The sequence below is a fragment of the Liolophura sinensis genome, chromosome 1 (genome assembly GCF_032854445.1).
Source record: "Liolophura sinensis isolate JHLJ2023 chromosome 1, CUHK_Ljap_v2, whole genome shotgun sequence".
NCBI lineage: Eukaryota > Metazoa > Mollusca > Polyplacophora > Chitonida > Chitonidae > Liolophura > Liolophura sinensis.
Genome location: NC_088295.1, coordinates 5,672,159 through 5,816,337, shown reverse-complemented (window position 1 = coordinate 5,816,337; position 144,179 = coordinate 5,672,159). Strand labels below are relative to the sequence as shown.

Sequence of the window (144,179 nt, the reverse complement as noted above, 5' to 3'; positions counted from 1 at the left end):
GGCGAATCTCAGAAAAAAAGACACAGGCCTCTCAGAAAAAAAGACACATATCCACAGTACTAATGTGGATATCTTATAGTGGGTATTCCAGTGTGGATGCACCAATGTACCAATGTGTGATATCGACAAATGTAATACAGCTATTCTAAATCTGGTAAAGACTCCAAATCTCGTCTACATAAGCTATTATACCCTGGTAATTAATTCTGTCATGTAAATGCAGGCTAAACGTGGATATATGTGGAACAAAAACGGTAAGATGGGATATGCTTGCAGCTGGAATTGTGGGCAGAGAGCGCGCTGTAGAACTATGCTGGTTTATACAGACAAACTGGTACGGGCAAATCATCCAGGCTGCCAGCCTTACCCCGCCTAAATGATGATAAATGTGTCCGATTTGGTGTCTTTATTTTAGAGGATTACGGGGGTCATCTTGCCCGCACCTCCCATCATTCAGTTACGTGCCGCTCCTATACATTTATATATTATAAGATCAGACTGAAGTTGACAACTGTCATCGTAAATCCTTCCAACAGACACAAGGCACAATCCACATATATAGAAGTTTAATTTGTGACCTGTCATTTAGGTCTTCCAACCTTGTTGATGTATAAATACACAAGTTTATGACTATAGCAGGAGAGTACAGGAAGGCCGAGTCAAGAGGCTCAACCATCGCTGCTCTTTTAATTATCATAACGGAAGGATGTACAAAGATATAAACGCTGCATATTTTAACGACAGACTCAAAATTCATTTGGTAACATGAAATCTTCTCAGTGTTTTAAATCGGGTTTTACGACGAGCTATACAGGAAAAATATTTAGCTGTGAACTGCTGAAAATTATTGGAAGTTAAAAACTCCCACGCTGAAAGAAATCAGATTCTTAAAGAGAAATATCTGTTAACGAAAACTGCTGTGTGAAAACGAATGCCGGTCGTAGACACAGGCATGTAATGAGAGGGGTGTATCAGGGGTTGATGACAAGCCCTACTGACTCGTCGATAGCTAGGTCTCAGGATGAGATCTCAGAGAGGTAAAAAATTTATTATCAGAATCATGCAGTGTTACAAATCAGTAAAAGGGCTGACATTTACTGATTTGTAACACTGCATGATTCCCCCCCCCACCCCCCGCCATGATTTCCCATGACTCCCCCCCCCCACCCTACTAAAGATAACTGGACAGGTTAATGTTTGACGACACATGTGAAAATTGTTAAAGAAAAGCCTGTATGTAAAAACAGAACACCAAAAAAAGAAATCTTATTGGACTAATATTGATGTAGAAGCGCGTTTTGTCGATCTAACTTTGTCGTCATACGACCTTTGCATAGAGGAAACTTGAGAAATTAAACATTATAACTATAGTAAAACCAGCATAAGAAGATTATCTGGTAAGATGATACAACACAACTCTCTCCAAAGAAAACTCTATCCTAAACTTATCGGACGACAGTTTCAGTAAGACCGAACAATGTGTTGGTCTGAAAACACGATGTACTACTATGCGCTATGTACTCTACACGGCTTTGCTTTCACCAAATGGATTAAGATGACAAAATCCGTTAATCCCACGTACAACAAAATGAGTTTCTGCACAGTGGATATGTATCAAAAGGCCTGTGTCTTTTTTTCTGAGATTCGCCAAGCCTGCCTCAGTACAGGCGGGTACTAGATCGCACTAAAGTTTAGGCAGAAGCTACATGTAGGTAAAATTTATTTATTTGATTGGTGTTTTAAACAGTCCTCAAGAGCATTTCACTTATACGATACCGCTCAGCATTTTGGTGGGAGGAAACCGCACAAAGCCATCATGAGCTGGACTTGAACTCACGTGGACCACATCGGTGCGTGAGAGGCTCCTGGGTCATTGCGCCAAGCTGACAGGCTAACCACCTCAGCAGCTACGTTCTCTGTGATAACTTATGATGAAGTGTTACGCACCACTGTCGTGTCTGTCTGGTTAGAGCCCTTCAATACCACCGTAATTCCAGGAATATTAACTACATCCAATATTTATTAAAGGTGTTACATACTGATGATTTGTTGGCAAAAAATCTGTATTCGCTGATCAAATGATATTTTCTGTATTTACTGACATAGCTGAATTGGTTGCTTTTCAGTACTCACCAGACTCGTCTCTGTACTAATTACATAGTTAAAAATTCATAATGCTACCCAGATTATTCTAAAGCGAAGAACGTGGCAACGGATGGTTCGCAGTTTTCTCCGAGTTCTGGAAAGTTTCTCCTCATCCCTACATTTTTAGACAGCATTTGTACTATATACTTCCAGGGTACTACTTCTGGTTTGTTTATAAGTTTGGCATGCCTTAACTAGCGTAGCCAATAGTAAAGTGTTTTCAAATGTTACAAGATAACCTTACATGACACGCTCAGAGGAATGAGGCAAAACACATTTGAGCAGTGCCGTCAGTATCGGTCGTGGACATCCCATGTCTCTACCAACTGTGCTATCGGAGCACTGTGCTATATAAATAAGTAAATGCATTTTGTTCAGATCGGAACACTTCATGGTCCCTTGCACGCATGACGTGGTTTACATTCCTTATGTTTAAATATGAGGTATTGTTTTCAGAATATTTCTCTCACTGTGTGATATTTTTGCACGAAGTAGTTTTGAAATTTTGTTGTCAACTTTTGATTATTCCATATTTAAAAATATGGAATTATTATTTTCAGAATATACCTCGACTTAAAACCCCAGCCGATTCAGCAAGATTTGGAATCGACCAGGTAACCTTATTATCAAGGATTGATGGTGTTCTATATTGGGGTGCCAGGCAGGGCCACTTCTATTGCAAACTCACACTAAAGCTAAATCGACTTCGCAGTGCTTGATAACGATTTTAAGATCATGTGCCTTGAATATGTACCTTTAAAGCTTACATAATATATTTTAAACCACGTATGGGATAAATGTGTGCTTTCTGTTAGTTCAATGGTGTAACTAAGATACACATAACACTCGGTATGAGTAAAGACGTTCGCAAACATGTCATGAAGGCAAACTGTTAAGGAATAAAGGCAACACAAGCTGCTGTGACTACTAAAACAATCTGCCCATGCTGTGCATTTCCACGTACAGACTCATTGTGGATGTACCATTGTAAATGTACCAATGTGGATGTACGAATGTGGATGTATCAATGTGGATGTATCAGTGTGGATGTACTAATGTGGATGTATCAGTGTGGGCTTACACATGTAAATGTTCCAAAGTGCGTGTCACAGTGTGAGTATACCAATGTGGATATACCAATGTGAGTATACCAATGTGAGTATACCAATGTGAGTATACCAATGTGGATATACCTATGCGAGCATACCAATGTGAGTATACCAATGTGGATATACCAATATGAGTATACCAATGTGAGTATTCCAATGTAAGTATACCAATGTGGGTGAACTAATGTGGATATACCAATGCGGATATACAAGTGTGGGTGTACCAATGTGGGTATATCATTGTGAGTATACCAATGTGGGTATACCAACCTGAGAATACCAAAGTGAGTATACCAATGTGACTATACCAATGTGGGTGTACTAATGTGAGTATACCAATGTGGGTATACCACTGTGAGTATACCAATGTGAGTATACCAATGTGGGGATACCAATGTGAATGTACAATGTGGGGGTACTATTGTGGATATACCAATGCGGGTATACCAATGCGGGTATACTAATGTGAGTACACCAATGTGGGTATACCAGTATGGGAATACCAATGTGAGTATACCAATGTGGATATACCAATGTGAGTATACCAATGTGAGTACACCAATGTGAGTATACCAATGTGGATATACCAATGTGAGTATACCAATGTGAGTGTACTAATGTGAGTGTACCAATGTGAGTGTACCATTGTGGGTATACCACTGTGAGTATACCAGTGTGGGTGTACCAAAGTGGATGTACCAATGTGGGTATACCAATGTGAGTATACCAATGTGGGTGTACTAATGTGCGTATACCAATGTGGGTATATCAGTGTAAGCATACCAGTGTGGGTATACCAATGTGGATATACCAGTGTAAATGTACTAATGTGGGTATACCAATGTGGGTATACCAATATGAGTATACCAATATGAGTATACGAATGTGGATATACCAATGTGAGTATACCAATGTGGGTATACCAGTGTGGATATACCAGTGTGAGTATACCAATGTGGATATACCAATGTAGGTATACCAATATGAGTATACGAATGTGGATATACCAATGTGAATACACCAATGTGGGTATACCAGTGCGGATATACCCGTATGGGTATACGAATGTGGATATACCAATGTGGGTATACCAATGTGGGTATAACAATGTGAGTATACCAGTATGGGTGTACTAATGTGAGTATACCAATGTGGGTATAACAATGTGAGTATACCAATGTGGGTATACCAGTTTGACTATACCAATGTGAGCATACCCACATATGTACACCCACATTGTTATACTCACATATGTACACCCACATTGGTATACTTATATTAGTACACCCACATTGTATATCCACATTGGGATACCCACATTGGTGTACTCACTTTGGCATGTCCACACTGGTATATCCACACTGGTATACCCACATTGGTATACTCACATTAGTACACCAACACTGGTATAATCACATTAGCACACCCACATTGTTATACTCACATTGATATATCCACATTCGTACACTCACACTGGTATATCCACATTTTTATACACACTTTGGTATTTCCACATTAGTACACCCACACTGGTATATCCACACTGGTATATCCACATTCGAACACCCACATTGGTATCCGCATTGGTATACCTAAATTGGTATACTCACATTAGTACACCCACATTGATATACTCACATTGGTATACCTACATCGGTATATCCGCATTAGTACACCCACACTGGTATATTCACATCGGTATACTCACATTGGTATACTCACATCAGTACACCCACATTGGTATATTCACATCGGTATACCCACATTGGTATACTCACATCAGTACACCCACATTGGTATACTCTCATCGGTATACCCACATTGGTATACTCACATTGGTACACCCACACTAGTATACCCACAGTGGTATACTCACATCGGTGTACTCACACTGTGACACGCACTTTGGAACATTTACATGTGTAAGCCCACACTGAGATATCCACATTGGTACATCCACATTGGTACATCCACATTGGTACATTCACATTGGTACATCCACATTGGTACATTCACATTGGTACATCCACATTGGTACATTCACATTGGTACATCCACATTGATACATCCACACTGGTACATCCACATTGGTACATTCACATTGGTACATCCACAATGAATCTGTACGTGGAAATGCACAGCATGGGCAGCTTCTCTTAGTAGTCACAGCAGCTTATGTTGCGGCAATTCCTTAACAGTTTGCCTTTATGACATGTTGACGAAAGTCTTTGCTCATACCGAGTGTTATGTGTATGTTAGTTACAGCAGTCAACTAACAGAAAATGTTTAAATTTTAGGAATATCACTGGAATGAATAAAATGAATGACAAAATGAATAAAATCCCCGTGAGAAGGATTTTCCACTGAGCCTTCCAGAAGTTGGTTTGGACCAAAAATTTGGAGATCAGAAATATTCAAGATTCCTGGAGAGTTCGAGGCCAGTGTTCTGTCGAGAATGTTGAAATGTGTCCAACGTCTAAATGTTGAAAACAAATGTGCGACATGTTCACGACCATCATGCTGGTTTCCTCCCCGGCCGTACGTGGGAAGGTCTGTCAGCAACCTGCGGATGGTCGTGGGTTTCCCCCGGGCTCTGTCCGGTTTCCACCCACCATAATGCTGGCCGCTGAATAAGTGAAATATTCATGAGTACGGCGTAAAACACCAATCAAATAAATAAATAAATAAATATATGTTCACGACCACTACTTGTGTGTGACGTTCCTGAATGTTCACGACCACTATTTGTGTGTGACATTCCTGAATGTCCCCGCCCATTATATGTGTTTGACATTCGTGAAGTTCACGGCCACTGTTTGTGAGTGACGTTCCTGAATGTTCACGACCACTATTTTTTGTGACGTCCCTGAATGTTCACCACCACTATTTGTGTGACATTCGTGAATGTTCTCGACCACTATTTGTGTGTGACTTTCCTGAATGTTCTCGACCACTATTTGTGTGTTACGTCCAGGAATGTTCACGGCCACTGTTTGTGTGTGACGTCCCTATTTGTGAGTGACGTTCCTGAATGTTCACCACTACTATTTGTGTGACGTTCCTGAATGTTCTCGACCACTATTTGTTTGACGTTCCTGAATGTTCTCGACCACTATTTGTGTGACGTTCCTGAATGTTCTCGACCACTATTTGTGTGTTACGTCCAGGAATGTTCACGGCCACTGTTTGTGTGTGACGTCCCTATTTGTGAATGACGTTCCTGAATGTTCACCACTACTATTTGTGTGACGTTCCTGAATGTTCTCGACCACTATTTGTGTGACGTTCCTGAATGTTCTCGACCACTATTTGTGTGACGTTCCTGAATGTTCTCGACCACTATTTGTGTGTTACGTCCAGGAATGTTCACGGCCACTGTTTGTGTGTGACATCCCTATTTGTGAGTGGCGTTCCTGAATGTTCACCACCACTATTTGTGTGACATTCGTGAATGTTCTCGACCACTATTTGTGTGTTACGTCCAGGAATGTTCACGGCCACTGTTTGTGTGTGGCGTCCCTATTTGTGAGTGACGTTCCTGAATGTTCACCACCACTATTTGTGTGACGTTCCTGGATGTTCTCGACCACTATTTTGTGTGACGTTCCTGAATGTTCACAACCACTATTTGTGTGTGACATTCCTGAATGTCCCCGCCCATTATATGTGTTTGACATTCGTGAAGTTCACGGTCACTGTTTGTGAGTGACGTTCCTGAATGTTCACGCCCACTATTTTTGTGTGACGTCCCTGAATGTTCACCATCACTATTTGTGTGACGTTCCTGAATGTTCACCACCACTATTTGTGTGACGTTCCTGAATGTTCTCGACCACTATTTGTGTGACGTTCCTGAATGTTCTCGACCACTATTTGTGTGTTACGTCCAGGAATGTTCACGGCCACTGTTTGTGTGTGACGTCCCTATTTGTGAGTGACGTTCCTGAATGTTCACCACCACTATTTGTGAGTGACGTTCCTGAATGTTCACCACTACTATTTGTGTGACGTTCCTGAATGTTCTCGACCACTATTTGTGTGTTACGTCCAGGAATGTTCACGGCCACTGTTTGTGTGTGACGTCCCTATTTGTGAGTGGCGTTCCTGAATGTTCACCACTACTATTTGTGTGACGTTCCTGAATGTTCACCACCACTATTTGTGTGACGTTCCTGAATGTTCACCACCACTATTTGTGTGACGTTCCTGAATGTTCTCGACCACTATTTGTGTGTTACGTCCAGGAATGTTCACGGCCACTGTTTGTGTGTGACGTCCCTATTTGTGAGTGACGTTCCTGAATGTTCACCACTACTATTTGTGTGACATTCGTGAATGTTCTCGACCACTATTTGTGTGTGACTTTCCTGAATGTTCTGATGAAATGTCTGTGCTTTTGTTTCTGAATGATCAGGACAAATGTTTGCCTTTGGAGTATTTCAGACCAATGTTTGCACTTAGTGTATTTCAGGCCAATGTTTGCAATTTGGGAATTTCAGATCAATGATCAGGACAAATGTTTGCACTTCGAGTATTTCAGACCAATGTTTGCTCTGTGTGCTCCACAATGGTCACAAGCAAATGCCTTTAAGGTCAAGAATATTTGAAACAGAAGTATGTATGCTGTCTGATTAGACATCAGAGAAGTAAAGTTAAATAAGTAAAGTAAAGAGAGAAATTCACATCAAAGAGACAGCGACATAACTATCTTTATTTCCATCGATATGCAATGTTTATGTAACTATTATCTCGACCGTTATTATCAATCTGAAAGCTCTTTACCATATCTGTGTATTATCAGTCACGATCACATATCCTGTTAAAAAGGGAATTAGTCTTTGGTATGCAATTCCCAGCGTAAGGCTAGAAAGCCGTCACTGTTATGTAACTTCACTGACTTTTAGATTTGATGGCAAATTCCATGACGATAACCTACCACAGACATTGTGTTTGTAGCCTCCGTTCTGATATGTAATAGAATATCAGAGACGACACGAATCAATATCATAATATATTGGCAGCGACCTTCCATCTGTCAATAGTGCAAACTGGCAGATTCGTGATGCATTCTGGGTTAAACATGTATCCCTACATATACATATATCAGCAAACTTATAAAAGTTAGAGAATGAGGCACAAATGTTTCCAAAATGTGCATCAGGTGGAATGGCCAATATCCGGCCACGTTTAGTTTAATGGCCTGTTTAATTCAATGAGCTTGTATCCTCCCAATACTTTTCCCGAAGTACTTGTATGTGAACGATTTAAAGCTCTGTTTCATTAACAAAAATCGTTCGCCCATAGATATTATATGGAAAGATAAGTTCATTTACTTTAAAGTATGAAAATGGCATGGTGTCATTTGTTGATTCAGAAGACGGGCCACAAACTATATTAAAGAGTTTAGGACAACATTGTAATAACAACTGAAAATTGCAAAATGAAAAAGAAAAAACAAAAGTTGCTATTGTTTACAAAGGATGGTAATGCACAAAATACGTAAAAGAAAAACAACAGAATAGATGCTTCCACTGCTATGATCTTAGGCTATTTTTAAGGGGTAATGAAGGTTTTAAGAATAATTATTCACGGATAGTCAACGTAAAAGGTCAAAGCATGGTTTATTTGATAAGTTTGAGAAAGTTGACCTTGAAAGTAAGGTTCTTCTATTTAACAGTTCCGTAGGAAGTAGAATGAATTATGAGTTGTGAAGTGTGAAGGTATCGCCATCGGCCTGACATTTTTGTTAATCTCTGTCAGTGACGTCGTATTCTGTATTTGGTTGATATCACATGTCTGCGTCAGGCACATATCGACGTGATTTTTGTCTTTTGTTACGTCAAAGAGAAAATTGTAACATAAAGGAAATCTATCTTGACTTACGCAAATCTGACATTCATCTGACATTCACGATGACATGTATACGTCACGATGCAAGCCTGTAATATAATTGTCAGTTGTAACATTCACGATGACATGTATACGTCACGACGCGTGCTTGTAATCTAATTGTCAGGTCTAATATTCACGATACTTAGCTGTAATCTAAGAGTAAATTCTAACATTTACGATGTGTATCTGCAATCCAAAAGTCAGATCTCGCATTCACAAGGCGTATCTGTTATATAAGTGTCAATTTTAACATTCACGACGACACCAAGACGTCATGATGCGTATCTGTAATCGGTCAGTTCTAACATTCACGATGCGTACCTGTAATCTAAAGGTGTTAGTTCTGGCTTTTCACGATAACATCAAATCGTCATAGTGCATTCTTGTAAACAAATGTCAACTTTGACATTCACGATGATATCAGTAACGTGCTCCGTTTTAACAGCAATTCTTCGTGGTTTGGACAAGCAAACTTAATACACAATTGTAACCTACGTATCCACTCGGGAGCATCAGAACTTCACTATCCCTTATCTACGAATCACGTGACTCAGTCGGTGGGGCGAACTCAGCAGACAGAACACTTGAAAAGATTCAGTTTCAGGTTAGTGACTGGAAGAGTGCAGTTATGTATTTATGAAAGTTGAGAGAAATGAAAGGGAACTCAGATTTAGGCGCCAAGGTACCTAAAGAGGCTATACCGGAAATTTGGGGCAAAACTTCCATAATCGCTAAAATTAAATAAAGTTTTCTCTATTTACCAAGTATAATCATTGCCGTTCGAAACGCTCCTGTACTATTTTATATCGTTAATATGATTCTAAAGTTTGAAAAATTGATGTAGCATTATAAATTGTAATTTATTACCGATATTGAACGATGACATGCGCGGAGACGAAGCCGATATATTGTGAAGGTAATTATTTCAGTTATTCTAGAACATCAGCAAAAGTTTGATTAGATTGGCACACATCACTTTTTTGCATAAGAACATTTTTTCACAGGTTGTTGTCAGTTGCTGAGTCATTATGGCGTAGAAGATTTTGAAAACGAAGGCAAGAAAAGTTATTGACATTGTTCATTTACATAGACCACCTTTATGTACGAGTCAATGAAACAGGATCAGAACAAAGACTTCCTTCAGAATAGCTGTGGCATTATGAGGGCGATATTAATCTGACATACGTGACGATGAAGTGAGGCAGCGAAAAGTGCACTATAGATTTCCATACCTGACAATTATTATTTACGATGCTGATATATCATGAATTAACTGTGTACATGTCACTAGTGAGGAACCAGTAAGGCTGGTGTAATGCCGTTAGAGAGAGGATACAAATCACATCTGTGCCTGGTCTATCTAGCGACTAGCACACACGCCTAGGAGTTTTTATGTACATCCGTGTCACTCAAATACCCATATCAAGTACCACAAATATTATACAAGTAAATAATACCGTTGTCCAAAATTGGATTAGTTAATACTGGTATTAAGTCACATCATACACTTACCATGTTAAACAAAACCCAGCACCCAGTAGAGTTGTACAGAAACCCTAATGAACAGCAGTAGATTTAGTTCAGATTTAATATACTGTTACACATTTATTTTTGGCTGAGTTCTGATATTCACTACCGTGTGCCATCAATACGTCGTGATGCGTGCTTGTAATCTGTCAGTTCTGACATTCGCGATGACACCAATAAGTCATGATGCGTAACTGTACTCTGTCAGTTCTGACATCCGTGATGACACCAATACGCCATGATACTCACCTGTAATCTGTCAGTTCTGACATCCGTGATGACACCGATACGTCATGAAGCTTACCTGTAATCTGACAGTTCCGACATTCGCGACGACACCAATACGTCATGATGCTTACCTGTAATCTGACAGTTCTGACATCCATGATGACACCGATACGTCATGATGCTTACCTGTAATCTGACAGTTCTGACATTCGCGATGACACCAATAAGTCATGATGCTTACCTGTAATCTGTCAGTTCTGACATCCGTGATGACACCGATACGTCATGATGCTTACCTGTAATCTGACAGTTCTGACATTCGCGATGACACCAATAAGTCATGATGCTTATCTGTAATCTGACAGTTCTGACATTCGCGGTAATATCAATACGTGATGATGCGAGTAACTGTACGCTAAGGTTCATTTTGGACATTTGCCATAATAATACCTTGTCCTGCCAATACATGTTCCTCGGCTCAGTTTTAACAGCAAATCTTCGTGGTGCTTTGAGGACAAGCAAACTTAATACACAACTCTAACCAAGGTATCCACTCGGGGAGCATCAGATTTTCAAAAAGCCATATTTTCGAATCACCTGACTCATTCACCTGACTTCACTTTTTTCATAACAATAAAGGTCATCTGTTTTCACTGTTGTATCCCCACTCCCCAGAATTGTCAATCGCCATTTTGTGAACCGAAAATGGCGCTTAGCGAAGTTTGGCTTACTGACGATACACTACATTTGTCTTAATTGTAACTTTATCTTCATTATTTTTCATAAATAGTTAGGTGAAGTGTTGACATATTGTAGAAGGCACACTTGGAAAGACTGAGTTCCAGGCTAGTGAATGGAAAAGTGCAGATATGTATTTATGAAAGCTAAGCTGAGAAGAATGAGATTTATGAGACGAGGAAGGTTATACGGGAGAATTTGGGAATTTAACACTCGTTCCTGTGGAGTTCATTTCAGTGTCAATTTCCCACTCGTTCCTATGAAGTTCATTTCAGTGTCAATTTCACACTCGTTCCTGTGAAGTTCATTTCATTGTCAGTTTAACACTCGTTCATGTGGAGTTCATTTCAGTGTCATTTTCACACTCGTTCATGTGGAGTTCATTTCAGTGCCAATTTCACACTCCTTCCTGTGGAGTTCATTTCAGTGTCAATTTCCCACTCCTTCTGTGGAGTTCATTTCAGTGCCAATTTAACACTCGTTCCTGTGGAGTTCATTTCAGTGCCAATTTCACACTCCTTCCTGTGGAGTTCATTTCAGTGTCAATTTCCCACTCCTTCTGTGGAGTTCATTTCAGTGCCAATTTAACACTCGTTACTGTGGAGTTCATTTCAGTGTCAATTTCCCACTCGTTCCTGTGAAGTTCATTTCAGTGTCAATTTTCCACTCGTTCCTGTGGAGTTCATTTCAGTGCCAATTTCCCACTCGTTCCTGTGGAGTTCATTTCAGTGTCAATTTCACACTTGTTCCTGTAGTGTTCATTTCAGTGCCAATTTAACACTCGTTCCTGTGGAGTTCATTTCAGTGTCAATTTCACACTCGTTCCTGTGGAGTTCATTTCAGTGTCAATTTCACACTCGTTACTCTGGAGTTCATTTCAGTGCCAATTTCCCACTCGTTCATGTGGAGTTCATTTCAATGTCAATATGATTCAAAAATTGACGAAGCGAACCGCATTATAAATTATAGTTTATTTGCACAGACCATTTTTTTTAGCAAACATTACTTCGGTACATTCTCTCAAACCCCAATGTAATTAACAGGAAGTAGATGAAAATGGAAAAGCCGAAAGCAGCAATACGTTCAAAACAAATGTGGATGTTTATAGTGTCTCACAGGAATGTTGGAGACTGACGACAAGTATATATATATCGATCAGAACAAAAACTAAGCGAGTCTGTGTACACCTGTACAGTGATAATTATGAGAGTAAGTAGGTGAGGTGGGCGGAAGCGGGGTGGTGTTGTATGTGTGGTATCCATCACCAGGAATAACCCAGAAGCTGTCAACCTTTGTGTTTAGTCATATTCTGCTTTCGCCTTAAAGCCACCACAGTTTTTGCGTAGTCCAGTCGTTTTCATCTGTACAACTGTACATCTGTACAACTGTACATCTGTACAACAGTAGAAATGCACAGGACTCTTGACACCATTTGAATCGTAAAATGAGGTAATGTCATCGATTAGCCCAGTCAGGTTTAAAACATATGTTGAATGATACCAGCAGTCTTTCTTTCAATGATTTCACCAATAAAATTAATTGTTGGGCAATCTGGACAGAGTGTATAGTCTGCTTGTTGTTTAACTCGGATAACTATGCAGGCTGTCTATTTTTGACTACCAACTTCCTCAAATCCCAGGCATTGTCGTCCGGAAACGCGCCCTGTATACTATTACACATAGGATTGTTCCTGATTGCTATGTACCATTGCATCCCGGGTCAGGAAGTTGCTGTAGACAGTGATCCCGGGAGCCCTGAATTCCCCAGGACTTTTACTGATTTACTTGATTGGTTATTTGATAACGACGACAACAGCTGTTTCCTGTCATGCCGACGTTTACCACACGCGTCCACAGTTTCAATTTTGACATTGTTAATTATTTGCCAGCAAAGCAAAATATGGAAAAGTTCTGCATTCAACGTCAAATGACATTACTCTAAAAAGTAGTGAGTTTGGGATATTCCCTGTAATTTGTTAATTTATACAGTAAGTGTGATTCTCTTGTGAATGAATACGGACGGAGTGTCCTCGAATTTCTGGGGCTCTGCTTCATACCTTGCCTAATCCCACTTAACCCGGTCTGTTCGGGATGTGTATGGTTCGTGTTGAATAAACGTGCAACGTTGGATATATGAGCTGTCAAAGTGCAACTGAAATACATATTTTGACTTATGGACAACTTATTCAGTAACATGGCACACGATTTAGATACCAATTGAATTTACAGCTGTAAAACATCCCTTCTGTCTTTCCGGCAGCATTGAACCTGCGAATGGTCGTGGGTGGCTGCCAGCCGCCGTAGAAGTGAAATATTCTTCAGTACGGCGTAAAACACCAATCAAATATATAAATTTCCGGCATCAATGTAAAGTGTCGGCTGTTTTTCCATTCATTACTCCGTTTTAATTTTTTACTTTACACATTTTTGTAGTTTTATTGTTGGTGTGGCTTCCAGCAGATGCCATCGAATGTTTCCTTATAGGTTACACTGGCGAAAAGGAAACAGGATCAGAACTAAAGACTTGCTTCAGAACTGAAGAGGGCTGGAACATTATAAATGCGATATTAATGTGGCCTAAAGGACGCTGAAGCCGGACAGCGAACACTCCACTGTCAGACACCTGACAACTAAACACGATGCTGATATATCATTAACTGCATTCATTTCAGTTATATAACATCCACGGGCTGGTGTAACGTTATACGAGCTGCACAAGCAGAACGTAATTTTTTCAGAAATCAGACAACAAATCCACCTAAATCATTAATACTGTTAGAAAGAGGACACAAATCACACCTGTGGCTGGTGAATCTATCAACAAGTACGCACGCCTAGCAGCTTTTATGTAATTCCAAGTCAGTCCAATACCCATATCAAGTTACCCCCAAATAACATACAACTGAATACTACCGGAAGTCTATTGGCATATAGAGTTTTGTGCAACTTACCCCAATGCTAATAAACTTTACAATCAACCAGGTCTGACGCCATCGTATACTTACGTATTTATTTATTTATTTATTTATTTCATTATCGTGTAACGACATATTAACGAAGTTTTAACTTATGACGGCCGTTAGTTTTACGAGTGAAAATAATCAGACTGCATTTGGTTAAACTCTGATATTTCACACCATTTTGGTGGAAGGCAATTAGTTAACCTCTGACCTTGCACACCCATTTTAGTGGAAGACAATTGGTTAACCCCTGACCTTGCGCACCATTTTGATGGATGACAAAACGGTGTTCGGCGAAGAGTGAAATGCACAAACAGTCAAACGAGCGTCCACTTCTTGACACCAACAACCCATAAGCAGTGATAAAGGGGGTGTACAAATTCCCCACTCAAGGTCAGGTTTGAACTCGCACCTCGCACTGGACTTGATATGCGAGCCCCTCATCATCTGTCATTGTATAAACCAAGCATTCTTGAGCTTGGCGTTAAAAAACAATCATATAAATAAGTCAGTGAGTGAGTGCTTGGGGTTTAAGGTCGTACTCAAGAATTTTTCAGCCATATGACGACGAAGGAATCCGTGGAGTGTATGTAATGTGCCTTCTTATTGCGGGACGGATTTCCACCGCTCTTTTATCTAGTGCTTCTTCACTGAAACGACTTACCGAAGGCAAGTAAGCTGTCCCGCCCGAGCGATTACACTCCTACGGGTCAACCACTATCCCCTTCAAGCTGAACGCCATGCGAGGAAGTTAAAACTTCCTCTTTTAAAGTCTTAGGTGTGACTCGACCCAGTATTGACCCTGGGTCTACCGCTCCCGATGCGGACGCTCTACCAACTGTGCTATCTGAGCCGGTATATAAATAAGTAAATGCATTTTGTTCAGATCGGAACACTTCATGGTCCCTTGTACGCATGACGTGGTTTACATTTCTAATGTTTAAATATGAGGTATTATTTTCAGAGTATGTCTCTCACTGTGTGATATTTTTGCACGAAGTAGTTTTGAAATTTTATAGTCAAGTTTTGATTATTCCATATTTAAAAATATGGAATTATTATTTTCAGAATATACCTCGACTTAAAACCCCAGCCGATTCAGCAAGATTTGGAATCGACCAGGTAACCTTATTATCAAGGATTGATGGTATTCTATATTGGGGTGACAGGCAGGGCCACTTCTATTGCAAACTCTCACTAAAGCTAAATCGACTTCGCAATGCTTGATAACGAATATAAGACCTTGTGCCTCTCCGCAACAGTTGTGTTTAATTTGAACAACAAAGTCTACACCATCATTTGCTCAGTGTGTGTACGTACTCCATGTATTGCTTATTCTATAGAAATTGGAAAATAATACATGCAAGAAGTCAAAAAAGTGGAAAACACAGGCTTTTTTGGTGCAAGGTCTTAAAACAAAAGAACACAGAATTTTTTTATAAATTCTTAATCACTAATGACAACACGATTTTTCTGTCTGAAGCTGGACACAAGAATATTTTACTTAGTGATTTGACAGTAGTGAGTTTCAAGGATGAAGGAAATTGGTTGCACGAAGTATACGATCAACGCCTTAGTGATTCAGTAGAAGTGACAAGTTTTCCCAGGTGTAAGGCACACAGTGAATAACAACAATACGCTTAATGAGCTCAGCTCAAATTAACTGTGTCGGGATTGCATATAATTATGATGACAATATTTGTTCAAAGCAACTGTTTAATTCGAATAATTACACCTGCTAATAGAATCCACCCGAAACCAGGCAAACAGCTTGCAGTAAACACTCTCCCTTAATGCCACTATAAATTTATATCGTTCATAATTTACAGGAGTTTGAATAACACATTCAAAAGCTCTGTAGCTTGTCACTCAGGTAGCGTAATACAGTACGTGCTTATGTGACACAGAATACTTGTACGAGTAGTGACAACGCTGTGGTATATTTGGTGACTGACCATTATAGATATACAATCTACTGAACACTTTGATTCGTGCAAGGAAAGTTAATTATTAATTTAGGGAAATGGAAACGGGAATGAGATAGTTCTGTTATTTTGTTTCATCGTGTAAACAGATAATGCTATTGTCATACCAAAGTAGTTCTCTAAACGTCTTGCGCGTCCAAAAAAAGCTCGTAAAACGCGCTGTGGTCCGCACAGAACGTGTAACTTTGGCAAAATAATGTCAGAAATACGAAGCACATCAACGCATCAAGTCAATGAGTTGGATCAAGTGTCTGCGAATGAGGCACAACCGGACCCCATAGGTGTGCACATAGGTGTGTACCGCAATTGATGCCTGACTGCACCATGTCGTAACATGCCCTCAATAGGATCGAAGTTCGGCAATTCCGTTCGTAGCACGTGCATCTCGTTTTAAGTATGTTGTCACTCCGTCTAATTGTAGAATGGGATGGCCGCCAGAAAATTTTGAGCAGGCTCGAAGTTCTGATGCACCCTTCCCATCCGAGCCCATCCACGATGGGCTTCCAGTGTCTGACATATGTCTCCTAAACCTAGAACTGGCTTTACATCTAACATAATATTCTAGTAGAGCTAGCTACAGGACAAACCGCTGTTGTCTAAATTGTTGTCTATTTTTTTCTTGGGGTTTAACGTCACTTTAGCAATTATTGTTTCTCAACAATATACATGTACCTTGTAGTAGATCTAAAGACCCTCGCTGGCTCGCACGACTACAACGTTCTTCTCGCCTAAGTCGATGAGCGCTGGGCTATAAGGTTGCACGTCCAAAGCTAGCTCTTCCCAATTTGGCTGCGGATTTGCGTCAGAACGTTTGTCCATTACCTGGTGATGTGCGGTAGATTATTCGAGTCATTTCGTTTTCCATATATCACCTTCAGGTTAAAAGTGGTATGTGTAAACAGAGACCGTGCATGCAAGTCGTGTGAAATCGTGTGTGTGCGTGTTATCCATAAGCTTAAAAGAAGCTCTAAGTGATATAATCATTTACAGGAAATAGAAGCTGACAAGAAGATCTCTTTCTGATTAAAACCAGGCTTCGCTTAAATGTAACATAAACTTGCATCGAAAGTTAGCTCTAGATTCGCTATTTTTAGTTAATCGGGTCTCATACAATGTATAATGTATGTACACGTGTGCAGTACACCCGTTTATCGTTATTCGAATAACGAAAACCGGGTTAGCACCAAATTTAATTTCTGTTCCGCCAATACCGTACTGGACTTTTTTTGTGAAATAAATTTCTACTGCCTTGTTGACCATGATATAGTGTTGGTATGCCTCTCGTACGAATATGTGGTTAGCGCCATGTTCGCTCTTTGAATTTAATAACGAAAGGCAAATGTCGTGCTATCTTCTATATTGCCAGCACTTTTTTTTTCGAAATCCGAATAACGAATTTGGCGGTAAATCATGTGAAACTGTTCATCGCCAACAAACCCTTACTACACAACGGAATTTAACGTATTAACGCTTCGAATATGACTAATTCAGCTAAATTAACACAAAAGACATTTTGTAGCAAATAGCAATCATCGTTAGCGAAGGCATGGAGTAGACATAATTTCCAAGGGAACCAATTTCATATTATTTGAAAACTTGGACATGGCGCATCATGGAAATACTGCAAATGAAACTGTTTGGAAATTTTCATTCTCAAACAGAAAAAATATTTGTGATGGCTCAAAGAATGTGTGTCATTCAAAAAGCTCTTCCCACGTCTTGTTAAAACTGGTGCTTTGTGAGCACTAGCAATTTTTGACTTAAATCTTAAGCTGCTTACTAAATGCGAGGCCTTGACTGCTGCTGATGAGTGGATGGCGGGTGCGTCGCACAGCCTGAAGGGACAGCTACACGCCTCTCTAAACAACCCAGCCAGTTTAATGGTTGATGTGCTCATAGTTATACAAACTGATTATTTCCTCCAGCTTTCTACAGTTTTCTTTCTTTTTTCCTTTCTTTCCGTAAACATATAGTTAATGTCATTCTAAAATTACCAGTAGCCTTGGACTTAGGCTCATCATTCCTACCGTAGATTTGATCACATCTGCTAGTGCCCTGACAGTCAGTTAATTGACCGCCAAGAGGACATTCATACCAATTCAATCATCATTAGGCTGTGGAGATAGCAGGTACGGTTTTCTTCAGACGATCCTAAATGTTCGGAAAAGTCTGAAAAAAAAATGGAGCTCAATAAATTTGCCGTCAACGTTCGGGTGAAAACCAGATATTCTATAAAGGTAAGTGAAAATTACTGAGAGGGTGTTGAGAGTGTGTCAGAGATCCAAGATTTGTACTGCTCTTCCCAATGTGCGGGGATAAGAATCCTACATTGGTGCTGTGTTGAACACATGTGCGGGGATACACTCACATGTAGCCTATGTGCGAAAGCGATATTTCCCTCAACTAAAATGCCTCCAAGGCGAACTCCTCCAAGGCGATACTTTGCCCATGCGATAATGCGTCAAGCATTACTCCTGCCTGGTGATATTCCACACACGCGATCATGCATCAAACGATATTCTTCCAAAGTGATATAAACCCAGGTTAAACGCCTCCCTGGCTATATTCCTTCCATGCAACAATGCATCAAGTTATACTCCACCCATCTGACATTCCAGCCAGTCAATAATATTAGACAATACATTTCGTTTATATTTGACAATTTTCACTGTTGATCTTCATCGACGCTCGGGTTCTTTGAATACTAGCCGGTAGGAGAGAGAACACACCAAAGACAGACGGAAAGACGGAAAGACGGAAGTCAGAACAGCCGGAACTGGGTTTTGTTTTTTTACATCTTGTTAATACAATGTGCTCATTGATGACTCAGACAGGAATCAATAGTTTGCTGTCATGCTATATAACCTGTAACTTTAATATTGAATTATGTCATGTCAAACAGAGGAAACAGATAAGACAAAATTTGAAGAGCACGGGATGATAACCACTGGAAACATCACCGCAGGACAACCATTGGAACATCAAGGGAAAACAACTGGTGGGAACATCGGGAGGAGATTACCAGTGGGAACATTAAGGGGAGAGATAAACAGCGGGAACCTCCATCGAGGACAACCGGTGCGAACTTCATTGGAGGACAACCACTGGAACATCAAGGGAAGACAACCAGTGGGGAGGCATGGGATGATAACCAGTGTGAACATCATGGGAGGACAACCAGTGAAAACTTCACTGGAGAACAAATGCTGGAATATCAAGGGAAGACAACCAGTGGGAACATCAAGGGAGGACAATAAGTGGGAACTTCACTGGAGGACATATGCTTGAACATCACAGCAGAACAACCACTGGAAATATCACAGTAGGTCAACCACTGGAACACCATGGGATGACAACCAGTGGGAACATCATGGGATGACAACCAGTGGGAACATCATGGTATGACAACCAGTGGGAACATCATTGTATGACAACCAGTGGGAACATCATGGGATGACAACCAGTGGGAACATCATGGTATGACAACCAGTGGGAACATCATTGTATGACAACCAGTGGGAACATCATGGTATGACAACCAGTGGGAACATCATGGGATGACAACCAGTAGGAACAGCACCGGATGACAACCAGTGGGGACATCGCGGAAAGATAGCTAGAGGGAACAGCACAGGATGACAACCAGTTTGAACAGCACTGGATTACAACTAGTGGAGACATCGCGAGAGGACAACCACTGGGAACAGCGCGAGTGGACAACCAGGAACGGGGGACAAATAACGAGAGCATCATGGGAACACACCGGTGAGGACATCGTTGAACTAGTGGGAACATAACAGCAGGACAACCAGTGCAAACATTCAAGAGAAGACAAGTGGGAACATCACGGGAGGACAACCAGCGGGAATATCACTAAAGAACTGGGAACTCGCGGAGGGAGGGGGTATAATCAGTGGGAACATCGTTGGAAGATAAGCAGTGGGTGGCCTTTCACAACAATTTTAAAACAACGGACTTTCAAAAACCGAAACGGTTTGCAGAGAATTATAACAATAGCCGAGGATACACAATTGAGGTTGATACCTGGTAAAGTGTGGCGGTTCATCTTTGCGAGGTGTAGATGTTTACCGCAGCGAAGTGTGGTGGTTTACCTCTGCAAAGTGTAGTGTTTCCTCTGTGTGGTGTGAGGGTTTACCTCTGTGAGGTGTGGTGGTTTACCTCAGCGAGGTATGGTGGTTTACCTGTGTGAAGTGTAGTGGTTTACCTCTGTGAGGTGTGGTGGTTTACCTCAGCGAGGTATGATGGTTTACCTGTGTGAAGTGTAGTGGTTTACCTCTGTGAGGTGTGGTGGTTTACCTCTGGAAGGTGTGGTGGTTTAACTCTGCGAGGTGTAGTGGTTTACCTCTGCGCGGTGTAGAGGTTTACCTCTGTGAGGTATGGTGGTTAACCTCTGTGAGGTGTGGTGGTTTACCTCTGGGAGGTGTGGTGGTTTAACTCTGCGAGGTGTAGTGGTTTACCTATGCGCGGTGTAGAGGTTTACCTCTGTGAGGTGTACAGGTTTACTTCTGTGAGGTGTGGCTATTTACCTGTGGCCTTGCAGTTTCCTGCACGTAAAGTCTGACCCTCGTCACATACGTACAATAGTTAAGTATAATTTACAAGCGATGTAATAATCAAATAAACCTTAGACCAATGGGAAAATAAAGAAAGAGACAGGTAATAGAGACACTGTCTCACCGATGAAGACAACAGTCGTCTAATCCAACCACAGCACCCTCACTGAGACATTTCCAAATACTAACCTATCAAAGCTGCCAACATTGAAAAAAACCTACCTACATTGATAAAAACCTGCCAGCATTAATGAAAATTTACGAATATGGATCAAAAACTAGTAAAATTGATCAAATGTACTTAACAGATATTGAAATTTACACGAACCAGCTAGGCATAGGTTTCATCAACGCAGGTGTTATGCTTTTTTAATCATTCGGAGGGATTTGCTCAAACACTTTACGAATAAACTGATTCTGTGATGACTGGACTGACGTCATACAGGTAGTTAGGGAATAGATCTAGATTGGAGTTAGCTCTTTCTGGAATGCAGTTACAGCCTTTTTAACAGTAACTAACGCGGAGAGGGCTTTAAGAGGCGGTTAATTGCAGCACACGGTCATAGCTGTGTGGTAACAATAAATAAGCATGTTAATTCCTCAGTAACATGACATGGTAGAATAACTGGTGTGTTTAGGTTTCTATTTAAAACCTTCTGCTTGATTAATAGTTCGTTTATTGATTTCTCGTTCTCCACTTACAACAGTCATACTGAGATAAAACTGAACCATGGTTTAACACAACGTTCAAAGACGCGTACACTAAATGGAAGGAAAAGTGAGTTAATACTGCATCTAACATCTGGATGGCTCACAACATTCATTCTGTTATAAACACCTTTGTATTCTAGTCTCTCTCCAGGTGTCCATTAAAACTTAATAGGCTACAGTTAGATTTTCATGTGTCTGTGTTTTCAGTAAATTTTTACAGCTGAATTTCTTTATCTCCTCGACATAAGGGAAAACAAGAGTATGCTGTCTTATTTTGCCTTCCCACAAGACGCTCAATGCGCGAATCACATCCCTTTGTCATTCCATCCAGAGATTATTACCCCCAAGAAATAATCTGTTAATTTTATCGGAAAGTCTGTTGTCTGAGTGGTGCTATAGTCTGTTTCGTTTAGCCAGTCGCCTATATTCAGCCATATGTAAATTTCATTTATGACGGTTATATTATACTAAAACGCGCGGACAATGTCAAATATGTCAGTGTCCGCACGTTTAGTTTAATGTCGATAGCAGTGTAAGTAACTTTTGTCACCCTCCGTCAAAACATTCCGCCCAATATCCTGCATGCCACTGTTTTTTGTTTTTTGTTTTGTTTTTTTGTTTTTTTTTTATAATTGTGATGTCATCCGAGGCTTTCCGTCGACACCTAGCAGTTTAACATTAGGAATTAGAAAAAGTGTTCTAACTTCATTCTGTGTGCAAAAATATGAACTTCCTACAAATCCATGTGTTGAGCTTGTGTCGTTACGCGTCATTGACTAAACGCAATCTTGGTAGCTAGTGTGACCATCTAAATATAGGCGACTGGCTGAAAAAATAGACTATAGAATGCATTCTTTAATATTCACAATCTTTACGTTGAATTAATAGAATAGGTGTGCACCATTTAACAGAATAATCTGCTGGAATAACAGAATACATTCTAGCATCACTCAAACAACATGCTTTCTGAAATGGACGCTGTGGAGTGGGGGAAATGACTGTACCACAAATGTAGCTTTTTATTAAATTCTTGAGCACATAGTTATGCCCCAGTAAATTAAATAAATATATAACAAATGTAGCTTTCAGCCCAATACTTTCGCTACGCATAACATGTTAAGGTTAATGGTAGCTAGATGACCTTTTGTACTCACAACCAGTATTCACGGATGATTTCGTTATAGTTGCCACACGCTACGTAACACCACACCTTATCCATACTAATTCATGATAACACTTATTTAATGCCAGACGGCCATATCTTTATTCATACAAAATTATGTTTCCAAACAAAATAGAAACCATAAAGATTCGAACTGTTCCTTGAGGGGCATTCTGTCCTCCACAATGACTTGGTTAGTTCATTGTACTACGAAGAGTGCTTGATATGGCAGAAATACGGATTTCAAACTTGCCAAACTTGCCTGTGGCCACAGTTTTATTAATTGCCAAGCCTTGATTTATTAAATGGGCTAAGAGTTCAAATCCAGATCATGCTGGCTTCCCCTCCATACGTGAGAAGGCCTGCCAGCAACCTGCGGATGGTCGTGGGTTTCCCCTGCGCTCTGCTCGGTTAAAAGAATTGTTGAAGACGAAAAAAAAGAGTCATGATAGGCATGATCCTTTTGAGAAAAGTGAAAAATGATAGAGCTTTTGAGATATTCAAATCAGAGTCCAAACTTACTCAGTATGGTGTTCGCGATGATATTAACGTTTGGTTTAATAGTTATTATATATCTTGAAAATACCATTGTGTACCGTATAGCAGCTCAACCCCCGGTCTACTACCTAATAAACGTGGTATTCCGCAGGGGTCGGTCTCAGGACGTACATTGTTTCCTTTGTAAATCAATAACATTTGTAATATACCTGATCTGCTTAACGCAATTTTATTTGCTCACCACACATGACTCCATGATGAAAGTAGAAATCTGCCAGGACTATGTAACCTATGTAAGAGACTACCTCGTAACATTGGAGAGATTAAACGTGTTAAAAGATTCCTTAACCGGAAACCAATGTTTACTTCGTATTGTGCACTGGTCTTCCTGTTCTTGTCATACTGTGACATTGTCTGGAGAAATACTCATGTAAGGCATTTAAATACACGTTATAGAAACGAATTGTGTGTATTATAACTCATTCTGGAAAATTACAACACTCTGCGACTATTTGCCAAAAAAATATAATATTTTACCAATAGAAAAAGTAAATGTTTTTCACACTGTTATTATTTACTCACAAATGGTTTCGCCATATTGGATTGATTCCAAAAGCCGTGTAACCAGTCAGCAGATGTTCACCTTTACCGAACTATAGACAATCGGCACTAACCTATATCAGTCTTTCAGTAGGAGTAATTCCTCAGAGTTATCTACAGTACTGACCATGTATAAAAGGCATAAAGTGTGGAACAGATTACCTCCCATTGTGAAAGACATTATTTCCATTCCATTGTTTCATTTAAAATAAGGAAGTGTAATGTTGTAACCATAAGCGGTGTTGAACGCCAAGCCTACATGTAGAGCACATTTAACATATGCCTACACCAGACTTAAGCACAGTAACAAATGTCAGTGTCACCAGTAATCTGCACCATTGTATATATTGTATTTATTATGCTTACATGTATGCATGTTAAAAACAGCTGCCTTATGTAGATGTCACGAATACTCCGCTTATATGTTTTCAGGGAGCAAATGGTCACTGGGACAACAAATGTTCAAGTAAGGACATGCTAGAGCGTATTGAATAATTACAGAGAGAGGTCAAAAAATAATAGTAATCTTAAGAAATTAGTGTAGAATCAAACAATAATACAGTTATATTTCCGGAATAGAGCAAGCCCTTCGGGGTCTTATCCCCGCCAGTGTATTGTTATATATTATACATCCTAATACTGTACACAATGCATTGGTTAATGAATCCTCCTTTCTGTTACTTTGACTCTTTCTCCTTCTGGTATTCCAGGTGACTTGACGGGATATAGTTCACGTAATGAGAAATCCCGCTTGTTAGCGTGAATTTAATTCAAAATGATAAGATTTACACGTAAATACGAGCCCATGCGGTAACCTACAAATCTGGCTCTAAACCGTGATTTCGCCTTGCATTACTAATAAACCCTTTTAGCAGTATGTCATCGCCTTGTTTATGAGTTTACGCACTCATGTTAATTGTGGTACTTCTTAACAGTACTGCATCCTAGTGCTTTTACGCTCTTACTATACCTCTGTTGGTTATGTGTTCTACGTGTAGGTGCGCTTGGGGATATACCTTTTACCCAGCTCTCCCCGGTTTCATTTTACTTTGCCATTCTGTTTTTTTCCATCTGTACTCTAAAGCTCAGTGACAGAGATCTCACACGATGTATGTTGAACTTGACGCAGACGTTTGGCACCAGTAACTTGTGACCTTATTTGGTATTGTTTGCCATCATAAATCAAAGTGTACAATAAGGAACTACATGACTAGGTAATAGAAGTAAGGTATGACAACTGTAGGGACAAGCATGTCACAGGCCGCACAGAAAGGACAGGCTTACTGCCGTGGGCTGTTCACAGTCAGGCTACAAGATGATTTGCCTTACATACATCCAGGAGTAAGACACAACACGATCCAGCAATCTAACAGTTAACAGTTTTCCCGCTCTTGTCGTAATAAAAGTTTTGCATTAGGACTGTTGATGTTCTAACGTGGTCTTAAATGTTAGCCGGCGTTCTTCCACGCACAATGAACACCTCCTATAACAGCTAGTCACGCCGGCTAATCTCACTCCAGTACAGTTGTTTACGGATTCTTGAATTAACAAAGCCGGGCATGTAGGGTTTCTCGCTATACCTCTCTCAGTAAACCTGTTTCATTCTGGCTCAGATTCCAGACCAGAATAGATAAAGAAATAAAAAAAAAATCCTCAGAAGATGGAGAGATTGCTCTAGCTCTCGAAAATCCGTCTAAGTTATTGTCTTGCCTTGGCATGTCCTAAACCCCATAAACAGCCTCAACATGTAGCCTGAGTGTGTCTCACTAATTAACTGTCCCTCGTTTTCATGGCGGTTGGAATTTGTTTGCCAAAAACTGGCTAATTAAGTTTGCTCCTATTCCTTATAATTATCGAGAATAGAACGGTTGTTTTGACGTCACGCCTGATGGACACAAATTTGGATTAAACCTCACAAATACAAATAACAAAAACATCATGTATGTACATACAAACCTAATACGACAACACTTAGGTAGTTTTTGTGGATAGCTATCTTCATTGGGTGTACATGAATAATGGATAATGGAGTGGGCAGGATATATTTATGATCCGTTACTTGTGGTAAAATGGGCTGTCGACCTCTTTCATCCAACAGAATTGCCGTCGTCGTCAGCTACCAGCAGTTAACGCCATACTCATGAGTTGTGCTAACACCAGATTCGATATTCACATTTCGTACTGAGACCGTGAATTCTTTTAAATAACATCATTCATAAGCATTAATAGCTTATTTTGACATTGGCACTGTTCAGTCAGGAAATGTCATACACTAGTATATTCCTTCCATGTCTGTATTGTACGTGATGTCATGTTTTAAGGGCAATCTGAATATAGAATATTGTGCTATAAAGTTATTGGAGAACACAACTACGAGTAGGCCTGTCATGTGTGCTCTACATACAAACCAGCACGTCATTAAGAACCCAAACGTTCTAACATTCGAGTAAAGATCGTATTAGTGATAACGTGCCAGCATCACATTCAAGTAAATGTTTGTACACTAGTCAACTTGTTATTGGAGAGTTATCGATTCAGAGTGTTATTAGAGAACAGAGTAACGAAACATATTCTAGCATCATATAGTGAACATGTTACTGGAAGTCTAACCTCACATAACAAAAACAACAACAACAAAAACGCCACCCGGTACAAACTTCTTAACATCCAGCATCTCGTTGCGGAATGCACATTAAGTATGTTTAGTCTGTTTCTTTTAACTTGTCGACTATATTTAGCTCTTTGTAAAATAACTCGTGCTAACTATACCAATTGCCACCCACCGGTGCCAAGTAAGACGACATGCTCAACACAATGTTCTGTCCATTTTATCATTCATTTTATTACAGGGAAAATGCAGTTAGAATACGTTTTCTAAATCATAATGACTTCATTGCCACGGGTCACGTAATAATCATCCAGAAACAAATTGCCTGCTGGACAATGGGACGAAGGAAACACCAGTTACCTAAACTATGACATGGAGGATATTATGGGATAGAGTGGACAGAAAAGAATGACGCTCTGTCCAGATAAATCACTAATCAACGCGTTCACATTTAGGTGAATTCTGCCCATATTGTGGATATTGTTGACAAACTACAGACTGTGTGAGATTCACATGATACCACGAAGTACAAATGAATGTAAAACTATGACAGAAATGCTTTATTTCTAAAATCAGTAAAACTGTTTCTTCCTTGTCCTTCTTTATATACAACAAACATGTAATTCTATGACTGGGCTTGCAGGAGCGATATGATGGATCGTGGATAAACGAAAAATGGTCCTAATTTGTAAATAGGCGGCATATTATGGGAAAAGCCGTTTTCCAGTTTCGACATGCCTATGTGTGATTACGCTGTGGGTGTCACGGCTTCTGATTGAGGGCGTGTTAAGCTCGCTGTACTATGGTCTATTTCCTTTACAGAGTCGCCTGTATTCATCTGTCTGTAAAATCAGTCTCCGTACCAAAATTGCCTTTAGTCAGTGATACGTAACAACACAAGCTCTACACATGGATATGTTGAAAGTCTATATCCTTCCAAAGAAATCAAGATAAAACACGTTTTCTAATTCATAATGTTAAACTGCATAAGCTCAGTTTTGACCCCAAGGGCCTACCTCGGGTGACGTCATAATTATTCAAAAACAGATGGCAAGCTGGGGAATGGGCGTGGAGAGAATTTGTTTTACAATAGATGCATTAACATGCGGTTAGAACAAACCCGACGCAGTAACACAGCCTACACTACACTCTCGCTGAACAGATTACATTATTTTTCAGATCAAAATTTCCTATTATCCAGCTTTAAAACCATACTGCCGTGAGATCATATATTACAAAAGATAAAATTCATTTATTAAGGTTATATTATACTACAACGTGTAAACAATTTCAAATATGGCAGTGTCATAAACAGGGTGTACAGTAAGATCGACAGCAGTAACTGATGTCGCCAGTTTCTTTGTTACGTATCACTGACTAAAGGCAATTTTAGTAGCGAGAATGACTGATTTTACAGACAGCTGAAAATAGGCGACTCACTGAAAGATACAGATTATAAGACGGGCGAGGCACTGTGGAAGTGTGGCAAGAGTGGAAGAGTTCCTATGTCGGTGTTCAGTTAAACTCATTGTCGTATTTTATTACATTTTTAAAATATGTTTCTAATGGTTACTCGTGGTTGGGAGGTTGGTACGCCCTCACGTGGTGTTTCTAATGGTTACTCACGTTAGTGATATGAAAAACAATGTAATCTGTTCACGTCCTCACGTGGTGTTTCTAATTGTTACTTATGGTCGGGTGTTTGGTACGTCCTCATGCGGTGTTTCTAACGGTTACCCGTGGTCAGGTGTTTAGTACGTCCCCGCTTGGTGTTTCTTATGATTACTCGTGGTCGGGTGTTTGGTACGTCCTCACGTGGTGTTTCTAATGGTTACCCTTGGTCGGGTGTTTGGTACGTCCTCACGTGGTGTTTTGTAATGGTTACTCACGTTACTGATATGAAAAACAATGTAATCTGTTCACGTCCTCACGTGGTGTTTCTAATGGTTACTCGTGGTCGGGTGTTTGGTAAGTCCTCACGTGGTGTTTCTAATGGTTACCCGTGGTCAGGTGTGTAGTACGTCCCCGCTTGGTGTTTCTAATGGTTACTCGTGGTCGGGTGTTTGGTGTGTTCTCGTGCAACGTGTTTCGAATGATTACTGCACCGGCCCGGATAGCACAGTTGGTAGAGCGTCCGCTCCGGGACCGGTAGATCCAGGATCAATCCTTGGTCGAGTCACACCTAAGACTTTAAAAGAGGAAGTTGTAACTTCCTCGCTTGGCGTTCAGCATGAAGGGGATAGTGCAACGACTGGTTGACCCGTATCAGTATAATGGCTCGGGCGGGGCGGCTTACTTGCCTTCGGTAAGTCGTCTCAGTGATGCAGCACTAAATAAAAGAGCGGTGGAAATCCGTCCTGCAACAAGGAGGCACATTACACGTGCATGCACCCTAATGATTCCTTCGTCGTCATATGACTGAAAAATTGTTGAGTACGACGTTAAACCCCAAGCACTCACTCACTCACTCGAATGATTACTCGTGGTCGGGTGTTTGGTTCGTCCTTGTGTAATGTGTTTCTAATGGTTACTCGTGGTCGGGTGTTTAGTTGCACACTTCAATGTAGTCTCCAACAGGATTAGTCTAAATCTGAACAAGACGCCTTAAAACACGGTCAAAACTGAGGATGGCGGAAGACATAAGATATTTCGCTCGTGTACATTTACACTTACGACGATTCAGAGAATATAACTGCATTGTTCATATTTCATGCTGTAAAATGCGAAGCTTTTGTTTTGACGCCATTAACAAGCTTACAGTGAGATGAGGCGACAGTTATGAGGATGATATGTATTGTATTGTGAATCAACGCCAGCATCGAGCGAAGGTTTTGTCTTACATGTCAAGTTTGAACACTGTCGATTCATTTTAATATGAGAAATCTGACATTTTCCAGGGCTTCCTATCGATTTTTTTTCTTGCCAGGAGGGATATTGAGAAAACAGGAAAATGTCCATAGTATGCCGTGAAATGTACATATCTACTGAGAACGGTGTAGACATGCTGGCTTCTGGCTGAGATAAAACCAATTCTCAACGGTATCGCTGCCGGCAAAGCTCTATTGTTTTTCAAATTGGTCTTGAGATCATTGCAAATGGTTTCTTTTATGAACTCTATAACCATATCTCCATTACATCTGACTCTTAAACGTGCACCACAGTGTTATACACGATAACTGCACTTGGCAGTTAAAGGCTATTAGGTTCACCGTAATGATACAGATGAAAAATAGTCAAATTACACGGAGAATAGCTGTTCATAGCTGGGATATATTGTAACAGTTATCCGATTATTAAATTTTTCTGGTCTTTACTACAGTTCATTTGTGTTAGCTAAAGTTTGATATACTTACTCTAGCTTACTCAGGTAAACGATTTTCTGTACTTGCAAATGTGTCAAATATTTCATTGTCGCTACAGAGTAGAAAAATTAAAGGTCATTGTGTATGGTAAAGGTTACCCATTAATCTTAAACTAACATCATCGATATGCACTTTGAAATATGTTCTTAAAAGTATTTACTTAAGCAGTAGTTGGACGCTGAATATCATAACGACGTTTCCAAGTTCTTTGTACATCTACAAAAATGCTTTCGTATCTATTTCACCAAGCATATAACCTGATCAATAAAATAATTCCTTGTACATAACATAAAGGATAACTGAAGCCCTATATGGTTTAATTTACCTCCACATTGACATCCAGTAAGCGAATCTGAATCTAAAAAAACTGGGAAGCGTCACTAAGAGATGTTTTCCTCAGCTTCGTCAAAACCTTTAGTAAGCCAAGGCCGTAGGATATTAGTGATTCTCACCACCAAAGTGATGATATACGAGCATGCAACAAGACAATGAATACAGTGACATGTGGTCCCCGACATTTCCAAGGCCGAGGCCTACTTCTCCCTGAACCAGACACCGAGGCCAGCAGCGTTCGGGACAACAGATAAAGTAACGCTTTCCTCGGTCAGATCAAGGCATTGTAACAGACATCCACAACTTCTCTCCTCCCAACGGTTCCATAAATCGGCGCTATATGGTGTTATATGCCACACTCAAAAATAAGTTACTCATATACAACGGCGGGTAGCATGGTGGTGGGAGGAAAACGAGGCCGAGAACGAGGGGGAGGGGGGGGGGGCATGACCATCCGCAGGTTACTGCCAGACCTTCCCAGGTACGAAGCTGAAGCCACCATGAACTGGACTTCGTTGGTGAGAGGCTATAAGAATGAATGGATGATTATGGCTTAACGTCAAGAGGCTATAAGGGATCCTATCACGCTAGCACAATAACAACTATGCTTTGAAATAACAAAACAATGGTCCACTATAATGTTTTCAAACACTGACTAATATTATTGAGGGTTAAATTTCTTACTTTCCAACTTTAAATTTCAGGTTTTCAATTTGGCTAAAATACTTCATTCTTCAAAATAAGGTAAAAACACAAGGTATATGTCTCAGTTCAGCTTTATAAGTTGACACATAAATGGTCCAGCTATATTGCTCTTTTTACATCAGATGAACACGTCATATACTACAGCCTAATTATCAATTCAAACCATAGGTAACAATGTTCATTCAATAAGGCGAACATCTCATTTCAAGTAGAATGAAATGGTTAATTGTCGTCGTGGGGCGTATGTCCAGCATTATTCTGTGGCACATGCCCAGTCTCTGCCAGCCAGCCTGCACGAGGATCTTCTGCCTAACACTCATTCATCATGCTACAGGCCTGTACTGAGGTTTCCATGTCATGCTGACTTCTCCACAGGGCCAACCTTAAGCCTGCTATATGAGTGTATAAACGAACTGACGGAGCTAACACACGCATGTGAAGAGTCTGGATGGAAAATACCATGGTATCATTTCCACAAAAAAAATGTTTCTTGCCAACTTGAAATTCAGCCTGAAACAATTTGTCGATATTAGAAAAAGTTTGCAACAAGGCCGATGATATATTCATGGTAACCAATACATTACCCTACGCATGCGTCATGTTGTTTATACATTTTCAGACTGCTGCCTTAATGGAATTAACCTGTGTGCTAACAAGAACTGTTGGTAAAGAAGAAAAGAAAAATGTAGGATGAAAAGATAAATAACTGATGTGGGGACCCCTGCACGGCGCCAAGCAAATACAGCCTGCATCTTACACCCACGTACGCGTATGTACACCTACACTTAGGCCTAAACACGTACATGTAAGCCTTTCTGCACGGTATAGGTCTATACCATACACAACAGTGAGACAGACCGCAGTTCTCAACAATCGATAACGAAAAAACCTTAGCTCAAGGTTCAAGACGTACATTTCTTCTCCATTTTATAATACAGACACAACTTCCAAATGTGTCAAAGGGTATTAAATGAATTTCGTGACATTCTGGGGCGGTGTACAGAAGTCACCTAATACACGTTGTTGTTTTGCATGATGACACCTGAAGCTGACAGGACATTTTTTTTTCTCTCTCTCTTCTTTAACAATTTTTTTTCTATTTTGGTATTTTGTTTGTTTTATTGGTTTGGAGTTTATTAGCTTGGAGCTTTCTCAACATTACCCTGGCCATACCGCATGTTTGCCTTCATGCAGTACACCAGCAATACATGTGGTACTTCCACACTGGCTAATCATTCTGAAGACACAAGAACAAGCGACACGATGTCAATCACAGTATAAGGGTACCCGGCGTTGCAGCTCTTGGCATATCCTTCTTAGCAGGCTAGCTCGTTTACCTAATTACAAGACAAGAGCTTTAACCGATGCCCTCTCTTCAGGCAGAAGCCATAACCTTATAATCTACCTATAAAGCCATGAGGTTGTAAGGTTTTTCGTAAAGATAGCAGCTTTAACCTTTCGCCCACTGTAGTTTACAATGTATATACTGGTAGCCTGCATTTCTTATATAATTGTGCTAAAAAAACTTCAAGGGTTTGAAATCAAGCATGTCAATGTACCGACCAAAGTATTAGAGTTGTGTGATAACGTATGAAACTGTGTGGTAACAAATGCATACATTTCCTCTAAATTCCGGTGATCCAAGCTTTCGTATGTACGTACTCTTCTGTAATATTACTATAGATGAAGGGAGGGAATTAAGGTAAGGGGAATAACACTATTTTTGAAAAGTATAACGACTTGTTTCCCTTGTTTCATACATATTTTGGCCGTGTATATTTCTTGGCTTCTTTTGTGTAACTTAAGCACGAAGCCATTAATTTTTAATCTGGATCAGGATCCAGGAATTTGTTCTTAAACGATTCTTCATAATTAAGAGATGAAAGGATAATGCAGACCTTTGAGCTTCGTTGTGAATGAGGAGATTTTTTGCATTTTGCTACAGCAGAGATTTGCAACAAATACCATCTTTCTGGGAGGGGAAAAAACTCGTAGGCATAGGCCTACATCTGTTTAAAAAGGACAATACACACGAAATCACGCGAAATCTTTTGGTACAATACATTGCTATCTCTTCTTTTATTTGATGATTGTTGTTCAAATCCACATACTCACAATTTTTCACTGATACGATAGTAGTCAGAGAGGGCGGTTTCCAGGCCAAATAAAAGACCTTTGGCAGGTTAATGAAAGGTTTTCCACCGCCGAAGACCATACGGTGGATAACGAGAATGGAGGGATGTACGAGTTCCTTGTCCACGGCAGGATGAGAATCTGCGGATCCCCTCCGGGGGTGAAGGGGTTTAATGTATTTTCAGCATTATTGCCAGTACACTACGAAGGTGTTTCCTTGTAGCAGACAGGTGCCATTTTCCACTTACCGACATGCACATGTATGAAGTGTACAAAGGACCGTTTTACAAAGCTGTCGCAACGCTACTTCAAGCATATTTTTAAAAAGCCTGCTGATGCACATGAATAAAATCTCTTCCCTGTATCGAATGTTGCGGTCGCTTCGTTTAACAGGCACAAGAAATCTGAAGCTGAGAGTCTTGCGAGGGTCGTGTACTTATAAAGTCCACAGGTTGCTGCAGCTGAGAACTCGATAGTCTACAGTCAAGAACCCTAGTCAAAAATCATACAGCACTCTACAGTCAAGAACCCTCACCCCCACCACCACCACCACCACCACCACCACCACTATATGTTTATCAACAGAAACTTATGCAACGTTTTAGGGAAGTTTTGGCAACAAAAATTGCCCTTTCTGGTGTACTATAGCCCAACACGATTCTGAAATGGTGAACCAACGGAATTCCTGTACCAACGAAATCTCAGGCAAATATAGGTGAGGGCCCATGCTCATACGTATAGTATATACCCTAGCCTGAGACGAGTTTTATACGCCTTTTTGTACCTTAATTCAAGATAGGAAAATAATGTAAATCGCCTACGTCATTTTCGGGGAACGTCTTGGGATTTCAATGCCGCCGTTACACTAAGAAAAAATGGCGGCTGGAATCAACGTTTACCAATTTAAGAAAAAAGGTAACCTCAACTCTAACTCTGATCCTCCAGTTTTGGTGTAGGCTTACACTTTGTAATGTGGAGCATTTTCGTAATTTCTGGAAGATAATACAAATTAGAGTTACGTGTAATGAAAGGATTGTCTGTCTGTTTTACGGGTCTGTGAAATATGGCCGCGGTACAAATGTAAACATCCTATTTCTTCTGGCTTGTAACATACAATCCCGCAAGATTTACAATGAATTATACATTATCGAAGAAAACATATACAGGCTACAGTATTCCCCTGATATAACCATCGCCTCTAAAGTAAGTTTTCAAAACCAACAGGCTGCAGCTTCAATAACAGAACGGTACCGTATAAATTTCAACGGAAGTTATGTGAATTCAGATAATAATATGACAAGCTACACGTGTTTTTTCCAAACACGTGGGCTTAACAGACGTCTTAAAGACACTCTCCCTGTCACCAGCGATTTCCAATATCAATACATTTGTCACATTGGCTATCCCGAAGACACGCCTTTGTGGAGAATGACGCGGATATAAACAGCGGCATCCCCGTCCGACAGAGAGGGCGATGGTTTGATTGGTTAGCTTCACGTGGTCCGTTGCTCGATCACACCACCTGCACGACTCAGTGACTTCATTCATTTTTCACGCGACATATCTCCACAATAAGCCACAGACAAATCTCGGATGAGGAAAGATTAAGGTAAGCTCGATTAACGTGACCTTAGTTGTCCGAATTTATCGGGACAATCTGGTCTCGTTGATTATGTGCAGAGCCGTCATAAAGATGTCGGCGTTGTCTGCATAGTGAACTCAATAACCCCGCCGAATCTACAGTGTTGACATCCAGGTACAGACATAAATATACTGATGCGTCTCCTGTAGTAATATGCGCCGCGTCCACAAAGCACGTGTACAGTGACAAAATCAACGGTCTCAACGGTATGTTTCTGAGATCTAGACTAGAATCATGCAAGTACGGCATATTTATTAAGGTTTCAACATTCGAGGGTTGAATTATTGGATACATACATGAAGGGCGCCCTTCGCCGCTCTTGTTCCCAGTTAGATGTACATGTATGGGGAGCTAGTGCCCAGTATGTGCACATGTTGGTCAACTGTACCTCAGAGATGACCTGAGTGGCTTAATGCTGGGACAAACATAGCAAAGGCCTACTTTTTTTTAATAGCTAGTGCATGGCAAAATAATAATACCGTTTTCATTTTCATCAAGTGTGTAGGCCAACTGTATCGGTAGGCAAATCTGCACACCTTGTGGGAAAGTATCATTCTGCACGCTCAACTGAGCTTTGTTAATTATGGTCTGGCCAGTTTGTGAGGTGTACATGTTGCCTACGCTGACAATATCATGAAGGGTAACAGTTGGGTGAATATCAACCGTTAGATGCATGCAGGGGCATGCACATAACGATTTCATCTTCTGAACAAAACAGAGTGTGTGTTTCAGTTATGCAAGATATACTTGTACAGCAAATAGGAGAATGGAATATGACTTTTATCTATATCATATTATTTTATTAGTGCCATGCAGTGTAGAATGTGTGGTAATAGTGTTAAGTATTAATTGCTATAGGCTTCATGTAATAAAATATTCATGCATGATTCAGAATGAGAACTTTCACAGATGGCAATTTAAACAACACTTCAATGGCCAGATGAAAATGATACCTTGTGTGTCAAGATGCAACATGTAAGTATATGAAATGGATTGAATTACAGAGTAAGCAAACAAATCTGTTGATAGACAGTTAACAGTTTTTCAGATTCAGTTAATACACTCAAGCTGGATAAAGATTATTCTCAGTGAGAGTAAACAGTTGCCTTCATATTGTTGTTCCACTTCAGAAAGTGATCGACATAAAAGGTCTAAAATAAACTGGCTAGATGGGAAATGGTGATTGTTGGTGGTTGGGGGGTGTGGGGGGGTGGGGGGGGGGGAGAGTCACGGTGTCATCCTCAGTCTTGATTTTATGAACTGGTGTTGGTGTGAGATACATTCTATTGGTTCTGGTAATTTGATCAGGGCAGTGTGACCTTCATGTAAAATTTACATGAACAGATCCTGATGTCAGCAGTGGGACCATCAGTTGGGTGATGGGACCAGAAATAAATTGACAGGCATGTAGAGTGTACAGAAAACAAGCTGTCATAATAATAACATTATAATAACAAGTGTTTACATAGAGAGTTTATGTGTACACCTGTATGTTGAATACCAGAAGTCTAATGTTGTATGCCTGTGTCTCCAACCCCCCCCCCCCCCCCCCCCCAGCCGTCTAAAGAATCCAGGAGACAGATAGTGAAGGTCTGTCCTGGAAGAGGAGGTGAGGGGTAGAGGGGGTGTACCTTGGGAGAGATGAACATGCTACTATCATGTGATCCAGACTTCATTTTACTATCAACTGGGGCTTCTGCTTGTGGCTTGTACTCTTTTACAGTACATATGCTCAGGGCAGGGTCAGGCTGTGCTTTGTGGATAGCCACCCCTGTGTTATTTGCATGTTGTACATGGTGAGGACCTGGCCTCTATTGGTTGGCAGCTCTCTCCTGTTGTATTCTGGGCAGGGTGTCTGTATGAAGCCATCAGGTCATGGTATATAAAGGCCTGCTGTTAGCCAGCTTGGTTATTCTGTGAGAGCCTATGTGTAGGTGCACCTCAGACTGTCAGTTACCCGACCTTTTCTCTCTAGATGTACTCTTAAGACGCATGATTCTGCTGGAGTTGGTCACTTCCTGTTTGCCAGATTGCTTAAGGTAAGTTGCTCTATGTATAGGGGCGACAATGGTCTCCAGTGGTCTCCAAATCAAAAGTACATTATGTTTATGGAGTGGCCATATACATGTACCATGTCGCTTGGTATATAATGACCAATACCTGTCTTGTATCCACAGCTGCTGAAGAGCACATAATGGTTCATAAAGGAGAAATTACAAATGCTTGAAGAGTAAAAATCAAACATTCTTATGGTAAACACAACATGAATGAAATGGTTCAGAGTACCAGTTGCCTGTGAAATTTGTCCCTGAACTTTCCCGTGAAATGTGATCCAACATGAATATGAAGAAACCATAAATTTGACATAGTCGAATTTGTGCTATAAAAGACGTGAGAATTTAAATGATCCAACTAAAGACCTGGTGCTGAGATGTGTTTCATTAGCATGTGTATATCAGTAAATAGTAATTTTGTAATAATGCACTGCACGCATAACTACCTTACATGATCTAAGTGCAGTTAAGTAACCCCATATAACCCATATAACATTTATCAGCAGATCATTAGTTTCTGCTGGCATACAGTACCCATTGCTGTTTTACTTACCCACAACCAAATGTAACTGATAATATTAATTTTAATCAACCCGCTGAACAAAGAAGACCCCACAATTTTACCTTGAGTGCTACTGCTGAAGTGAATATAATGCTAGGACCATCTTTAAGTACACGTGCAACAAATTTAAATACAACTTTATGACTAGTTCTATATTCATACAGGTAACAGACTTGATGTAGCCGCTAGGTATATAACAAATAATTTCTGCATATATCCACAGCCAGTGGGTATGTGTGGCTGGGCTTGCCAGTTGGGAATTTGAACCAGCGATAATTAAGTTTGGAGTATTCGCTTTTACCGCTAGACGAAAGAGCAATTCCCTCCAACCCATAGGTACATACAGATAGCGCTTATATATCACCCTGTTACATTTGTAAGAAATAATTTCAGCATGTATCAACTGCTGCACGCTGCAAAGATAAACACTCCTACTTATATGTAAACAAAGCAACAAAAATAAGTTCCCCCCAAAACGTTGTTTGATAGCTACTGTAATATGTACCAGATCGTAATGAAATTTTGCACACACTATCCCAGTAATCGGGCCGAAGGATTAATTTTCAGGTCCAGTTGAGCGCTAATGGGCCTGCGCAAACAGAAAATTGGTCGATTTTGGAAATTTCATAAAGTCAACCGCATTTTTCAAAGGCAATTCTTTATTACAGAATTCGATCATTTTCACGTATACTTGTCAGGAGTTGATGTTAATGTCAGTCACTGGTATACGTGTCAGAAGTTGATGTTAATGTCAGTCACTGCTATACTTGTCAGAAGTTGATGTTAATGTCAGTCGCTGATATACTTGTCAGAAGTTGATGTTAATGTCAGTCACTGGTATACTTGTTAGAAGTTGATGTTGATGTCAGTCACTGGTATACTTGTTAGAAGTTGATGTTAAATGTCAGTCACTGGTATACTTGTCAGAAGTTGATGTTAATGTCAGTCACTGGTATACTTGTCAGAAGTTGATGTTAATGTCAGTCACTGGTATACTTGTCAGAAGTTGATGTTAATGTCAGTCACTGCTATACTTGTCAGAAGTTGATGTTAAATGTCAGTCACTGGTATACTTGTCAGAAGTTGATGTTAAATGTCAGTCACTGGTATACTTGTCAGAAGTTGATGTTAATGTCAGTCACTGGTATACTTGTCAGAAGTTGATGTTAATGTCAGTCACTGGTATACTTGTCAGAAGTTGATGTTAATGCCAGTCACTGGTATACTTGTCAGAAGTTGATGTTAATGCCAGTCACTGGTATACTTGTCAGAAGTTGATGTTAATGCCAGTCACTGGTATACTTGTCAGAAGTTGATGTTAATGCCAGTCACTGGTATACTTGTCAGAAGTTGATGTTAATGTCAGTCACTGGTATACTTGTCAGAAGTTGATGTTAATGTCAGTCACTGGTATACTTGTCAGAAGTTGATGTTAATGTCAGTCACTGGTATACTTGTCAGAAGTTGATGTTAATGTCAGGCACTCGTATAATTGAAACATTCGCCAGTATGGTGTTAAGAAACAATCCAGTAAATAATTCCTGATATTTACTCAAATTAAATTGTAATCAAGCCTTAAACGTATTTTGTTTCTTTGACAGTGTATAGACAGGTGAACAGAGCCGGGTATGCCTGCTCAGGTCAGCAACGGGCTCTCTCTGGAGGAGAGTGGTTTCCCCCCAAGCACAGGCCCTCCTGCCACAGTTCCGCCTCTCACTGGAGCTCTGCCCACAACCAACCAATGGAAGTACCAAGATGAGGTGGTCATCAGCGGCATCTCTTGCAGACTCCCAGAGTCTGATAACATGGCTGAGTTTCGAGAGCACCTGGTAAAGGGTGAAGACATGGTGACCGATGATGGACGGAGATGGGAACCAGGTAAATATGGGACTGATTGCCCACAGATGTTCCGTCTACCTGGAACATGTCTCAATCAACTGCTTATGGAAATACAATACCAGTGGTGTGTATTGTCATAGCACAAATTATATATTTTTATTCATCAGATTTTGAATCCAGTCTTCGTTGTAAATTTCACAAGTACTAATTCTTGTAAACCTGTGCAAATATCACTAAACATTTTTTACCTAATTTTTATTTTCCAGGACTGCATGGACTTCCCACACGTAGTGGAAAATTGAAAGATATTACAAAGTTTGATTGTTCCTTCTTTGGAGTAAATCCAAAGCAGGCTGATGCGATGGACCCGCAGTTGAGACTACTACTGGAGGTTGCATACGAGGCGATCATGGATGCAGGTTTGTCAGGCTGTCAAGCAGTGTTCAGACATGTCATGTACGAATTAGATGTATAGACTTCATATGTTTTCTCAACCTTTTCATGGGTCTATTGGCGAGAATCGCCTGAGGCCCATTACAGAGGCATGAAAAAATGTGAAGAAATAGTTTCACCCAAGTATGCCGTTTCTGTGCACCTAACGAAATAGACTGTGTGTTATGGTCAAATGTTACCTTCCTTTCGTGATGTTTGCTTCGTTGTTTTGTTTGGATTTATATGTAATGATTATGCATTAAATAAAAATTGTAATTAGGTTTGGAATCATGCTTTCATTTATTATCCTTTTAATATTATCTCAAGAAAGGTTATCAAATGCGCTGCGCTGTTTTGAGGGTGGTGACGGTAAATCTCACATACCGATTGGTACTGTGATTGCCTGTGGTAGCGTGTACATAGCAAAAAGATTTACCTTGTAAAGTTACCTATATGAGTGTATTTAACCGTTCCTCATTGTATTTAGGCTTACCTTGCGCCTATCGAGCACTCAGGTAGTCGTGAAAATGGTGGAAATAGCTGCAGAATACCCGTGGCTGTAATGTGTAAGTTGTCAGACTTTGGACCTTGTGCCATTTGACCTTGACCCCTTGGGTCCCTGCCCAATAGTTGATCTCTTCAACTGTGTGAATGCCAACAAACTTATTATACAAAGTTTTTGAATGGCATTTTGTGGAATGGGCTCTTAATTACATTTGCTATTCGATGAACATTTGGGTATAGTTCCAAAAAAAAGATCAATAAACATTGAACAGATTAGCTAGTTGCGAGTGTGTGTTTCTTAAACACATTTTAATGTCCGCGGTGTTGGCCAGTAACTGTGCAACATTCACGTGATTGTTTGACCTTTTGGTGATTCTGGCCAGTAGGTGATTTTTTTGTCTGCGTGATGGCACCAAGCCATTATGCAATTAAAGTTTTACAACAGTCAGCAGTTGCTGAGAAGTATGTACAATGTAAGTTTTGCAAAGATTTGATTGTTAAAGTTTACATGAACAATTGTACATAAATTAATAATTATCGCTTACTAACCTTATTTTTTGACTTTTGCTTGTGGCCATAGTCTCGACAAGCTCACAGTTCGAAAGTGAAGCACTCAAGATGACATACCTTATTTTTTGACTCGTGCTTGTGGCCATAGTCTTGACAAGCTCACAGTTTGAAAGAGAAACACTCAAGATGACGTACTTCTTATGACAATCCTGTACTTTAAGTTCGATATACTTAAATGAGTCACCATGTTGACAGATGACAATTTGTCTTAAAAACCGAGAAAAAATGTACTGTCTTCCTTTCTTGTCCTAATATTGAAACAATGGTTGAATTTTTTCTCTGGTAAGTTGTTTTTGTTTTTTTCTTTATCGTGATTTTTCTTGCGAATATGTTCTAGGGGCTATGTCCATTGATGACAATGTTGCACGCAGTGAGCTAAAGGTAGAAACCAGTGAACTGTTATGAAAAAAAATCTTGGATGAAGACTGTTCAATTGATGACTGATTTTGTTATCATTCGTACTCTCTTTAAGTACCGGTAGTCAGCATTCTTAAATCTATACTAAAACGATTTACATCTAGTCTTCCACTGTGCTCTTACCGGCCCGGATAGCACAGTTGGTAGAGCGTCCGCTTCGGGACCGGTAGATCCAGGATCAATCCTTGATCGAGTCACACCTAAGACTTTAAAAGAGGAAGTTGTAACTTCCTCGCTTGGCATTCAGCATGAAGGGGATAGTGCAACGACTGGTTGACCCGTATCAGTATAATGGCTCGGGCGGGGCGGCTTACTTGCCTTCGGTAAGTCGTCTCAGTGAAGCAGCACTAAATAAAAGAGCGGTGGAAATCCGTCCTGCAACAAGGAGGCACATTACACGTACGTGCACCCTAATGATTCCTTCGTCGTCATTGTTGAGTACGACGTTAAACCTCAAGCTCTCACTCACTCACTCCACTGTGCTCTTGTTCATTTGTGATCAGCCTTTGTTTGGGTTTTTTTTCTGTTTGTTTTTTTTGTTTTTTGTTTTTTTTTTGTTTGTTTTTTTTCATGTTCTTGCCAACATGAACTTTTTTCTTACTGTGAGAAGTTAGAAGAAGAGCAATAGACCCATTTCACACCCCTTGGGCTCTAGTTTCTGAATGTTTTGTGTAGGTTAGAAAATTTCATCAGGTGCAAATATACACATTTCCTCAACTGTTTTGCATATGGTAACTTTCATTGCAGTTTAGGCACATGTTTAATTCCATTTCAGAGAACTAGATTGATTGAGTTGGCCACTTTTAAGGCTTCATAAAAAGTATAATTTTGCCAGTCTGCACAGAATAATGCATATTTCTGCAGAGATGTTTTCAAGAAATAAAGTTTTCTATTTTGTCATAGCAATGGCTACCTGCATATGTTGGGAGTTAAAGTATGATTTATCATGGTGTCAAGAGTCAACAGGTTCACATCAACAAGTTTGTTTTGCAGGTATGAACCCCCAGTCAGTGCGGGGATCTCGTACAGGTGTGTTTATTGGGGCAAGTGCCTCGGAAGCCCATGAGGCATGGTCCACAGACCCGGAGAAGACTGTGGGTTACTGTATGACTGGTTGTCAGAGGGCAATGTTTGCCAACAGGCTCTCCTTCTTCTTTGACTTCAAAGGTCAGCTCCTCATCTACTGCAAGCTTGAAGGCTTGTTTCCAGTCATATGCAATTTGTTAATTTGAAAAAAAAAAATAAAAACAGTATAGTTTAATACAGATTTTCGATTTTACAGTGCTGCTCAGCTTCATTCCTCAGCTAATAAATTGAGTTGCCTGTTATTTCTTATTTCACTCTCCACTTGTGAACGGAAAAAAAATATTTTACTCTCGACTTGTGAAAGAACAAAATAGATGAAGAGGCCTGCTGTACCATTTGCATAAAGCCACCCAGGTGACACAAGAATTGCTCTGCACCGTGGACTTGGCTTTCCAGTTTTTGAGGACATAAAGTTACCACAAAGAATGTTATTTAAGCAACACTTGTAATATCTTTACCCCGCTTGACAGGTCCCAGTTTCACCATGGATACAGCCTGTTCTTCCAGTCTACTTGCCCTAGACCAGGCGTTACTCAACATTCGGCTTGGCCTGTGCGATGCCGCCATCGTGGGAGGCTCAAGTCTCTGCCTCAAACCTCAGACGGCCCTACAGTTCATGAAGCTGGGAATGCTTTCTCCTGATGGGGCCTGTAAATCATTTGACAGTTCAGGTGAGCTTTTAAACATTTTCTTTCTCATCTTGTGACATTTATAGGCAGAGAAATTGGACTATTTGTTTCTGTGTTAATGTTTTTTTCCTACTTTTCTGACGATGAAGTTACTGCACCCAGTTACTGATCGTTCACTGGTGGCCACAATATGGCTGAAATGTTGTCAAAGTACCATAATTGTTCATTCCTTGACGTTGTCACTTGTGTCGGCAGGTAATGGCTACTGCAGGAGTGAAGGGATAGTTGTCATCCTCCTACAGAAGAGGCTAGAAGCCAAACGGGTCTACTCCACGCTGTTACATTCTAAAAACAATGCAGATGGCAACAAAGAACAAGGTAAATATGTACATTGTAGGAAATGGAAATGGAATTGGAATTGAATATAAGACTGTGATGGCTTCCTCTCTGGCTGTGCTTGGGAATGTCTTTCAGCAACTTGCAGATGAATTTTTTTCCCACCATAATGCTGGCTGCGCTTGTGTAAGTGAAATATGTTACTTCGTCATAAAACACCACTCAGATAAATAAATTAATGTAAAATGGTATGGTTGTAAGAGTGTTTTGACTTCAAGATGCTTGAGGCTTGTTTCACAAAGCCACCTAGACTATTCCAAAACTTAAATCTTCGTTACAAAGAACGATATTAGGAACGGGATGCTCAAACCAGGCTGAAATTGTACTACCACTGCACAGAATCCCTGGTCAAACTTGTTTGACTTTGATTCATTTCAAGTTTAATTTGGATTACAGTTTTGGGCTGAAACCTGAAACCCTTCTTGACAAAGCCACTGAATACACATATGTACCTCTATGAGGTTGGTTTCACATTTTTGGTTGACAATAATACCCAAGCAGACAAACTTCTGATGGGTGTTTTTCCATGTGTTACAGGTATTCTTTTCCCGTCGGGGGAGCAGCAGAAGAAGCTGGTGAAGGAGGTATATGCTGAATCGGGTGTGCATCCAGCTGAGGTGCAGTACGTAGAGGCTCACGGGACAGGAACTAAAGCTGGTGATCCCCAGGAGGTGAACAGCATCGCTGATGTCTTCTGTCCTGGCCGGGAGGGGCCACTGCTGATTGGCTCAACCAAATCCAACATGGGGCATCCAGAGCCTGCTTCAGGTGCGTGTAAGGGCTAGTGATGAGCACATTCTCATCAATGACTAGTGAATTCATCTGGTGGTACGCTTGAAATTTCTGTTGATGGTGGAATTTACCTGTAGTTATTTGGTCTTACAGGAACCTTTTGGAAAAATTGTAATATATGCACCTTCTTGGCTGCCTGTACTGGATAATTAAACGTGAGGTGTACATTATTTTTCAGGCCTTGCCGCCCTAGCCAAGGTGGTGATTGCTATGGAGGATAGGGTCATCCCGGCCAATCTTCACTTCCAGGAACCTAACCCAGACATTCCCGCCTTGGTTGATAACCGTCTGAAGGTGGTGAGCAAGCCTACTCCCTGGAACGGTGGGCTTGTGGCCATAAACTCTTTTGGATTTGGAGGGACAAATGTGCATGCCATTCTAAAGTCAAATAATCGTAAAGCTGACCAGCCCATGCATGAAGCTGCAGACAAAAAGCGACTGTTTATTTGTTCCTCGCGCACGCAGGAAGGGTTGGATAAAATCCTTGTGCTGATGACGCAGCAGCCTCAAAATGTAGAATTGCAGGCATTGCTGACTGAGAGCGCATCGATCGTACCCAGTTCTCAGCCATACAGAGGTTATGCAGTCCTCAACACAGATACGCCACTACAGGAGGCTCAGGTTAGTCCTGGATAGCCATGGCAAAATTTAGGCACTGATCAATTTCACATTTAAATAGCAGTTTGACAAACATGTAATTAACAGCGACATTTTGATGGCCTTAGTATTTTTAAGCCCTGTTTAAATCGAAAATCATCTTGACAGAAATTTATTGAAAATCAAACTCTCTCATGCAGTTCTGACTTTGTGTACACACTTCTGTATTAAGGTAGGTGATAATCTGTGCACTTTACTGTTAACAGAAGTGCCCCCCAGAGAAGAGACCTGTCTGGTTTGTGTTTGCCGGGATGGGCACCCAGTGGCATGGGATGGGTCGCAGCATGATGCAGATTAAGGGATTCTACGAGTCCATCATGCGGTCTGATGCCGCCCTTAAACCATACAGTCTGAACCTGTACGACCTGATCATGACTGGTGACAGCTCTGTGTTTGACAGTACTGTACACTCCTTTGTTGGAATTGCAGCCATACAGGTACGCATGTGCAAATTGTACGCATAAAAAAAAAAAATATTATAAAGTGTAAAGTAACAAATTTTATTTGCGAAATATATAGCTACTGTGCTTAAGAGCTTTGTGATGAAGACTTCAGCTGACAGTGTTTTGCCAAGTGCCTTCAGGTGTGTTCTTGTTCCTGGTGCAGGTGGCGCTAGTGGACATGCTTATGGCTATGGAGATCGTACCAGACGGGATTGTCGGGCACTCGGTTGGGGAGTTGGGATGTGGATATGCGGATGGCTCCCTAACTGCAGAGGAAACGGTCCTTGCGGCATACTGGAGAGGGCGATGTATCCAGGAGGCTAAACTACCCCCAGGGGGAATGGCTGCTGTGGGTCAGTAGTTACATGTATTGGACATTTTAGACCATGTCCCTGGATAAGCTTACATATAAGATGAAGGTTTCCAGGGTCTGCTCCCAGGGAGAATGGCTGCTGTGGGTAAGCATTTGTTAGACATGTTAGATCATATCCCTGGATGAGCCTGATGATGGAGAAGGGATCCAGGTCATGTGTAAGCTACTCCCAGGGAGAATGGTCGATGTGGGTAAGCATTTGTTAGACATGTTAGATCATATCCCTGGATGAGCCTGATGAAGGGATCCAGGTCATGTGTAAGCTACTCCCAGGAGGAATGGCTGCTGTGGGTAAGCATTTGTTAGACATGTTAGATCATATCCCTGGATGAGCCTGATGATGGAGAAGGGATCCAGGTCATGTGTAAGCTACTCCCAGGGGGAATGGTCGATGTGGGTAAGCATTTGTTAGACATGTTAGATCATATCCCTGGATGAGCCTGATGAAGGGATCCAGGTCATGTGTAAGCTACTCCCAGGAGGAATGGTCGATGTGGGTAAGCATTTGTTAGACATGTTAGATCATGTCCCTGGATGAGCCTGATAATGAAGGGATCCAGGTCATGTTTAAGCTACTCTCAGGGGGAATGGTCGATGTGGGTAAGCATTTGTTAGACATGTTAGATCATATCCCGGGATGAGCCTGATGATGGAGAAGGGATCCAGGTCATGTGTAAGCTACTCCAAGGGGGAATGGTCGATGTGGGTAAGCATTTGTTAGACATGTTAGATCGTTGTCCCAGGATGAGCCTGATGATGGAGAAGGGATCCAGGTCATGTGTAAGCTACTCTCAGGGGGAATGGTCGATGTGGGTAAGCATTTGTTTGACATGTTAGATCATATCCCTGGATGAGCCTGATGATGGAGAAGGGATCCAGGTCATGTGTAAGCTACTCCCAGTGGGAATGGCTGATGTGGGTAAGCATTTGTTAGACATGTTAGATCGTGTCCCAGGATGAGTGTGATGGAGAAGAGATCCAGGTCAGGTGCTTAGGACACTTCATCCCACATTTTTCAAATTGTGTGTAATCCTGGCACTTTGAAGTAACAAAAAAAAACATGTTGCTTTGGGAAAAGAATGCACTGCATGGTAGGACACTAGGGCTGGCCAGAGCTGCGTGATAGCCAAGTTTGGCAGAGGTTAACTTTCATTATGATTGATGTTGTGTACCGTACCTTTTATATCCACAATTTGTTCAGCATGAAATAACCTTAGTGAGGTTTCAAAGTTAGCTCATAATGTCCTTGTCTCTGGTCGTATGTGGGAAGGTTTTCCAGCTACCTACGGATGGTAGTGAAGGTTCCGCCCGCTTTCTTCAGACAATAATGCTGGCCGTCATCAAATTAAAATATTCGTGAGTACAGCAAAAACCACCCATCAAATAAATACAGTGAGGTTTACTGTCTGTTCCTGTACCTGTAGGGTTGACGTGGGAGGAAGCTAAGGACATGTGTCCCCAGGGGGTTGTAGCAGCCTGTCACAATGCCGAGGACACCGTGACGATCTCAGGCCCTGCAGAGCTGGTGAAAACTTTTGTCAAGGAGTTGAAAGAGAAGGGGATATTTGCCAAGGAGGTTCAGAGTGCTGGTGTAGCATTCCATTCTCACTACATGGCTGCTATTGCATCCACACTGAAGACAGCACTCGATAAGGTAGGCAAACCTCTCGGGTGAAAACAGGAAAATTTTTCTGTGTGAAATATGCCCTTGTATGGCTTTCCAACATAAGCCAGATATTTGTGATGTAACATTTTTGGAATCTTTGCCTGAATTTCCTGAATATGGTTGGTGACGGTTGGAGAGGAAGTGTGTTGCTATGATATTGGTCAATGATACTATGATACAGACATGGTTCGTTTAAGCAGTGCCATTAAAGATGGCCGAATTGAGAGATTGTTATACATGTACTTTTTCAGGTGATCAAGCCCAAGCTGCGAACAGGTCGCTGGGTTAGCAGTTCTATCCCAGAATCTCGCTGGGACACAGACCTGGCTCGCTTTTCGTCCCCGGAGTATCACGTGAACAACCTAGTGAGTCCAGTGCTATTTCAGGAGGCCTTGAAACATGTGCCAGCCAACGCCATTGTGGTGGAGATTGCCCCCCACTGTCTCCTGCAGGCCATCCTCAAACGTTCCCTCAACCAGAGCTGCACATTCACAGGACTTATGAAGAGGGGAAACCCTAACAACCAGGATTTCTTCTTTGCCAGCCTGGGAAAGTAAGCCTTTGAAGAACTCCTCCGTACAGACTGTATTCCTTTTTTGTAGAAAAAGTTGTTCAAATGTTTCACCAAGGGAAAGCTTTTGTAAGCAGTTTTGAAATCCTTTGATAATATTTTCTGACTAAATAGACAAATTTTAAGTGGCTGTTGCTATGACATATTCTAAGTGGACGTTGCTGTGACAAATTTTAAGTGGTTGTTGCTGTGACAAATTTTAAGTGGCTGTTGCTATGGCATATTCTAAGTGGACGTTGCTATGACAAATTCTAAGTGGACGTTGCTATGACAAATGCCATACTGGCTTACTAATAGGTAGGAATTTCTCTCACTGCGCACCTGTGGCATGATTGTAGGTGTTACATGAATGGGATGTGGCTGAACCCCCTGAAACTGTACGCCCCAGTCGATTACCCTGTACCAGTGGGCACCCCTATGATCTCCCCCCTAGTGAGTTGGGACCACACCCAGACCTGGAATGTTCCCCAGCCCGCAGACTTCATGGCAGGAGGCGGGGGCAAACATGCCGATTGTGTGTTTGAGATTGACACGTCCCCAGACTCAGCCGACAGCTATCTGGTTGGTCACTGTATTGATGGGCGTGTTCTGTTCCCAGCCACCGGCTATTTGGTGCTGGTCTGGCGAGCTCTAGCAAAACGTGCTGGACAGAGTTATGAAAACCTCCCTGTAGTGTTTGAGGATGTTTCTATTCACAGAGCTACCATACTGCCCAAATCTGGTAAGATAGTGCGGTTTTTGCCTGCTATCCCTTTACTCAAAATTTGTTTTTGGTTTGAAAAATAGCATTAACGCACAAGTAACGCCTGTGATCATTCAAGTTATCTATGTCAAATTGGTGTCTTGGTTGGTTTTGGCTTGACACGTTTGAGTGTTTGCCATGCACCTTTCTTTTATACTTTTTAGTGAGTGACATTTTCCTCTTTGTTTTGCCCAGTTTTAATCGCCCACCAAATTCACTGATATTTTAATCTGAACTCTACAGTGTGTATAAAACACACTAAATAAAATGAGTAGATAAATGTTGATATGTCCTGGGTTGTCCTCTTTATGAAAGATATTTGATAGTTCATTGCATGATTTTGCACAGAATAGTCTTGATTATGTGCATTTTTTCACTTTCAGGTACTGTGAAATTAGAAGTCAGTATAATGGCTGCATCAAATGAGTTTGAGATCCGTGAGAATGACTCCATGGCCGTGAGTGGTAAAGCCAGGGTTGCCACGGAGACGGTGCTGGACCTGCCACTTCATGCAGCTGTGGAGGCTGAGAGAAACGACCAATTAGAGCACATCCGGCTCAGTGCTGATGATATCTACAAGGAGCTCAGACTACGAGGATATGACTATGCTGCAGACTTCAAGGGTATCCACTCGGCCGACAATCTAGGTAAACTAAAAGTGTGGCATGAAAAATCCTGTGTGCTGGCATGGATGTAATCCGTAACAAAAGGCTATTGCTATGTAGAAGACCTTTTATCTGGCCATAAGGTTCTAAATGGAAAATATGCATTGAAGATAACACACAAGGCCATCTATTTTTACAGTGTAGTAGCTGAAGTGTTTTTATGCTATTATCAAATGACTTCAGGTACAACCGGAGAGCTGGGCTGGTCGGGGAATTGGGTGTCCTTTTTGGACACTATGCTACAGATGTCCATCCTGAGTAAGGAGGATCGTTGTCTGCGTCTGCCCACTCGTATTCAGTCCATTCGTATTGACCCCACAGTGCACAACCAGAAGGCCTACACGGTCAATGAGAAAGAAGGTATGGATTGTCCTTTCTTTCTAGCCTGTATGTACACACAGAGTAATGTCAACCAGACTGATATTATTCCTGTAGATTCTCCTCAGAAGAATTGTCACTAATCAAGTGTCTATAGTTCCCCTGCTTAGATTACAAGCCCTTGACCAGTGAGGTCAGGAGTTCAAATCCGCCTCTTGCTACTGTCAATGTTTGAGTCCTCCAACCCCTGTTTCCAGTGCTGAAGGAGCTTATTCTTGAATGGTGTCAAACACCAGTGAAATCAGTGATTGGTTTTACTCTACAGGCTTCCGGGTATTCAGCAGCATACATACTAAGATATTTGTTCATTTCCTTATTTCTGTCTGTAGTTGGTTAGCGCACTAGCGCAGCGTAATGACCCAGGAGCCTCGTACCAATGCGGTGAGTTCAAGTCCAGCTTATGCTGGCTTCCTCTCCGGCCGTATGTGGGCAGGTCTGGCAGCAACCATGCGGATTGTCGTGGGTTTCCCCCGGGCTCTGCCTGGTTTCCACCCACCATAATGCTGGCCGCCGTCGTATAAGTGAAATATTCTGGAGTACGGCGTAAAACATCAATCAGATAATAAAAAAAATCTTTGTCAATCCAAAGTGTGTTGGTTTCAATAGTGTATTGGTCGTCATTTAGAGGTGACATATCTTTTTTTCAGTTGTGAAGGTTCTTGTGAGCAGCTGTTACAATGTAACTGTAGCCGGGGGTGTTGAGATCCACGGTCTGCACGCCACAGTAGCGCCACGACGCCAGCTACAGGACTCCCCAGTGCTGGAGGAGTTCTCCTTCATCCCGTACAAGGAGGTGGTGCCCCCTAGTGGTGGAGAGGACCTGGCAGACTATGTACGACAGTGCATCGCACTAAGTAAGCAGGGCCTGAAGAACCTGCTGGCCAAGACCAATGGAATCAAACTTGTGAACAAGGACATAGTGCAGGCCGTGGTGAATGGTTTGGGTGCGGAGACAGTGGAGCAGGTGAACAAGGGAAAAAATGGAGGAGGGGAAGGCTCTTTTGTCTGTCCTAGAGGAAATATTTTCCAACTCGACTCCAGATAATGTGACGGCCAATGTACAGACTGCATTGCGGCAGCATGCTGGTGAGCTGTGCAAGGACCGGCTGCTGTCAAACTTGCACCATCCTCGCACCCTGAAGACCTGCTTGGACCTGGTCATGGAGAATAGGGTAGCCCATAAACTGCGGCTGCTGGAGGTGGGTGGTGCGAGGGGTTTGTACCGACTGGTACTTCCACAGCTCAACACCCAGCCGCTCCTACAGTTAGATTATACCCTTTGTGAAGATGCCTTGGACAAGGTGGACAGAGAGGAGTTAGAGGGACTTGGCATGCAGGCTGTCCAATGGGACATCACCATGGAGACCGCACCCACAAACATTGGTACCCACGACTTGGTAATGGCTGCGAACTGCCTTCACACATGTGCCCACCCAGCAAATGCCCTGGCCCAGCTGTGCGCCCTGATGAAAGAGGATGGCTTCCTGCTGATACAGGAAGTCACTGAGAATTTCTCAGCCTACATCACACTCGACATATTCCAGAAAGAGCTACAGGATTTTGACACGGAGAAATGTTTTGGGTTATATCTGCCCCAGGATGGCTGGAGAAAGCTCATTGCTGAAGCTGGACTAGAAATTGTGGCTGACAAATCAGATGACTTGTTGTCCACACTGTTTCTGTGTCGGAAAGCTTGCACTCTGGGTCCTGGCACCAAACTTCTGCCAGTGAATGATCTGCAATGTAGCTGGGTGGAAATGGTGAAGACCCAGTTAGTGGAGTTCCAGAGCAAGCCCAAGGGAGATAACTTATGGCTTCTTGTAGACCAGGAGGTGAACAGTGGCATTGTGGGAATGGTTAATTGTTTACATCAAGAACCAGGTGGAGATCGGCTAAGGTACGTGTAATGCTCATTACAATTAATGAATAACTTGAATAAATTTTTGAAAGATTTAGATAATATTTCAGAAAGTTGTCTGTCAAATATTCCACCTAAAATCCTTTTAAGTTCGCAATATGTGCAAAATAGAAATTATCTCTCTGTCTGTTTTGATTTGCAGATGTATCTTCAGTGCTGACACCACTGGCCCTCTGCTGTCATCATGGACACTGGCGACGGAGGAATTCATTGAACTGGCCAAGAAAGATCTACTGATGAACATATACAAAAATGAAGTCCTCGGCTCCTTCAGACATTTGCCACTTGATAAAGGTTATTATTCAGATAATACAGTGGTCTGGTTTATGTCAAGGTCGTCTTTCATGACATTTGGGGATCACTTACTCTCCACCATCCTAGCTCTACTCGTTGAGCTTATTCTGTCGTCTTTCTGATAGAAAATGGATTTTTTTTTTAGATCTTGGAAAGTTCACAAATGACTTGCTGGAATCTTTTGGGTTTTCTTTTTTTTTTTTCTGACTTTCCTCCTGTACTAAAAATTGCAGATATATGTATCTGGTTTTACAGTGCTCTTGCAGTCGTTAATATAGTTCAGTAATTGATTATTTGTAGACATCAATGTGATAGTACCGTAGAACCACATGTACATGCAGGCATATAGTCAGCTGGCATATTTCTACTTTTGCTGTAACCTTAGTGTTCTTCATTCTATCTGAGCCCTGAAGTGGAAAGTGGTTTAACATGTAAGTATAGGTCGAAAAGATATAATCCCACAATGCTCGTGCTTCAGAATGGTGGAATATCACGGTAAAGCTTAAGCACAGTATTAATCCAGACCAGAGCGGTCACACTATACCATCAGTGGATATTGGAATGGCTGAACATTCATTGATGACTCTAGTAGGCATCTAGCATACCACTGAGAATTCAGCGCCTGATGGGCAGTATATTTGAATCACTTGACTTTCAGACTCGCTGCAGTCAACAGTGGTTACCAAGCATGCTTATGTGAACATTTTGACCAGAGGTGACCTGTCCAGTCTGACTTGGCTGGAGTCTCCACTAAAACACTTCAAACCTGCTGACCATCTGGAGAAAGAGCTCTGTTCGGTTCATTACGCTTCCCTGAACTTTCGCGACATCATGTTGGCTACAGGCAAACTACCCCCTGATGCTATCCCAGGGGACCTTGCCAGCCAAGAGTGCATCCTGGGGATGGAATTTTCTGGAAAGAATTCCAGCGGTGAGAGAGTGATGGGGCTGCTGCCTGCTAAGGTAATGAAGCTTTCTACAGATTCCATATTGCTGCAGTATGCATTGTTAAAAAGGTAGTCACCTGTTGGCCTTGTGCAGCAGGGTAGTACTACATTTTTTGTTTAAACTTAACCTGAAATGGAACCTTGTTCATCCTCCCCCCCCCCCTTTTTTTTTTTTTTTTTCTTTTTCTGTCTAGTAGGTCCTCATACGACTTGTCAGTAGGTAAGGATTTAGACATGAAATTCATGCGCTGCGAAATCGCACTATAGGGATAGATTTATTTTATCAGGTCCAGGGATCACAAAGTGATCTTAAATTTAATGATTGAAATTTTGACTCAAGTCTAAGATGGCTTTATGATCCCAGGACCAGATACACTAGTTTCTTGTGGCATTGTGATCATTATGAAGAAAATTGACATTGAAAAGTGGGATTTCAATTTTCATAAACTGTGTAACAAATTTTTAAAAACACATTTGTATTATACATTTTAATTTGTTTGAATTTTGTAGGGTCTGGCCACGACAGTTGACGTGGATCGTCGGTTTCTGTGGTCAGTTCCAGACAGCTGGACATTGGAGGAGGCTGCGTCAATCCCTGTTGTCTACACAACAGTATACTATGCCTTGGTGGTACGAGGCGGCATCCAGAAGGGGGACCGGGTCCTGATACACTCCGGGAGTGGAGGTGTGGGGCAAGCGGCAATTTCAGTGGCCCTTAATCATGGGTGCGAAGTGTTCACCACAGTGGGCTCCCAGAAAAAAAGGGAATATCTCTGCAGCCTGTTCCCTCAGCTCAAAGAGGACCACTTCAGTTACTCCAGGGACCTCAGCTTCCAGTATGACATCCTCAAGGTCACAAAGGGCAAAGGTGAGAGTGCCTCACAGAACTTAGCTGATCAGGGGAACAATTCTGATCACCAGAATTTGAAAGGGAATCTTTAACACTCAGAGATCTCAGAATTCATTAGTTTACATTCTTAAATCTAAATATTGTTTGACTTTGATGGGATAGTTATGCTGTTTACACTTTGTTTCAACCATGGTTCATAATTTTGTCTGGTTTCAGAACACCTGCGTACAGGAGGTGGTCAACATTGTTTGTCATGATGCAAACACATGATGCGTGTCTGTGTTAATTTGCAGGTGTAGATGTGATTTTAAACTCGTTGGCGGAAGACAAACTCCAGGCCAGTTTGAGAATCCTCTCCCCCCACGGTCGTTTTCTGGAGATTGGGAAATACGACCTTTCAAAGAACACTTCTCTGGGTGAGTACTTAATTGTTTCAGGGGAGTGAACTGGAAATCATACCTCACCAACCATCTGTTGTTGCTAATGAGTTAATTCAAGTTATCAAATTTCTGTCATTTCCAAAATAACCAATGTAACTTTGTAAGACTTGCTGGTTACTAAGCAGGTCATTTCTCAAGAGGTGTACCTCATTCACTCTGTGATTAATGTGTAAAAGTGGAAGTTTCCTAAATGACTACCTCATTTTGTCCTCTGTGTACACTTATCGGCACTCTACTTCTGAAATTCAAAAATATGGTAGCTGCCATATGGATGAATCCTTGATGGGCATCCCTCTATTTCACAGGTATGGCATTTTTCCTGAAAAATGTCAGTTTCCATGGCATTCTTTTGGATGCACTCTTTGATGAGGGTAACAAAGACTGGGAAGTGGTCTCGGCCTTGTTGACAGACGGCATTAAGAAGGGTCACGTCCGACCACTGAAAACGACGACCTTCAGCAGAGATGACCTTGAGGGGGCATTCAGATTTATGGCTCAAGGCAAACATATTGGCAAAGTGGTTATAAAGGTAAACATGCGATGCATGCTTGATGATATTGTAATTTCAGTTTACTATCTGGACCCAGGTAAACAACGTTTGCTATTCCCTGGAGGTGAAAGTTGCTCTGCATTAAAGCTGCCTGGTTTGAACTTTGTTTAACTGTGTTGCCTAATGCTGGATGAGAAGCGCTGGTAAATTTACTGGCAAACTGTGGTTTATATGGAGGCTAAATCTCTTCCCTGTTGATACAGGTCCAGGATGATACTGAATGCCAACCAATCAGAGCTCTGTCACGGAGTTACTGCGCACCAGACAAGTCTTACATCATAACTGGAGGTTTGGGTGGGTTTGGACTGGAGTTGGCCCAATGGCTGGTTGAGCGCGGGGCTCGTCACCTCGTTCTTACCTCTCGGTCAGGGATTCGCTCTGGGTACCAGGCACGCCGTGTGAGGCAGTGGCGAGAGAGTGGGATCGGTGTCCAGGTGTCCACACGAGACATATGCACTCTGGATGGCACCAGACTGCTCTGTGAGGAGGCGGCAACACTTGGCCCAGTGGGAGGAATATTTCACCTGGCAGTGGTAAGTTTAGTGGAAGTCTGGAGGGTTTAAAATCTTTATGTTGAAGTGCAGTTATTTTCTAGGGCCCTGTCCCACAGGGTAATCATCGGATAACTTGATTGCAACTGTCAAGTAATCATGCATGCTAAAGGTTCAGGTTTCCTTTGTACACAAATATATAGCTAATCATCATAGCCAGTAATCAAACTTTGAAAGGGTACTGGCCCCAATGGCTCAGTTGGTAGAGCGTCGGCTTCAGGGGTGGTAAATCCAGAGTCAGTCCTGGGTCGTGTTACACCGAAGACCTTGAGAGGAAGTTGTAGCCTCTTCAGCATTCAGCGTTAAGGGGATTGTGGAACGACTGGTTGACCATATAAGCATCATGGCTCAGGCAAGGCGGCTTATTGCCATTGGTAAGTCATCTCAGTGAAGCAACACTGGATAAAAGAGTGGTGGAAATCTGTCCTGCAACAAGGAGGCACTCTACACGTACATGCACTTTAACGACTCCCTCTTCGTCATATGACTGAAAAATTGTTAAGCACAATGTTCAGCCATAAGCACTCAGTCACTTTGGAACCACACCCAGACCTGCACGGTTAAGCGTGTTGAAACAAAACAGCCACCATGATTGGAATTGCTTATTTGTATTGGAAATGATGCCAGTAAAAATTTACCAGATATTAAGTCTGATGATGACTCTGACTAATGTGCATACAAGTACATCGTACTGTCCACCAGCTGCTGAATGCCACCTGCTACTGTTATCACCTGAGCCATTATATTTTATCCAGGTGTTGAGAGATGGGCTGATGGAGAACCAGACAGAAGAGCAGTTCCTCCAGGTGTGCCAGCCTAAAGTCAAGGGTACACTACACCTGGATCAGGTTACTAGGGAGACCTGTAAGGACAGCCTGGATTGGTTCGTCGTCTTCTCCTCAATTAGTTGTGGGCGGGGCAATGCGGGTCAGGCTAACTACGGATTTGCCAACTCAGTGATGGAACGGATCTGCGAGAGACGACGGGCACAGGGCTTCTCAGGTAAGTGGATCGTTTTTGGGACACATCGTTTTTGTCCTGACCACATTTCTCCACTAAAAAATTGTACGTCTAAACTAAAAGTGGCAATTACTTCTATTGTGTCCTGTATTGAGACGATGGATTCTGAGTATGAAAGTGCTAAAATGCCTACGTTGACAGGTCTGGCAATTCAGTGGGGAGCCATTGGAGATGTGGGCATAATTCTGGACAGTATGGGGGGCAATGATGCAGTGATCGGGGGCACAGTGCCCCAGCGGATGACCTCTTGTCTCGCCACGCTCAACCACTTCCTACAGCTGCCTAACCCTGTGCTCTCCTGCTTTGTTGGAGCGGAGAAGGCCAGTGCACAGACGGACAAGTCCGGCAAGGCTGACCTCATGGAATCAATATCTCATATTCTGGGTAAGTAAACAATGTGGTAAGAATTGTTCATTGTGGACTGTAGCTATTGCACATATTTGGCAGTTTTCCAGTCTTGTCTGTAAACAATGGATGTTCGTATTGTGACGTCTTACCAAGTAAAACACTGTACAAACCTGCCACAGTGTGGTTGAAGATAGGAGTTGTCATCAGCAACATTCACAGGTTATTGTATTGAAGGGAATCTGAAACTTGTTTGGTGGAACTGCACTGAGGAGAAAAAACACAAAATATAAAGTGAGAAGAGTTGGTGTCCATAACCAGGACGATTCAGCCATCAGATCATGATAACCAAACATAACGTTTCTGAAACAAGTGTTCGCTTCTGTTATATTCACCTGGTCATTCTTGTGTGTTCAGGTGTGAAGGACCCCAGCTCACTAAACCCAGACTCCAGCTTAGCGGACCTGGGGTTAGACTCCCTGATGGGCGTGGAAGTGAAGCAAACTTTAGAGCGTGACTATGACCTAGTACTAACCATGAGGGAGATACGTCAGCTGAGTGTGAAGGCTCTGCGGGGGATTGGACAGGGTATGGGGGGAGGAGATGCCCCAGGCACTGTGCCTAAAGCCAAACAGGAGGCACCAGTATGGCAGCGTCACGAGAAAGGACAAATCATGCCCAGAGAGGTGGTGGTGCAAATCAACACGGGTCAGCCCACCCACAAGCCTCTCTTCATAGTGCACCCAATCGAAGGTAAGTCACTCCTCAAAGTGGCCTTGACAGTAAACATATACAAGAGCAATCTGTAACATTCCACAAAAAGTCTTGCATATGGACCCCTTAAATCAATTGCCCCTGCTAAAAGATAAGATGTCAAAACTTTGAAAGTGACTTGGCTGTAGAGAGCTGCTAAATGTAGTCGCATGTAAAAATCTGTCCAAAGCTATGAAGCAAACTTCAGGTGAGACATTTGTTTATGCAAGACACAAGAAGTTGGCAGTTCTTGAACCTGCTGATCCTCAATTGTTGATATGTTCTATCATTTGCTCCAGCTTTATAATACATCTGTCTTCCCCAGGTGTTGCCAAGGTGTACAGCTCCATGTCTAGTTGTCTCCCCTGTCCCGTCTATGGTATACAGTGCACACTGGATGCTCCCTTGACCTCCATGGAAGAGCTTGCTGCCTTCTACCTGAATGTAAGCACCCAGCAGATGCTGTCAAAATATAATCAAGTAAAGTAATATGACCTTAAAATTGGGCAAATACTTAAGGCGCTCATTTTGCACAGTCTTGCATAGCCCAAAAATCAAACTGTGAAAATGTAAGGTGCAGCACCAGAAGTACCATTTTATGACATGTATTTGCTTCTAAAATTGCTTTTGTTTGTGGGGGGGTGGGGGGGGGGGTGGGGGGGTGGGGTGGGGGTTGGGGGGGGGAGGGGATATTATCCATCATATATATGTTAACTTGAAACATAAGAAAATCTAATTCAGTAACTGTTCATTTAATGCTTTGTGGTTAAAGCTATTCCCAAAATGACTTTTATGTGTTTAATCCCCCTGAAAACTTTGAATTTAAGATTTCATTGATGTTAGACATTTCCTCTTTTACAGCACATAAAGTCTGTTCAACCGGAAGGGCCTTATCGATTGGCTGGGTACTCCTACGGAGCATGCGTTGCCGTAGAAATGGCCCTGCAGCTGTCGTCCAATGGCAGTAAGGCAGTAGATCAGCTGATTTTGTTGGATGGCTCTCACATGTATGTGAGTGCACACACTCAAACGTACCGCCTCAAGCTGACCAATGAAGCAGAGGCGGAGTCTGAGGCATTGTGTGCCTTTGTCCAGCAATTTATGGACATAGACTATCCTCAGGTAACCGCCAGAGCAAGGTTAGACATCGCCAGAAGTATTTGTTTACCAGTTTGCATGTTAAACCACACACTACACGTTATCAGCTGCGTCTGAACAGCCATGTTCTACTTGGGCATGTAACATAGCTTTTTTTGTCAGCTTTGGTATGTATGCCAGGACGAAGTTTATGGGGTCACCCACACAGGCCACACTTATAGACTCAACTGGTTCAGTCTACATCTGCAGTGCAAGTACTGTGGATCTTTCGTAAGGCATGCTGTGATGTGGGCTGTGTAAATATGAAGTGCTACTAACAAGTGCATGTCCTAGCTCAAAACTGGTACTGGTCATTTCTGCTGACTTATACACGAAAATATCGTTTTAGCACCAAATGTATGTCTGGCTTCAGTCTTGCTACAAAGTACAAGGTATAAGGGAGGACCGAGATAGGATGGGATAGTGTTGAGTAGACATTCCCTAGTACAGCAACTTTTGCCGGTTATTTCAGAGGAACATTCGCAGGATCAACAATTCCCTCTGCTGTGTCCGCATATAACAGTGCTGTAACATGCTACATGTAATTAAGGGCATAAACGAGTATGTGAAATTTTCTCAGGTGACACATTTTGCTTTATTCTGGCTGATTCATCCACGTTATAGGGCCACTGAAAAGTTTCATTGAAGTTAAACTTTATATCAGAAAACTTTTTTTTTTTTTTAAATTTAATCTTTATCCCTAGTTTTGAGAACATAATGGTGAAAAAAGAAGGTATGGCTAAGATCATATTGTCAACCATGTAGTTTTAGAGGTCAGAACAAGATTGTAGGATAAAATAACTGAAATATGGTATTAGATAAGTCAGTCAAGTAAGAAAGAATGCAAATTAATTCCAAGTAGCTGTTTAACTGAATTGTTTGATTTTAGTGATTGTTGGAATAGAATGGTCAATACGCGATTGATGCATGTATTGTACTATTGCTCAGCTGTAGTAGTCTGATGCTCGGGATGTTTTGTTACATGTACCTGTGTCATGGAATGTTGCATGTCCTTGTCTCTTTCAGTTAACAAAGGAGCTGTTATCTCAGCCTGACCTGGACAGTCGTGTGAAGGTGGCTGTGGAGAAGCTTATGGCCCTGGGTCTATTCACAGACAAGGGAGAGGTAGAGATGGCGATTCGCTCCTTCTACAATAAGCTGGTGATTGCAGAGAAGTACAAGCCAGCTTCGTCTTACAGCGGACAGGTGACTCTTGTCAAGTCCCTGTCTGCCAGCTCGGAGTCTGGCCTCCTGGGAGAGGACTATGGTCTGAAACAGGTTAGCAACCATCATCGACACTTAATTAAGAGTGCAGGAATACATCACCTTTGCACATATTCAGTTGTGATAGTCGTGAAAAACTTATGCTCTCAAGGTTTGAATTTTATGGTTGTAAGATTGCAGATAGCCTAGGGTTTCTCCCTAGGAACCATTATTCTGGGCCCTGTCTGGCCTTGCTCTTGAATGGGGACGTGAGTAATCACTTATTTACAGCAGGTTGTCAGAAATTGCTCGGTTAAATAGGGCAAAATTTTGTTTGGTCAAAGATGGCCCCAAACCGTCGAACAATGATGCAGTTACCTGCCCTTGTCATATGTCGAGGCTGTTAGTACACCCATTTGCTTTGAGCATCAACATGGATTCTCGCATCTAGGATGGTCCCAAACCGGCAGAGCGATGGTGCAGTTACCTGCCCTGGTCAGTACAGCCGTTCACTTTGAGCATCAACATGGAATTTCACGTCTAGGACATAACTGATCAGCGAAGAAAAAAAATGACACTATAGGCTGAAAAGAGCACTTTCTTTTTTATCTGGTTGTACCTGCTGCATAATTTTGCAATTTTTTCTCGCCATACACGTAAAGCCTGAAAACGGCAAAGCTTGCATAAATCGCAGAGTCCTTCGCGTCCTCCATATTTAACACCCTGTAATGTACGCTGGGGTGTGTTGCCTCTCAGCCAATGAGTTGTTAAAACTGCTTACTTGTTTGTGTAAACTCGGAACCTACGTCCAACATTATGGTTTCCCGATCGTCAAGTGGAATATGAACTGTACTGTTCGCTATCTTCTGGGAAGAAGAGTTCTACCAGAAATGTACGAACTGCACTTCGGCAGTTTCCTACTGCAATTCTCCTCCTAACACAGAAGATTTCAGGACTAGTTCTTAGAAAAAATGGTGTCCCCCACAACAGATTTTGGCACTGGCTTATTTATAATTTATCAACTTGAGGTACATATTAGAATTTTGTATGGCATGTACCTGCGAGAAAATGCATACTCTTTTCAATGGTATTTGTTTGATGTTAAAATTTTCTTCTCCTTTAACCCCACCAGTGACAAACTTAAAATATAAGCCTTTTCCAGTGACATATGCACAGAAAATGTACTATTGTGAAACCAATGGCATTCCAAACGTTCCGCAAATGGGGTAGTATGCATGGACCAGTACATGTTGCTACTGTTCTTTTTGTTTGTCCAGATCTGCACAGGCTCTCTGTCCCTGCACACTGTGGAAGGTGACCATACTTCCTTCATCCTGGGGGAAAATGGCAGGAAGGTGGCCAAAATTATCACAGCTCTCTTCTGAGAGTTGACACTTGTTGGCTGGAAAGAGACTGAACCAATACTCTGTTGATGGAGCAATGATCCTTTAGAACGTGATAAAGCAATGATCCTTTGGAACAGTGGCCCTTAGGGGAGCAGTGTGTGCATTGGCCCATGGGGGAGCAGTGGTCCTTTTGAGAGTAGTGGCCCATTTGGGGAGGGCTTTAAGCTGCCTGCCACCATTACTGGAGCTCTGAGGGATACTGGGTGTGACCCAAATGGACCCGTGATCTTTGAGCCAGAGGCATTAAGGTGCCTGTCATGATTTATGATTGAATTTTGAGGAATACTGGTGAAACCCATCTACAACAATACTTGCTTCATCCCGGTGATCTTTGAACAAGAGGCGTTAATGTACCCGTCATTATTTAAAGTGGAGTTTTGAGGGTGACTGGATGACACCCAACTAAACCAATACACGGTTCATCTCGGTGATACTCATACATGTCAACATTGCTTTCTGTATGGCATTTTCATAATAGTGCTAGACTGTGGTGTTATTTAATGTGTCATTTTGTTAATGAATTATGTTTACAATGAAAATTTGTCGTTATATTTTGTATTAATGGGATTGTTACATCCCTGTAAATTATGCCAACACATCATTCCTTTAAATTTTTCATTTTACAGAGTATTTAAAACACCCGTTCACTGTTAGTGCTGAATACTTGTCAAAATTGCTTTCTGTATGGCATTTTCATAATAGTGCTGGACTATGGTGTTATTTAATGTGTCATTTTGTTAATGAATTATGTTTACAATGAAAATTTGTAGTTATATTTTGTATTAACGGGATTAACATTACATCGCTGTGAATTATGCCAACACAACATTCCTTTAAATCTTTTCATTTTACAGATAAAACACCTGTTCACTGTTAGTGCTGAATACATGTGTGATGTCCACGTTATTTGTTCTTCTAAAGAATCAGTTTATTTATTTTGACATTTACTTGCCTTGTCTGCCTTATTTTCAAAATAAAATCTGTGCCAGTGCTGCAAGTCTAGATTTTGTGGTTTATTTAGAAGAGATACTCACCATATTGATAGCCACTGTTTTCTGGACCAGTACTTGGTCATTTACCAGTAACCCCAGTTAAGCGCTCGGTCCATGAATCCTGCAAGGCTGTTTAAAACAGTCACCCTCTTTAAAATGGAAACAGCATATTGATTCCGTGAAAATTCTCCGTGTTCAGTTGCCCCCCAATTAACCCCCGCCAGTGACCAGGGGCGCGTATTCCAAAGATGTCCTGACGCAATGTCAAGTGCATTTATGCCACAGATGTGTTTCATCCCCAGCTTTGCCGCATGAGATCATCCATACTGAGCTCAGTACAATCTCGCCCAATTTAAAGGCACTTGTTGTAGCAGTAGTATATCTGGCTAGTGGTTTGGGATACAATTCATCTGTGAAATCCCACTTTTCAACCGGAATTTGTTTTAAATTATAGTTGTAGGACTCGACACGAGCACCATCCTGTAAACCTCCCTGTAATGTTCGATTTCACCTTGCTTGAATTTTATGCCCGTAGTTCAGCAAATGCAGTGGTTAATTTACACAGTGAGGAGCCTTGAACCTGAATTGAAACCTTCACTTGGCTTTACCTGGAAAACTACCAAAGTGAAATTGTGCCTCCCTAAGTCCAGAGGTTTGAACATTTGGGAGGACCTGGCTACATTTATACCTGAAATGTCTGATGCTCATACTAACATCTTCCAATGAAATTAAAATGTGGCCTGGTAAACAGCTCATCTGGAATCTGGATTTGTATGTTATGTGATCCACCATATGTTGTATGGGGCAACCTGGAAACCAGCCAAAGCCCACAGGTCATCATAAAGCTTAAAACTTAACTGTTATGCCAAAAGTGGATAACAAATTCCACAAAAGTTTATAGAGAATACATCTGTTATATTCTTGATGTTACATAACCAGGATATCAGAGTTTAAAGTAAGCAAAATCGTGCTCTCTGAGAAATTCGAAAGTTTTGCAAGGTCAAGTCAAGCTCATGCTGGCTTCCTCTCCTGCCGCAAGTGGGAAGATCTGCCAGCAACCTGCAGATGGTCGTCGGTGACCCGCCCCACCATGACACTATATATATATATATATATATATATTTCAAATAAGTGAAATATTTTCGTGTAGCTTAAAACACCAATCAAATACAACCAATTGGGCGTGTTTCTATAACTTCTACAACCCCACCAAGACACATTTCATCACGTCTGTGGTATGAACGACGTATCATGTTCCTGATAATGCTAATATGGCCTCGTAAGAATTTTCAGCCAGTCAGAAACATTGGCTGAGGCCATTTAGGTCCTTTTCCACCCCTCTTCCAAAATAACTAAGGTTGAATTACTAATGCCTTTTTTCTTTTGAAGTACTATACATTATTCAAAGCTTTGAAGCCATGGCCAGAAATATTTAATAGTTCGGCTGCCATTATGGACAAGGCTGGATGAAGACTTGATTCTTATTGGACAATTTATTGCACACTGACCATATCATGGAATGATGAATAGTATTTTCAAATCAATGTCCTGGGTGCGATTAACAAAGCCATTTATGATTCAAGTGAAAAATTGAAATACGATCGTAAAGCTTATTTTTCAGTTTTAGAAATTAGAATTTTGTGCACCTTATCAGTATCAGCTAAAGATAAAAGTGTCCAAATTTCTACTTCCAGCACCAACAACTAAGCATTGTAAAGAAGTTATGACTTAAGTCAGAAATGGCTTGGTGGAATCGGCCCCTGATTTAAGCAGTTTAGATAATACAATGTAACAAACTGTTCCGACACAATAATCGTGGTACCTGGTTGATACTGAACAGCTGTAAAAATCTGATGCAGCACCAATTTTTCATGCATTATCCAAAAAGATCAGTAGCCGCTGAACAAGATTTTTTTTACACATCAGTTTGGCTGTGAAAACCTTAATGCACCTTGACAATCCAATATTCACTGGAAATTTTTGGTCAATGCAGACTGGCCAGCTCACCAAGATTATCACTATAGACGTTACAGCACTACCAATACCAAGAGTTGTCTTAATTAACATCCCTGTATATGTTCAATCTGCACAACCATAATGGACACCGGTCCTCGAATGCTGGGAATGTGATTATGTAGAGAAAGGCCTCGACTACATGTCTGGTAATAAAACCAGTGCTTGGCCAGGCACTGGAAAGTCAATTGCTTTACCTTTCTAAAGGGTTTTAACAATCTCAAACACATCAAAGTGACCTTGGAAAGACTTCCAAACTGATGACAATTGAATACTTCCATTTACTGCAGACATTGCACAATGGACATGGACATGGGTAACCTGTGTATGACTCACAGCTGTGACTGTATTGGGGCCTGCTTGGAGAGCCAATATGCAGCCTTTTTACAGGGTATTGCTCCCCTACATGGAATGAACTTTTTATCACATTCACAATAAATAAATGAAGGTGTTCCAAGTCCTGTTATCCCTTAGTTACCGCACAGAGATTCATAGCTGATCCTCTTGAGATTCAGGTTTCACTCTGTACTGATCAGGTCCCCAAAGTTCTGCTGCTGCTGCTGCTGTTTGGGGTCAGAGTTTACTTCCTCCTCTTCGTCATCTTCATCCTCTCCATCGTTGAACTGCTCGCCAGTGTCATATGTGAACGTCCCCCGAGACAAGTCAACCTCAATTGGGAAGACCACTGCGTCTTTCATCACCCCATGACAGTCATTATGGTACTTAGCCATGGCTGATACAAACCGTTGTAACTGGAACACGATGTCTTGTACTGTGGACATAGAGATTTACTTAATACACAATTGGTTTATCTAAAAAAACAGTGCCAACACACATAAGAAAGGTAACAAGGCATTCAGAGAATCCCACCAGCTCGCCTGCTATAGCAGTCACCTAGACAATGGAATCAGAATAAAGTGTTGTGGTAGTAAAGACGTCACTGTGGGGAGTTTGTACACAAAACTGAGGCAGTGGACTTTTATATGCAAACTGTGAACTGCATGCAGCAATCCATGAACAATTCCAAAGCTGTGAATAGCTGAGAAACGGTAGTAAAAAAAACTTCATTGTGGCGTGTTCGAGAACCAACTCGCTGAAGTTCAAATCGCTTCCCATGATTGGCTATCCATGCACTAAGGGAGGCAACGACAGACTCTGATTGGCTGAGTAAATACTCTGCTGACAACAGTCTGCGTGGATGATTTAAACATTCCGTCACAGTATAGGAAGGCACATGCATTGGCCAGTGTCATAGGTTCCAAGAACTAATACAGATGTAGAAAGCTTTCCAGATAAATTGGTATACACCAAGGTAAAGTCTTACACTCTACAAATCTGGTAAATCAGTTAGTGAAACAAAAAAGCTTACCACCATAAATTATAAGAAGCATAAGAAACTGTAGCCCTACAAGAGAGGCTTGCAGCAATCTGGGTTTACAGGAGAACAGAATGAAGCCAATTTGAATGTGTGTCCACAAAACAGGAAAATGGTAAAATCGGCAGAGGAACCCAATACCCTTCTTGTTCTCCTACAAGTAGGTAAGCATGTGCATAAAAACTTTAGCCTTACATGAAACTTTTCTTGATTACACTAATGGTAAATCTGGCGAAGTCCATAAATCTCATAAGCAATAAGATCACAGAAACGCTGTATACAAGAAATTGTTGCCCTACATGGAGACTTAATTTCTACAGAGCACGTTTACTACAGAAACCAAATTGAATTTATATAACTTGTAAATTTTTTAATTGAAAGTCTATTAATTAAAACCAATAAAACAGTTCAACCTTTGATCAGTACACCCTTTGTGGAGATACAAAAGGGAAATGAAAAAAAAAAAAAAAAAACACAAACAAAACTTAACTTTCTATCAGGGGGTGTTGGAGATCCACGTATGATTGCCATCATACAGCTAAAGGAAAAAAAGCTTAACCTGCTATCTGAGGATGTGCATTTACATCATCCTTCAAACTAGGGAGCAAAAAAATAAAGCCTAACATTCAATTCATGTATGATAGCCCAATATACAAGAGCTGAAAAAAAACAAAAGAAACTTAACCTTCAGTGAATGAATGAGAGCCCATTATACATTATTTCCATCAAAACCTATTTGCTTTTCTTCTTGGGTCTTTAATGTGCAATACAGTCCTTGAAATTTCCAGTGAATGCTCTTACACAACTTTTTATTTTCACCTCACAAAACTGATTTGCTGTGTCCACTAGTATTATCACTAACACAAACTTGAAATCTGTTACCACCAATACCAAAGTGACTTAATTTCTCCATACAAATCCTCACCATGTTTCTGATCCAGAAGTTCCATCTTGACCAAGACGTCTGATCGCATGCGGGCAAAGCGGGATCTAGCATCTTGTCGACATCGCAAAATCAACCTAAACCAGGACAGATGGAGTAGGTGATTAGTCCAAAAATGGCAATATTTACCATACATGATTTATACAATAGAACGGTACCTTAGCAAACTGACTGCTTATTATGACACATATCTCATCTGCTCTAAGACAGGATGTATTCATTAATTTTAATGGGGTTTAATATCATACTCAAAAACACAGACTATATTCTGACCACCTGGCTCACACCCAGTTCTGTCTCCTCAACATGGGGCAGGAGACAACCAACACACATGTAGATTATGACTCACACCTACCTGTATTCATAGTTTCCAGTCTCAACTCTGTACAGAGGCTCTTGAAGCGCAGCATAACTGTACTCTTCATCATCCATTTCCTTCACCTTCAAGCAGTAAGACTAAACCAGGAAGAAATAAATAAAGACTGAGAAGAATACTCAATTATAATGTGTACCCGGGTAAACTAAGAAGTAACGGTGGATGTAATCTCAATGCACACTTGGCAGGACTGGTTACACCAATGGATTAATCAGTATTTGATGCAGACCACAACATAAATGTGCAACAGCCAGACTAACAGAAATTTGGAAGAATCGATACAGTTGTGTACAAATGTTGTATTAACGATTAAAGACAATGCAGACTGAGCCTAAACTTTGAACTGAATGCAACACTAACACATTTATGATGATGCTCATTGTGGAATCGGGGGGAAAAGGGACTGATAAATGAACAGCGTAAATGTATACAGTTGCCAACATCATGTTTTATAAAGGAAATTTTGGTTTAACAGATAATTTCCAAACTCGTGGCCACACCAGTTACAATGGTAGAAAAAAACGGTCAAAGTGTATTTCAGTTAACACAGCTCAGATGTTTCTGTTGCTTGGTGTAAAATGCCATTAACCTGATACATGTGTTTGCTCTCTCCAACCTTACCAGATATTCAAACTTAGCATCTAGGTACTTCTTGATAGTGAGTCTGGTATCAGGGACAGCCTTTAGGAGGAAAGTGTTTAAGTCACTGATCATCTGTAACAAAAAAGCAATCAGCATGCCAATACAGGTACAAAACCAGGTGTATTCCAAACATGTACTATCACTGAAAGGAGCCAGCAGCTCTACAAAATATGGAACAAGAAAACCCTCCTCAATAAAGTACTACTCTAGTTTAAGCCATATCTGTTACTGTTAAAACAATGGACTTGTATTAAAAGTGAACAGTCTCTTAGACCACAAATTGAACAATAATTAAACAATGAATTCCTACCGGTTTAACTGTCTTTAACATACGAATGGCGAATTTCTCCATGTTTCTGTGAGCTTCTCCAAACTGACTAAAGGCTTCACTTGCAGCAGGTTGAGGCTCACGCACACCAATAGCTGCAAACACTTCACCAAATGCTGAAGTGAGACAAACACATTTACATAGATTTCACGTGTACATTTTCCTTTACTTCCAATAACTGCACTGAAGCTTTGTCTACAGCACCGGCATTCATTATCATATCAACAGCATATACATTCAAATTTAAGAGGGAGATAGGCTTCATTAAACATCTTACTTACATGCTGGTTAGATGAAAAAAGATGTAAAAGTAATATATTATGACCTTAAAAATATACTTTTTGTCATTAATTTTAAGGCAAATACAATATTTACATTTAGCTGCCCAAGGAGCACACAAACAACTTATTCTTAATTACATTATAAAAACTTTCAGGCATTTAGGTGTTTACAGAAAGCTTTTGCAGGAAGTAGACATGTATGCAGAAAAAAAAGAGCACCAATGGTTACATTCACGTTTGCCATTTTGTGTGTGAATGCATCATGGCGGAGAGGTCTGCTGTTAAGCTTTCATACCTTTGTGTGACTGTGAGAGATCAAAGAAGGCCCGCAATAGTTTCTTGGTTTGCTGTATCATGCCCCAGTACATGCCTGCTGTTCTCTCCAACTCCTCCAGTTTCTTCACAAGACCATCTGTACCAATATCACAAGAACGTCAACACTAAACCCAAAACCTCGGGCATGCTATACATGAAATTTCCAATGACACAACACATTACACATTCAAAATTTAGCAGTGCTTTTATACTCAGTGCACATGGGTAATACATGTAACAAAGGTAAGACTTTGATATGAGAACATTATTCATGTAACAATACATCTTCATACATTCCATGTGTAAATATTCACTTGACCAAATATTGCAAAACTCAGTGATATCAAATTAAAGCGAGGAGACTCACACAACTGTGTACATGTATTTAACTTCTTAAGTAAGCAGTCCACATGATAAATTCTAGTAATTAGTCACTCTGTAGACTGTGTAGAATACATAGACATGTACATGCAATGTGCTTCTCTGCATTTAAAGCAAAAATGCTTTTCATCTCCTTACCATTACAGAGAATTGCTCTACTTAATCCCAATGCATCTGCTGTGTTTGAACTCATGGTTTCTACAAACCGATGTTTAGTTTTCTTCAGCACTGTCAAATCAGAAAATTGAAGTATAATATCAAAACTGGTTTTGCAGAGCATCAGATCATGACAACTTCATACAGTGAGAGACAACATCCTCAGATTCAGAACAGAACAATTCATTCATATTTTAAACATTAATACAAATACTTTATACAGTACATATATCTTGTAGTGTAAGAACATGCTATCTAATTTCACAACATGACACTTGGGAGCTAGTTAATTCCTCACCTATATCTAATGATTTCCCTTGTTTTGGATCTGCATGGAGTTTGTTATAGTTGATGGTGACCTCTGACTGAAAAAAACAAACAAACAAAAAAATAAAACAATTAACAGCCAACAGTTAAATACCTTTTTTCTTCCTCCTTAAAATATTTTTTGTTTTGTTTATATTATTATATACAAGGATGTACATCTTGTGGATAACAAGTCACAAACCAAGGGTGACTGACATATCACAAAAAAAAAAAAAGTGTACATGTGTAAGGAATAACCTTGTAACTTGGGGCTAAATATTTCTCACTTAAAAGTCATCCTTACCTTTATAGATTGGATAAGTCGGGCCACTTCCACCTTAGTCCTGCCTTTCACAGACTGGGAGCTAACACCTACAATCTCATCCCCTGCGGCCAATGTACCATCCTTGGCCGCTGGCGTGTTGTCAAATATTTGTACAACATAGAGGCAGGGGCAGAGTGGGGCCCCACCCCCTATACTGATGCCTATCAGATTCTGGGCATCCTTCTGTAGAGTCACACTCCCAGACGTAACTGTCATGCCCCTGTAAAAACAGATACATTTACATTTACCTTTCTATCAATTATCATAAAACCAATTTACATCTAATACTCATAGAATGGTAACAATTAGCCGAGCTGGTTCACGTAGGTTTGAATGAGACAAGGTGTGGGAGATTTCACAAGCTAGCACAGCTAAAATATTTGATTTTACACGTGTTACCAACTGCTGAGCTGACAGACATGACTATGCAAGATGTATATTCAATCTAGCAACCATCATGAAGCCTCGCCTTTTAGCCACATTAGTTTGCGAGAACCCCCAACTCGTCTCGTCCAAACCTGTGTGAACTCAGAAGACTTCTGAAATGCTGTCTCAGCTTAAACAGTAACATGTGGGAAGACTGATAGTGACCCATACATGCCATACTGTTTGCAACAACCTATTTACATGTAACTTTTTTAAACAATTACTTTCTGGTCCTACTTGACAGTGCCTTCAATTCGATATTTTGATGTCACTACTGTAGTGAAATCAAAATATCAGACAGAAGTTATGTACCATCAAGTATGATTACTTAGTTTCAAAAAGTCATACACAGAAACAGTCTGATTTTTTGACTGTGCGGTTGCCAACACATTTATGAACAGATATACATTACAGCCTTAACATGGTAATTAAACTTACATGGCATCTTCCCATGGGAACTTGGCGAACTGCTTGTGTTTTTGTCGGTATTCGTCTGTATCCATGGTTGGCACAAGCTGATACTCATATGATCTATTCCACATTTACAGAGTTTATATATCAGCACACAGGCTTTATGTAAATCACAGGCAGTTCATGTGGAGAACTGCACACCTGTCACATACAGACTTGTTTATCTAATTTGTTGATGTAATGAACTATGAGGACTGAACAGTAACTGTACAGTTACCGTATAACACAGGTGACACCGACAGGTATTTCAGCTACAGCTACAGCCCTCAGCCGTATCCTGTACAACACCAGGTAAGGTGTAGACCTACCCGCATTCTGCAACAGCTGGACCATATCGTCACGTGATTATTTTTTTTTATCCCGAATTTAATGCTTTCAGCGGAGTATTTTCATTTACCGTGACGGCAGATGAGCGTCACATGACCACTTAATTGTCCTGCTGGAAATATATAACAACATACCTTTCCCGTTCAATTGTCAGTAAGCGAATGGGCTAGGCTGTGTTGCGAGTCATGGCGTCGCTGAGCCACCGCAGCCATCAACACGATATCACAATATGCTTCGTGCCAAATCTGCAAAACGACTGATTGCTATATGCTGTGTAAGAAAACTAGTGTTTGGCTTTTACTTACAGTTTATCCTCCTCCAATTCATACTCCATCGTAGCGACAAATACAACCCGAATTTTTTTATCAGAATTGCTGGACACAAACGTCAAAAGTGCTCCCCGGAAGTGTAATGTGGCATGCGCACAACAATAACCTCCCCCCCCCCCCCCCCACACACACACTAAAATCATCCGAAGCTACCGCAACAGGCAAGACGCTTCAGTCCGTGGCACCGAACTAAAATGCATGGCGAGATACATGCCAAAAAGTCTGACTGTTTTATAAAGTGTAAAGCTGTCGGCAAATAACGTTACCTACAACAAACAAAAATGTATTTATTGAAATATAGTTCTATGTACATATGAAAAGAAAGTAGTACGTAAGTTACAAATTTTTGCCTTTGCAGAATGTTAATCAAGCCACATATAGATTACACGCTAAAATAAAATGTGTACAGCTAGTGTTCAGCCATGGAACAAAATATCAAACAACTCACATATGTAGACTCTCATTTCACCGAATTTACCCTGCAGCAATAAACATCACTCATTTCAAATCATTTATTTCCCAGGCACAGGTGTAGTACATGCTGTCACACAACAACTGGCCTGCAAGGTGTTTATCTCAATCTCCATCCTGACATTTTAAGCTTCGTGTTTTTTGGGGTTTTGTTTTTTCTGTAAAAACATCGCCAGGACCTGTGGACATATAATTAAGGGAGATAACTCATGCACACTAATATAGATGTCGCTGTTGCACTGGTACGTCGTCTGCTTTTCTCCCGGCTGCGATCGTTGACGCCAATAATCCCAACTTCACACTGACAGAAAACGACATGTGAATTTCTGTTCCATGGTATTTTGATCAGTTGAAGGGCTATTGCTTTTCAGAATGTCGTAGGCTTTCCTGTCTGTGACATTTCGCACAACTTTCGATCTTAGAAACCCAGAACTGATCGGACCTGGGATCCAGCTTATGAAAATGATAGCTACCAAGTAATTTTTCACCTACCGTCGTATTTTTACATTTGTTTTAAACTTCAAATTAAAAACTTCAGATTAATAACTTAAATTACACAGTCACGGTCATTTGGAAAGTTTTTTCCACCTGATACTTTAACCTGACGCCTTGCTGTACATTGTAGATGATCAAGTGAGTTCCATCCCACTCAGAAACGAAGCAGAATGGCGTCCACAGGACAAACGGAAAGCACTGACACCCAAGAATCTTTACTTCATGATGCGGCAAGGCTTGGTCACACGAAAAAGTTGAAAAGGATATTGACAAAAGGTATGTGCATAGCCCAAACTTCACAGTAGCCATGTATTTGTAAGCCGACTACGTATCAAGCCTGAAAATAAGCAGTTAAGCAGGAGTACGAGAACGAATTTCTTTAACAAATAATGTTTTGACAGAGACCAGCTGTTAGCTACATGACAAAACTGCCAAGAAAATAATATTGTAACTGTTTTTATAATGTGAGTAGCTTGAAGATTTGCCAGGATGCCCTGCACCTACTTAAAAATTATTTCCAGGCTTGCATACATATACAACTTGGATGTCATTTACATGTATGTAGGCTGACATGATTTAGACCTGTAGAATGTGATTGATACAATGAGAATCTGCTTAGTACTGCCATGTTATACACAGCTATACATATTATGTAGTCTTGTGAGGTGCAAACTTGAAGGCTATTTATACCTACACTGTACTGGGTACATGATTTGCTTTTAGATCTGTTTACAAATTCATTATGATATTCCCATAACTGTATTGTATATAATGCTGTTGAAACTTATAGTTTAACATATCTTGATGTTTACCTTCCATAAATTCAATGAAATAAATTGTCCAATCCCAAGTGATATCAGTTAATGAACTGTGGCATTTAATCATGATTAGGTGGTTGCAGTGTCGCAGTGTGATAAAACTTTTAAATGTGATAGTCAAATGTGTTTTGGGACCTCCGTGGCTCAGTTGGCTAGTGTGCTAGCGCAGTATAATGACCTAGGAGCCTCTCACCAATGCGGCATGCTGGTTTCCTCTCCGGCCTTACGTGGGAAGGTCTGCCAGCAATCTGCGGATGGTTGTGGGTTTTCCCCAGGCTCTGCCCGGTTTCCACCCACCGTAATGCTGGCCGCCGTCATATAAGTAAAATATTCTTGAGTACGGCGTAAAAACACCAATCAAATAAATAAATAAATCAGTCAAATGTGTTTTAAATATGTACTTGTACATTATTTTTATTTTTCAGGAATAAGTGTAGATTTTCCAAACACCTCTGGCCAGTCCCCTCTGTTTAGTGCATGCTATAATGGTCAGCTGTCTGCAGTTCTCTGTTTGCTGAAGCATGGAGCAAATCCAAACGAGTAAGCCTGAGCAATCATTTTGAGTGTGAATAATACAGTAGTACATAGCACATAATCTAGTCTCCACACAAGTAATGACCAAATTAAGACTTTAAAAATGGTACTTGTGGCTGCCTCGCTTGGCACTCAGCTCTGAGAGTTTAGAGCAAGGAAACATGACTGGTTGGCCCGGTGTCAGTATAATGTGATTGGGTCGGGTGTCATGTCTGGTATCTTCAGCATGGTTCTTCAATGGTGGCAGCACTTTGGCTTTTACACAATAAATGTGTACACACACCCAGTGACTCCTCATCGTCATATGACTGATAAATTGTTCAGTACGATGTTTAACTCCAAGTATGCATACATACACAAGTAAAGCATGTATTGTAATATATGATGTATATCAACTTGTGTATACCGACCCCTTTCTGCCCAGCCTGCTGGCTGGAACCCCCTTAACACACATGTACAAAGCACAGACCAAGTGGGTGGGAGGTGGCCTCATTCCCATCCCCTGTTTGGTTTGAACGCTGCACATGTGTGTAAGGGTGTTATGAGGATTTGGCCTTAATATACAATAATGGTAAAGATCTTCATTACTAATGATAACAGCACAGACAGTGCTAAAAATGCATTATTCGACCATAAGCCTTAATCTACCTGAATTGTAGGATCTTATAATTTTCCTTTTGAAGAGCCACATGCTTTTTGAAAATATTTCGGTTGGTAGAGAATTCCATAACGCTGTATCCAGCACTGAGAAACCATTTTGAAGACACCTGTTTTGCATATAGGAATGTACATATTATAATTTGTTGATCGCAATGCAGTAGTGTTAACACATTTGTTTGGCAAAAAGAATTCTTTTAGATGACTTAGGGCAGCATTATTGATGGCTTTAATGAAGAGGCAAAGGACTCTAAAATTAATTCGGTCACTAAAAAGCATTCATTGCAGTTGACTGAGGAGAGTTGTTCTGGGAACTATATTAGGACTTACTATAAGTTCTTCTATGTAGTTTGGTAAGCCACTTGATGTTTGCTGCTGAACCCCTACCCCAGACACTACAGCAGTAGTCAAGGTGTGATAGTAGGACAATTAACAAGAGAATTTTCTCAAAAAGTTCTTAGAATGTGTAATGATGCCTAAAAGCTGGCTGACTTTCACATATATATTTTTAAAATGACTGTTACAGGACAAGTTTTCATCAGTACAAACAAAAAGAAGCTTTGTATGAGCAACTCTTTCAAGGGTTGTACCAGTTAATGAAACAGTGAATTGTGAATTCACAGTACATCTTAAACGCTGCATACTAGCTTACGTTTAGATTTGTTTGAATTGATGAACGTCTGGTTTTCATCATGCCAGGATTTAATTTTAGTTAGTTCATCATTAAAGTGATCACAGATCACAGATAGCTTAATTGTCAGAATAGATATATAAAGTTGAGTCATCAGCAAATTATTCAAGAGACACATGGTGTCGCTTGATATGTAGTGATTGGTCATTTATATAAATAATAAACTGTAACGGGCCCAAGATGGAACCTTGCGGAACACCTGAGCATATAGCACTAGAATCATTAACAGGTAGGTATGGTTAATAGTGTTGAATGCTTTTTTGAAGTCAATAAAAACAGAACAGACTTACTCTCCCTTGTCATGATTCGGCCATTTTAATGAGAGCAGTTTCACAGGAATGTTGGTTCTGAAATCCTGACTTAGAATCACTAAGAAGGTTAAGTTTAGTTATGAAATCATAAAGTTGATCATAAACATGTCTTTCGTGGATTTTACACAGAATTGGGAGGATTGCAATTGGTCTGTAGTTTTCTACATTGTCTTTCCCTCCTCCCTTGCGGAGAGGGATGACTTTGGCTTGCTTCCAAACTTCTGGAAATTTGGTGTTAGTGATACATTTATTGAGAATTGTTGTCAGAGAACCAGGATCAATATAAATCAGACTTGGTTGAAATATTATGTGTTAAATATCTTAAAGAGTCACAGTTTTTATCTACAGGAGATCAGTGGATGGTGCCACTCCAGTCCATGCAGCATGCTACAGCTGTAATGTGAAAATAGTAAGCAAGCTGTTGGGATCAGGTGGTGACTTGCGACTTCACGACAACCTTGGGAGGACACCTAAGGACTGGATAATGCTCCAGAGTGAACCAAAGAAGAAATATAAGATGATTGAGTTCATTGAGAAGACAAGATATTTTGCCATGGGTGGAAACAGTAAAGAATCCATCAAGGGTTCCTCTAGCATTCTAGACAGGTTTGCTTGATATCTTATACATGCACTTGCTTTCATGTTTCAGATTTTCAGCAGTTGCTGAGGTTTCTTCAGTCTGCATGTTATACTTGTCAATGATTTATTATTTTTGACCAAGTTTTCCAATGGGAACATGTCCAACGGCCGACAGCAGGACCTTGATGTCATTTTATTGACGTCAAATATTCCTTTCTCACTATATTGTGATGATGTCTCACTGAACACAGTATGACATTACAATAGAAACTATTAATACACTGCACACATTTCACTACAATCCATTTTTGATGTAACAATGACTCGATGTCCTGCTTTATACTAGCGCAACCTCAGGGGATCAAAAAATATGCCACCTCCCCATTCTGTTTGTTTACAGGGCATCAGACCATACCAGCTCTGTGATCCGATTTGTAAAGGGAAAAATTAAGCGAGACACACCCTCAACGCAGACTAGCGATGCAAGAAGTGTCCATAGCATGGGATTTGGAAAGGTTGCACTGTTATATGTTGCAGTATACAGAAGATTTTAATGGATATCATCTTTTGACATTGTGTCATTCTGAACAAACCTGACCTTTCTGCTGTAAGCATCTTGAAAATTTGACAGGTTATCACCATGTGATGATGTCATTTTTGAAACATTAAAAAGTGAATCAAGGTGATGAAACTAGCTGTTGAACAGTCGTTGAAATTGAAATGATGTTTTCACTTTTGCACTAAAACAAAAAGCATCATATCTGTGGCTAGTGAAGGTGATATTATATATACTTTATAGGTGTATTTGGACAGTGAGTCTTGGCAAGGTATGATTTCTATTGTGCCACTGGTTGGAGAAAGCAGTCTTAGGCATGACAACAGCGGCTTCACCTTTAACAATGGGTCTTTCATGGTTATGGAAAGGTATAGTTCCCTAGAAAGGTATAGATACTACATATCTGTATTAAAAATGCCTGTACACTACCTATTTGTTTCAAAAATAAGACATCAAGACCATGTACTTAAACTTTGTCATGTATAACAAGGGTCCTTAAGAGAAAATAGAAAGGAAAATAAAGTGACAAATTATTGTTCTGTTGTTGTTTTGGGATTTAATTGTTAAAACTAGTTTCAATAAATTGTTCCCAAGCTTGTGAACCAGAAGCTGTACATGCAGGTGATTTTAGCATGGTTGGCTTACAGAAGGTATGAAATATGGAAAACAAGACTATGAACTTCAAGACAATAGTGGAAAGCTGTGTGGTAGCCAAGATTGTGTAAAAAACAACAAAGCAGTCTTACATATCATTCAAGGAAAAATAATTGTCTGTGATTATGACCAGGTATGTCAGCTGCAGTAAAAAAATTTGTAAACCTTTCTTTTTTCACAGCATGATATGGCTGGACACTGATGTAACCGTGAAAAGACTTCACAGGAAACCACAAGATGGAGGACATGTGGACCTTCTTATCAATGAAAGTGAATTTATGGGGTAACCTATTACTTCATTTATGTTTCCTCAGTTTTTATATTCAAGTGATGATCTGTTAAAACGAACATCAGTCTAAAAGGTACCCTTGACATGTTTTTAAATTATTATATTTTGCAGAAAAATTCATCATCCAAATGTGTTATTATTCATGGGCATTTGTCAGACAAACAATCTGGATGGCTTGGTGCTCCTATATGAAAGGATTAGCTGTGGCTCTCTGTTTCATTACCTTCATGACCGGGTAGGTAACTGCCAAGCACTTCAAGCATAATTTCTTTATTTTCATACTTTAAACTTACCTTTTTGTGCCTGCTTAGCCATATTTTAATCTGTAACAACTTTAACTGAAACTGTTTGAGCAAGAGATTTGTGCAGTGAACCCGTGGGCCAATATAAATATGGCCACCATAAAATGTATACCTACATAATAATAACACTTATCTGAGGTACAACTTTATTATAAAAATATCCTTTTATTGTAATCCAAGATATATTCACATATAACATCTTAAGAAATATGTGAAAATGCCTTTTGTTTTCAGTTTGAAGGAGTGTCATATACAAACTTTGTTCAGTTGCTGCTGCAGATCTGTGGTGCTCTTGTTTTCATTCACCGACACAATCTGATACACTGCTCTGTATCATCTCATGCGGTCAACCTTATTACACCAACTTATGCAAAACTTGGGAACTTTGAATACATGGTGGAATGGTAAGTAATACTGTGAAACTTGACATAAAATTCATCCTAGTGCGTAGTTATTATTGCCCAGTTAATCTTTCTGCTTCAGATTTATATATTTAACAAGGTCTGTTTATAAGGCCTAATATAAGGTCTTATTTTATTTCTTCATTTGTCACATTTTAGTTCACCGAATTTGCCCCAGAAGAAGAGCTTGGCCAGCACCAACACATTCCCCAACGCTGTATACAACTGGCTGGCCCCAGAATTAATGGAAGACCAGCCACCGGTGATGATGTCAGATATGTATGGCCTCTGTATGGTCATATATGAAGTGTTTGAAGGTAAAATAAAGACACACATCACTTACTGTTCTCTACAGCAGCTGCAGCAGCAGATGTTCATCTACTGTAACACAAATTGTAAACATACTAAATAAGTAAAAAAAATCCTATACTACAAGTGGTGCACACAAGTGCAGGTATCTTGTCATGCATACATGTGCTTAAAACATTCACACAGTGCATTTCATACATGTGAGTTTTTTCTGCATAATTATATCTTAATAGCAATATAAATTAACCATTGATATGAAAACTTTTTCTCTTTGCTTCATCCAGACAAGATACCCTGGGAAGACTGCAGTGCTGGTTTCATTAAGCAGAAACTTGTAACTGAAGGATATTCCATCTCATGTAAATCTCATAATATTCCAAAACTGTTCCAAGCTGTCCTAGAGTTGGGATTACAGTTTGAAGCCAAAAAACGCAAACTTACATTTGAGCAGCTGCAGCATTTACTGGTGACATTGTCTAGGGTAGGTGCATAAGAAATATAACAGTTTATTAGTACATGTACTTTGTCTGTGTCAAAAGAGATTCTGTTTATTCATTTATTTGATTGGTGTTGATTATGCCATACTCAAGAATATTTTACTTATACAACGGCGGCCAGCACTATGGTGGGAGGTAACCGGGCAGGGGCCGGAGGAAACCCATGGCTATCTGAGAAGAGATTGTTAAGTTGGATCATATTGATTTTTTTTTGACTCAGATACTGAGGTTGATTTGCTTGTTTAGGCTGTCTTTGGTATTTTGAATGAAAATTATGGAGTGTTTTTACCTTAATAATACAAAGGATGTGAAATTTATTTTTATTTGATATTTTTATTTATTTATTTTTTTTTTAAGTTTGCCAGTTATTTTTGAAGTTTTCTTTATACACTATGAGAACATGGTGGGTTAGATGGCGCTTAAATGTATGCATGTATAATTATTGCTTATGTTGTCTCTTCTATCAGAGAGAAGACTTCACCAAAGCCAAGTCAGACTGTGACCCTGAGAGTCCTGGCCTAGTAGCAGTTTCCCCTGTACAAGGAAACGCAGGGCCCAGCACTGTGACAGATCAAGTCTCAGAGGAACATTATAACACAGCTTCACAGGATGACGGGCAGACGCAGATGGTACTCTCAGGCCAGATCACCATACCTGATATCCACAATGTTCATTGTGATAGATCTGCCAATAACTCCTCATCAGATTTCGCACAGTATGATGAACCAAGGTGAAGAAATCATGTCTTTTTGAACTGAATACAATAGTTTAATCAGGCTACAATGAGTTTACTAGTCATTGTTAGTTGTGTGGTTGAGATTGATTTAATGCATGTAACATTTAAAAATACTTGTTTCAGTTTGATACCTAAATAGCTATTTGGAGTTTCTCTGTAGACTGTTATATTTAATGTTTTCAGTTGCCAGGGAGCATCGGACAGCTGTAGTCATGCAGAGATGTGCCAAACATCAACAGCAAAGCAATCTTCTGCCAGTACAAGCAAAGCGCTACAGCTATCCTCTACCAGCTTAAAGCCATATGCCAGGTCTTCTTTCCTCCAGGCTCATCCCAGGTAATCACTGATCTTTGGATACATATAACTGTAGTCAATTTGTTAAAAAAAATGTTTATTATTGTCTGTTTATTGGCCAACATGCATAAATCATTCAATGTCCAGGGTCATTTTCTCTAGGATTTGCGCTACATGTACAATATGAATTCTCTTAAGAGCTGCACTACTAACTGTGGATGGATGCTGTGTGCTTAAATGTCAGTATACGTGTGTGGTACATGTTGGTGTTTCCATGTTTAAGTGGCAGTGTGGACATGTACAAGGATAAAGATGACACCTTTCACTACTCAGTGTGCCTGTCAAGAAAGACATCCCGGGTGCAGCTATCACCCCGAAACAGTACAGGGTCTCCTTCCACTCTGCCAAGATGCAAGAGGCCATCATTTCATGGGGAAATTCACAGGTAATTATGGCTGTCTGTAGGTCAGTCTATCAACGTTCTTTCCTGTTGTAAAACAAAAGTAAATTCAAATACTGGTTCCGCTCTCAGTCTCTAACTTGTGTGTAGTGATCAAAGAAAGAAAATTGTAACTGGGAGTCTTTTGGGTACCTCTGGCAGAGTTTCCTTTGGTGTATTCTCTATTTCAGAAAAATGTCATCTGAAAAAAGGCATATGTTACCCAGCTCACTCTGCAGTGATCAGAATATGGAAAGCTTGGTAAACAGTAAGTCAGGAGCTGAGGATTGTTCCCAGTCCACTTCACATTACACCTCTATGCCGTCTGTCAGCACATTTCAACAGAATGAAAGTTCAAGCCCTAGTGCTCTGTACAAAGCAGTGTCAGGCATAAATCAACCAAAGCAACCTGTGGAGATTGTCAGAGATATCAAAGCTGAGTTGGCAAAGTCAAGAGAAAGAAAAGCAGAGGCCAACCCATTCCGAACCCCAACACGTAGCAATACTGTCAGGTACAGAGTACATTTCTGAGATTTGCAATACTTTAATTAGAGTGATGTCAATTTCCTGTTTGTGTATGATTTTCACTTTTTATTCATAATTTGAAACAAATTTCAGGATTTTTAGCCCATGTTAAAGGGACATATTAGCAAAAGTTCAGAACTTTTGAGATGGTTCAGCTAAAAAGAAAACTCAGTTGCATTTTACTCCTAACTAAACGCCCTTGGCTAAGTCTGTATTTTTCCACAAAAAAATTGGCAATTAAGAGAATTAGAAGGGGAAATCCGTCTAAACCGTCAGCCCGATAAGATAACATGCAAATCGGGCTGCATATTGATTCATTGCAGTGTTCCATCATGGATCACACGTGTAAACAAGATGTCTACGTATACTAAACCAAATACGATTTTCCGTTCTATCAACCGTATATTATGAAGTACATGTACAGCAGAAGTGAAGGTATATGGTAGGCCTTAAAAATTTCAACACAATACTGTGTTTGAGACTTGACGTTTGCGTCGCCAGCAGTACAAGGGGAGGTAACCCATCCCAAAAAAATCCTGGGTCATGTTTCTAACTATGGCGACTTGGGTGAGTAGATGGTTGATGAGAAACCCCAGATAAAATTGAACATTTCATCGTCCACTTAAAGTCAGATACATATCAGCTAACACCTGGATGTCTTAACTTTATGTAAATGATGTTTACAATAGCAACACAGGTTTTTGGCCATGGCCAATATTTCTCTAAAACACAATTGTTATAAAACAAAATATGAAATAAAATTTCTGTCTGTCACAGATAAAATGTTAATACCCACTGCATGCATACGTTTAGAGTGCACTTTCAAATAAAAATCTGCTTGTTGTATTTCAGTTGTAATATAAAGCAGTCCCCACCTGTCCTAGCTAGTTACTCGAATCTGAGGTCAAGCACCTATCATGTCAAGCCAGCCATCAAGCCTGCTAGTCATGGTTCAGAGGCCCACATGTGGGAAAATTTTCCCACTAGCAACATAAACATACCACTTTCATCGCCAAAACACAGCCCACATGCTTCCCTGAAAAAACCAGAAAGTACATCCCCAGCCCAAAGGTAAGGAATGATTTCATCAAAAAATAAATCACTGAGTAAAAATTGCATTGAAAATCTTGTAGCAAGAAATCCATAATTAATTAAAAAAGGAACTTCAAGTCTTCCAAAGCATGCTGTGCCTAGAATTATACATTTACATACAGTTAACCAACACTTTCTGTCACTGATAGGTGCTTATGTATAATAGATATATTCATGAATTCATGTTCGTGTGGAAACAGGAAATTTAACAGTTGGTAGAAACATTACACTGATATTATAATGTATATGCGTACATGTACTATAAGTTGTTAGGTATGCATTATAATGCAGCTTGCCCATGCAGATGACACATTCAGCTTTTTCGTTCTGTTTCTTTTTCGTCTTAATGTACTTTTCTTAACACAAGTGGATAAATGTGTGTATTTTGTCATACAGTGAAAAGGGGGAATCACCAGTAAACCCAGAAAAGTCATGTGATACACGTTGGTTCGGAGGATTGGGTAGTGTTAAAAATCTGGTGAAGAAATACCAGGCAGAAACTGATCTGGTAATTGATTCATTATTTCTCTTTGTTGCAGTTTACTTCAAATCATACTTACCTTTTTCTTATTATTTAATTTGCATACACTAAGAACTAGTTCAAATTTTATCAGTTTTGATGCATTTATTTTATTTTAATGTTCAGCATGCATGTCTTTACATGCAAAGAACTGATGTTGTGTGTTTTTTCTTCAGCACCAGACTAAACAAGCTGTATTAGAAGGTAAACTCACAAGCAGTCCGTGTCATAAGGTGAGCACTATAAAGCTGCATTTTTACGTTTTTATGTATTATTTTCTTGTGCTTTTGAATTATGATAAAAAGCCATTAACCAATATGGCCTTTTCTGTGTGTTAGCAGGATCATCCAAGTGGCATGTTTAGGGGAACATTACTTCTGTGTCAAACCAAAGTTTCAGGTGAGGGCAAAATTTCAAGGCAGCTTGTATGTGTATAAAAATTCTACAGCCACAATTTATGCACTAGTACTTTCAGGTTAAATATATTCCTTAGAATTTATTAATCTTCTTCTACCTGTGTGTTAAAATCTGGAGGTCTTCATCTGTTGCCAACTTGTATAGTTATTCACATACAAGAGTTTGTAAAGGAAAATATGATCTTAATACTCTACTGTTTCTGTTCCTTAGTAAATAAAAGTGGGACACCAGGAAAAGGACCATCAGAAAAACAGATTTCTCCTGAGAATCTGGAAGAACACAAGATTGACTCACACACATGTAGTGCAAGTACATCTGTTGCTGAATCTGGTAAGATTCTCTTACACTTTAAAGCTGTATTTATTCAAAAAGATAGTGCATTATCATATATAAAAAAGTGCATTATCATATGTTAAATGTGACTAAGGCAGCTGAGGTGGTTTGATAAGGAAGGTTTGTATAATTTCAGATAAATGCAGCATAGATAGCGACGATTCCGGTGAGATCTTAGCTTGGGTGAAGTATCACCTGGAAAGAATCAAGGAAAACATGACACATGGTGGGTGACACTTCCATATACATGTAACATTCATACTCCAAGGCTGATTCTTTGTGCTCTGTGTCTAAATGCAAATACTGCTGAGGAGAATGTCAGTCAGTGTGTTGGATTGTTGATGTATGGAAGTCACGAGAGATGATAGAGTCACATGCACTGAGCAGCTATAGTATTATACATGTGGTCAATGTCATGAAGTACTCCTGTCAGCGTACATGCATGTAGTTCAACTTTTAGTCAAAGATCAGGTAGTACATATTATCTCTGATATTTTTACCTTTTAGAATGTCCAAAGAGCAGCCAACCAACGCTTCCTACGGCATCTGTTTCATTTCCACCTAATGTGGATTACAAGGAAACATCTGGGTTGAGCAAGCTGAGTTCTGAACAAGACCTGCAAATAGAAGTCCTTCCCAACACGGGCTCCTTTTCTAACAACAAATTAGAGATTGAATTTAGCAACACAACTACAGCAACATCAAGTGGACCAATAGTAGCTGAGGATCAACCAGAGTCATCAACAACAGTACTATCAAGTGAAAAGGTATTAAGTGGTGTATTTTTTGTGTTACTGTTTATTTGTTTGATTGGTATTTTAAGCTGAATACTTCACTTACAAGACGGCGGCGAACGTTATAGCAGGAGGAAACCAAGACCATCGGCAGGTTACTTGCATTTTGTGTTACTGACTTGATGTCACAATGTTTAGCAATAATTCTTTTGATGACTTACCTGTAGCAGTAGGACTGATATCTTCTGTTTAAGATGCCACATGAGAAGCCCGAACCAGAAGAGTTCTACTTTGATGATGTTATCCAGCCTAGCTTGCTTTATGCTAAACACCTCAAATTACAAGGCACATCTTCTGTTCCTGACAACACAAGCAGTATTGCACGAACAGTCCAAAGAGGTAGAACAGCATCAGAAGATCGACGTAAGGAAATGAAACAGCAAAGTGTCAGCAGAGTTCGAGCCCCAGGTACAGGCATATATTGTTTGATATAGTAGATACATTTGTGTTCATGCTTTCAAATGTGTCTAGACAGTGTTTAATGTGTTTAAAGGAGTGTTGTCTTTGCACTTGATTCCAGGCCCACAAGCTTTGCTTATGTCAGACCATGACATGCTGCTTGTTAACACCTCTGGGTGCATATCTTTATTTTTTATGTCATTATAACGCAATGTAGGGTTTAGATACAGTCAAAGGCTATGGTCACTTTCACAGACACACAAAGAACACAAAATCTATCATTATTTAATCACAATTAAAAGTGGCTCAAGTTAAAAAAAAAAGGAAAGTATTTTGCTTGATTATGGTTCTGATATTTTAGGGCATAATCCGGACCCTGCCGAGGATTCCGTAGCCAAAGCTCAGGTTGGTGAGCCAGCGCCTCATGCTGAATCCAATACAGCACAGATTGTGGAAACAGTGAGCTATATACCTTTCTACGCAATTTTATATTTTCAAAAAGTTAACCCTAAATTTTACAATATTGTCATTTTTAAATAAATCATGAATCTTCTTGAACATTGCAGCATGTAGATGTACATATTTATTGTATTTTTTTCCACAGGACCACTATGGCCATACTACCATTTTGTCAGTTCGCTCCAGTGGCAAGCTGCCTGGAAAACATACTATTACGCACACCGAGACAGACCTGAAAACAGGTATAACAGAAACTGTCAGCAAAGGTACTGTCCGTGCTCAGAAGGTTGTATCACAGGTGTATACAGAGTGACAAGCTCCAAGAAGATTGATAAGCCCCTAGGAAACCAGATCTTTTAGTAGGAAACTCATTTGGACACTCATTTGATCGTTTACTCTGGAAGTTTTAATTCAGGCTGCACGGCTGTCCCATACACTCCATAGATGCATGGTGATATAAGTTGTGAACAAGTTCCACCACTGACGTGATTTATACATCGATGTTATCCGTGTTTGTTTTGGTTAAATAAGCAGTTTTACTTGCTCGTGAAAGTTTAAAAATTTGTCCTTTCACCAAGAGCTGTGTAATAAATACCCTATAAAATGTAAAAAATGCTAACTCTACTGTGTTCAAAGCTGAATCATTTGTTAGCCAGGTTTGTTGGCTTAATTGATGCAGAAACCTTTTTAGCCATATGCTGATTGCAACTACCAATGTAACTAATACTGATGCCTAAAAGCATATTGATGAGTATTCAAAGAAACAAGCCATTGTACAAATAACTGTTATGCGGCTTTATTTGTGAAAAATATATTTGTTTCAGTAACATTCAACATAAAGCTATATTGTAAAATGACAATCAAGTTGCCAAAATAACACATCTGGAATCAACAAGAATAACAAATACTCAAGAAATGGTATCAAGGGAAGTACAGCACTGATACTTGTACCCACTCGCCATCACTGCTTTCCTCCAACAGGTAACACAATTCAAATGTACATGTACACAGCTCTGATAAACCACAGGACAGCAGAAAATCCGCCGACTGGAGATGCTGAAGGGAGTTTACAGAAAATGGGATAAAACAAAAATTGCTACAGCTTTAATGTAACAAATACAAAGCAATTTCAAACATAGGCAGGCATTAATATTGACATGTAGCCACATTTAGAGTTTATTTTCTGAGCTTTCCCAAGAGAAGTAATAAACAGCACAGCATATGGACAAATTAATTACACAATATGTGTAATGGCCACAGAGGATTGCTCACCTAAAGTCACAAAACATGTTACAAATTTGAATATAAAACTTCAGTTTATGAGATATGTTCGAATTTGCCAATGTATAAAGTTTTACACTCCTAGAATTTACATGTACTATCCATATAGTGCTTTTTTTTTTGCTTTTTGTTTTTACATCGTTTCCAAAAAGTGTCCTCCTAATGTCTGTGAAATCACCCTAAACTTTGCATACTTATTTCTTATTACATTCAAGAATACACCTTCAATAGATTAAGATGAATTTTGAAGCACTGTATGACTATTTCTTTTCCAATTTCTCTTGCTTGTAACAGTTTAATATGGTTGTAAAAAAAAAAAAAAAAAAGATTGGGGGGGGGGGGGGATTTTTGAATAAAAAAGAATTCTCAAAAGCTGCACATAGATTAGGCTGTAGTGTAAAATCTAGCACTGATCAGCCTACTTTTTAGAAATCCTGATCCCAATGATATTCTGACTGTCATCTGTGCTGGAATATTGCATATCACGAGGTAAAACAATGCACGTAAACACATATAATCATATTTTATACATTCCAATACATATACATGTATATATACTGATTAACAGATTTAAAATAGAAGACCATAGATACACGTACAAATAAAGCTACAAGAAGTAACAAATACATCCCTTTGCATTTCATCATCCAAGGCAGTAATGTAATGTAAACAAAACTTCTTTCTTTCAATAAGACAGTGCAATTTTCAGTTAAAGAGTAAATTACAATTCAGGTGCTAGAATTATATAAAGCAAGCTGTTCTTGTTGCAGCTGAAACTTCACACAATACATGATTCTGATGGTCAAAACAAGTGAATACAGAAATATGAACAGTTAAGTTTATTGTTTTCTCATCAGTAAAAAAAAACAAAAAAACAGCTGCTTAAGAAATTCATACACGCAAATCCTGTTTAATGCTACAAGATGAATGCCTTTTCGGTTGTCACCCCTTGAACTGTCAGAACATTTTTCAAGGACAAACAGATGATCTCAGACTAGTCACATTATGCCATGCAGGAGGTAATATGCAGTGACGGCAAAAGTTAAACTCAAGAGGGCACCAAAATACCCATAGGTAACACAGAAATTTCTTGTAAAATTGCTCAGGCTATAAGGTACAGGAAATCCAGCCAGCAACTAACATGGCCACAGTGCAAGTAAATTACATTCACAGTGACTATTTTCTCAGTATATCCTACAACATGAATGCCAAATCCCTCAGGTAAAGCAACATGGATTTCAATGCTTTTTCAAGCATATGAGTATATCCTATTTTCATTAGCCAATGCACATTAAGCCCAAATACACAGTTTTAGGAAATGAACCATATGTTTTAAAATTAAAAATAAATTTATCATATATCCATAAATGATTTTCAACTTTCTTTCTGGATTAATAGTTAAAACATAAAACATTGGAAATAAGCTACCCATATATATTTCCTAAGTCAACTTCATGTAATCAGACATAAAGAGATCTCCATGCTAAATACTCAATAACAAGTCGGTATGCTTAAAGGTTCATGGAATGCAAAGGTACATAGAGCACACAGTATATGGCTGTGAGTATAACTGGAACACAAGTGTAAAATGACCTGTAAGGACTCGCCATACTATGGTGATAAAGCAATCCATGATGCTTATACATGTGCATGTAAATGACGTGGTGAATACACTAATAATCAAGACAAATATTACTATGGCTGACTAACTTTCAAACTTGTCCAACAAATGTTCATGTCTTGGTCAGGCGATATTCCCATCCCCTCCAAATAAATTCAGGATCAACTGAAAATTTACACACGTATAATTCAGTGCATGCACTTTAAAAACTTTTACAACTTTATATTAACAGTCAGTAATTGAATGCTGAAAGTAAAATTGTAGGGCCATGATCAGAGAAACAATATCTTAAATGCATCTATGGTAACCATAATGTATCTGTCATTTTAAAACACTGACTGAAGCAACCTGCTACAGTAACACTAAAACCAACGAGTTTATTACAATGGAGCTGCTTTTACATGTAAATGTATGCTAGGTCACACTCCACCAAGCCAGAGCAGAGTTCTTCTATCTTCTCACTTATTTACTGGATACTCGTATTACATGTAGGCCTACATGTGTTAACATGGGTGATGGTAGGTCAAACCAAGAATAGTGACAGATTTAGTGCATGATTTTACACTAACATATAAAAAAAAGGCTATATTACAGGAGTCAGCAAAATAACAATATGCTGAAACAACCAAAATAACAGTATGCTGAAACAACCAAAATAACAGACAACATAAAGTGTAGACATACTAGTCTAGTCATCGATTCAGAAATCTCCAGCTTCACCTCTAATTCTAGTATCCAACTGTAGTTTACTTGCAGATATGCCTATAAAACAGATTGTGATACTACATGTAACTAAGCACCATTCATTTTAAGTGCACAAAATAAAGGTGAATTCAAAACAAATCAAAAAGATGTACATGTATGCACGTGGAAGACATTAACACTGTGAAAAGAAGGCTGAATAGATATTAGTTAGAGATCACTTACTTCTCTTCAGCTGTACCTACGTGTAATAAATATCACAGTTGCATGTTCTGTCTCTGATCAACAATACAACACTTGCCACGCAAATACGGATGCCTCTTTAATATTGTATTCCCACAAGACTAGTTGGTCAACTGGAAAGTTTGTGCAGTGATTCCCCGGGATAGGCTATGTTCTGCTGAGAGGGTTAGACTTGGACGGATGCCTAGACACCTACGCCAGGCCTGTCAGAGACTGGTGAACCCAACGGTGAGGTTCTCGGGGAGGCTGACGCAGACTTGTCCAGTGGAAACACATTCTCCAGGATTGGCTTCACGTTCTCCCATACCTTTGCGAGCTGTCAGACCAAATAAAAATACACAGGCATAAATGCAAGAACCTGGAAGATTTTGAGTGTTGCTTGACAACAATAAGGCATAAACATTTTACTTTTTTAAAGAGACATACCGCTGACATCAAAAAAATTTGTGATGTTATGTTAGAGGTCATCTGTATAAAGTTGAGACTTCCAGATGTCTAGTGAACTACATCTGACTGAGTGAACAATCAAATGTTAACTTTTATCCACGGACTCCCTTCAATCATCAAGTCACTCGAGTGGCCATATTTAAAAAGCCTGATATTTTTTAGTCAGTTACCTCCCCTTGTTATCTAGGCTTTGGGAGGGATTCACCAAACATGAAATGTCAGACACTGTATTGTGTTGTAATTATGCGGCCTACCATGTAAATTCAGTTCTGCCATACAGATCGAATGAATTGTGAATACTTTCTAAAACATTTTCAACTGAGAGGAGGAACATATTTGGTTTATTAGGCTTAAAATTCGCTTTCAGTGTATTGTATTGTTTACATGTGCGATCCACGAGCGCATGTTGCCTTGTGGGAATCCTTATGCTGCCTCATTTGCATGTTATCTCGTCAGGTGGACAGTTTAGAACAGTGATGGATTTCCCCTTATAATTCTCTTAATTGACATTTTTCACAAAATATAGGTCCTCAAGGGCAGGTAGTTGGGAGTCAAATGCAACCCTTTTTTGTATTTATCTGAACCAACTCAAAAATTCTGAAATACTTTTGGCGGTACACCCCTTTAAAGAAACCTTTCTGTACGGTATGTAATTATCTGTTACTCTTGAAAACCTTAGCTTGGAATAAATGCTGTAAGGTAGAGGTTTTCCATGGATTCCTTAGGTACTGGTACACAAGTAACAAACTCATTTAATGCACTATGGAGCTGTCAAAGTCTGTCCAAAAATCACATCAAACAACAAAATGACAAACTTGTTCACAAAACAAAAGATGTACCTCGCTATGTGATTTTGACTGAACTTCCACCATACTTCTCAGCATTTCCACCAAGATATCGAGATTTGCATGAACTAATTGTGTCTCCATTTGCAAACAATGCAAAGAGAAATAGTTTCTGTTCTCCATGTTTAGTATTTGGCTTTCTTGCTGCAATGAAAAGAGCAAAGAACATGTTCAAATACACTATTACGTACGAGCAAGCGAAATATGAGCCAAACAGAATTATGTGGATTCAAAGATGCATTTACATGTTTACCCAAAGATCCGCCATTAATTAGCCACAAATTTACTTTGGATTTATAAAACATTCCTTGAGCACACAAGAGTAAACCTAGAAAAAATGTTCCCAACATTCTCAAAGTTGGTGATAACCATAACAGCACAAAGAGCTTACCTCCAGTATCCTCTGCTCCAGCTGCTCCACAGTGCCCGCCTACAATGAAACCAGGCAGTACATGCAATACATGCAAGACCTTAAATATCCGTCAGTTTTTTTTAACAAGGAAACTTGGCCCAGTTTTAAAGGGCTATGAAACCCATTTTTTAAACTTTTTTGTAAAACATGTCTTCTTACGGAGTTATGACTTTGAGGTCATTTCCACCAAATGCTAAAAGAAAAAAGATTCACAAAGTTTTGTGGAAGTTGTCCCTGAACAATAGTTTTGACAGATTTGCTGTAATCATTCTAACATATGCTGCCAGCAACTCTTCCAAAACCAAAAAGACTGCATACGTCATGATTTTCTTTTGTGACTTAGTAATTAAAGACAAAGAGTTTAACCATTCGGTCATAATCCACTCCCTCTTGATGTTAAATTATGTCATACCTCTGACTGAACAGTTGCTGACATGTGTTTCTTCTTATACTGTCCCATTTTCTGTAAGGCTTTTTGGTGATCATTCAGAACTCCCTTCTCATGGCGGTCACAAAGATCCTGCATCATAAATAAACAGCATCTTTAGTTTATAACTTTGACTAATTATTTTTTTCTCCTTTACCTTCTTAAAGAGATTTACATGTAATAAATACTGCAAGAACAACACTGATGCATTTATGTTGTGTATTTGTAAATCTATCTTGCAGCTCATCCTTCTGCAGTGAATTGACAGCAAAGCTTTATTACATTTCTTTATTTTCTAATGTAAAATGTATAACCTTTAAAATCTTTATAACTAATGTGAAAAAAAAAACCTACCTGAATCTAGATAAAGGAAACTACTGCATTTCAACTGAAGTTTGGCTTTCTTCCAGTGATACATTTTGCTTGGTCCTGATTGATTCCTCCACCTTATAGAGCCACTTATAAAGACTTTTATTTATTTATTTATTTATTATTTTCTTTCGGGGGGGGGGGGGGAAGTTTGATAAATTTTGCAAAAAAAAACCTTAAGTGTCATGAAAAGCATCATTTTAAGACCTTAATGTACTTCTGAAAGTGAATTTTCACAATCCAAACTTTATATGAAATACAGTAATCTGTGCCAGCTCAACTGATTTCAGCATATACTGAGGTATTACATAAAGATATAACAATACAAAAACACACCCTGTATGCCGTGAGAAGATCCTGGAACATCGACAGCCTCTCCACAACCCCTTCCTCCTCTTCAGCAGCCTGGAATTTAGATAATCAATACCAGAATGTTCTCACTAATGAGGCAGTGAGGGATTTTAAATAAATTTAATTCAACATGTTATACACGTATACATAGCCTGCGGTTTTCAGAGAGAATGGGAAATTGTCTTCAGAACCTTGGAAATAAGCTAGGTATTTGTGAAAAAGGCTGTGTCTATTTCTACCTGACCCTACCTGGTGACATACCATGTCAAGGTTGGTTTGCAGAAAATAGCTTGGACAGTTAACACACGCTGTGGAGCAATAACTGCTTTTCCAGACTTTGTAAGTAAACTCATAAAACCCATTCATTCAAATTGTATATTTTTTGATTCTTGCTGCATGACATACTCAACAATTTTTCATTTATACAATGGTGGCTGGTTTAATGAGTGGACGAAACTGGAGTGCCCGGGCGTAAACCACAAACCTTATTTATGGGCCTATCATAAGGATTTACTACAGATTTACATGTGCTCACAAAGCTTGACTAGAAAATTTTGGTTCTTCAAAATGATACAGAAATATAGAAAAACAACACACAGTCGGAGGCAAGACCCTGCCCAAGATGTTTACTACAAAAATATGGAGACTTTGTCAACATATGGAATGTTAGACAATAAACCAACCTCTTGGGTGGCTTTTTCAGCCAGGGCTGCATATTCCACAGACAAATGCTTGAATCCTTTCTTCAGATGGCTCCAGGTCTGATTTGTCCCACTGGCCCAACTTGACACACTACTGCTGTCACTACTTAATGCACTGTCAACACAATACAAAGCAGAGAGAACTAACAGTAATGGAAATATGTGTATGTTGTACTTCAAGTTTTGGCAAGCAAATACCATTATTCCTCAACCTTTTTGCACATGAAAGAGCAACTTTCAGTGCAATATATGCACATTTTAAGAAATTTTGGAGACAAAACTACATTGGTTGGATTAGCGTGTAAACTTGCAAAAAGGTTGAAGAATTACAGTACGTTGATGTACATGTAGGTACACCATACTGCTGGATGACAAGTGGTCTTACATAAACTTTAGAACTTACAAAAGTCCACACAAACAACAAAGAATGAGAGTGGGTGAATGTACAAATTTGCTGTCCAGCATGAGGAATGGAACCCATACCAACTGAAAGAGAAGTGTCTAAAGAACTTAAGATTTTAGGGCTGAGAGAGATGTTAAAAAATTATGACAAAATCTTCAAAAGCGAACTAGTAGCATGAAGAAGCATGAAGACATAGTGATGTGACACTTTGAAATCTTTGGGTATTGCACTGTTAATGTGTACTAGGGAGGTTTAGTATTACACAGACCAGTCCATGTCTTCACAGCCATCAGCCATCTACCTTAATTCCCGACCAAACTGTAACATGTCACTTGCATAGCTTGTGGACCGCTGAACCATTCTCTCCGCAATGTCCCGTAACTTGGATACACTGTTATACAAAAGTTTAATAAGGTCTTTGCTGTTTCCTATTTGCACCTGAGTGTCCATTGGAACTAGGTCCTACAAAAGACAAGCACACTTCTCAGAGTTTCCATGACCTGCCAGTGATGTCACCCGTCAAATGTCATGTTTACAATCCAATGCAGAGTTGTGATTAAGTATCTTGGATTACACTCCATTCTTATAGCTTGTTAAAGGGATACAGAATTGTTGCTACATGGCTGGTGTGAGGGAAAAGGAAGTCAAGGCTGTGCCTAGCCTAAGTTGAATTTTAGATAAAGCAAATTTATTTAAGCATGACTAAGGCAGTAGGCCTTCACCCAGAAAATCTACTGTCAGTCAACCAGCACTGATTCTGTACATCTTTAAATGTTCAAATCAATCTATTTTTGATGAACGCAACTACCATGTATAGAATGATACTTCAACTGACCTCAATACACCACTTACCTTTGCTTTTAATGCTATTTCATTTGTCATGAACTCATCTGGCAACCCTCGAAACTGTTCTTTCAATTTGTGACCTATGTCCTAAAATATATATGTTATTACAATTCTGGTTAATAATTGAGATATTGTAGTCATGGCATTAAGCACATCATACAATTACTTGATTTATCAGTCAATAAATTTATGCTAACATGACATACAAATCAATAGGCATCTATCAGGGTTACACTTATTCAACACACAAATGTCCAGGTTTATAGATAGTGCTTCAAGCAGAACTTACTGATCCAGAGAAAGAGAGGAAGAATTTGAGCAATTTGTCTTCATTTATGGCTGGGTGTCTAGCGATGATGTTGAGGTAGCGTCTGAGGGATTTTCTTCGCTGCTCTATGAACTCTCTGTTAGCTGTGAGAATAAAACATTACAGACGATATTAAAAGGTCAATCTTATTATTTCACATAACTATCAATGTGTAAAGCTTTCATGGTTACCTGTACTTCACTGACATACAGGTAAGGTGATATCTGCACTACACATACCTGTAATAGACACGTAAGAGTGACTCATGTGACTACCAAACATAAAGTTTGATAAACAAAGTTTGATGAAATAAAGATTATTATTTCAGCTTGTCACAAATATGTCTGCTTGTAAAGAAAGAAATCTGGAACTTATCAGATTGACAAACCTCAAGCACACACTCCCTTTCCGATGGACAAGCCTTGAGACTTACCTCCCATCATTTTCTTTGGTGGTAAGCGGGGAACCATGCGATAAGGATACCTCATGATGAGAAACTCATGTAAGGCAAGGAAATCATTGTAACGCCGTAATACCGTTGCCTTGTAACGCTGTGAGTAAAAAAAGATGTTAAAATTGGACATTTATTTATCTATTTATTTGACTGGTGTTTTATGCTATACTCAAAACATTTCACTTATACAATAGCGGACAACATTATGGTGGGAGATAACCAGGCAGAGAACGGCAGAAACCCACGACCATCTGCACATAAAAAGTAAAATTGGGCATATTCAATTTTCTACTTCATATTGGGCCTGCCTTTATAAAGAGGCTTTCACAAACCAACATAATACATAATGATCACTAAATAAGCCCTCCTCAAAAAGTGTAGTAGTTATGCTTTCAGAAGTGCCTTGCATTACATTATACAGTACTTTATGCCATAAACATGATGCCGCATCTTTGCTGGAGGAAACAAATCTCATGTAGCATCAATATTTTTTACGCTTAAATGTTAGATCACCTAAAAAACTGAAAAAGAAACCAAAATTTACTCCAGTGAGACAAATAACAGAATCATCACTTGAAAAACAAATGTCAGGCTTTGAAACATCCAAGAAAATGCCTGCCTCTCACATGATCACCCTTCTACATCATATGTACATGTGATCTGGAAAACATTTTATACATCAAAGACAGACAAAACACCTCATACTCAACAACTCATAGCTCTAGAATAAGGCCTTTTGCTATGAATTTACATAAAGAGGTGATCTCACACTCAACATGTTTTAGAATCAGACCTTTTCTCTCTCTGCTTATCCGACAGGTGACCTCATACTCAACTGGTTTTAGAATCAGACCTTTTCTCTCTCTGCTTATCCGACAGGTGACCTCATACTCAACTGGTTTTAGAATCAGACCTTTTCTCTCTCTGCTTATCCGACTTGTGACCTCATACTCAACAGGTTTTAGAATCAGACCTTTTCTCTCTCTGCTTACCCAACAGGTGACCTTATACTCAACACGTTTTAGAATCAGACCTTTTCTCTCTCTGCTTACCCAACAGGTGACCTTATACTCAACACGTTTTAGAATCAGACTTTTTCTCTCTCTGCTTACCCAACAGGTGACCTCATACTCAACACGTTTTAGAATCAGGCCTTTTTTCTCTCTGCTTACCTGACAGGTGACCTCATACTCTACACGTTTTAGAATCAGACCTTTTCTCTCTCTGCTTACCCGACAGATGCCCTCATACTCAACATGTTTTAGAATCAGGCCTTTTCTCTCTCTGCTTATCCGACAGGTTACCTCATACTCAACAGGTTTTAGAATCAGACCTTTTCTCTCTCTGCTTATCTAACAGGTTACCTCATACTCAACAGGTTTTAGAATCAGACCTTTTCTCTCTCTGCTTATCCGGCAGGTGACCTCATACTCAACAGGTTTTAGAATCAGACCTTTTCTCTCTCTGCTTATCCGACAGGTGACCTCATACTCAACAGGTTTTAGAATCAGACTTTTTCTCTCTCTGCTTATCCGACTCGTGACCTCAAACTCAACAGGTTTTAGAATCAGACCTTTTCTCTCTCTGCTTATCCGACAGGTGACCTCATACTCAACAGGTTTTAGAATCAGACCTTTTCTCTCTCTGCTTATCCGACTTGTGACCTCATACTCAACAGGTTTTAGAATCAGACCTTTTCTCTCTCTGCTTATCTGACAGGTGACCTCATACTCAACAGGTTTTAGAATCAGACCTTTCCTCTCTCTGCTTACCTGAAAGGTGACCTCATACTCTACACGTTTTAGAATCAGACCTTTTCTCTCTCTGCTTACCTGAGAGGTGACCTCATACTCCACATGTTTTAGAATCAGGCCTTTTTTCTCTGGCATCAGCTCCACCTTGATAAAGTCCTGGTCGCATAGCTCCTGGTAACTATACCCAAGTACATTAGGTGTCTTCTCTCTCCGTAACCTCACGCTCAGACTCTTCAGATCAGTCAGGTCTCCCAGAGAAGGGCGTGGTAATTCTGTGCCCAATCAAAAACATCACTCATAATCTCTTGTCTCACATACATTCCTTCATCACAAGGAAAATATTAATAAATGTGATTTTAATTTTATTACTAATGCATGTATAATAGTTTCATCACATCAATGTTACAACTATTTTGGAATTAACTGCATTTCTAATTCTCTCAATCTAATTATTATTTCCAGCGTACAACATTGTATTGAAAGGGTAACATACATTATTGGTTTACCAAACTTGAGCGAGCCACTGCATTAAGCTGATATTCAGTACAAATAAATACTTCCTGCAGACTAAACAGATAAAGTCTTCAGGTAAGATGCTACACAGACTAGTCTGAACACCCAATATTGTGATAGATTTCGTGTGATTTCACACAGCTTTCCAATTTCAAAATACTTATCCAGCCATAATGCACCCAATATTAAGCTGTGAACATTCTATATTATAGGAACCTAAAAACAGATCAACAATACCTGAAAACTGTTTTTATTTACTTCACAAATTTTTGCTTTTCAAATTTTAAAAGACATATATGTAAGACCATAATCACCAATCAAACAAGACTGAGATGACGAACTGATGTAGATTCACCAATGGATTGATATCATCTTCAAGAGAATGTGACAAATTTTGATAGGAAACATTCTGCATCAAGCAACAGTCACACTACACTGACTAAAGCCTGTAGACATCAATTTTGTGGGGGCCTCTGTGGTTCAGTAGGTAAGCACGCTAGTGCAGCGTAATGACCCAGGAGTCTCTCATCAATGCAACTGCTGTAAGTTCAAGTCCAGCACATGCTGGCTTCCTCTCTGGTCGTACGTGGGAAGGTCTGCCAGCAACCTGCGGATGGTCGTGGGTTTCCCCGGGGCTCTGCCCAGTTTCCACCCACTATAATGCTGGCCGCCATCATATAAGTGAAATGCTCTTGAGTACGACGTAAAACACCAATCAAATAAATAAATAAATACATCAACTTTGTGTCCTTCAAAATTCAACAAGGTTAAACCACATTTTGCTATCAAACCTCCATGGTGGGTACACATGTGAGTGTTTGGTAAGCGGTCGTTACAGCTGCTTGCATGTGATTGACCGACTGATTGGTTGATTGGTACATGTATTTTCTCACTAGGAAACATCAACCTTTCAGTAATACTTTCTCTCATGACATAAGTTCGCTTGGAAATCTCCTGTCAGCTGGTCCACACAATCTTCAGCATTTTGCCATGAAGAATTATACACATTATGTCTGTTCCCTACTAACACACTGTGTTGATTAGTTACCTTGACCAGAATATGAGTCCAGCATCTTATCACTGATGGTTTTGCCTTGCTGAGCCAGAGCTGTCAGAGCCAGTGCCTTGTACAGTCCATTCCTGGTCAGGTAACCCATCTGAGAGTCCACAGCTTCCCATATCTGTACCAACACAATAATATCTCTCTTACTCACCAGCCTGCATTACAATGCAAAAATATAACATAGCCATAGATACTCTCAATCAACTGACAGACAACATTCATACAAACAAAATACGCTAATACTCTCCTTACTGCCTAAAGGTGATTAATAGATAATTACAGATACTCTACTGATAGACAATGCATATATACTCTTTAGACATTGTCACAGATACTCAACTGATAGACAATGTCATAGATACTCATCTGCAGACAATGTCATAGACACTCAAGTAACAGATGTTATAGATACTCAAGTGACACACAATGAAATACTCAAGTGACAGACAATGTCATAGACACTCAAGTGACAGACAATGTCATAGATACTCAAGTGACACACAATGTCACAGATACTAAAATGACAGAATGTCACAGATACTTAAGTGACAGACGTCATAGATACTCAAGTGAAAGACAATGAAATACTCAACTGAGAGACAATGTCATACAGTAGATACTCAACTGACAATGTTATAGATACTCAAATGAAACATGATGTTATAGACAGTCAAATGAGAGACAATGTCAAAGTTACTCAACAGAGGAAAAATGTTATATACATTCAATTGATAGACCATGTCACAGATACTCATCTGACAGACAATATCATAGATACTCAAGTGAAACATGATGTTATAGATAGTCAACTGAAAGACAATGGCATAGTTACTCAACTGAGAGACAATGTCACACATACTCAACTGAGAGGCAATGTTATGGAAACTCAACAGAGAGACAATACTGATACAAACAGAATATATTCTCCTCGGCTTGCCTATAACAGGTGGATTATGACATTTCCTAGTACTAAAGACATGCATCTGTACCAGCTACAGAGCAATACTCCCGTTATTCACTCATAAGAGATACTACAGGTACAAAGCAAAGATGCTTAAGCGTTCAACTGTACCAAGATTACAGCACAAACATTTTCCATTAAAGTACTGTCCACACAAAATACATGTATTTGAAGTAAACTGGCAGAAGTAAAACACAATGACTTCACAGGGATGGATGGAATTAAGACCTGAAGACTGAATGAACAGAGGATAGGCAATTGACCTACACAAGAACTGTCAAATTGGTCTGTGTGGTAAACCAAAAACAAACAAAAAAAACTGCAGAAAGTGTTGTCACTCACTGAAATAAAACAAAAATTTTTCTAAAGGTGCATAGTGGGTTGTCATTAATAACTAACATTAACATTAGATTTCCGTTACAGAACCACTCCACATGCACTGTACCAGTTAGCAGTAGCAGTAACCAGAACCGCTGTCACGTGGACCCGCTGGACCTGTTGACAGAACAACTGACACTGGGAACGCCCACTTTCTCACATGTCTGTTGCTTAAGAAATAAAAGATACCCGGGATATAGACCACTGCTAACATCAACAGAATTGTGGCTGTTGTCCACATTCGATATTAATGCCTCATGTACAATGCAGTCTTACTTGTATAATCGTCTGCTTTGGTAAACTTGACTTCACAAGGAGTTGAACGAAAAGATCTTGGTCCACTTGTTCTTGATTTGGACACACTATTTCGTACACCTCTCTGTAAAATGGCGGAACCGACCCTGTCAAAGAGACAGATGTGAGAAGTAAAGAAATGACAACAAGCTAATATCTCTGAGAGACTAAAGACCAAATTCTTCAAGATCTATCAAACGTTGTGGCTTTTGAACAACACACCCATGCTTACCAATTGTTAGGTCAGCCGACATCTTGAAAGCTTGATCATGTGATACTGATACTCTCAAATAAAATGCATTATTTTGGCGTTATAGTTTCTTGTGACTTTTATTTCATGAAGCAAACTCTGTTATAATTATATATATATATGCCGTTTTATGTATGCTTTTGGTCTTTATAAGAGGGAGAAATGAGCATACTGGAACGGGTGGGGTTAGAGAGTAGTCTTCATTGACAGCACTGTTTATGTCGTCCGGGTAAACTAACGCTTTGTAATGGATCTGTAACACAGCGATTTCGATTTGTCGCACTCGGCGCTTTCCACTGACAGAAAGACACATGATCTGTGTAATCTGAAGTAACCTTACAACTGCTGTATTTGTTGTTTTTAGGAATGTTCTTGGTTCTGTGAGATGGTTTGATAGGAGCGTGTTTGGGCTAGCCTCTGTGACAGTGCGCAACACGCGGCAGTGAGACGATCCCCCCATACACGCCAGGCTCTTACTGAGGTGTCACCGTGCGAGCTACACCCTCTGATACCCGACCCCAGGAGGAGGATGAACTGTGTGGGGAAAAGTTAATGCAACGTACTGGCGGAGAACAACAGGCTGACAGATAAAGATGCCGAAAAAGGTATATGTGTGGCCATACCCATGTGACACCTGCTTACGATGTTGGAATCTGATATACTCTGTACAACATGTACCAGTTTTGCTCTGTTTTCACAGTTCTGCCTTGACGCAGTCATATGTTCTTTCTGGAAGATACCATGCTTGGCGAAGACCTTTCTGTATGCTTGTATGTCACTCTGTACTGTTGAAGACGTTTTCCACCATATACAGACGTGTATATATCTGCACATCACACGAGGGGAAAGTTCATTACTGACTTTATGTTGCCAAAGGATTAGTGGGTTTCATTAGTACCTTCATGCATCTGCCTTACGTTTTCCTTGGTCTATACAATCACCACCAATCATATAACTTCAGTTATAAATTCTTGAGTACGGTATACAGCACTCAGCGGTTGTAATCATAATATATTAAATAATCTCAGTTTTTTAATGTATTTGCAATAAACCAGTTTGAAGTCTTAGTTTGCTCCTTCTGTGCTAAAGCTATACTAAAGGGTATAAAAGATGTATTTCACACAGACTGAACAGAATCTGAAGGGAAGTATACCAGGATCATTTAAAAGGCTTCAGTAATGGACAAATCAGCATTCTTTGCTGGCAGCTTCTTAAAAACTGAGTTTGACCAGGACTTGTAATGCCATGTTTCAGGATGAGTTTGACGGTGACTTGTAATGTCATGTTACAGGATGAGCCTGACTGGGACGTGTAATGCCATGTTACAGGATGAGCTTGACGGTGACTTGTAATGCCATGTTTCAGGATGAGCTTGACCGGGACTTGTAATGTCATGTTACAGGATGAGTTTGACCGGGACTTGTAATGCCATGTTACAGGATGAGTTTGACGGTGACTTGTAATGTCATGTTACAGGATTAGCTTGACCGTGACTTGTAATGCCTCATGTTACAGGATGAGCTTGACCGTGACTTGTAATGTCATGTTACAGAATTAGCTTGACCGTGACTTGTAATGCCCCATGTTACAGGATGAGCTTGACCGTGATTTGTAATGCCATGTTACAGGATGAGCTTGACTGTGACTTGTAATGCCATGTTTCAGGATGAGCTTGACCGGGACTTGTAATGTCATGTTACAGGATGAGTTTGACCGGGACTTGTAATGCCATGTTTCAGGATGAGTTTGACGGTGACTTGTAATGTCATGTTACAGGATGAGCTTGACTGGGACGTGTAATGCCATGTTACAGGATGAGCTTGACGGTGACTTGTAATGCCATGTTTCAGGATGAGCTTGACCAGGACTTGTAATGCCATGTTACAGGATGAGCTTGACCGGGACTTGTAATGTAATGTTACAGGATGAGCTTGACCGGGACTTGTAATGCTGTGTTACAGGATGAGCTTGACGGTGACTTGTAATGCCATGTTTCAGGATGAGCTTAACCGTGACTTGTAATGCCATGTTACAGGATGAGTTTGACCGTGACTTGTAATGCTATGTTACAGGATGAGCTTGACCGGGACTTGTAATGTAATGTTACATGATGAGCTTGACCGGGACTTGTAATGCCATGTTTCAGGATGAGCTTGACCGGGATTTGTAATGTCATGTTACAGAATGAGCTTGACGGTGACTTGTAATGCCATGTTTCAGGATGAGCTTGACCGTGATTTGTAATGCCATGTTACAGGATAAGCTTGACCGGGACTTGTAATGCCATGTTTCAGGATGAGTTTGACCATAATTTTTAATACTGTTGCAGGATGAGTATGATGATGACTTTGAGTCTGAAGAGGAACCTGAAACTCTGGTAAGTCATTTCTACCATTTCTATACATGTACATAACAGGGTGGAATATACTCTGGTTTCTGTGGTTAGGCCCCATATCACCGGCAAAGAAAATCTCCCATTGGTGAGCTCTAGTCCCAAAGGCTGTTGGTTCAACCTCAACTGTAAAGCTGTCAACCGTCATATAGGTAAAGCATCCATAGTATTTTTGTATTTATTGTTTGATTGATGTTTTACGCCAAACTCCAGAATGTTCCATTTATACGACAGCTGCCAGCATTATGGTGGAAGGAAACGGTACAAAGAGATAAGAGAAAATGGAGATCACCACTCTGCAGTGAAATCATCAGATCTCTGTCAGACACATATATGTACATGTACATCATGGAAATTTTAAGTAAAGTTAATGGCTTCCTTGTTATATCTGTTATGGTTGAAGGATTTCACTACGTGGGTCTCTCCAAGACTTGAGTGCAGGTCTCAGCAGCCACAGTCTAGTGCTCTACTAAACTGAGCTAAAGGGAAATTCCCGCTAGTTACTGCTAGTATAAGCACTGGGAAGCTGCTCCCGTTACTCTTCTCCCCACTTAAACCCTTCCCAAGACTCTCCCTAGACAACCCAACGCTCATTGGCCCAGAGCCCCACCATTCTTGGAACCTGATTGGTCACAGCACCAGTGTAATGGTTGAAAGACGTGGGTCACACCAAGATTCGAATGTGGGTCCCAGCAACCAAAGTTCGGGGCTCTACCAACTGAGCTAATGAGAAATTCGTTTAACATGTCGTATAAAAACTTTGCCGTCATTGTAGGTGTCATTGGACAAAGATAAACTATAGTTCCTGAAGTTGAAATATCCCATGGATTTGCTCTAGGTCAAAATTGAGCACCAGTACTTATATTTACTTTGTATTTACTTATACCTACGTGTTCCTTGTGTATGGTCTTTTCAGATTGCAAAGCCGATGTCCAAATCAAAATCGGGTATGTGGAGTATTATTCTACCTACATATTTAGACTTACATCTTTACCTGTTCTTAGTGCCACTGTACTCAAACCATTGCATAACCTGTGATGTAAACAATTTTAGTTTTATTGCTGTATTCTGCCATTGTTCCTAACTGAATGGATCTGCAGGATATTAGAATATCATATTTTAACTGTTTTACATCACACTTACAGTATAATATTGCAAATCTATTGCCTATATCAACAATTATCAATCTGTTTAACCTTGCCTGTACAGGTAACAAACGAGCATCAAGGAAGGCTAGTAGAAGAACAGGTGAGTGGACTGGTAAACATTATGCAAGGTCTTTGTGCAACACTACACTAAGCTGCTCAGTTTTATTTGCATTCATGATATAGGTGTATTTACTTTGTTTTTGATACATTATTCTGACAATGCTGAGATTTGTCCCTAGAATTAATACATGTAGAAATGAAAAGTTTTAATGTGTTTGTTTTGACCTTGTCTCTACCAGGTTCCCCAGCCAGGGTGCGCGCTCATAGTGCACCCGGGTCAAAGTCTGCACGTGACCTGTGGATAAATGCTGTAAAAACAAGAAGTACAGGTAAGTCCCCATCAGTGTCTGCTTTGAGCAGGTGAAAATGCTTTTTGTGTGTGTTGGGTGCAGGCCAGGTTTGGGCAGAGATTTTGCAAGAGATGATAGCATTGCAAGACTAAAGGCACATTGTATATTTAAATGTCATTCTTATAGCATTCAGATATCCTTTTTTGATCATCACTGCTTTCCATTTATATGTAACTTCCAAATAATGAACATGTGGCAATCATTTATATATACTTTACGAGCCAAACAATTGATTCAGGTTACAGATTATAGTATTATGACACAAGATACTGATTTTCAGTATCATCTACTGTGACAATAAAAATGTTCTTGTTGTCCTCAATGTTTGCTTCTGTTTTTGGGCTTGGCTGTTATCAAAGAGATGTGATCATGTGTTACAGCAAAGCTTGCAAATGGCCGCCCTCCAGAAAGTCCACGGCGGAAAACGCCCGTTGAGTATTGGGTAGACACGCTGCGCAGGAGTCGCACAGGTTAGTAATTCGTGCAGATAATTTGTACATAAAAACAGTAGCAGAAAATTCCTACGTAATTGCATACTATCACATACAAAAACCTTGAAGGGTACATAAACTCAGTGAAAGTTTGTTTTTTATTTATGTGCTAAAGTAAATGAAGTCTACTAAGTGAAACCTGGTGATTTGGTTGTGTACTAATTAGGTATCAGCACAGAAAGCACAGGTATGAATAGCTTTACAGGACTGAAGAAGGACAACAAACACCTGGCTTACCTGAGTACCCCATCCTACCTGAGGCAGTTAGCAGGGACAGAGAAGCCCCGCAGAGAGGCAGACCTCACCAGTCAGTACTACTCAAATTCTATTCATTACATTATTTAAATCACTTAAAGATCTAAGATAAAGTTATTTTGAATATCAGATGTTTAAAAGGTAAAAGATTTTTTCAAGTTCTCTTGTGTTTGTAGCGTGCCAGTACAAAGTACAGCCGTAGCTTATGGCGTACTGTTGGCGTCCAATGACAAGGAAAACAACGTTAAACAATATGTTAGGGGTGGTAAAAAGTACGGCATGTATCGGGTTCAGGGTTTGCACACATGTAGAGCACAATAGCACACGGAGGATATTCCATCCTTGATTCAGTGTTTGCATATTGAATACCATAACTTACCAATTCTTGACTTAATCAAAGTTGAACAAAATGTTAGGGTTGTTATCTCAAAAGTACAGCATGTAGTGACCTGAAGTTTTACATGCATTTAAAGCACAGTGACACCAGGGGGATGTCATCACTGATGCTCTGTGTGCATTACTGTAATTTACCAAATTCACAATTTCAACACATAATGTATTGAGCTGAAGTTTTGCATTCATGTGCCTCCTACAGGTGAGCTCTTTTGTAGGCTTGCTACCAATTCTAATTTTTCTTTTAAGAATTTGGAGTTTGTTTTTATTTTTCTTTATTTGAAATTGGTCAAGAGGTATAAACACAACAGGAAATAAGAGAACTATATACTATATAAACTATATAGAAGGTTATTTCTGGACTGGTGATTCTGGTATTTTCAGATCGCTCTGCGCCCGGCACACCTGCCTATAAGTCATCAGAGGAGTACTATGATGAAGTCATACAGCTCAAAAAGGTGGGTAGAGTGCGCTGATTATGACTAACTGGGTCCCTGTGAGGCTCAGACTGTTCAACTGCTGCCCTCCACCCATAAACCTTAGAGCCATCACAGGAGTGGAAAAACCTTAAATACGACTCAAAACACTAATCGGATAAAGAAATGAATATTGTACATCACGGCACAAATGCAGTGGATGTTTTACTTTATATTTGTACAGTATGTATGTAAAGTAAAAATAAACTATTAGGTTATTTCATTGAAGCTTATTTTTTGTTCGCTTATGATGATGATGATGCGTACTAGTTTTCTCTTTGTTTTGCAGCAAGTAGTGGCCTTAAATCATGAAGTGTCAACGGTCAGAGCTAAGCTCAGGAGAACAGAGGAGGACAATATCAAAAAGGTGAGGTTATATCTGGCACATGTGAAACTTTTAAAGGTCTCTTGTCATGTTGGAAAAGGGTAGTTACTGTTATAATTCTCATATCCATATTGTGTTGGTGATATGTCACACGTTCTGCCAATCATTCTCACAGACTGCTTTAGGCTTACTCTAGATTGTAACATGTGTCTACATATATGTACACGGCCTATTACAAAGTATATCGACAGCATGATATATTTGTTGTTCAGATGGAAAGGTGAAGGTGTTGAGGTTGTTTTTAAAGGAGTATAAATCTGTCTTGTTTCTCTGCAGGGTAAAGACATTGAACAGTTACTAGACCCCAGCAAGGTAAGTGCATCAACATGCTGTGGTGGATTGTTATGGAGTACGTCCACCAGACTAAGGTTCCTGAAGTGCATCACACTTTATCTTGCATCAGACAAAAAACATGGCTTTTCATTGGATGGCAGTGGTCATTTGTATTTCCCCAATACAGATGACATTGTATATTTCTGTATCCTATCACTGATTTGCCATATGACGAAGGATACCCTAGGGAACAGAGCTAACACCAGGGCTCCAAAAGATTTATGACGAATAACACTGTTTAACTCGCATAAGTGAAGAGTCGTCAAAAGCAAAACCTACGGCAGTTTCCATAAATTTTCTGATGTGACATTATAGTGTTCCTTATGTGACAATGAGTCAAGTAGGTGTGTCGTCAAATGAGGCAGTTATGCTGGAATGACGTCATGTGCGTTTGACAGTGCGACGTTATTTGTTGCTATAGGTCAGTGGTGGGTGACGTCAAGTGTTCTTGCGCGATCCTTAATCCTCTCCATTCTTATCATTTAAGCCTTGTATTAAGACAATCAGGTCTTCACACTGTAGTGGTTCTTTAATGGTATTAGATTTGTGAGAAAATTGTCTCAGGTCTGTTATTAAACTTTACCAGCTCACTATAGGAAATGTGGAAGATAGGATGCTCTTTTTTGTGATAATTGTTAAGTTACATATACTTCAGGACATTGTTTTCTTCTTTTTATGTTCTTTTGTTGAATTCAAACTTTTTGCCTAAATCAACAGACATATATATTGTGACTATTGTAGTTATATTGTGATTTCAACATGTATGAACTTATCTAGTATCTTTAATATTGAACTAACATTTGTATGCCAAGTGACACTTGATAAATTTCAGAGTGAGACTTTAGATGTGACCTGATATTGATAGAAGCGCTACTCATTTTTTTGGTTTTGACAGAGTGAAGAGCTAAGGCGGACCTTAGGGGACAGGAAGCCCGAGTCTGGAGCGGTAAGTTCTTAGTAGATCAGGTAGAGTTTGTACTGATGGCCAAAAGTTGAAATACCTGCGAGATACTATAGTTATTCCATTTATCTCGTGAAGTATTCATGAGCACATACATCTCAGGTGTTCCCTCATAGATGTTCTGTATGGGCTAACTCTGTGGCAGCGCAGTCAGTCAGCCTGTAGGTGGAGGGGTGGGGTCGGGGGGTAGTGTGAGACCACAACCTAGACGCTGTCTATTATTGGTGAATGTGATCTGAAAGGAATTTACAGTTGATGGAGGTATCGCACATCATGAGATCTCTGACTCACCCATCCCGTCAATCCCAGAATCCTCATTGTGATATTGATGACACATTTATAGTGTAAAATGATCCCTTGCACTCCATACAATGTAGCTATTAGGATTAGTGATTTGGCAGATTTTTTACCCTTGTCTTATTGTTATTATCATAATAATATTCAAACTCAGTAGTTTTCAGATATTAATTGCTTTAATTAATTTGTTAATACTTGTAGCATTAATTGATTGTTGGGCATGTATTCTGAGTGATGAAATATTTGATCAATATGCCATTATAATGAAACGTTTAATAATGTTGTTTTAGGTTATACACAGCTTAAAGCAGAAAATATTAAAATTAGAAACCCAGCTCCGAGATAAAGAGACAGCGTACACGTAAGTAATTCGCTTTTTGTCCTCGTACACTTTGGTTTGTTTTGTCATTTTTTTCATGTGTTTTTAGTTTAACTTGTGTTTGCCTGTGTGTAAATTCATTAGATCTTCATAATAAACCGCTATTGATCAATCCTCTAGTTCAGAAGACAAACAACAAATAATATAGCTTGAGTTATTTCAAAAGAGGGCTGTAAACAGACCTAAATGGGCATGAACATTATTTTCTGATATGCTTGGTAATGGTGTACGGTAAATGACCTAAAGTTTCTTGGAGTCTCGGGACTCGGAAAGAGTACCCCAGGACTCACTGCATAGATAATAACTGAGCACCAAGGGAGAGCAGCAGTGGTGGTCAGGAATAATACTGACAGTTCAAGAATGTAATAAACAAGCACATGCTTCACTGAGCAGTAAGTCTATACTCCTACCTCCAACAGTTCACGCTTCACTGAGCAGTCAGTCTATACTCTTACCACCAACAGTTCATGCTTCACTGAGCAGTTAGTCTGTGCTCTTACCACCAACAGTTCATGCTTCATTGAGCAGTTAGTCTATTCTCCTACCACCAACAGTTCATGTTTTCCCCAGTGTTAATCATAATGATTTTAGTACATGCACTTCACAGGTTGATTGTTTTAGTATCATTATTTTGTAAGAATAGGGAATTTGGGAGAAAACTTTGTGGAGATAAAGCGTGACTATCAAGTATCTTTACGCATGTGGAGTGTCATGTCAAATATCCGTTTTTAAACTGCACAGCTCTCTGTATACAAAGCTGTAGCGGAATTTAGCACACCGCAAATTCATACTTGCAAACTAGGCCTAACAGCATACGAGATGAAGACGTCAAATTGCAATCAGTGGCACCAACATACGTGCATTTGCACCGTTGCAGTTAAGCATTTCTTGTTCATTCTGGCATAATTTGAAAGACTGTCATCTTCTGCCCATATTTCATATATGTGAATACCTAATGTAAGTAATAGTTAATCGAGTCCTCTCTGATGGAATTTTAGCCATACAGATTGGTTTTATCTACATGTAGATTAATACAAGCCACTTACAATCACAGGCCTTGGAATTTCCACAAGTCAAAACAGGCCAAAACATAATCTTGTCTGTGGCTGGCGACATGTAAATTGCATCAAAACTGTATACAGGAAATCATAAAACATTTTCTTTATAAAGCCAGTGACAGTGTTGTGATAATGAGAAGCTGATGACAGATGTTTTTCAGTGAAATTGGTTTTACATTTGTAAACATGTATAATGAGGCTCTCAGCAGACAACCGTTTACCAGATAACGGTGTAAGGTGACATTCATGTAGACCTAGGGTGAATAATCAGTTCATCTACAGTGTACATTGTTCATGTACATGACTTGTTTGGGAGGGCCATGCTTTAAGACATCACTTGTCTTAATTCATTCATGGGTATATTTAGACATGTATATATAGGCAAGCCCGACAGCTATGTGGTCCCGTTTCTGGTATAATGCTTACAAAGAGCTGCCCGCTCTTTCAGTTCTGATGCATGCATGTTAGATTTGTCCTGAATACACATAAAGCAAGGCAATTCTGAAAGTCAAAATGTTCACGCACATTTTGCCACAATCTCTACCTGCCTTTTACATCTCCATTCTCCTGTAATTCTTAGCCGAAGTCAAAAATAAGCTGGTATTTAGCAGGTCGCCATGCGCTGCCATGTTTTTTAAGCAACAGTTAGCCTTCCCATGAAATTTAGAATGGAATGGTTGCCGAAGACAACCTCCATTTTTTTACTGCAAACTTAATTTGACAGTTCGCACAACTGCAAATTTGTGTCTCTGCAGTAACATGGCTTTCTGTCTATCAGAACTGACAGCCAGCTAATCAAAACAAAAAGACATGGTGAAAGGTCAACCACGCATGCGCGCGGAGCAAAAGCCCCATTTATTAGGTAATGATGTTGACACAGCATATGAGCGTAAGTCATAACTGTGAGTTATCTTGGATTTACCAGTCTTAAAGGATACAGAATGTGGCAAAAAATTGGCATAGTAACAGAGAATGTCTTGGTGAACATAATTTATTGGAGTTTTGCCAGGTTAATGCATGTATTGGTTCATTTTGCATGGATTTTTGTGGTGCAGAGTTTATACATGCTAAGCTGTTATTAAATACCACTATGTTAACATAGAAGACTCTTTGGCTGTGATCTATGCCTAACCTCACATTAAAAGATCACAGCCGAGATCCTTGGCTACATGTAGGTCTACTAGTCAGGAGACCTGCACACCTCACTGTCAGTGACTGGACCCCATGTGGTGAGGATTAGCAACTAGACCTCTGGGTTATAATGCCATAAGGTGATGTCATTTACGAGAAAAGTTATGAAAAATTAATTTACGAAACTTTGTGAAAGTGGCCACAGAGTTGCCAATTGCCATGCAGGGTGATGAAATGGGCAGGGGGCTAATCACTCTATTCTGTCATCTTGCCGCCAGCGCAGATCATGCGAAAGTAAAAGACAGTAACTCACGTGCGAAACTTCAAGTCATTTACTGTAAATCAACTTTTTATGAGGCCATAGGATGCGCCATTGTTAGAACAGCCAGAAACATGCTGTTGCATCACTCGTATACCACAGTCATATTTTTAAAACAGGGTTCAGGTGACATATGCGTCCTTGCGTTGTCGCTATCTCAAAAATTACAAAAGCAACTTATGCCTTTCACAGTTCCTGTGGGATTCTTTGTCATTGTATGTATACATTTGGGCTAGTGTGTTTTCTTTGAATAGTTTCAACCTGAAGTGATGAAATGTGCATATTCAGTGATGGTTTCACAAGATAGACTCCATTGTGAAGAAAATATCAAACTTGATTTTATTTTACAGAAAGTTACAGAGTGATTTAAAAACAACTAAGCTAGATGAGATGAAGACCCAAATGGATGTGTTGTACCAGGAGATTGTCAGATTACACAACACTAAAGACACAGGCTTTGGGAAGGCTACAAGGTGAGTGACGAGGGCTGAGAAGGCTACAGGTGTTATCCAAGGCAAACTACATACACCATGTGTGCAAGTTTTGGAAATTAGAATGAAATCTTTTAAAAAAGTGGATTTTTGTCCGACCGGATACCCAAACATGTTCATTATTCATGTATTTAGAAATATCTGTCATGAAAATTGAGGAAACTTTGAATTTAGAATATTCTTAAAACTGTGACGTATCTGTAGAAACAAAATGGGTGACCAGATTGTGGAGGATGTTTATATATGAATGGGGTGAGTATTGGGTGAGTGTTGGGTGAGTGTTGGTATGGAGCAGAGGGTACTCTTCAGGAATGAACTATGAAGAACTAAACCATTCTTGTCTCAGACCAAGTAAAGAGAACACTGTCAAGGTGAAGGCGCTGAATGAAACTATCCTACGTCTGAATGAGAACAACCAGACGCTGATGACGGAGAATAAAACACTGAAGGAAGATCTGCAGAAGGCTCTGGATGACGGGGCTGTTCCCAAATCAGAACGAATGAGTAGGTTATCTGGTACTGTAGTCATCAAAAGGGTACATTAAACATGGACATGTGCAGGGGTAAATTTATGCAGAAGATTGTTCTGATTAAGGATATAAGTACATCTGTGGGTTTACCGTTACGACGAAAGGTGGAATTTCATCCAAAAAAACTTGAAACAATGTTACCAAAGTATTCATTTCTTCAGAGCAAAGATTGTGGAGTTTGAACATCTCTGACCATGATTTAGTAAAGCGGTTACATATCCGCTTAAGAGAAGCATGTTTAGATATAGGTTATGCATATCTGTAAACCAAATAAGGAAACAAAACTGTAATGAATGGGCTAAGTTCACAGGTTCTCATGAATTTCAAATTGGAAAACAAATGGAGAGAATAGTAATCTTTTTTGTCAGTCTTTCTAGGACGATGTATGAATAATTAGTGCCATTTGAGTGTCTGTTTAATCTCAACATGCTTTATTTTCAGAGGATTATGCGGATATGAATAAGAGAGAGTTGCTGAGCACATTGTCAGCCATGAAGAAGGTGGGTGAAGTACTGCCTGGAGTCAGTTTAACCACACTCTGAGTGGCTGGGACTTTATGTGAATGTGTTTATATACACAAATATATATTTATGTGATTGGTGTTCAGGAAGTTTTCATTTGTGTGAAGCTTTCCAGCTTTGTGGCAGGAAGAAACTAAAGTTCCTATAGAAAAGGGCCGACCGTCATCAGGTACCTAACAGACTTCTTGACTTAAACAATTGAGAGATGGGTATGAAGATGCGACCTCATTAGTCAAAGGTCCGATGCTTGCAGGAATCCAGCGTTTTTGCCATTTCAAAAAGTCCAGCAATGCATATATTTATTTATTTGATTGATGTTTTACGCCATACTTAAGTATGATGGTGGCCACAATGCTTATAAGCTGTGGTTATAATAATAATATGGAGCTGCTACACAGTCCCATCTGTTTTCCCACAAAACTGTATTAATGTACTTTTTTTTTCAAATTATCTTTTACAATATTTGATATAAAACATTATGTGGCTTTTATTTTACTTCATTGTCTTTGGTTGTATACTGTTACCTACTGAATGCTATTCTATATTTGTTGTACTAGAGGCTGGATAAAGCTGAGCGTGCCGTTGACCTGGCAGATGGAGACTCCATTTCTCAACTTTCTGTGGACAGTCGCCGTGGTGATGGTCCTGTCTCAGGTGGGTTATGCAAAAAACATACAAAGTCACCTTATTTCTTAATACAGTACTTAATTTTGATGTGTAATTTGGGACTGGCAAAGTTGGATATGTTGCTTAGGGTCCTAAGAAGCATGTAAAACCCTTTGTGTTGCAATCCATAACTGTGTACATGGAAGGCTGAACGGTGACAAATTAAGAGTTGTCGTTGTTTTAAGGAATTGTGTTTGGTTTGAGTATATTAAGTTACCTAGAGTTCTTTTTAAAACTACATGTGATTATTTGATTAGGATTGCTGAAATCAATGTAATGTTTCTGACTAATTTTATGTGAATGATGTGTGTACCTGTACCAGGTAAGATAGTGCTGGAGGGCAGTACAGAGGAGAGGCTGACCCAGCTTGACCACAGGGAGACCGAGCTTCTAGACGAAAACCAGCGCTTAAAGACTGTGATCAAGCGCCTGAGGGAAGATCGCCAGTTGTACCGCACACAGCCTAATGGAAAAAGGTAACCTTTTTATGGACATTTGCATGTTGGTTGTTTATACATGTAGCAGCTTGTAGCTTGTAGCAGAGAAAGTGTGTGAGAAAAGTGACAGCCTTAATGTGTTAAATGTGGATATATATGGTTTTCATCAGGGCTTGACAAATCTTGAGTACAATTGGAATTGTTACCCTGACTTACCTGGTATGCTATATCTGACAGTCTAGACCACAGGTCTCCACGACCAGAAGGCTCGGTAAGCGGTAGGGTCAGCCGCAGAGGCTCAACCCCACGAGGCAGAACACCAACTCCTAGAGAGAGGATCCTCACCCCCAGAGACAGGCTGCCCTCCCCTGGAGCGAGGAAGTCCAGGTAGGCGAATCACCTGGTTTACACCTTCCAGCCACAACTATGTCACGTGTCTGTAAATCTATATAAAACTCACCACAGTTGCGTAAGTGAAAAATTTTTGAGAACAGCATAATAACAATTAAGTAAAGAAAATCAATAAAATTCCAAAATTTTATGTCACAGATGATATAACAATGGTGGTGAAACTACTTCTATATCTTCCCCGAATAAGATGTTAATGTATTCATGTTTATGTAGGGTTTAAACATCAAACTGACACTGTGCAATAGTGTATTTGCCATGCTTGATAGACAGGGCAGTGTGGCAGAATCTTCGCGCAGTAGTTATCGTTCAGATGGTGAGGACCTGCGCAAGAGAGCTGAACGTTTCCAGAGGAATCATGCAGCCAAAAGCATCCAGCGAGAGTGGCGAGCGCATCGCAGTCGACAGGAAGATGAACAGGTAAGACTACAGCATCTATCAGTAGGTGAGACTACAGATCCTGTGATCAGGTAAGATTAATGGCTACTGTGTCATGTCAGCAGATAGGACTACTGTGTCATGTCAGCAGATAGGACTACTGTGTCATGTCAGCAGATGGGACTACTGTGTCATGTCAGCAGATAGGACTACTGTGTCATGTCAGCAGATAGGACTACTGTGTCATGTCAGCAGATAGGACTACTGTGTCATGTCAGCAGATAGGACTACTGTGTCATGTCAGCAGATGGGACTACTGTGTCATGTCAACAGATAGGACTACTGTGTCATGTCAGCTGATAGGACTACTGTGTCATGTCAGCAGATAGGACTACTGTGTCATGTCAGCTGATAGGACTACTGTGTCATGTCAGCTGATAGGACTACTGTGTCATGTCAGCAGATGGGACTACTGTGTCATGTCAACAGATAGAACTACTCTGTCATGTCAACAGATAGGACTACTGTGTCATGTCAGCAGATAGGACTACTGTGTCATGTCAGCAGATAGGACTACTGTGTCATGTCAGCAGATGGGACTACTGTGTCATGTCAACAGATAGGACTACTGTGTCATGTCAGCAGATAGGACTACTGTGTCATGTCAGCAGATGGGACTACTGTGTCATGTCAACAGATAGGATACTCTGTCATGTCAGCTGATAGGACTACTGTGTCATGTCAACAGATAGGACTACTCTGTCATGTCAGCTGATAGGACTACTGTGTCATGTCAACAAATAGGACTACTGTGTCATGTCAGCAGATAGGACTACTGTGTCATGTCAACAGATAGGACTACTCTGTCATGTCAAATATTTATTTGATTGGTGTTTTACGTCGTACTCAAGAATATTTCACTTATACGACGTCGGCCAGCATTATGGCGGGAGGACAATATCTTGTCAGTAGGTAGGGCTACTGTGTCTTGCCATTAGGTAGGACTACTGTGTCTTGTCATTAGAAACAATGTCCAGTGTAACAGTACAAGTTTTATACTGTGACATTTGACATTGCTGTGTACTGTGACATTGGTCATCATTTTATACCTTTTAGACAGTTATGTTTGAAATTATTTCTTATTGGGATATTAAGTATTATTTCTTACTATGACCTGTCTTAGTTTCTATTGCCATGTTCTCTTTTCTAGAGAGTAGTAAAGATATCATATGGCTTACAGCTTACTTGTGGGAGACAGCTATACCACTGTCTCACATCTGCGCCTCTGTCTGACATTTGTATACTTCTGTTAGGCATCTGTACATCTGTGTGATGCACTTCTGCCTGACATTTGTGCTTCTGTTGGACAGTGGTACTTCTGACTTACATCTGGGCAACATCTGTACTTTAGCTTGACATCTTCACCTTTGTCAGGTATCAGTGCTGTATCTCAATCTACTACCTGCAGCCATTATAGGTAACCCCTCTGACTGTCTGGTCACTTGGCCACTATTGTCTTCAGGCTCAGCCATTATAGTTAACCCCTCTGACTGTCTGGTCACTTGGCCACTGTTGTCTTCAGGCTCAGCCATTATAGTTAACCCCTCTGACTGTCTGGTCACTTGGCCACTGTTGTCTTCAGGCTCAGCCATTATAGTTAACCCCTCTAACTGTCTGGTCATATGGCCACTGTTGTCTTCAGGCTCAGCAGTTTGAATGGCGAATAAGGCATTTCCTAGAAAACAGGTCCGCCAAAACAATCCAGCGGGAATGGAGAGATTATCACCAACGAGAACTCGTAGGTGTTGCTCGCCTTGTCACCCTCCCTTATCACCCCAGCAGCTCACCCCACCCACCCTACCCAGTTAGGCATCCTCACCTGAACCTGACACCTGGACCTGTAATCACTAACCCACTGACTAATGACCTTTCACATCTAACCAGCTTTCCACCCGTGTGCACATGGATTCATTGTGCTTGATTGTTGAGCCGTTTGTATGTTGTCCATAGATGTACATGTACAAATGTTGTTCATTATGTCCGTATGCACGTATCTGCTTAACTGTACATGGAAAGTAGTAATTACATGAACGTTTTGCTGCCAGCATCTTGGCTGCTTACGTGAATATTGGAAGAATGCAAAAGTCAATTATAAATACATGTATTGCTGTATTTTTTCAAAAGCCTTTTTGCTGTATGTACTGCTGTGTGTATCTGTGTGTGTGTACTTGTAAGAAGCCCTTTTTACCTTGAATGTCCTTCTCTTTGCCAATTTGCCGAGGAGCTTCTTGTTTACACGGACTATGGCTAAATTCACCTAATTTTTCTGGATTATTTTTTCTCCTGTATTTATCTTTTTATTTTATTTTTATTCTGTATTAAATATTTAGAAAGTTTCTGATAATTTCTGAATTTTGATTTGATTTGAATTACAGGTATTTGGATACTAAAGCTTTATTATTAGTTGGCGTAGTTCTATCGCTTTGTTTAAATGTATGTCATCACCTGTACGTGAACTCTGAATGACAACCAAGTGTGCTGTGAAAACTCATTGAACTCACTGGTTAATGGTTTTTAAGGCTTTTTGGTACATTGCCAAATAAAACATATGTTTATAATGAAAATGGACCTATAAATAAGCTGCCACAATAAAATTCAATTCTTGAAAAACATTGTCTTTCACTGGTGAGAACAATGGAAAACATCTTCATGTACGTTCATGTGTGGTGTCAGCATTCATGGAAAGGCTAGAGCTGAGCTGCAGGAGTTGAGGTACAGTGCTGCCATGGCTTTCTTAGTTGCTTGATGTGTGTATTTGTTTGTGTGTTGTGATATACCAGGATAGTAGGGTTAGATGCTTCAGGGAGCAGCGGGCGGCTAAACGGATTCAACACGAGTGGAAGGGATACCGTAGCCGCAAGCATGAGGCCGACAAGGAGGATGTATGTATACCAGGGCAACGTCTGTCAATAAGTCCGCTTCTAGTAACCTAATCTATAGCATGTTTCTGTCTACTCCTGTAATCTTTACATATGTTCTTTTTCTACTCAATCTTTAACTATCTGTGTACTTTCAGTATCTGTAAATCTATTCCTGTTTTGTTTTTTTTTTTCATTTCACAATAATTTGTGGGTTGAAGATGAAATAAATGTGATGTTTCGCGCAACAGCATCATGAAATATTCTGTGTTGATTGTTTAACAGGCAACTGTGTCCATCCAGGCAGCGCTGAGGGGTCACTCAGCCCGGAAGAGACATATGGCAATGTACAGAGACTTTGATGATGCTAGCAGTACGCTGACGGACGACAGCTATGAAGGTGCCATCAACACCATACAATCCAGTCTGCGCGGTCACATCGCACGACGACAGCGAATGAGAACTGCCAGGTACTTGTGGTTAACGCTGATCATATGGTAGTGATGCTGTCAGTACATATATCTGCAACTTGTCTTGAGAACGGTGTATAGATTTGCAAGGGGTACAGTCAAAATGACTCTCTTTTTTTAAGAAGAACAATATCTTAGCAATGATGGATAGTCCAAGTGTGGGAAAGTCTTGTTGATCACTTAGAATTTCTGTAACTCTGGAAATTTGTATTTTACTTTTCAGGTATGATTCCACAGCAGATGAAGATGAGGATGAAGATTATGCGTCATCAAGGAGACGTAGTGCAAGACCCCTCTCAGGTAAGATATCTCCTGGAAAATAGCCACACTTGGCCTCCAAATAGCTCAGGGTCATGTTCAAGTACCTGTCCTTGTGCCCATCAGAACTTGGTGTGCAGGACACACTACCAAGGTGTGTGCGTAACCCAAAGAAAGTTTGACACCTGTACATACAGCAGGTGAAGTTATGATCCCCTCCCTGGGGAGTCAGTATGTACACCCCACACTAATTGTAGCCAGTCCTGGTAATGCAATATCTCATCCATTGGTGTTTTCTGTATTTGACTATTATTGTATTATTGTATGCTCAAATATTGATATCCCTGTCATTACACAAAGCTATGTGTGTCACAAGGAACCCTTCAAATGCTGTACACATTTGAAAAGTTGTTCTGCTTGTGTATTACAGGAAAATCTCTGTCCAGCTCAAGTTCATCAAGACATGGTGTGAGTACAGCTTTGTTAAAATCTTTACTGATAAACTGCTGAGGCAGACTATGATGTTGTGACAGGTATGCTCTTATTATTGCCGTAGATTCCCTAGAGTTGACTATTTATTTGACTACTCTTGACTCCATGTTGTTTTGACTCACTATGAAACAACACGTTTTATGTTTTTGTTATATGGGATCGCCGTTCATTTTCTAACAGATTTTCCCTTGTTTTTGATTTCCACAGCACAATCCTGCCGGCAGAACTAGTATATTTTCTGCAAGAAAAAGCCCATCATATGATGATGACGATGATGAAGATGATGATGACATTGTCGTAGGGTAACTGATGGGGATTCTCTCATGGGGAAGAGGATATCATTGCAATGCTATTGTGAGATATCGTCCAGAAGTAACCTGCGCTGATCTCACACATTTTCTGTTAAGCTCAAACAAGGACATTATTGACTTACAGTGAACTGGTGATAGAAAGTAGGGATTCCTGTGGGCAGGGGTCTGCAGGATCCCATCTGAAAACTGTTTTGCTGCATGGATGTGTTCAATAAATGATCCCATTATCCCAAAAAAGCTTTTTGCTCTGCTTCAGCTAAATCATAGGAAATCATAGCCCAGATAATTGCTGGGCTCAGGTGGTGTAAACTTGTGTACTTGATCTATGATAAAATCAAGCCATGTTTTAGATGTAACTTAATGAAACTTATCCCTGCGCCTTATTTGTTTATATTACTAAGGACAAAATTATTTAATGTAAAGGGGAAATATTTGTGAGTTACGTGCATACAATGTAATTTTTGTGAAATATTTATACGGTAAAAGAATCGTTTTGCTATACAACTAATTATTATGATGACAACAGATGTACATGTAATGTTGTCCAATCCGTCCATTGCAGTAAACTTTTTTAAGTACAGGTACATTATTTATATAGCAAGCTAGAATTATAAGAAAGTTTGTGTCAGATATTTGTAAAGAACGACTACATGTGTATTAAAAAAAAGCTGTTTTTTTAATATTTTGGATGAATGTATTTACATTTACATTTTTTTGTATTAGTGTTGGTTATTCATCCGTATATGTAAATGTTGGGACATTGAGGATCTCCCTAAGATAGGCATAATATGTTTTTTTTTTATGTTCCTGGGGCTGCTTTCACAAAGAGATCAGAAGCCTAAACTGATTGTATATCATTAAGATTGTAATTGTAGCCCTAACTTACATTTGACACCCTCTGGCAAGAAGGGATTGTAAGCTATGATGGATGGAATTTACAATCAGAAATTATGCCTCAAAATTAATGTTAAGTACAAATATTTGCCTTAAGTAGACTGTTAGACATCAGTAATTTCCACTCAAGTTGTCAAGTTTGCAATGATGTACAACTTAATTGTCTCAAAAACATGTTTGGAGAATTTTTCAACATGTTGTTGACATCTGCTGAATCATTATGATGTAGAAGTCTTTTGAAAATGAAGGCCAGACAAATTTATTGAGTGGTATATTTATACAGACCACCATGATGTACAAGTCAAATCTGGCATGTGATCACAGTTATACTCTGCAAAGGTACAGTCATCTTGCTATACCTTTGTGCAAACAGCGTAATTTCATTTTACCATCAGTTGTAAACTTACAATCTGTTGTAGCTACAATCTCTTTGTTCAAGCAGACCCAGAAATTTTCTTGGAATTCTGCATTTCTCAGATCGTATTGTTAGTTTCAGAATCTGCTTGGTTATAAATACTGTGTAAGGTCAGAAAAATATTGAAAATGAATGGGAAAAATAGTTACAGATACAAGTAGATACATGTAGGAAGGAAGATCTTGTGAAAGACTATACATACTTATTTTTAGACAGATAATTTTTTGGTATCTCAGAATAATTTACATACTTGTAACATTAATAAAGCAAATTCAAATTTGTTTAGACATAGTGGTGTATAATATCTTGAGACTAATCGCCTGTGAGTTTTCAAACACTGAAATGTTTTGTAGATGCTGGTTAACCTTTACTGTGCAGGTCATTTGTCAATCTCAATACTTCTACTTTAACTAAATTAAGTCAAGTGCAGCAGATTAGGCACTTAATTGATATACATGTATGTATACTACAGGCTACCAGAAACAGCACAATAAACAAACATTTCAGGGAAGGTAAGGCAGCATGGTAATAAACATTTCAGGGTGGTCAGTGTTTTAGTGACAGTTAATGTACATGTATATATTTTCGGAATTACTGAATTATTGCTGAATTGATGCGCCTTCTGTGGATGAACTAAATATACACATACATATATGAAGAATTGTTCTTAGAGGCATGCAGTGGTGCTGATTAATAATTCTCCTGGGTGGGGAAAGTGACACTGATGGTTATGAAACGCTGGACCATGGGGGTCAGGCTCTTGCACATACACTGAAGGGTAATAAGGTATATATTACATGAAGCTGTCATATGGATTATGGAAGAATGTCATAATACTAATATTCACAAAAGATTGGTGAATTGAGCCATAGCAGTTGCCATATGACACATGGGAGTTTTGTATGCGTTACAAGGGATTGATGAAATGAGCCAGTGGCAGTGTTAATAATAAAATACTTACATTATTTGGTGATCTGTTTCGAATTTCAACTGCTAATTTATTAAAAATACCAATTTCTTTAATCATGTATGGTTGGTTCTTAACACCTGAATGTCCTCTGTAAATTACATATGTCCAGATTGATTAATAATATATGTGTATTTTACCTGCTAATCATGTTCATTTGAGCTTTAGATTATAATAAAATTTTAGAAATATGTATTTGTGATTTGCCATTAAATGTAGAAGTTTCAGTCATAGAGCTGTGTTTGACAAACCGGCATAGAATGTTAAATTTGCCTCTTTGGCTGAGATGGTTTAAGAGCTGGCATACTAGTGGTGCGTCAAAGAGGTTGCATGTTCAAACCAAGCTCTCGCTGTTCATCTGAGGTCAGTGGTTTCCTCGGGACACTATGGTTACATCCATCTATAAGCCTGACCATCGTCATATAAGTGAAAAATTATTGAGAATGGCATTGAACATCAACCAACCAATTGATCAAACAAACATTTGCCCCTAACCAGTGAGGTCAAAGTTTATGTTGCTGGACATGCAGGGTGCTCCAGTTTGGTTTCTCAGTTTCCTCCACTCCACTGACATTTTATACATCTCATTAAAGCTGAATCTGATGTGGCAATAAACAACAATTATGTATTCATAAATGTTGGATTACATAAAGTGAAATGTAGACTGGTAAGTATATATAACAGGGAAATTTAGGAATGCTTTCATGTAGGCATGAAAGTTAGTTTGTCAATACAGGGATGCATACAGGTAAATATGGGGATGTGTATGCATACATGTACAAGTAGACTGGTAAATCTAGGAATGTGTGTACATGGAGACTGGTAAATCTAGGAATATATGTACATGTAGAATGGTAAATCTAGGAATGTGTCTACATGTAGAATGGTAAATCTAGGAATGTGTGTACATGGAGACTGGTAAATCTAGGAATATATGTACATGTAGGATGGTAAATCTAGGAATGTGTGTACATGGAGACTGGTAAATCTAGGAATGTGTGTACATGTAGACTGGTAAATCTAGGAATGCGTGTATATGGAGACTGGAAAATTTAGGAATGTTTGTACATGGAGACTGGTAAATCTAGGAATGTGTGTACATGTAGACTGGTAAATCTAGGAATGTGTGTATATGGAGACTGGAAAATTTAGGAATGTTTGTACATGTAGACTGATAAACCTAGGAATGTGTGTGTACATGTAGACTGGTAAATCTGAGAATGTGTATACATGTAGATTGGTAAATCTGAGAATGTGTGTACATGTACATTGGTAAATCTTGAAATGTGTGCATGTAGACTGGAAATGTCTGATAAATCTGGGGATGTGTAGACCTACACGTACATATATATATACTGGATATATCTGGTAAATCTGGGAATGTTGACATGTAGACTGGAGATGTGTACATGAGGACTGGTACCAATGTGGTCTCTGTGAGTTCAAGTCCAGCTCATGCTGGCTTCCTCTCCGGCTGTAAGTGGGAAGGTCTGCCAGCAACTTGTGGATGGTCGTGGGTTTCCCCTGGGCTGTGCCCGGTTTTCATCCACCATAATGCTGGCTGCCATCGTATAAGTGAAATATTCTTGAGTACAGCGTAAAACACCAATCAAATAAATAAATAAATAAAATGAGGACTGCTAAATCTGGGGATGTCTGTGCCTACATGTAGATTGGAAATATAGAGTAAACCTAAGGATGTGCAAATGCAGACTGGTAAATCTGGGAATGTACGCATGTAGATTGGTAAATTTGGGGATGTGCACATGAAGACTGGTAAATCTGGAGATGTGCGCATGTAGACTGGTAAATCTGGGGATGTGTACATGTAGACTGGTAAATCTGAGGATGTGTGCATGTAGACAGGCAAATCTGGGGATGTGTGCATGTAGACTGGTAAATCTGGGGATGTCTGCATGTAGACTGGTAAATTTGGGGATGTGCACATGAAGACTGGTAAATCTGAGGATGTGTACATGAAGACTGGTAAATCTGTTGACGTGTAGGCCTACATGTAGATTGGAAATGTAAACCTGGGGATGTACATGCATACAAGCTATCATCATCTTCTAGCCCTGTGCTACATGTACACAACCTATCATCATCTTCTAACACTGTGCTACATGTACACAAGCTATCATCATCTTCTAACCCTTAGCGCTACATGTACATGTATACAAGATGTGATCATCCTTTAACCCTGTGCTACATGTACATGCTTACAAGCTGTCATCATCTTCTAACTCTGTGCTACATGTACATGCTTACAAGCTGTCATCATCATTTAACCCTGCGCTACATGTACATGCTTACAAGCTATCATCCTCCTCTAACCCTGTGCTACATGTACATGTATACAAGTTATCATCCTCCTCTAACCCTGTGCTACATGTACATGCTTACAAGCTGTCATCATCTTCTAACTCTGTGCTACATGTACATGCTTACAAGCTGTCATCATCATTTAACCCTGTGCTACATGTACATGCTTACAAGCTATCATCATCATTTAACCCTGTGCTACATGTACATGTATACAAGTTATCATCCTCCTCTAACCCTGTGCTACATGTACATGCATACAAGCTATCATCATCCTCTAACCCTGTGCTACATGTACATGTACACAAGCTATCATCATCCTCTAACCTTGTGCTACATGTACATGCTCACAAGCTATCATCATCTTCTAACCATTAGTGCTACATGTACATGTATATAAGCTATCCTCTAACCCTGTGCTACATGTACATACTCTATCATCATCCTGTAACACTGTGCTACATGTACATGCATACAAGCTATCACCATCTTTTAACCCTGTGTTACATGTACATATATACAAGCTATCATCATCCTCTAACCCTGTGCTACATGTACATGCATACAAGCTATCATCATCATCTAACCCTGTGCTAATGTACGTGTATATAAGCTATCATCATCCTCTAACACTGTGCTACATGTACATGCATACAAGCTATCATCACCATCTAACCCTGTGCTAATGTACGTGTATATAAGCTATCATCATCCTCTAACACTGTGCTACATGTACATGCATACAAGCTATCATCATCCTCTAACACAGGGCGACATGTACATGTATACAAGCTATCATCATCCTCTAACACTGTGCTACATGTACATGCATACAAGCTATCATCATCCTCTAAAACTGTGCTACATGTACATGTATACAAGCTATCATCCTCCTCTAACCCTGTGCTACATGTACATGTATACAAGTTATCATCATCCTCTAACACTGCGCTACATGTACATGTATACAAGCTATCATCCTCCTCTAACCCTGTGCTACATGTACATGTATACAAGCTATCATCATCCTCTAACCCTGTGCTACATGTACATGCATGCAAGCTATCATCATCCTCTAACCCTGTGCTACATGTACATGCATACAAACTACCATCATTTTCTAACCCTGTGCTACATGTATATACATACAAGCTATCATCATTTTCTAACCCTGTGCTACATGTACATGCATACAAGCTATCATCATCATCTAACCCTGTGCTACATTTACCTGTATACAAGCTATCCTCATTCTCTAACCCTGTGCTACATGTACATGCATACAAGCTATCATCATTTTCTAACCCTGTGCTACATGTATATGCATGCAAGCTATCATCATTTTCTAACCCTGTTCTACATGTACATGCATACAAGCTATCATCATTTTCTAACCCTGTGCTACATGTACATGCATACAAGCTATCATCATCCTCTAACCCTGTGCTACATGTACATGTATACAAGCTATCATCATCCTCTAACCCTGTGCTACATGTACATGCATACAAGCTATCATCATCCTCTAACCCTGGGCTACATGTACATGCTTACAAGCTATCATCATCCTTTAACCCTTAGTGCTATATTTACATGTATACAAGCTATCATCATCCTCTAACCCTGGGCTACATGTACATGCTTACAAGCTATCATCATCCTTTAACCCTTAGTGCTATATTTACATGTATACAAGCTATCATCATCCTCTAACACTGCACTACATGTACATGTATACAAGCTATCATCATCTAACCCTGTGCTACATGTACATGTATATAAGCTATCATCATCCTCTAACACTGGGCTACATGTACATGTATACAAGCTATCATCATCCTCTAACCCTGTGCTACATGTACATGTATATAAGCTATCATCATCCTCTAACCCTGATAAAGGGAATAGTGCAACGACTGATTGACCTATATAAGCATAATGGCTCGGGCTACGTGGCTTACTTGCCTTCGGTAAGTCGTCTCAGTGAAGCAGCACTAGATAAAAGAGCGGTGGAAATCCTGCAACAAGGAGGTACATTACATACACCCTAAGGATTCCTTCATTGTCATATGATTGAAAAATTGTTGAGCACGACATTAAACCCCAAGCACTCACTCGCACTCACTCCTCTAACCCTGTGCTACATGTACATGTATATAAGCTATCATTCTCCTCCAGCAGTGTTGTACATGTTCATCAACCTGACACACTGTTTATAATCAGTAATACACAGATGTAGATGTTTAGTTTATGGTGAATCCAGTTATGTCTGACCCACACGTGAACCTATGTGCAGATGTGGCACTTGTAGTAAAACAAGTGGGATATTCCTGACCAGTGTTTAAAAACATCAATGCTTGCTTAGGATACATTCAAGTTAACAAAATTTATTACATTTCATCAGTAACATAAATAATTCTCACATCACAAAACAGACCAGATATTGTCCTACACACCTGTACACAGAATATTACACATACCTGAGGAGTGACAACTGGGGAAAGTATTACCTGATCAAGTTTCTACTGAGCCATGCATGTGTTGTAATGGTGTTTTACCACCAGGGATAGTAGAGATAATCAACAACACCTGAGCTGGTACAGAGATAAAGTAAGATCTCAGATTCTGTTGCTGTCATGTACATACATATCTGTCCCAGCTGGTCACAGTTTAATACCAGGCGTGTCCACAGAAATAAAATACATGTATATGACTTGAATGTTCTGTATTACGCAAGTTACTCACGGTATGTATTTTCCTTTGTCTTACAACTGTTATGAGCATGTTTTTATGTTGCAATTGGGATTTTTTCCACTCATGGGTTTAAAAAATTTGGCATATCAAGCTGTCTGCAGTGGTTAATTTCACGTTGCCACTGCCCTGTGTTCACCATCTTTTGTTTCTTACTTCCCACCCCACTGCTCCCATCTCTGACCTCCCCATTGTGTTTGAACACATGGTGCTGGCTGGCTGCTCTATCAGGCAGTTGGAGTGGGGGGGGGGGGGGGGGGGGGTCTTTGTGGTTCACTTGGTTATCACGCTAGTGCAGCATAATGACCCAGGAGCCTCTTACCAATGCGGTCGCTCTGAGTTCAAGCCCAGCTCATGCTGGCTTCCTCTCCAGCCATATGTGGGGAGGTCTTGCAGCAACCTGCGGATGGTCGTGGGTATATAAGTGAAATATTCTTGAGTACAGCGTAAAACACCAATCAAATAAATATCAGGCAGTCTGTTGCCTGATATTTCATGTTGCCACTGCCTTGTGTTCCCCATTCTTGGATTGTACCTCCCCACCCCCTTCCTCCCTATCTCTTAGCTCCCCATCGGGTTTGTACAGATGATGTGCTGGCTGGCTGCTCTATCAGCCAGTCTGCAGAGACTTCATGTTGCCACCGCCTTGCATTCCTCATTTTGTGCATGTAACCTGCCATACTCCTCCTCTCCATCTCTTAGCTCCCCATCGGGTTTGAACACATGGTGTTGCCTGGCTGTTCGCAGCATCTTCAGGTCCTGACTGTACTGCTGCTCCCGCAGTAACTGTTTCTTTTGCTCCTCTAGCTCTAGTCGGTGACTGTGCAGAGCCCGTGTGGTGCGGATCAGGTTCATTAACTCTCTCCTTAGCTCTCTGTTCTCAGCCTTTATTCTCTCAGAGTGATCCGTCAAACATTTAGTGGCCTCCTGAAACAAAAATGCAAACACACTGTTCATATTCAGTCACTGTGTAAAAAATCAGTTAATTAATCATACTGTGTAACAGTTCATTTTGCTGAGCCACTAACTGAACATATCAGATGAGGTCAGTCACTGTGACAATCAGTTGGTCATATTGAGCTGAGCCACTGACATGTCACATGAGGTCAGTCTCTGTGTAACAATCAGCTGGTCATATTGAATGAGTGAGTGCTTTGGGTGAAACATACTCCTTAACAATTTTTCAGTCATATGATGACAAAGGAATCCGTAAAGTCCATGTAATGTGCCTCCTTGCTGCAGGACGGTTTTCCACCACTCTTTTATCTTGTGCTGCTTTACTGGGATGGCTTAACAAAGGTAAGTAAGCCGCCCCGCCAGAGCCATTATACTGATACTGGTCAACCAGTCGTTGCACTATCCCCTTCATGCCAAGCAAAAAGTTACAACTTCCTCTTTTAAAGGTCTTAGGTGTGACTCAGCCAAGGATTGACCCTGGATCTACTGCTCCCGAAGTGAACGCTCTACCAACTGTGCTATCAGGGCCGGTACTGGTCATATTGAGCCCAGCCACTGACATGTCACATGAGGCCAGTCACTGTTTAACAATCTGCTGGTCCATGTTGAGCTCAGCCATTGACATGTCACATGAGATCAATCACTGTTTAACAATCTGCTGGTCCATGTTGAGCTCAGCCATGGACATGTCACATGAGGTCAGTCACTGTTTAACAATCTGCTGGTTCATGTTGAGCTCAGCCATTGACATGTCACATGAGGTCAGTCACTGTTTAACAATCTGCTGGTCCATGTCGAGCTCAGCCATTGACATGTCACATGAGGTTAGTCACTGTTTAACAATCTGCTGGTCCATGTCGAGCTCAGCCATTGACATGTCACATGAGGTCAGTCACTGTTTAACAATCTGCTGGTCCATGTTGAGCTCAGCCATTGACATGTCACATGAGGTCAGTCACTGTAACAATCAGTTGGTCATATTGAGCTCAGCCACTAACTGAACATATCAGATCAGGTCAGTCAATGTGCAACAATCAGTTGGTCATACTGAGCCGAGCCACTGACACACCAGATGTGGCCATTCACTGTGTAACAATCAGTCAGTCATATTGACTTCAGCCACTGACATGTCAGATAAGGTCAGTCACTGTGCAACAATCAGTTGGGCATATTGAGCTGAGCCACTGATATGTCACATGAGGTCAGTCTCTGTGTAACAATCAGTCGGTCATATTGAGGTCAGCTACTGACATGCCAGATGAGGCCAGTCACTGTGCAACAGTCAGTTGGGCATATTGAGCTCAGTCACAAACTGAACATATCGGATGAGTTCAGTCATGTGTAACACTCAGTTCGTCATATTGAGGTCAGCCACTGACACACCAGATGAGGCCAGTCACAATCAGTTGGTGATATTGTCACATATCACATGAGGTCAGTCACTGTGGCATAATGAGTTGGTCATATTGAGCTCAGCCACTGATATATCACATGAGGTCAGTCACTGTGGCACAATGAGTTGGTCATATTGAGCTCAGCCACTGATATGTCACATGATGACGGTCACTGTGTAATAATTAGTTGGTCATATTGAGCTCAGCCACTGAGCTGCCAGATGAGGCCACTCACTGTTGGTCATATTGTACTCAGCCAATAACATAACAGATGAGGTCAGTCCGTGTCCAACAATCATTTGGTAACATTGAGCTGAGTCAATGACATGTAAGATGAGGTCAGTCACAGTGTAATAATCAATTTAAGTTGTGCTGAACTGGATTAGCGTTATTCCAAAATATACATGAAGATTACATTAGCCATAGTCTTTGTTCTACTTTTAAATCCCTCTGCCTTAATGTCATCTTTCCCCCAGAGATCCCACACATTCAGTTATTCCAGATTTTGTACTATTTACACACCAGTACTGCCAAATGCCATACCTTATTGGCAGCTTTTTCCAGAGTCTGTATTTTACTGTCTGAGTCGAGCTGGTAAGACTTCTTCTCTGTGATGAACTTGGTTTTCAGATGCTGGATAGTGTTGGAATGTTCAGCCCTCACATGTTTTACTTCCTTCTCTAGTTCCTTGATCTTATTCTGCTGCTCAGTTTGAAGATTCTTACAGAAAAAATACATCATAGTTCATTGCAATATGGGCTACATCAACATGTATATACTGTATTTGCATATACAGCCAACTGTCTCTCAGTTTTCGTTGTTGTTGTGGGATTTTTTTGTTTGTTTTTCTTTTTTTTTTTGGTTTTTTAATTTGGTAGCTGTGGTTGAAAACTTTTCTTATGCCTAGATGTAATAAGCCCTTTGGGGTTTCTGCTCCCGCCAGAGTGCTATAAGTTGTATTATGTTGACAAACTGATGTATCCGTACATATGTAATTATGTGTGTGTGTATATACTTGTTTGTATTAGCCTTGATTAAGAAAAGCCATTATTATATAGGCCTACTTATGCTGTGCACATTACGATAATATTTAAGATGTATTTGTATGCATATACGTACATGTACATACATATGGCTGTGCCTGTGTGTTTGCGGCTGTGTATGTATATGTATGTATATGTATGTGTGTATGTGTGTGTATATATATTTATATATAACCATGCGGATACAAGAGGTTTAGGTACAGAGAGGTATTGAGATGTTCTTCCTTTTCTACTTTCTTTCTGGTGAATAAATCAAATCAAATCAAATTCCTAAGTCTTCCATAATTACAGTTCAACACACAAATCCACGTTTTTCACGTTAGTGCTTTTCATTTAAACTCATCACGATATTTAAAGGGAACAAATCAAAATGGGTACATGTACACTGCATACCTTATACTCCTGTAGGTTGTTTATCTCTTGCTGTGTTTTTTCTAAAAGATGTTGCTTCTCCAACATCAGTCTCTTCAACTCTAAAAACAAATAATATAATTTAAAGCATCTCTCTGCTTTTGAAATTTTAAAACCCAGAAAATATACTAGCTGGTCTCACACTTTGACAGCCTCAGCATAGTTTATACTTAAAGGAAAGTAAATGTACAAGCACATTTTTGATGTGTTAGTTGTGCTGGTGGGGAATTTATCATGATGCTGGTAAATGAACTACCGCATGTGTATAAATGATATCCATCCATATATAACAGAATACAGGGTATTGAGTTGGATGTATTTTGTCCAATGTAAAATTAATTAGAAATTTCTGCTTATTCTAGGCAGCTATTTCACAAAGCATAATTTGTAAGCTAATTAAATTTGACGGTAACTACCATATGGCAACATACACATATGTTTTTAACATGGACCATCATGGTAGATATATAATCAAATTTAAGTCTGTAACTTCTTTTTACAATTTAGTTCAGGCTCTTTAAATACTGTATACATGTACTGACTGTTTACAGCACTGGTACTCAAAAGTTCATCCAAATCAATTACTGGCTTTTTTACCCTCTTTTCTCTCAGCAAACTCTTCCTCCATGGCCTGTTTTTGGTATTCCAGATTTTTGATTTGCTGCTTGTTGTGATCACTCAGTGTTATGATAGTTGTCTGGCGTTTACTGGTTTTCTTCTCCATGTAGCTCATGTATTCATGCTACAAAAATACATGTGCCATGTACATATAAACTGACTTTCTTAACTACGATGTACATGTACCTATATGTGACATCGGAACCCCTACTAAAGGAGTTCTTATAACCATTCACATCAATTCAGAACAGAATAGCTTTGTTACTGACTGAAATACTTAATGTATCTTTGTGAGGTCAGTATGGAATTTTTTAATTATCTGGATTAGCATATTTATATCCCACATAAAAGTATGACCTGAGGAGTACAAATGCCTTATTAAAATCTTGAAAAAATAATACTTACACTTTCCACGCGAACTTTATGAGCTTCCTGTTGTAGAAAATCATTCTCTTTTCGTCTGAACAGAAAAGTTAAGACTATGCCTCTTACAAAATAAAAAAAGCAATAAAAAAAGAAAGAAAATGATGCTTCTTGAATATTCAGTAAAGATGACTGATCATTTAAAATTTTTTTACAAATACACCTATATGTTAAATATGCAAGTCTTATGATAACAAATCGAATATTGCAATTTCTCTGAACAGTTTATTTGCAATTTGTTGATGACTGCTTTTAAAGAGCATCTATATGAAGTGTACATGTATTACACAGTACATGGACACATATAGGCAAACACTTTGCACATCTAGTGCCAGAAAGGATACAGTTCTTCAACTTTGGCTTTTGCTGCCTCAAGGTCCTCAGTGACTTGGTCAAGTCTAAAGCATATGGTAAAATTGGACAATAAAACAATTAAATAACAATTAAAGCACAAGACACAGAATATATACTGTTCATACAATTGTTATTCAGGTCAACCAAATGTAAAGTAAAAATGTGTATGCAATGATTAGGATTTATCAGTTGAAATGTCTACTTTGAAAGGCCAGTTCATTATAATCATTCCTACAGCCACTGACATTTTTTTTTTTTTTTTTTATTCTCAATACAAACAAAGACAAAGACATTAAACTTCAAAAAGGGGCTTGTGATGGCTCAGGACAGTTCAAACACTTGATCAGTTAGGCTGAATGTTCGAATGCAGCTCTGGCTTGCTCTGGTTACAGCTTTATTTAATTTATTTATTACTCAAGAATATTTCACTTATACGATGACAAGTTTAAGTCAGGAGGTTTGTGGCACTTTGCTTTCCACCACCCATAAACCTGATTTCTGTCATATACATGCAATGGTAAGTGAATTATTCATGAGCACTGCCGAGTTAAACACCAACTCACACTTATAAATACTTAACTTCATAAAAATAGGTACAAATATCTAGGTTTTCCATTTGGTCATTAAGTCCTACCAAAGAGATATACGTACTATATGAATACGAGGGCTAGAAACAGTCATTCACATTGCTGTTACCATCTTTTTCACACAATGCATGTTATAATATGTTATGTTTTTCAGTTGAATGACAGTGGCCATGTACACGTATATTGATAAATGGTAGTGGAGTGCTTGGTAAGCTATATGCCTTTAAGTGGGCCACATGTATCTGGCCAGTGCAGTAGCAGTGCAGTTATGGGGTGTTGTGGCCACATCATCTGTGATTCTCGACTGTCCTTGGCTGATCAGATGGGTTAAAATGTTGACATACACTTGTTAGAGCTACAGGCCATGCCCACAAGGGGTATATGACACTTAAACCCTGTGAAGTAATTCAGTTGTGCGGGCTGACATCATTTCTCTGTGACACTAAATTTATACCGGCCTGCACAGATGAATTACTGTGCACACTGACATCATTTTTCTTTGTGGCACTGCATTTCATGGCGAGTTATTGTGACGTCACACAACTATACCAGCACTGTCTGCAATCGACATAACTAGCATGATTTTTCTCAACTCAGCTTTACATATGTAGCCTACGCGAGACTGGCTTTCCATTTGATAAACATCATAGGGACAAAATCATTATCCGCCTGTTGAGAAGGGTTTACCCAGGGTTTAAATTCCCATGTACCCTTCTCAACACGCAGACAACTTGCTGTTTGCCCTTGTTCATACCACCAGTACCATATCCTGTGAGTGATTTAGATACTTTTTATGGAAACAGATAATTTGAAGCTGAAAATATAGCTGTGAATTCCAACTTGAATGCTCATAAACTTTATAACAAATACACATACATGCACCACATGTACACACCACTATATGCACATAAAAAAAATAAATAAATAAAAAAAGAACTTTTTTGTTTTCAGAGACATAACCAGAATAAGTGTCAATATATGACTCCGAGTCAAGATTTGAACTTACTCTTGTTGAAGGAGGATTTCTTTATCTGTTGGTTCTGAGGCATCTTGGTTGGCTTGGCTTGGAGGCTGCGTTAGCTGATTTTTTTGCCTTTACTTTTATCCTTTTTTTTTGGGTGGCATGTTGAATGAAAGGATGTAGCACTCTGAATCGGACCGTCAACGTTATCGTATAATAGGCTTGTGGCGTCGTCTTGTTGTTATCGTTACTGCAAAGCCATACCCTGTTCACAGTTTCGCATGAACCTAAGATATGTCAGAAAAAATTACCGTGTAAATTTTATGTAAATGTAAAGCATCCATGTATTTAATGATTAAAACGTGAATGAAAATTAATTAACTCAGGGTAACTAAAAAATCTCAACTTTTTACGAAACTGTGCAGTAGTAATATTATTGATAGCTCCGCAACAATACAGAAACATGGAAGGCGAGCAAGAAGCACAGAAGGATGAACTAAGCATAATTTCTCCCAATTTCAACGCTTTATCTGCACTATATACTGACTCTGTGACAGTTCCATACCCAAACGCTACCACATATGACAATATAGCTGTTTTTGAAAGTTCATTGAATAAGCCTAGTTCTAAATCTACACATTCCTCCACAGCTGCAGTAAAGTCGTCTGCTAGCGATGCAACTGAAAACCGAGAAGCAGTTATGGGCAGTCCAGTTGTCGCCAGGGGGACTGGTCATGTCAACTATGGCCAGTAAACGGAAAGATGCCATCTTAGCCATGGGCATTAAGGTTACAAGTACAAAGCAACCAGTGAAAGAAAGGAAAACGCTGTGGAGTCGCCTGAAGGGTAATTACTTTAAAATAGTAGATTTGCAAGCCTATTTTAGTATATTTGCTATTTTAGGCCTTTATGGTACTAGCACATTGAGGCCTTGTGACTTTTGTCATTGTGATTTAGGGTATACCAGTCCATAGACATAACGGTCTAACAGGAGCCCATTTTCTCCTTGCTTATTACAAGTATATTCCTATCCGTACACTGAAGCTCAATCCCTTTTCCTACTTGCCAGTTTCTTAATTAACAAATGAAAAGCTGAGAATATTGCAGAACGTAGTACATAGATCTACATATACATCTGCATGTATTTAATTTGGTAAATTAATAACTGTTCTATATATATGATATATAGAACATTTAGGTTCTATATACAGTGGTTGAAAAAGTAAACAAGAGTCTGTAATATGTTTATGTTGTTACATGTGGTGCATTGACAAGTTTAAGTTTCTTTGTATGTACTTTAAATATTGTGTGGCTGTGTGTATTCACCAATCAGGGAAGAGTCTTACACTCATAATGGGCAGTTCTATCAGTTTCACAACCTCCTATAGCACTGATTGTTAACAACGGGCAGACAGGGGAAAATAATGCTTTAAAAACACGTCATTTTAATGTGATGATAGATGATAGAATTACATGAGTTTGTAATTCATGTATAACTGAGGTACTATGTTACTTCGAAATCAGACTGAATTCGTTGCAGGCTGTGGGACATACCAGTAACACCCGTGTTAAATTACCACCTCCTACAGATCAATCTGGCCAATCTGGTCTTGTGTGGCTAATTTTTGCTTATATGTTTACCATCAGCTTTGGTTAATGTCCATGTTTGCATGTAGCTATCAGGAAAGTGTGATATCTTTTCCAGGTTAATATACATCTGAGGTAAAAACAACGGTTTGTGAGAAAATGAATTACATAATTCATAATTTGTCTGAAAATCTTGGAATTACCCAATATTTTATTATAAAATTAAATGTACATATTGAAATTAGAAACAAGATGTAAGTTAAACATTTTATAATTGACCTATTTATGTATGTAGAAATGCAGATGATAAAATCTCTTTCGCGTGTCACCTCAGGTCTGAAATATATCGTCTTGTCATTTGCATTTGACATGTTTGACTTGGTGTAGTATTCGTTGTAGGCCTAAATGCTTGTAGAAACTTTCTAATTTATTTTCTTTTAAATCAAGTGTCATGTAGTTAAAGACAAAATTTCTAGTGAAATATAAGGTTTTTGAAAACTCCTTTGGCTTTTTTTTTTTAGCTTTTGTATTTTATCCCAACTGATAACAGTGTTGTGAGCTTAAGGAGACGAACGGCCTATGTACGATGTGTGCTTTTCTTTATCTTAACAACAACAAAAAAATAAATAAATGAAAAGAGCAATGCTTGTGGCTGATAAGTACTGAGTAAAGTATTTGGCAAACCCTTTCCATTCAAAAACCTCAATTTACTTTAAACTAACTAGTTTAAATTAATTATCTCTCTTGTAAGTAACAAATTAAGTTTCTATAATTACAAAATAAAACCTCCACAAATGTGAAGGGGCATTCCTTGCTGTTCACAAACATTCAACCTTTCCGTGCATCCAGCAAGGTTAACTGTCTTGTTCATCTGACTTTCAATTAACAAACCTGTTATGAGATAGCTCCTAGAAAAAGGCCCATAAATTTATTTACGGACAATTGTAGATCACTCACTTGGTTCCACCTCTTAAAAGTAGATCAAGCTGACTGCCTTCTTTGAGATCGCTACCCTCATATTTTTACATGGCCACCTTGCTACTTGATAGAAGTTGGTGGGGGAGGAGGTGGATCTCAATGGGTGACTGTGATTCAAAAGAGGTGATTTACTGGCTTGAAAGTTCAGATACCTATAATTTGTTTATAATTTCATAATAATAAGAAAATATGGCAAACATGCTTGATGATGCTGGATCTTAGGCATTGACACAGTAGTCATAGGTGTTCATGACAGAACCTCTTTGCATAGCATGTATTCTGCACACTAAAACAAGGAATCTCTCCATGGAGAGTGAATTTGACTCATCTTTTCACTTTCTGATGTAGGTGTTGTCTTTGTTGCGGCTGTGCCTCAGTGAAGTCCTATATCTGCTGTAAATTTGTTCTTTGTTACAGCTGTGTATCAATAAAGTCTCGCATCTGCTGTAAATTTGTTCTTTGTTACATCTATGTACATGTATCAGTAAATTCATATATCTTGTATAAGTTTGTTTTTTGTTACATCTGTGCATCAGTAAATTCATGTATCTGCTGTAAATTTGTTTTTTTTTTTAACATCTGTGTATCAGTGAAGTCTTCTATCTGCTGTGACTTTGTTTACAGAATGTCACATGACCTTATGGTGTATGGGTGGTTGTGTTTCAGTAAAGTCATGTATGTGCCCTAAATTTCTTCTGTGTTATAGCTGTTTATCAGCACAGTTTCTGTATCTGCTGTAAATTTGTTCTTTGTTACAGCTGTGTATCAAACAGTCACTTGTGTCTGATGATATTGTCTTTTCTGTTTCAGCTGTGTATCAGCACGGTGCTGTATCTGCTGTAAATCTGTTGTTTGTTTCAGCTGTGTATTAACACAGTTCTCTACCTGCTGTAAATTTGTTGTATGTTATTGCTGTGCATCAACACAATTCTCTATCTGCTGTAAATTTGCTCCTTGTTACAGCTGCGTATCAACACAGTTCTCTATTTGCTGTAAATGTGTTCTGTGTTACAGCTGCGTATCAGTACAGTCACTTGCATCTGCTGATATTGTCTTTTCTCTTTCAGTTGGGTATGCGCAAGGGCCCTTGTCTCTACTGACTCGCTGTGTTAATGACAGAATCTTGGTTAGTGTAACCACGAGAAATAGACGAGAAGTGAGAGGATGTTGCCGAGGCTACATAGTGGCTTTTGACAAGCATATGAATTTGGTATGAATATTACGGAATACTGCAAAACTTTCTGTGCAGAATATCACATTTGTTATTACAGAGGCATTACCAACTTAATACCTAAATACTCCGAGTAAACTGTGGATATTATTAGAAAAAAGTAGAATGTTGTATTGTGAAACTTTAAAAATCATAAAAATTGTCCTCATGAATGTTGAATTGTACATTTATTACTCAGTGTGACCCAACTGACACTGGAACCTGATTGTCTTTTATCACCTCTCACTTGATCAGTGTTTGTGTTACATCTAACTTCACTGTGAAAATGTGCTTCATGGACATGATTGTGTTGATGTGAAGAGCAAGTACTTACGTAGTGATTAAGGTGCTTACCTTTCATTCGCTAGACCACACCGTTTACTGGCCTTGGACAGGAAATTTGTAGATTCCTCTGATCTCACTGTCCCATGGGCCTTAATCATAATAAGTGGTCGTTGAAGCTGTGTGGCTGTTGGGCTGTCTAACATTCATTGAGTCCTCCACCATTAGGACATACTTGTTTGTATGCCACATGCAGAAAAGATCGTCAGTAAACTTGTGGTGGTTTACCTGGGACATTTCTGTTTCCTCTATATAAAATGCCTGTCAAAGTACAAGTGGAAAAGTGGGAAGGGCATCATACAGCAAATCAAAAAATAAATTTCACATGGCCCAGCTTAGGCCAGAAGTCTGAACATAGTGGTTGACTTTGGTTTTACATAACCTACAGGTAATTCTTGATGTAGCGCTGTGGAAGTGATACTTGTTGTTGGGCTGTGGAAGTGATGGTTGATGTTGGGCTGTGGAAATGATCCTTTGTGTTGGGCTGTGGAAATGATACGTGATGTTGGACTGGAGAAGTGATACTTGATGTTGGGCTGTGGAAATGATGGTTGATGTTGGGCTGTGGAAGTGATTCTTGGTGTTGGACTGTGCCGGTGATAGTTGATGTTGGGGTGTGCAGGTGATGGTTGATGTTGGGGTGTGTAAGTGATGGTTGATGTTGGACTGTGCAGGTGATGGTTGATATTGGACTGTGTAGGTGATGGTTGATGTAGGACTGTGCAGGTGATAGTTAATGTTGGGTTGTGCAGATGATGGTTGATGTTGGATTGTGCAGGTGATGGTTGATGTTGGACTGTGCAGATGATGGTTGATGTTGGACCATACAGGTCATGGTTGATGTTGGACTGTGCAGGTGATGGTTAATGTTGGACTGTGTAGGTGATGGTTGATGTTGGACTGTGCAGATGATAGTTGATGTTGGGGTGTGCATGCGATTGTTGATGTTGGACTGTGCAGATGATGGTTGATGTTGGACTGTACAGGTGATGGTTGATGTTAGACTGTGCAGGTGATGGTTGATGTAGGTTTGTGTAGGTCGTGGTTGATGTTGGGGTGCGTAGATGATGGTTGATGTTGGACTGTGTAGGTGATGATTGATGTTGGACTGTGCAGGTGATAGTTGATGTTGGACTGTGTAGGTGATGGTTGATGTTGGACTGTGTAGGTGATGATTGATGTTGGGCTGTGCAGGTGATTGTTGATATTGGACTGTGCAGGTGATGGTTGATGTTGGACTGTGTAGGTGATGGTTGATGCTGGACTGTGCAGGTGATGGTTGATGTTGGACTGTGCAGATGATAGTTGATGCAGGTGATTGTTGATGTTGGACTGTGCAGGTGATGGTTGATGTTGGACTGTGCAGGTGATTGTTGATGTTGGACTGTACAGTTGATGGTTGATGTTGGACTGTGTAGTTGATGGTTGATGTTGGACTGTACAGATGATATTTGATGTTGGACTGTACAGGTGATGGTTAATATTGGATTGTACAGGTGATGGTTGATGTTGAACTGTAGGGCCTACAGGTTGATGTTGGGCAGTGCAGGTGATGGTTGATGTTGGGCTGTGCAGGTCATGGTTGATGTTGGGGTATGTAGGTGATGGTTGATGTTGGGTTGTGTAGGTCGTGGTTGATGTTGGGGTGTGATGGTTGATGTTGGGGTGTGTATGTGATGGTTGATGATGGACAGTGCAGGTGATAGTTGATGTTGGAGTGTGCAGGTGATGGTTGATGGACTGTGCAAGTGATGCTTGACTTTAGTGTATGTAAGTGATTCTTCATATAGAACTGTACAGGCTATGTTTGATGTATTGTTATTGTATAGAGGCTATGGTTGATGTATTGTTATCATATAGAGGACGTTTGATGTATTTTTGTCGTATAGAGGCTTTGGTTGATGTATTGTTATCGTATACAGGCTGTGGTTGATGTATTGTTATCTTATGCAGGCTATGGTTGATGTATTGTTATCGTATAGAGGCTTTGGTTGATGTATTGTTATCGTATAGAGGCTATGGTTGATTTATTGTTTTCGTATAGAGGCTATGGTTGATTTATTGTTATTGTATAGAGGCTGTGGTTGATGTTATCGCATAGAGACTATGGGTTGATGTATTGTTATCGTGTAGAGGCTTTGGTTGATGTATTGTTATCGTATAGAGGCTATGTTTGATTTATTGTTATCGTATAGAGGCCGTGGTTGATGTATTGTTATCTTATGCAGGCTGTGGTTGATGTATTGTTATCGTATAGAGGGTATGGTTGATGTATTGTTATCGTATAGAGGGTATGGTTGATGTATTGTTATCGTATAGAGGCTATGGTTGATGTATTGTCATCTTGTGCAGGCTATGGTTATGTATTGTTATTGTATAGAGGCAATGGTTGATGTATTGTTATTGTATAGGGGCTGTGGTTGATGTATTGTTATCGTATAGAGGGTATGGTTGATGTATTGTTATCGTATAGAGGGTATGGTTGATGTATTGTTATCGTATAGAGGCTGTGGTTGATATATTGTTATCTTATAGAGGTCATGGTTGATGTATTGTTATCGTATAGAGGCTATGGTTGATGTATTGTTATTGTATAGAGGCTGTGGTTGATGTTATCGTATAGAAGCTATGGTTGATGTATTGTTATCGTGTAGAGGCTTGGTTGATGTACAGTTTGTATTGTTATCTTATGCAGGCTGTGGTTGATGTATTGTTATCTTATGCACACTGGGGTTGATGTATTGTTATTGTATGGAGGCTGTGGTTGATGTATTGTTATCGTATAGAGGCTATGGTTGATGTATGGTTATCTTATAGAGGTCATGGTTGATGTATTGTTATCGTATAGAGGCTTTGGTTGATGTATTGTTATCGTATAGAGGCTATGTTTGATGTATTGTTATCGTATAGAGGCTGTGGTTGATGTATTGTTATCTTATGCAGGCTGTGGTTGATGTATTGTTATTGTATGGAGGCTATGGTTGATGTATTGTTATCGTATAGAGGCTATGGTTGATGTATTGTTATCGTATAGAGGGTATGGTTGATGTATTGTTATCATATAGAGGCTATGGTTGATGTATTGTTATCTTATAGAGGCCATGGTTGATTTATTGTTTTCGTATAGAGGCTATGGTTGATGTATTGTTATCGTATAGAGGCTGTGGTTGATGTTATCGTATAGAGGCTGTGGTTGATGTATTGTTATCGTATAGAGGCTTGTTTGATGTATTGTTATCTTATGCAGGCTGTGGTTGATGTATTGTTATCGTATAGCGGCTTTGGTTGATGTATTGTTTTCGTATAGGGGCTATGGTTAATGTATTGTTTTCGTATAGGGGCTATGGTTAATGTATTGTTATCGTATAGAGGCTGGGGTTGATGTATTGTTATCGTATAGCGGCTTTGGTTGATGTATTGTTATCTTATGCAGGCTATGGTTGATGTGGACGAGACATACAGGAACCCGCAATGGCTGAGCAAGTCTGGCCGCCGGAGGTTGAGGAAAGCCCAGAGTTGTCAGGTGAGGATGTTGTGGCGAATGGAGGAAGGCTGTAAAGTAACAAAGACTGTAAAGCTTCTTACAGCTTTGTCCATGCACCTTCCCTGATAAATTAGCCCCTCCCTCTCCTGCTTCCTCGTCCACCTATCTCCCTGGGGCTAAGCTGCCAGATAAAAACATGGATAAAAAGTCATTTGCCAAGTAAAATTAGCTACAATCTCTTGACAGGTCGAGTTTGATCTAATGTCTAATGCTGAGTTTACTTCCTGTCTCATACATTTACACTGGTATTTTTTGTGTGTGTTTGCAGCAGGGGAAATCAATAGACGAAAGTGTGAAAAAAGGAGATGAAAGTGATCCAGGTTTGGAGTGGAGGACAGGAGCAAGTAACAGTGGAGATAGAACATCAGTAGAGAATCAACCAGACGTAAGCCTGGTAAACATGAACATTGATAGGACACAAGACACTGGTGGGAAAACCGCGGTAAATTATCAGTGTGTGCTCAAGGAACTATCACGTCATGTTAATCAGCTCTTTATCAGGGGCGACACTGTCGTTACAGTTATTCCTGTTAAATAAAGTAATAACCATCAACACCCTTGACTTCGCTTTATGTTATAATAGCCCTCATCTGTACTTAGTTGAGATTTTTACCATATCAGTCTGGCACAGAAAGATGCAAAGCCAAAGACTTCTCTAAAATGAAGAATATATCAGATGAAAGACCATTAAAAAAATATCCAGGAAAATAGCTGAATTTCTTCTTTTTTGAGGTTTTCTAACCGAGTAATATTGTGCGAACAGATCAGATTCTAGGGTGGTCTGTTGTGACTCAGACTGTATTACTTACATCACATCTATACTTTTTCCCTGAAATAATTTGTTTCAAGGTCAAATCAGTGAATGCAACCATGAATCTATATATGTATGTATTTTGAAAATGTGTTCAGTTACAAAAAATGTATGCGACATCACTGGTAACATTTTCAGAAAAGGCCACCATAGAATAAAATATTCAAGTGCATTTTACCAGGTTAAACAAACTAACAAAAAATAAATCCAACTATTTTCCTGGGCAGTGTTTAATGGCCTTTCATCCGATACATACTTCATTTTAATGGGGTTTTTTGCCTTTAAGGACTAGTCATTATGAACTGCTTGGATTCAACCATACATGTAGTACATCTTGTCAAAGGATGAAGTTGAGATCAGAAAAAATTCCAATTGATTTCCTTAAGGTAATTTACGGATACATTACCCGATTAATTTTGTCCATGAAGTTTAGTCCATAAAATATGAATTGACGGTAGAGATGACAGTGAGAGTGATCAGCCCCTAGTTGTGTAGCCAACCCCAGTGCCACAAACTGCCAATCCAGCAGCTGGCCCGCACCACAGGGAATAATCTTACTAGACAGGGAATAAAATAAAGTATTTATGTACCCACATGTTGTCATTATGGATTTGTAAACAAAAAGTTTGCTCCTTAAAGATGGGGATGGGGAGGGGTTGTCTCCATGGCTTCGTGGCTGCAAGTGCCATGGAATGGCCCAGGACCCTTTCACTGACACAATCTCTATGAGTTCCTACTCATGTTGACTTCTTCTCCCGTCGTACATTGGAAGGTCAGCTGTCAGCCTGAGGATGATTGTGGGTTTTCCCAATGCTTTGCCATAACACTGGCTGGCATCGTATACATGAAATATTCTGGAGTACAGTGTAATACTTCAATGAAATAAATGTTTTAAAGACAGACCCCTTTCTCAGGGCAGTTAGGTTTTAATTCTTGTAAATTGAGGAAAACATTAAGCAAAAACTGAGGAGCCTGGTGTGGTGGTGGCAAGTAGCCCTACCTGGCCATGGTGGTGGAAAACAATCTGCTGACATGCATGACAAACTACATGTAGGGCAATTCATGCTTGGGCCAGTTTTTTTATCCCACACCTCATGTGTCTCAGCAAGTAACAGGCAAGCAGCTGTAACCAGTAGGCCACAGTGTTCTCCTTGGGGCAGCTGATCTGGTTTGTCAAACAGCACCATATCTCCGAAACCAGAAAATACTTATCTTTTATTACTTTAGGCAACAACTGAATCTTACATTGTGGAATGTCTCAATGATTATATCACATGACTAACAGGAAAATGCACTGCATAACTTCCTAGCTCTTGTTCTGATGTGAACCAAACCAGGAAGTGTGTTCATTTCTAAAAGTCTAATAAGGGCACTACAGGAATCTCCATTTGCCGTTGCATAAACACATAGGTTTAGAAAGGTTGGTCACTCGTGTGCAGATTATGTGTGAAGGTCCACTCCCACCTTTTCTGATATAAAAATAGTTGATGATATCCTTACATTTGCCTGCCGGGGAAATGTTCACTTCATTAGGGAGAATTAGGTTAGAATGTGTTTCCTGTCATCTGGGGACAGAGGTGCCTGAAGACTTAGAGGTTTCATCAAAACAACCTTTTGAGCTGCCCCTGGGTCTCCAGAAGAGAGACTCCACTTCGTCAGTGAGATTCAGTGCACTTCTGAATACAAATTGGTCAATTCAAAATACAGCCAATTATCCCAAATAAAAGTTTTCTTTTCACCGATGGTCATGTAGCTCATTGTAAGCTAATTTCCATGAGTGTAGTAAGTCAGAGTGTGGCATCTCAGCTCTCAGCCATTTTATCAGCATGATGAACTTTATCACTGACTGCCACATTGAGTTATAACTGCAACATAAGGCAGTCAGCCACCTGTTATCTGTGCACGTTGAGGGAAGGACTACTACTAGAGTACATGAATGTATATATGTATGCACATGACATGTAAGAAAAGAACAAACATCAGCATATTGGTTGGAATCAGACAGTTTACTCCAAACAGTTAAGGTTACCATAAGTCCAGTACCACAGTGAATAATCTGGGATAGACTGGCACGACCAGGTTATAACCATGAAGGGGATATAACTCTATACACTGTCACAGAGGACAAAGGAGAATTTGTACAATTAAAAACAGGTTATAATTTAATAATGCACATAATTGTTAGAGGCTTTCATGATTGCTCTGCAGATCACCTCATCCTCACGGGTACCTGACCACAGACCCTTGCTACAAGGCCTACTGACCGCTACAAACCTGGTCATCGTCCTAGTTTCACCATGTTCCTCCTCTCTCATCGTGTATCTGTACACACATCAGCTACAGGAATAAATTACCTCTACTAAACCTGACAGACTTTTCATTACAATTATGTACTTATACTCATTTTCGTCCAACTGTACATTTATTTATATGCTGATGTCAGTAACATAGGTTTTGTTGAAAATTACTCTCTAACAATCTCGCTTTGGTTTTTGTTTATTACAGAAGTACCTTATACAAAACAAAGCAGTACATCTTTTAACAACAGAGCCCAGTTTTGATAAACACACTCTGACCTGAATTGACAGTAGCTGGATCAGGGCTTTTCTTCAACCTGAGGTAACCTATGGAACAAAGCATCAAGTCTGATATACAAGGTTCCCTCCAGTCACTAGCCGTTGTTGTGGTCTATAGACTGCATGTGCTGAAAACATTGCTGTAGTCGTCTTATACCTGACTGATCAGGTTACAAGGTAATGCCCATTACCATTTCCATATATTATTTGCAAATACGTTTTACAGCAGTTAGAGGTTTGTCAGGCATGGGAGAGTCATTCCCATATCCCAGTGACACCAGTTGCTGAGTGACCATCTCAAAACCAAAGTACAGTATTATGGCAAAGACTGTATACAAAGTAATCCAAACCCTCCACACTAATCTATCTAAAGGCAACATTTACAACATTAATCACCCAGAAAAAACCCCGTGGCTCTGCTAGTACAAGGTAAGACAACGAGGGATGGGGAGAAACACAGGGAGGAATCAGGAGATGACTGCAGGGAGGGGGGGGGGGGGTAAATCTCATTTATTCCCACGTAATATTTGAGCAACTGAGTATCACATGAACACGTTCACACACTGACATACCTCTTGACACCACCTCATGCACAAACTACAGAACTGATTGCTGGCTTGCTGACTAGCTGTACTACACATGAGCACTCTCTGCTCACGCTAACTTCTCTCGAAAAGCCTGGCAGGTTCCTAGCTCCAGCTTAAAACATAGGCAAAATGCTGGTACTATTCACACTACTTCCCTGCCCAACCAAACACTAAAACTAAAACACAGGACTACACATGCAAGCCTAAAAACAGCTGACTACAGCAGGGCTGCGGGTCCTCGGTGTTGCAGGGTAGTCAAACTAAGTCGAGCAATGCTCTCTAGTCATGATATGGTTTTAGTCACGTTACAGGAGTTACGGCCCATGTGGTATGTTACTTCAGAAATACATAGAGAAAAGTGATAAAATGTCTTGATCTGCCTGTGACGGCCATGCCACTCCCCTCAAGCCCCAAGAGTCTGGGGGCTGGGTACAGGAGAGTCGACAGCAGTGTCACGTAGAGTATCATGTGGGGGAGAGGTACGCATCCGCAGCTCACACAGACAGCGACACAAAGCTGTTGTACTGGGAGATGTTCCGCTTCAGAATGTCTGAGCACGGCCCCAGAACACGCTCAAATCGTGCCCGGTCCAGCTTCACACACTTCAGGGGGCCGCGAGAGACCACAGTCGCCGCTCGAGGCCGGTCCAGCAGCAATGCAATCTCACCTGAAATGGAAAACAAAACCATATTACATGGTCAAGTAACAATACACACCTGGTCATAAGTACAGTGCATACATTGTATCTAGTCATAAATACAGTGCATACTTGGTCATACTTGCATATACATTGCATACCTGGTCATACATGTATATGCAATGCAAACCTGGTCATACTTGCATACACAGTGCATACCT

At 39.9% G+C, this 144,179-nt stretch overlaps 8 protein-coding genes across 14 annotated transcripts in view; 4 read left to right on the top strand and 4 right to left on the bottom strand.

Annotated features, from left to right (window-relative positions):
* The first annotated feature begins 34,789 nt into the window (after positions 1-34,789).
* LOC135473004 (fatty acid synthase-like) lies at positions 34,790-62,090 on the top strand. The gene is given in 30 exon segments (XM_064752774.1): positions 34,790-34,878; positions 39,129-39,405; positions 39,633-39,785; positions 42,283-42,456; positions 42,846-43,046; positions 43,260-43,382; positions 43,938-44,168; positions 44,371-44,813; positions 45,056-45,286; positions 45,456-45,645; positions 47,090-47,319; positions 47,583-47,884; positions 48,241-48,623; positions 49,028-49,291; positions 49,493-49,669; positions 50,335-50,684; positions 50,686-51,584; positions 51,748-51,899; positions 52,558-52,862; positions 53,357-53,714; positions 53,990-54,112; positions 54,442-54,665; positions 54,890-55,219; positions 55,993-56,239; positions 56,399-56,641; positions 57,020-57,355; positions 57,681-57,799; positions 58,217-58,477; positions 59,519-59,770; positions 60,973-62,090. Coding segments are annotated over 29 exon segments (7,659 nt in total). The 5' UTR covers positions 34,790-34,878; positions 39,129-39,155; the 3' UTR covers positions 61,081-62,090.
* Positions 62,091-63,368: 1,278 nt separating this feature from the next.
* On the bottom strand, positions 63,369-71,154 carry LOC135480227 (PRKCA-binding protein-like). 2 transcript variants are annotated; one of them, XM_064760009.1, is made up of 10 exons: positions 70,399-70,551; positions 69,514-69,754; positions 69,202-69,268; positions 68,886-68,975; positions 68,347-68,463; positions 67,753-67,886; positions 67,422-67,514; positions 66,780-66,880; positions 66,407-66,501; positions 63,369-64,878 (listed from the first exon to the last, which is right to left on the bottom strand). In XM_064760009.1, the coding sequence occupies exons 1-10, from the start codon at positions 70,500-70,502 to the stop codon at positions 64,625-64,627; spliced, it is 1,296 nt and encodes a 431-aa protein (XP_064616079.1). In that variant the 5' UTR covers positions 70,503-70,551; the 3' UTR covers positions 63,369-64,624. The 2 variants fall into 2 exon arrangements, with proteins under 2 accessions (XP_064616079.1, XP_064616086.1); XM_064760016.1 differs by lacking the exon at positions 70,399-70,551 and adding an exon at positions 71,064-71,154 and having other exon boundaries at positions 63,370-64,878.
* A 643-nt stretch (positions 71,155-71,797) lies between these two features.
* On the top strand, positions 71,798-85,277 carry LOC135462051 (uncharacterized). 4 transcript variants are annotated; one of them, XM_064739393.1, is made up of 25 exons: positions 71,798-71,894; positions 72,184-72,329; positions 73,297-73,411; positions 75,413-75,670; positions 76,044-76,158; positions 76,443-76,567; positions 77,035-77,136; positions 77,254-77,377; positions 77,679-77,848; positions 78,005-78,162; positions 78,439-78,635; positions 79,119-79,381; positions 79,571-79,723; positions 79,965-80,126; positions 80,312-80,632; positions 81,498-81,716; positions 82,134-82,245; positions 82,434-82,490; positions 82,596-82,656; positions 82,885-83,004; positions 83,144-83,233; positions 83,515-83,774; positions 83,996-84,209; positions 84,562-84,659; positions 84,805-85,277. In XM_064739393.1, exons 2-25 carry the CDS (start codon positions 72,224-72,226, stop codon positions 84,970-84,972), a joined length of 3,768 nt encoding a protein of 1,255 aa, XP_064595463.1. In that variant the 5' UTR covers positions 71,798-71,894; positions 72,184-72,223; the 3' UTR covers positions 84,973-85,277. The 4 variants fall into 4 exon arrangements, with proteins under 4 accessions (XP_064595463.1, XP_064595464.1, XP_064595462.1 ...); XM_064739394.1 differs by having other exon boundaries at positions 71,834-72,034; positions 82,599-82,656; XM_064739392.1 differs by having other exon boundaries at positions 71,834-72,034.
* A 241-nt stretch (positions 85,278-85,518) lies between these two features.
* On the bottom strand, positions 85,519-99,290 carry LOC135462052 (sorting nexin-8-like). The gene is made up of 14 exons (XM_064739397.1): positions 99,264-99,290; positions 99,014-99,138; positions 97,384-97,516; positions 95,901-96,094; positions 94,048-94,165; positions 93,597-93,718; positions 93,314-93,394; positions 92,763-92,923; positions 92,041-92,173; positions 91,343-91,411; positions 90,623-90,730; positions 90,190-90,228; positions 89,793-89,942; positions 85,519-88,822 (listed from the first exon to the last, which is right to left on the bottom strand). Exons 1-14 carry the CDS (start codon positions 99,283-99,285, stop codon positions 88,691-88,693), a joined length of 1,587 nt encoding a protein of 528 aa, XP_064595467.1. The 5' UTR covers positions 99,286-99,290; the 3' UTR covers positions 85,519-88,690.
* A 231-nt stretch (positions 99,291-99,521) lies between these two features.
* On the top strand, positions 99,522-120,060 carry LOC135480515 (IQ domain-containing protein E-like). Its single transcript, XM_064760366.1, has 25 exons — positions 99,522-99,886; positions 101,611-101,658; positions 102,590-102,620; positions 102,883-102,921; positions 103,121-103,210; positions 103,612-103,701; positions 103,889-104,029; positions 104,755-104,828; positions 105,136-105,213; positions 105,508-105,543; positions 106,460-106,510; positions 107,113-107,183; positions 110,060-110,182; positions 110,547-110,704; positions 111,172-111,230; positions 111,809-111,905; positions 112,240-112,393; positions 112,592-112,741; positions 113,032-113,182; positions 114,843-114,938; positions 115,981-116,082; positions 116,344-116,528; positions 116,752-116,828; positions 117,217-117,254; positions 117,486-120,060. Exons 1-25 carry the CDS (start codon positions 99,875-99,877, stop codon positions 117,582-117,584), a joined length of 2,250 nt encoding a protein of 749 aa, XP_064616436.1. The 5' UTR covers positions 99,522-99,874; the 3' UTR covers positions 117,585-120,060.
* A 5,460-nt stretch (positions 120,061-125,520) lies between these two features.
* LOC135461292 (coiled-coil domain-containing protein 166-like) lies at positions 125,521-131,909 on the bottom strand. Its single transcript, XM_064738309.1, has 7 exons — positions 131,732-131,909; positions 130,129-130,182; positions 129,767-129,821; positions 129,341-129,485; positions 128,726-128,805; positions 127,833-128,009; positions 125,521-125,865 (listed from the first exon to the last, which is right to left on the bottom strand). Exons 4-7 carry the CDS (start codon positions 129,474-129,476, stop codon positions 125,569-125,571), a joined length of 690 nt encoding a protein of 229 aa, XP_064594379.1. The 5' UTR covers positions 129,477-129,485; positions 129,767-129,821; positions 130,129-130,182; positions 131,732-131,909; the 3' UTR covers positions 125,521-125,568.
* A 319-nt stretch (positions 131,910-132,228) lies between these two features.
* Positions 132,229-139,909, top strand: LOC135461613 (U7 snRNA-associated Sm-like protein LSm11). The gene is made up of 4 exons (XM_064738788.1): positions 132,229-132,532; positions 135,319-135,461; positions 139,237-139,326; positions 139,616-139,909. Exons 1-4 carry the CDS (start codon positions 132,361-132,363, stop codon positions 139,883-139,885), a joined length of 675 nt encoding a protein of 224 aa, XP_064594858.1. The 5' UTR covers positions 132,229-132,360; the 3' UTR covers positions 139,886-139,909.
* Positions 139,910-142,151: 2,242 nt separating this feature from the next.
* The window catches only part of LOC135470329 (cAMP-dependent protein kinase regulatory subunit-like), an 87,786-nt gene continuing 85,758 nt past the window's right edge, over positions 142,152-144,179 (bottom strand). For all 3 annotated transcript variants that reach the window (XM_064749207.1, XM_064749198.1, XM_064749215.1), the window contains exon 11: positions 142,152-143,988. In XM_064749207.1, the coding sequence (XP_064605277.1) occupies positions 143,816-143,988 (173 nt within the window). In that variant the 3' untranslated portion in view covers positions 142,152-143,815. The remainder of the gene's footprint in view (positions 143,989-144,179) is intronic.

What these genes read in the sequence shown, in the direction of transcription:
- LOC135480227 (XM_064760009.1), bottom strand. Translation starts at nt 70,502, where the DNA reads ATGTGGAATAGATCATATGAGTATCAGCTTGTGCCAACCATGGATACA. An exon ending in TGTTAAAGACAGTTAAACCG is followed by an intron (nt 67,515 to 67,752) that starts GTAGGAATTCAT and finishes TTTTTGTTACAG; the next exon opens with ATGATCAGTGACTTAAACAC. An exon ending in ACTTCTGGATCAGAAACATG is followed by an intron (nt 64,879 to 66,406) that starts GTGAGGATTTGT and finishes CTATGTCCACAG; the next exon opens with TACAAGACATCGTGTTCCAG.
- LOC135462051 (XM_064739393.1), top strand. Translation starts at nt 72,224, where the DNA reads ATGGCGTCCACAGGACAAACGGAAAGCACTGACACCCAAGAATCTTTA. An exon ending in CATATATGAAGTGTTTGAAG is followed by an intron (nt 78,163 to 78,438) that starts GTAAAATAAAGA and finishes TGCTTCATCCAG; the next exon opens with ACAAGATACCCTGGGAAGAC. An exon ending in CAAGCAGTCCGTGTCATAAG is followed by an intron (nt 82,491 to 82,595) that starts GTGAGCACTATA and finishes TCTGTGTGTTAG; the next exon opens with CAGGATCATCCAAGTGGCAT.
- LOC135462052 (XM_064739397.1), bottom strand. Translation starts at nt 99,285, where the DNA reads ATGTCGGCTGACCTAACAATTG. An exon ending in CAAAGCAGACGATTATACAA is followed by an intron (nt 97,517 to 99,013) that starts GTAAGACTGCAT and finishes GTGTTGGTACAG; the next exon opens with ATATGGGAAGCTGTGGACTC. An exon ending in ATCTTCTCACGGCATACAGG is followed by an intron (nt 90,731 to 91,342) that starts GTGTGTTTTTGT and finishes TTTATGATGCAG; the next exon opens with GATCTTTGTGACCGCCATGA.
- LOC135480515 (XM_064760366.1), top strand. An exon ending in TGTAAAAACAAGAAGTACAG is followed by an intron (nt 103,211 to 103,611) that starts GTAAGTCCCCAT and finishes CATGTGTTACAG; the next exon opens with CAAAGCTTGCAAATGGCCGC. An exon ending in GCTGCGCAGGAGTCGCACAG is followed by an intron (nt 103,702 to 103,888) that starts GTTAGTAATTCG and finishes TGTACTAATTAG; the next exon opens with GTATCAGCACAGAAAGCACA.
- LOC135461292 (XM_064738309.1), bottom strand. Translation starts at nt 129,476, where the DNA reads ATGAGCTACATGGAGAAGAAAACCAGTAAACGCCAGACAACTATCATA. An exon ending in GTTTGCTGAGAGAAAAGAGG is followed by an intron (nt 128,806 to 129,340) that starts GTAAAAAAGCCA and finishes ATTTGTTTTTAG; the next exon opens with AGTTGAAGAGACTGATGTTG. An exon ending in ACAACCTACAGGAGTATAAG is followed by an intron (nt 128,010 to 128,725) that starts GTATGCAGTGTA and finishes TTTTTCTGTAAG; the next exon opens with AATCTTCAAACTGAGCAGCA.
- LOC135461613 (XM_064738788.1), top strand. Translation starts at nt 132,361, where the DNA reads ATGCAACTGAAAACCGAGAAGCAGTTATGGGCAGTCCAGTTGTCGCCA. An exon ending in GCTGTGGAGTCGCCTGAAGG is followed by an intron (nt 132,533 to 135,318) that starts GTAATTACTTTA and finishes TTTCTCTTTCAG; the next exon opens with TTGGGTATGCGCAAGGGCCC. An exon ending in GGAAAGCCCAGAGTTGTCAG is followed by an intron (nt 139,327 to 139,615) that starts GTGAGGATGTTG and finishes GTGTGTTTGCAG; the next exon opens with CAGGGGAAATCAATAGACGA.